Raw genomic sequence first — 144,179 nt, 5'->3', positions numbered from 1 at the left:
GGTACTGTTTTCCAAGTTAATTACAAATAGTCGATGGCCTGGAAAAGACCTAAAAGTGTGGTAACAAATGCAAGATCAAGACATAGGTTTTTCGTAATTGACTGTTGATTACATTATTAATTAGCGTACTAAATCAAGATTTATCGAGTGCAATAATTGGTATAATGTTAAAATGAACAAAGGACATGAACGTAATTTTCATGCCTATTCCCTTTAAGAGGTCACCCTACCTTCTCGTCTATCTGAAAAAATTGTACTCAGACAGAGGGCATCTCATTAAACAATATAGTCAATTGTTATAATTCACCATGCTATGGGGATATTTGAATACCAGCAGTTATAGATTGAAGACTTAATCCAGCAAAGCTCCTGCTTTTCTAGTCACTACAATGGAAGCTATGGAAACATAAAGGCAAAAACAAAAACAATGAAAATATCTTCTATAAATCGCAAGCTGCAGAATATTTCAGATTTTCTGATTCTGTCAACATTTTACTACAATTTATGAATGTGGATCAAGTCCATACTGCCTAAAAGATCAAAGAGACACAATCATAAACTAGGCCAATTGCCTAAGGATGTACCATACTTGAAATCAGGCTCCTAGCACTGACTGGCGAATCTTGCCCAAAATAATCTGACTATGAGGGGAAGAAATTAAGACAGCAGACAATAAAACGGGACAATTCATAATAAAGAGAAATTGCAAGTCCAATCCACTAGAGCAGAAAATGTCACTGTCATGAAGTACAACAGTGCAGAGGAATGTCATAAACATGATATGTACTTTACCATCTTTGTGAGTAAGTCTAGTAATGCCTCCAATAGCTTCTTTTGCTTTGCGAGGAACAGCAAGAGAATTAACATGGTACCCTTTAGTGGCACTAACACCCAGTGAAGCTGGAATACCCTAGGAATTAAATTGAAGGGAAAATCAGCGAATTCATTTCCAAACAAATTTCTTCCATACTGAAGGCAAAATCCACAAAATAATTTTAACTAACCTTGAACAGGAGACCATTAGTATCTTGGAAAAATAAAACCCACCTCAAACCAGCATCATGCCTGAAAGATAGAAAACACAAAACATGAAAATTACTTCTTATTTTATGAGTGTCAAAATAATATTACCAGAAAGTCTCAAAAGCTGATGCTACCCATGTAAATTATTTTGCAAAAGACTTGGTAAACTACATTCTTCAATACCAATTGACTAGACTACTTACAATCCAGATGACAAAAGACGAATCCAAAGCCTATTTTGGTAGAGATACAAAAAGTAATTTTATTTCATGCTGAAAATGGCCTTGTGATCACACCAAAATATTAAAGTTCAAATGTATATTATTGCTGATAAGTATCACCTTCTTGGACCTCAACCATTAGTCCGCTGAAACATTAATAGTCCCAACTATGTAAAGAAATAGAGAGTTTAACAAACAGGAAAAGATTACAGGGCAAGTTCAGGGTGTGAAAACCAACCATTTACTCAGAAGGCCACTTGAATAAAGAAGTGAGTGAACATCACCATGACCATGAGGTTTTGTCTGAAAAAAGATCAGATAAGTAGAAATTTCATGATAAATCAATTGCCTGCTTGAAATTGCATCCATAATCAACTCAAAACACAGAAAAACCTACCTGTATTCTGTATTGATTGTTTGGCTCCAATGCAAGGTGGGCATCATTGTCAATCAAACAAGCAACTTTTTCCTGGCATAAATCCAGAAAAATGTTAACACTGAAATGTTAGACTATCACTCATATATGCAATGTATAAGGGCTCACCTGCTTCAGGAGCTTCACCTGAGTTGGTTTCATCCCAAAATAAGCATTAGATTCCAAGAGATCTACTGTCCTTGAATGTGTGTCATCAGATGTCATTATAACTAGAGGAATCTCAGCAGGGCAGTTACCTAATTGCATGAGAGTGAAGAGCAAAGTCTTAATTACTTAGAAATAAATAAATCTCTTTGATATAAAAAACCATTTTCAACGAAAAGATTTTAACAAGGAAAATTCAGAAAGGACTAATCCCTGGAAATTATGTAGGATCCAGAAACTAGGAAAAGAAACATCAGTCAGTCTTTTAGTATCATTAAAAGCATTATCAAACTATAACAAGACCATGCTCCACAAGTTTCTTTTCAAAAACCAATCAGAGGAAAAGGAACACTAATATGAAAAACCAACACAACGATGAGAATACAAGGAAATAGACAAAAATTCACTGGAAATTGATCAGAACTTAGTGAAGAAGATTGACAGAAGTGACCTACTATGAACAGTGAAATAATATATAACAACAGTTTGTACATGACGAGGAAGATGAATAGGATATGTGATGAGGTCATTCAGACAAATGTGATCTTCCGTCGCATCATAAAGGCAAGATTTAACAGAGATTTAAATGGAGGAAAAAATAATTTATGCAGGCATTCTCAGATAATATTTATTAACAGATTGAGTTGAAACATGTGGTTATAATGATACAAATTTAAATATCACAGACAAAAAATGGTTATAATGGGAAAGTTAAAGCAAACAAAGACAAGGTAATATATCATTATACAAACAGCAGCAAAAGGTGCAGGAAATGCAAAATTTCTGTCCAAAATAAGATGACTAGAGTATAAATTCCCACTCCAAAAAGCTACAAAGAAAAGCAAACCTTGAACTAGCCTACAGCTAGCATCTTGTAGAGCTAAAATTGATTCAATATAGTACTGCAAGAAACATGTTCCGGCAACGGACTCTGAAGGAAGAGCTACCTATAAGAGGTAAAGGATGATAATTAAAAGATGTTAAACTGCCAACTATTTTCATGACAATAAAACTGTAAGAATCTAATAAAGAGCAGATCCATTTTTCTGAATCAAGCAGGAATTTATAACATCAATCTAATAAAAGACACTATTTGCTTGAATCCTTGGAAAACTAGTGCATCCTGAATCTGGAATCATGCAGAGCCGAAATGCTCATAAACAGCCAGTCTACATGTTTTACCTTTATACCATTGTATCCTAGACGTTCTCCAAGGCCCCCAGCAACTAGGACAAATGCAGCCTTTCGAGCTTCCCTAACACCAGCTTCCTCATATTGAACAAAGTTGTCATCACCAAAAGTCAGAACTTCTCCAGATGGAACCTGTGGAAATATCATGTAAACTTGTTTGATCAGTCATCATCACTGCTTGTGCACAAAGGACACTCAAGAGTCCAAACTCATAAGCTCATGTAATAACCACCATGACATGAGTTGATTGTGGATTACAATAACAGATTTAGCAAATACTCTAAGCATTCTGCTGAATACGCTTATATGTCATTTGGAACTACATGCTTCATAGCAACCAAAGTTTTCAACCAGGACAAAGTTGAAAGTTGAATGGACTTGGGGCAATATATAAGATTCCAATTCCTGAAAACTACTACCACAAGTTAAAGATTTGAATACTTTGTCCAATTGACTTGCACTTGAATCTGAACGTTCTCAACACTTAAGATCATTTATTTGCAAATCTTTCAAACTTCCAAGTAAGAAGGAAATATGCTTCTGAAAAAATTATAAGATAAAAGAATATGGAATTCAGCAGCCTTCTGCAAAGAACATCCACAATAGGCTGTATTATTGTGTAAAGTATCACTTATTGACCTGTAATGGGATATCTGTTTTGTTTGCTCATCTGGACCATTACCCATGATATCGCAATTTGAAATATTATTCCTTAGCATATCAAGTCAAATTACAATAAGGAAAGAAAAAAAATCAAGGAGCAGTGAATACCCCACTCCATAAATCACATGAGTGTTTCAGAGAAATCAAAAATTAAAACAAAACTAAGCTTTACAGAGGCAGTTACCAAAATAATTATTGTAAAATAATCCTCATAACACATTGCTTCCCTGAATAACTACACACTTCAACAAAATCCAACCAAAGCTATGGCCTAGTTGCATACACCACCACCACCATCCAACCCCCCCAAAATTTCATTGGTGGCACTTGCTCACGCTGTTCAACGTGTGTGGCGAATTGTTTAAACAACATAACTTTGCCAGACTGTTCGATTATGTTACATATCTGGCCTTAAAAGTTGCCGTACCCACAGCCTAATGGCCTATAAGATATGACATTGTGGGATAAAAGCAATAAAAGGGATTGAAACACTGAAATCCATAAAGTGCATCATATGCAGAAAGTTAGAGAGTCACTTTAAAGTAACTACCAATAGAAAATAAATTGGCATACACAACTTTCTAGAATCCAAAAGAAGGGTATCTACTAACTTACAGAAGGTGTAAATCCATCAAATGGATTCTTTCCAGCCTTTGAATCGGCTAGAAGTTCTCTAGCAGTTCTGATGTAGGATGCCAAGCCCCCAGGATAACTTGAATTGAGTCGCTCAATCTGAAAGGAACAATTAACTCACATGAGGATCTTTGAAAGAAATAAAATCTGCACAAAAATCTTGCTGAGAAAAAAAGCTCCCAGAGGAGTGTAATACAATAAAATATTCATACAGAAAGTAAAATGAAACAAGAAAATTATAATATGCCCTCCTCAAAAGCTTAACAGAGGAAAATGACTACACTAGTTCCACATACTGACGTAATTTCTCAACTATCTCAAAATCAAAAGGCAGAAGAACCATCCATTTGACACAACAGCCAAGAATTATTAGAGAGAGAGAGAGAGAGAGATTTAAGAATGAAAATCTTAACCTTGAACCACGAAAAATCCTGTCTTTACAGAAATAACCCGAAATATCCACTATCCTTGTATTAGTATAACAACATGCCAAGTACATGAATAAAGAAAGTGCATATACACATCCAAATTATAAAACAAAACATCAGATGAACAAAAATCAGGTCCTTTCCTCTATTAATTACAATTAGATTTCAAAATTAAAAATGAAAAATCATCTAAATTTCACCAATATAACAAAAATCATATCTTTTTCCTTATTTCATACGATTGAGTTTCAAAATTTAGAAACTAAAAAGCCATCCAATTTCCATTTTCAGCATATGAATTTCCTCCTCATTCAAAATATCATTCAGCATTATTCTAAATCATTGACAATCTTAACAAACCACCATTCGAACTAAAATTCGTTGAAAATCAGATTATACAACTAAATCATAAATGATATAATTAAATACCAAAGCTTATATAATAAAAAAGACATCATTCAAATTCACCAAAAAAAAAAAGAACATAAAATGAAATTACCTGGTCGAAAAAAGCACATTTCTCATCATCCTCGACCCCTGGCTCGGGCCACTGCTTGAACAAATGACTCTGCTCCATCTCTATCAACATCTTCGCCAGCTCAACCTGTTGAGGAGAGAGAACAGACAGATTCTTCCGGAGATTTTCCGGAAAACCATCGCCATCGATGGAAAGCTTAGCCAGGCTCTCGGCTGCGGCCATGGCGTAGAACGGAAATACACAACCGGAATTTGAATCCAACGGCTTTGAGGATGTATTGACGCCGACGGAATGAGGAGCACCGGAAAAAGCTTAAAAGTCGGAACAATTGTTAAATTAATTACTACGTAATTAATGGGAACGAATGCTGGGAATCAGAGTTGGAGGAGGAGACAGAGAAAGGTGCGTAGAGTGCACTGTAGTGCGTGTTTTTTAAGGTGTGTTGGTGTGTGAGAAGAATGGAAGGCTAATAATAATTACTTGAGTTGGTTATGTGATGGGACGGTTAACCGGTAATGGAAGTGGAACTGTACAGGACTAATTTGCTTTTTCTCAATTTAAAAAAAAATTTTGCAAAAATAAAAAAAAACTAGTTTCTTTTTTTTATTCCTCTAATAAAAAACCATATTCATTTTATACATAATTCCTTTGGACCATATTTTGTCATTTTTAAGAGATTTAATTCCATAAAGATAATGTGTAGCACATGATAAAACTTTGAATCTTTCCAATTCCAAATTGGAACTAATAAGATATATTTATGCTAATAAGATAAGATTTTATGATAAGGTATTATGCTAATAAGATAAGATTTTATATTCAAGAATAGAAAATTTTCAAATAACAAGATCATCTAAACATAGGTAACATTAAAAATTTTGAACAATTCCATTTATTCATATCTCAAAATCCTGTCAAATTAAAAAAAAAAAAAAGAGAAAGAAGAAGAAAATCTTGTGAATGAATTATACGATAATTGGCCCAATAAAGGAGTTGGCCACCACTGTATATAGTGGGGTGGGAGGTCAAGGGTTCAAACCTTACCTCCCATCAATGTGTCTCAATATGAGAAGTGTTCTAAATCTATGCGGGTGAGTGGTGCACCCGTCTGATCAGATGGTGGTTAAGTTCCCCCTTTTAGGAGTAGAAGTAGGCTAGGCTAGGCTAGAAGTTGTCGCTGAAGTTAAAAAAAAAAAACTATACGATAATTCCCCAATCTTGTGAATGAATTCCTTATTAAAAAAAAAAAAAGTTTTGCTAATAAGCGTTCGATAGATTCTTGTCATGCAAACGCATAAAAAAAATATAAAAACAGACACGTGGATTTGGTTTACTGTTGAAATATCATATCATGCAGACATGCACAATATCAACTTTAGATCCGAGTGGACTTTTCACGTTAGAACTTATTCCATGATCATGCAACCAGACAGGCACCTCAATTCTGAGGCAATCTTTTTTGAGCATTATTCACATGAAAAGTTCTGTGGAGAACAAGTAAAAGTTGAAGGGAGCAGCAAGAATTGGAACAATTCCATTTATTCATATCTCAAAATCCTGTCAAATTAAAAAAAAAAAAAAGAGAAAGAAGAAGAAAATCTTGTGAATGAATTATACGATAATTGGCCCAATAAAGGAGTTGGCCACCACTGTATATAGTGGGGTGGGAGGTCAAGGGTTCAAACCTTACCTCCCATCAATGTGTCTCAATATGAGAAGTGTTCTAAATCTATGCGGGTGAGTGGTGCACCCGTCTGATCAGATGGTGGTTAAGTTCCCCCTTTTAGGAGTAGAAGTAGGCTAGGCTAGGCTAGAAGTTGTCGCTGAAGTTAAAAAAAAAAAACTATACGATAATTCCCCAATCTTGTGAATGAATTCCTTATTAAAAAAAAAAAAAGTTTTGCTAATAAGCGTTCGATAGATTCTTGTCATGCAAACGCATAAAAAAAATATAAAAACAGACACGTGGATTTGGTTTACTGTTGAAATATCATATCATGCAGACATGCACAATATCAACTTTAGATCCGAGTGGACTTTTCACGTTAGAACTTATTCCATGATCATGCAACCAGACAGGCACCTCAATTCTGAGGCAATCTTTTTTGAGCATTATTCACATGAAAAGTTCTGTGGAGAACAAGTAAAAGTTGAAGGGAGCAGCAAGAATTGGATGCCAGTTTTTGCCCAAAAAAAAATAATAAAAAAGTACGCCTGAAAAGTAGTACTGTAGTGGTAATAATAGTTGCTTTTAAACATTCCCTTGATTTCCAATCACCAAGCGACAGCAATGAATTTTTTTGGTCAGTATATTCCTCTTTAATGCTTTTATATTACCACTGATTGGAAGAATATGCTTAGTTTACTCATTGGCATATGCCCACCTCAATTGAGTGCATTCCCGTTTGAGCTTTTTCCCCGCTAAGGTAGAACAAGTAGAAGAAGGGGAGGATTGGATTGAGATTTTCATCTTATACGGTTCCTCGTTCAATTCTTTCGAATTCATTGGATCTCTTTCCGCGTTCGAGAATCCCTTCCCTTCTTCCACTCCGTCCCGAAGAGTAGAGTAACTAGGACCAATTTAGTCACCTTTTCATGTTTCAATTGAACATCGTACCAGAAAAAAGATTATAATGAGAGGTTTTAGACTCGAAATTTTACAAGTTACATATATATATATATATATATATATATATATATATCTATAAAGTAGAAAAGATATTAAAATTGGCACAAGTGACAATTGTAATTTTCCTGTTAAATGACGAATATATATTTCACGGGTTAAAAATTAACATTGAATTCACTTTTTTTTTTTTTTTTAAAAGTAGTAGAATAAGGGGGAGGGGTTGCGTTAGATGAATATGAGAAAAAGGATTATAAGTGAAAGATTTTAAACTCAAAACCTTCCAATTATACTAAAAAAAAAATAGAAAAGATGTTAACATTGACACCGATGGCCATAGTAATTTCCCTCACAAATGACGAATGTATGTTCCACTGATTAAAAATTGTCATTGGATTCTTTTTTCTTTTTAATAAGCAAGAGGGTTTATTTTTTTTTTTTTTTAATAATAAGCGAGAAGTTTTGAACCAGATCTCTTACTTACAATTCCTTTCACCTTATCATCCACCCCAGGCATTGGGCTCACATTGAAAAAGATAAATTTGTTATTTTGAAAGAAAATTGCTTTGCCATTAAAATATCAGTTGCTAAATTAAGACTGATAATCTTCTTTGAAAATGACAAATGTACCTCCCACTTGTCAACTGCTGGGTTCACATTAAAAGGGATAATTTTTATTTTTAGAAAACTAAGGGGGTAAATTTATCATTTTCAAAGATTCAGTTGACACGAAAAAGGGAAAATTTATCGTTCTCAAAAAAAAAAAGAAAAAAAAAGGAGCCCCAGCCAAACTCATGGGATCCTCATCAGTCGCACAAGTATAGCAACAGAACAGAGGTGTACCATGTCCCTTTGTACTTAGAAAAGGAAATGCATCTGCAGATTAAAGTCTTTTGCAGTTGTATTTCATGGTAGCAGTACCAATATAATTATCTAATTAAAGAAAAACAACAATCCCAAGTGCAAAGTTGAGCTATTAAAGATAAATGAGTTCTAAGCTTTGCTTCTTCCAAATGGACAAGGCACAGCTCAGATATCACAGTTTGGAACAGCAATTCATAAACTGTTCCAGCAGCAAAAAGATGTGGCAAGAAAGGGCCTTGCATCCCAGATCAAAGGAGACCATAAATGACAAGGGGTAAAAAGGAAAAGAAAAGAAAAGAAAAAGACCTTTGATACATTATATAGCCCTGCCCTGTTGGCTTTCATCATACAACAAAGTAAACCCTCGTACAAATGCTCAGTTACTGACTGAACATAGAAAACAAGATAGGACACGCTTAAGGTTGAAGAAGAAAACTGGAAGAGAAAATATGGATATCCTTTACTAATCTTGTCGAATAAAATGGTATTACGGCTTACTTTGCATATATGTTGGCCCTGTCTCTTGCAAATCCCTATGCCAGGGTTGCTCTTTTGCCCTTGGCATCTCTTGACTGAAAAGTAGTAGATGTTAAAACAGGCGTCATGATTATAAAAACTTGTGCACAAAGAGAGAGAGAGAGATATATATATATATATATTTATATACCTGTGCAGCAATAGATCTCTTTGAATCCAAAAATTGTCTGTATATGTCATACAACCTGCGCTTCTCGGATTCTGAAACTGATGGCTTTGCCTTGGAGGCAATGGATTTCAAAAGAGTGTCAGAGATTATTGGCATCTTCTTGCTCCTCTTATCATCTTCATTACCCAAAAGGTCATGAACTGCTTCTAGCTGTGCATCTGAAAGAAGTGCTTGGAGGTCAGCTCCACTGAACCCTTCAGTCATGCGAGCTACAAAGCCCAAGTCCACGTCACCAGCCAACGGTAGCTTTCTTGAAAGCACTCTAAGAATGTCCAACCTCTCATGTTCTGAAGGAAAATCACAGAAAAGAAGGCGGTCCAGCCTTCCAGGACGGAGAAGTGCAGCATCAAGCAAATCTGGCCTACTTGTGGCAGCAAAGACAAATACACCAGTCAAGACTTCCACACCATCTAATTCTGTCAGAAATTGATTAACTACTCGATCAGTCACACCTGTATTATCATGCCCTCTCTTTGGGGCAATCGAATCAAATTCATCAAAAAAGAGAAGGCACGGTGCTGCTGCAGCTGCTTTAGAGAATATATCTCGAACAGCTTGCTCAGAAGCCCCAATGTATTTGTTAAGCAACTCAGGCCCTTTAACTGAGATAAACCGTAATGAACAAGCTGCAGCAGCAGCACCAACAATGTGTGTCTTTCCACAACCAGGGGGGCCATATAGGAGAACATTGGTGCGCATCCTTAAAGGAGCTTGAGCAAAGATGTTTGGGAACTCAGAAGGCAACTCAATCATCTCTTTTATGGAATTCCGGATGTCATCAAGGCCACCAATATCCTCCCAACCAGAATGACGACCTTCAGAAGGAGGCTTAGTAAGGTCACGCATGGCAACTGGAAGGAATTCATGCATGGCATGCAAGAAATCATCCCTAACTAAAGTGGGCTTGACTTGCTCCTTAGAACCCAAATCACTGGACAGGAAGCGACCCACAGCAGTATGTACAGACCTATCAACAAGTATTTCTATATCATATGCATCATATCCATCACACTTGGATGCTATGTCTGAAATGACATCATCATGACATTCCAAGTGGCGCTTCTGGAATTCATGCTTCAACAATGCTGCACGTTCTGCAGCAGCAGGTGCTGGCAACTTAACATGACAGTCGAATCTTCCAGAAGAGCTCAATGTCTGTGGTACATTAGTCAATGATTGAGCAGTAGCTATAAAAGCAATAGGGCCAATTCCACACATCCTTCCCTGCTTTTCCTCATATTCATCCATAATATCAAGAAGAAATTGTGTGAGCCCCACTGAATATAATGATTGTTGCTGCACTTCTGGATTAGACGAAGATGAAATGAGGCTGTCAAGATCATCAAATATAACAACAGAAGGTGCATGATCCAGAGCTTCAGATATGTAGCCTGAAAGTGCTTGCCGAATATTGGAGTGCTTTTCTGAAGTCAGTCTTGAACAACATACATTGACAACATGAGCCAGAATTTCTACATTATCTTGAACAGATTTTGCAGCCACTGTGGCTAGTAATGTTTTTCCAGAACCTGGAGGTCCATAAATCAGAACATGCCCAGGCAAAGGAAGATCATAGTTACTCAACATAAGCACAGAATTTCGAGACAGTAAAGCTGTTAACCTGTTTATTACATCAGATGCAGCTGTACCCATCCAGTTCAGTGAAGATATTGCCAAACCAGAGTTCTTGTCAGAGACTTGCTCATTAACAGCATATATGCATACACCATCGCTCAAATGCAATTTTGGAAGCAAACTTTCTAAGCTTTTGTCTTCGCCATTTTCCTTGCGGTGATCAAAAGATATTTCATACGCATCCATCTTTTTGGCATGCATAGACTCATCAGTAATGGAAAGGATGAATAGGATGTCAGCAGATCGTTCACCAGCTTTATGTTGTCGTTTAAAAAGACCATCTTTTGGTCCTTGTAACTTTCCAGGATGGTCAAAAAATTTTCCTTCTACTGTAAAGTGAACTAAAGTTTTACTACCTAGCATCAATGAACTAACTTGAAGACCCGAATTTGAAATAATTGCATCACATTGAGCTTGACACCATGCCTGCAAAAAAGTTAATAAACCCTTCTTAATGCCTGACTCAGTGCCATCTTTTTGGTCCTCGTCCCCAGGAGATTTATTAAAAAGAGCAGCAATAATCCTCTCATGGATTGACCAATCAATCATACCCATCTCTGCACCGGAATTTGTCCTGAAAAGCATTTGCTTGGCTTTGAAATTTTTCTGACCAACCAAAACATCAGTACCATCATTTTCAAAAGCTTCATCCTCGTGAAGCTTTTCTAACTGGCAAGGTGAAAGCTTTATGAAAGGAATATCTTGCTTCAGACTACCACTCCATGTCTTCACATATACCCCTGAAAGCGGAAGAGAATCATAATAAGTATTTTGCAGATACATATGTACTAAATAATCACAGGCTACAAAGAACCACATACACAGTTAAGCAGTGAACTTGGAAGATGTTCCTCTTCCTTTTAAAATCAATGATCATAAATTGCTAGAATGCTGTTAATAAAAGCACATTAACTATTAGATCATAGACAAACAGAAAAAGCCAAATTCCACAGGACTCAGAATTCCTCAGAAACCATCTAGATCAAGGGGAAAAAGGAAACCTTTTCATGTAATAAGGTAGCATTTTTCATAATCTTCATCAAGAGAAAGCCAAATAAAGATTAGAGTATCGTTCATAGCTAGTTTATTTACAAAAATTAAAAACTTTTTCCAGAACCAACCAAAGATTGCATTTCTGAGTAATATCATGTGGGCCACCCACACTAAAGTAGAAAGTGAGATGGCCGTGACCATTTAGACTTCCCCTTTCAAGAAGCTTCCCCTTTTAAGAAGCTTCAAAGGAATCAAACATCACAAGCAGATGATGACCATCAACCAAATCGACAACCATAAGACCAATCAATAGCTGCTACTAGCCATGTCATGCAAGGATAAAGTAACTTCAAGCAACACATCTTTGACAAGGTTATATAACTCCTATCAAATGTGTCAAGTAACTGAGAATGACGAACATTGGTGTCCTATTTCTGTTTGTTTCACTTAATATGCCGAACTTACATGCCATTGTGCAACCATTATTTATGCCATAGTTTTTTCAGATTCCTCTTAAGTGCTAAACTTTAAATCATCAATTCAGAGCACTTTTGGTCATCATTATATTTTATACCAGCCAATAACCAGCCTTCATATCTTTATTTCAATATTGAATGAGTCAAACATTAAAGTAAAACATAATCTGCATAAAAATACACACAAAGTTCTCCCAAAAAAAAAATGGTTCTGGGCGTAATACATTTGATTTTTTTTTTTTTAAGTGGGAGAGCTTGAACCCAAGATCTCCTACTTACAATCCCACCTGACTACTTACATTTGATGTTGATTATAAGTTTGAATGAATTTTGCCTTGAAAGGATCTGAAAAAACGTGCACAAGTACGTTGGTTAAACAATTACAGTAAGTAAAGTTTGCTGTGCCTGTACCCATGCAATAGCCAAGAGAAAATCATCACACAACAGAATATGAGAAGATTAATCGACCTATTTATCATTGCAAACGATAAAAATGCTAACCAAGAAATATTATCTCTTTCAAAATTAATCAGTCCTGAAAAATAAAGCAGTCTAAAATGACAGAAAGATGGCTGTTCAACATAATAAGAATAAAAAATGTTAACCCATCATTGAAAGAAAAACCTACATGAGTGTAAGCCTGCTCTCAAATAAAAACGAAGAGGCTGAGAAAGCATTACATGTCCTTTGGCCACTGATTCTGATATTAATAGTCGGACAACTGCTTGACTGTGCTCCTGTTTATCTATTGAATTCCCATTGTTGGCTTCTTTTTCCATTCTACTACCTCTCATTCTCAGGTTATCCTTTCCATCGTTACTTTTGTTCTCTTTGGACAGAGGTCTGCGTACCATCAACAAAAGCTGAAGAGAGTTGAACGAATACCTTGAAGCGGTCTCTGGATGAAGGAAGACAGCAGAAGTTAGTGACACCTCCATCTCAACACCATGGACGTTATGTCTGCTAACATATTTCTTATCTAAATCCTGGACCCGCAGAAGAGCCTTTGTTTCAGGATGCCGACTCTCTGAAGTGGGTATAGACGAGTCCTTATGAGAATCAGAATTCCTTTTACGCCTTTTTGGAGCAACAGCAACCTCAGTTTTTGGGACGAGTTGAACTGAAAATAATCTGACAAGTTAGAAATTATATTTACCAAAATCTTCAAAAGCTTCAAGAATGAAAAGAATCCAGAATGTCTCATGATGCAATCAATACGGATCCCATTTATCTGTCCAATAAAACAGAATGACCTCCTAGATAGAACTGATGCAGAAACACTAACATAATGTAATTCAACAACCAACAACAGTACAACTTACATACTCTTTAAAGAAGAACATTTGCTTCTACTTGTCTCACTAATTTACTAGTTTTGATTTAGATAGCAATGTATCAAGCCTTTCCAGCAACCCTAGACGCAAGTTTGTGGTTGTGAAGGCAAGAACACTTAATAAAACCCGTTAAGCTTATCCTCAATTGCATTTACCATGTAGAAGCAATCATTTCTTGAGTTGACACTTATACATACTAATATTTCCACTGATCAAAAAATCAATCACAAAACTAGAAGTCCTTATATCAAACCACACCTCCATCTCTTTCCTTAAAAAAAAAGTGGTTTTTGTTGAAAGGTGTGGGCGGTCTGGGATTGGAAACAGCATTGAGGCACTATCTTCCGAATCCGTATAGGCATGGGGAACATTATCACTATTTTCAACAGGTTGAAATCTCTAAATTCAGAGGCTAGTAAACAAATCCATATTGATGACAAAATAAACGTCATAATAGAAATTTTCATTCATAACTATGTTACAGAAGAAATAAACAAAGGATTAAGGCAAGATGTTCTGATGTACTTAATGGAAACTTGGCACAGATTTCCATGGAGTTTTACAACCATAAATAACAATGGAAGAGTGATACCAACTACAAATTAATAGCTGACGATGATGAACGGGAAAAGCTATCCAAGTGAAAGATTCTCAGAATCCAGAAAAGCGAAGCAGGATCATGCATTAAAATTCACAAAACTGGAAAAGGTTTCATCTTACCTACCGGATTCTTTGGCAAGGTTGAGACAACAAGAAATGTAACACTAGTTTGCCCATGCAACCACAAAGGAAATCTCATTGCTTCATGCACAATTCCCACCTGCGCATTATATCAGATTGATTAGAAGGATACACTTAACAGAAAGTTTCGGTATCTGCATCAGAACAAACTATAAATTCTGGTTATCCAACAAATATAGCTTGAAAAGCAATCCCTTCTCCACCCCTCCACCTAAAATTTTCTCTGTCCCCCTCCCTAAAGGGTTATTCTATCCTAAGCGCTCCTCACAGACGCAAACAAATGAAAGATCTGAGAAAGTGAAATAGAAAAGGACTTGGTTAAACAGTGATCATCAAATTCCCATAAGTATTCAGCCCCAACAACAAATACTCGAACAATCAGGCTGAAACTTCATATTAGTGTGTTCACAAAACATTAAGAGACTTCACGTCTTCATATAAAGAAACAAAACAAGTATTATTTTACTTCAACCACGACACTAAAAATCAATGCAAAATTTTTGCAATCCACCTGCTTCAAAATTGCTTCCTCAGCATGCTCGGAATTAAGCTCCAGAATCTCCCAATCATCCTCAGTATGTGGCTCTATAGTCACCAGAGTAGCTTTTGGAACATTTGGGGTCACCTTTACTTGAACAACAGTACGGTCTAACAACTCAATACACTCTGCATACAGCTGAGCAATCTAAATCCGAAAAAACACAGAAAAGAAAATCAGAAGAAAATTCAAACTTTAAGGGAAAACCCCAATAAAGACTGGAACTTTACCTCTATGGCTGAAGAAGATGAAGCACACCCAGACCAAGAAACATGCCAGAGTTTATCATGATTGCGGATTGAACGAAGTTCAAGAGGGAGAAGTGGAGGGAGGGAACCGGAGATAGAGGTGGATTGAAGAGTATGGATTAAAGAAAGTGGCAGAGAAGCAAAGCAGCTCTCTATTCCTCCTACCACTCTCACCTCAAATTCCATGGGTTTTTCTTCAATTTTCTTTGGGTTTTCTGGGTTTTGCTGGATTCTCTTGTTTGTAGAAATTTTTGTTAATTTAATTGATTCATTGACTTGGGGCGAGTGGAGTATTGGTGACTCTGTTATCTTTATGGAAAGGTGTGATGGAGTTGGTTGAAAATGTAAAAATTACAAAAGTTGCCTCAATAACAGGAGGTTTATATCATTTTAGTCCTCTGAATTTCTTCATGCTCTTTTCTCACTATAGTATCCAAATTCATTTTTATTTTTTACACCTTCCCACCCCTCCCTACCGCCTTCTCCTGCGACACCCCCACCTTACCCTAGGGCGAATCCTAGGATTTAGCATATCACTTGCCTGACTCGTATCAGAATTTACTCACATTAATTTAAGAGATAACATTCATATAGACTAAACTACTAATAAACCATTCACACTTAAGTATATACTCCATCAAAAGCAAAAACTGTTCTAAACTACATCATTTAATATGCACACCCCTTAAAAGAAAGTCTGCATAGCTTTAACGTTAAATACAAAATTCACCTAAGTACAACTTTAAGTTTTGAACTTATACTACCGGCTTCTCTTTATATCTGTCTTTCACTCTTGTAAGAAAAACAACTATAGGAGTTGAGCTATTGTCCAGTGAGGTTCTAATTAAACCCAACAATCCAACAGAATCACAGAGTTCACAACCCAACAAATAAACAAGTTACAACAAGTAATGATCAAAACGAGTAACACATTTAATATGAAAGGATACAGTACTGATACGGACTCTAGAGGTGGCTCCTATCCATTTTGAGATGTAGCACTTACTCCAATCAGTAATTCAATGTCACATCCCCAAGTAAACAGTATCTAGCAATCTCCGTCTTCCAATGTTTGGTGATCACCTCGGTAGGTAATACTCGAGTATACCAATAAACGGTACCCAAAGACTATCGACCTATTCGACCAAATCCATTGCTGGCTTGAATAGGCCGACTGTCAATGGGGTTTGGCCCCAAGTACGGTCATGCACAGGTAACATTGACAGTTAAGCAATTAACAGTTTCAAAAGTCGTTAGGTTGAAATGCTTTCAAGAGGAAGAGTGTGTGAGGGCCCGAAAATTATCTGTGTAATCTATATTTTCATTTAAAATTTGAATGTATTACAATTTGCTTGTTATTATTTAACTTATAAGTTTACCTGTTTCTTGTGATTAAACAACTTGATTGTACCTTAAATTACTGTAAGATTAACCCTTATAAGAATTAACACTAACTAGAATAAGAAATTGGTAGGGACATAACATGATAATATAAAAATACGGGGTAATTGTTAGAATAACTAGCTCTTGACAATTTATGTATACTTGACAAGTGGATGATGACTAAATGCCAAGTGTCAATACCATGCAAAAGACTTAAACTTCTTTAGTCCAAATTTTCCTTGTCTTGCTTCATTTAGCCGGGAAAAAAAAAAATTAGTGAAAGTTTCCTTTGTCTTGCTCTATTTAGTTGAGAGAAAAGTAGAGAGAGTTGAGAGGAAATCTAGAATCTTGCTTCCTTGTTCCAGCCGAGTGAAACTAGAAAAAGTTGGGAGGAAACTTGGTGTCTTGTATCTTTGCTTCAACTGAGAGAATCAGTGAGTAAAGGAAGAGAGGAAGCTGACCATTCTCCAAGTCTGGACTGAGGAAAAAGGAAAAAGAAGGAGAGCTAACTTTCCTACTTGTTTTGTAGGAAGGTAACGTGACTTAAAAACTTCAAATTTTTTCTTTTCCATATACTTTAGAGAAATTTGGATGCATGCTTGGTTTGAGGTTAGATTGAAGTAAAATTGGTGGTAGGAACCTGCTTAATGCTGGAAATTTCTCTAGCTTAGGCCGAGCTAAGGAATCTTGTTCTTTTTCCAACTTTAGGTCCTAGAAAATCTTTTAATCCTTTTGGTAAATGAATCTTGGTGAAAATATGGAATGCATGTGAACTTTATGGCTGCTGAAATTTTCAGGATGAAGCCGAGAGTTGAGCTGTGCATTTTCGATTTCTAGTTGCAATTTTTGTTGACTTTTGCTGGGAAATGCATGATTACTACTTCACTCTATGCTATAAGCATATTAGTATGTGATTTAAGGTTGAAAGTAAGTAAGGAAAGGCGCTGTTTTGGCGAGCAAAATTGTAGAAAGATTGCTGAAAATTTTCAGCCTGAACCGTGTGTGGTGAGCTGTGATATCTAGCTTGTAGCTTGTACTTTGGGTAAGATTTGTTTTTTTCAGGAGATTCATGTTTGGTAGTCACCTTATGATTTATTGTGTGATTTATGCTTAAATCAAGATCTAAAGTTGAGATTATGGCTAAGGGAACTTGCTGGAAAATATGTTGAGTTAGCCGAGTCAGAGAGGAAGAATTTTTCACTTTTTCTTCATGAATTTTGACTGTAAAATTTCATATTGTTATTTAACATACTTTATAACAAAAAAATACTATCGTTTCGAAAAAAAAATACTTTATAACACATTAATGTTGAAATGCATGTTGGATTTGAGTGAAAAATAAATATTTTTACTAGAGAAAAATTCATTTTTCTAATTGTTTGCTTGTTGGAAATTTTTTTCAGATTTGAGCCGTGGAGAAGTTTGAATCTTTCAGCCTAATTTCAAAATTTTAAAATTTTAGACAATATTAGAACTTTAAACTTGACAACGAAAAAAAGGGTAAGAACTCTCCTCTAGCCAGTGATTATATGGTAGCACCAGATATATGATCTTTCTTTTTTTTTTTATCGACACGATAATTCTTATTCTACACCCACTTCTATTCTACACTATGGCAAAAAGGGTAGGTCTAAAAAGGCCAATGGAAAACTCGGAGGAAACTAAACTGTCACCGATCCAGATGGGTGCTTGTGTACCCATTGGTGAAACTTCCGGAAAATTCTAGAGAAGAATGCAATTCAAAAGATTTGTTCCTTTAACTTACACTCAATGAGAGTTTTAAGTCTATCCCTTCCTTGGTGGCCAACCCAACCTAGCTAATTTGGTTATATATAAACTCTTAAAAGCCTAAGAGTTATGGCTGCATGTATTTAGTAGCATATTTTACATTTTCAAGAATGCTGATAAATACTTTTGGAGGGTTTTTAATCTTTGTCACAATATATGTGAGATGGTATCTTTTTTGATACCAACAACAAATTGATGGTATCTTTTTCTGAATGATATATATATTTTCTCACTTTTGTATCTTAAAAATATGATGGCAAGATGTGTTTATGTATATGAATATGTAATTTATTTCTTTAATGCATGAATAGATATTGCAAACAAGATCCATAAAGTTTATTATATCTTTTTTTTTCTTTTTGCCCCTTGATTTAGTTTGTCAAGTTGTCTTCTCTAATTATCTAGAACAGGTTTATTATAATATAGTCCTTAGCTTAATCCATAATTAAGTAGTCAAAATTGAATCCTAGAAAGAAAAAAATAATTTGACTATTTGTTTAGGACTATGTAATGGTTATAGCTTTTAATCTTGCACAATATATAAAAAGAGTTCACTTAATTATTTTCAATCATTGAGTCATATGGATGAGAATAAGCTTTCTGAAAACCAATGGATTCTGAAAAGCATTACAAAAGCATTAAGGTATTTTTAGGATTTTAATTATTTTTAAAAATGCTTTTAATAGATTATTAATTAGAGTTTTTTAGCAAGAGGAGACAAAAATGGGGTATATTATTTTTAAAATGATATTATTGGTACTTACATTACATGTGTATTATCTTATTTGAACATTGGTTTATTAGTTATATACATTACATGTGTATATTTCACATGCTTATTGCCCTTATAAAAAAAAGAAAATTATAATGATCAAATCGAGTTAAACAAACAACAAGTGACATCACTAATTAACTCTGGGTTCGTTTGGTTCACAGACTGGATGAGATAGAATGACGCATTTTCAGATTATTAATTTTGGGTTGAGTCATCCCCAAATAAATAATCCAAATTATCTAGTATTTGGTTGGTTCTGAATTGGATAGGATATGTTGGAATAATCTTATCTTGTGTTTGGTTAGAAATTGGATGAGGTAGGATTACTATTTTAATGATCAAAGCACTCCTTAATTTGTAGATTCTTTTTAATAAAACAATTTAATATTTTATAAAATATTAATAAAATAATTTAATAAAAATTCAATATTTATAACTTTTATTAAAATGGAGTAGTTTGAAACTTTAGAATTATAAATTAAATCAAGTGTTTTGATATATAAAAATTTGCACCCACTCAAACTTTGCCCATAAAAATAGATTTTGACCAAGTTTTTTAACATAAATTTGAAATTCAATTAAATAATGGGCCAAGTTTTGACTAAATTAAGGTTTAATCGATTAAGATCTAACTCATTTAAGAGCTTTAAATGAGTCCAATTCAAACTAATATAGAAGATTTTTCTTTAGATCGAGTTTGAATTTATTGAAATCCTTATTCACAAAGCCCAATTGATAAGATTATGTCCTTATACTATATAAGAACGAGTTTAGGACTAGATTTCAACTGTAGAGGTGAGGCTATTTTGGGAATGTGAGAGTGTTTGAAAGTAATTGGAATATTGAGTACAAGTCATTATAGCTTTAATTTCACTATAATTACTTATACAACCTTTCAGATATTTAAGGATATGGGCAGATTTGGTATGTTACAATGTTTGGTGCCAAGTTGAGTATCAAGTACAATTGAATAAAGCTTGTATTTTGATAGAATTACATAAAAGTCCTTTTAATCATTTATTATACTAACATCCAAGCCTTCTAATTTTCTGAAACCTTTCTCATCCGTTAAGCAATTAATTGGATGTTTACATAATTAGATTTTAATTACAATTAATTAACTTAATTATCATTTGAACAATCATTATCATATTTATGTCCCCATGTTTAGCCGATACCCTTTCTTCTTTTTCGGTTTCACCTCTTTGATTTTATTATGGCTATTAAATATTTGGTAGAATGCATAGCTTTTCCTTTAAATTGAGGTGAGTTCTTTGGGTTTGTCTTCTTCGATTGTAGTTTTTTTTTTTCTGATGATTGGTTTATTCAATAACTCCATATAGTTTGCCTTTTGATATTTCTAATTCCAAAAACTAACTAATTGTATTGTTTTTCTTAGTAGATCCCAGAGATTTTGTCTATGGTCAAAGTACAATTTGAGATAATGTTGTCACTTTCTAAAATAATCAAAAAAGCAATTTTATCATCTTCTCCTCCTCAGCCAAGGTATTATCTCTTTATTTAAGTCAAATAACCTTATTTCTTATGAACTTTCTCCTATTATTCTTGACTCTAGAGATTTGTTGACTACATTCCAACAGTTATGGTTCAAGTAGTTATTTTTTCATGTAATATGATTTGGAATTCAGCTTGTGTTTATTTTAATTGGGAATTTTATGATTGTAAAATTTATTAACTTAGAATTTTGCACTTCATTGAAACTAAAAAAGAAAATTAATCATGTTACATAGTACTAAGATGTCATTTGCACTCAATTTGCTTTTCATGTTATGATCTCGTTCTTGTATTATACTGTTTATATAGTTTCAAATACAAAAATTTGCTTTTTTATGCTATGTAAAAGAATTTGTAGTGGAACTTGATGAGTTTAAATGCTTTAGCTACAGCACCATTTTGATTGCATTGTATTAATTTATTTACTTATAATTGTATATTGTACAATGATAAATAATGTTTCTTGATTTGATTGAAGCAACTATTATCCATAGTTCTAACGAGTCAATTAAATAGAGATGTTATATTGGATACTTATACAAGTAAATATTAAAAAATATCATTAAGCAGTTTCTACCTATAGTTTGCAATTTAAATTCATATGAGGAATTTCTTCTGATTTTACTTACCATTTTCTACAATTTCAAATTTAGAAAATATTATTTGCACCAATTTTTTATAATCAAGATAGTTTCAATTCAGATCTTTAACAATTATGCAGATTTGAACTTATTTATGAGATTATAAAAAAATGCCCCTAGCAAAAAACACAAAATTTGAATAGTTTCTACAAAATTTTAAAAAAGATCACTTAAGTTTCTTATCTATTTATCATTTTTGGGTATTATTATCTCTGTAAGAAACATGTGATTAAGTCGTATTATACCCACCAAATTATATAAATAGTTAGTAAAAAATAAAATTATTTTAGATTAGATTGGACGCAAAGTGATTGATGGATAAATTTGACTTGATAATTCAGATTGATCTTAAGTCGAGAGAGAAATCAGAAGTATTGCTTGAAGGATCTTTCACGAACATATATAGATTCGAGAGATGAAGGGTCCAATTGATAATTTGAAATGTTTTATCATCTTGGATAAGTTTTAGAAGAGACCTTTGGATACTTTTCAATTGCACTTCAAACATTCTTACATTTTCAAATTACCCTTATCTTTGCAGTTGAAATTCAAACATAACCTTTGATCACAACGGATTCTTATATAGTATAACGATAAGAATGTCTTATTGCACATTATTTTTATTGACTCACTATGTAACTTATGATTTTTTCTATTAAAATTACATGATAAAATCATCATACTTCAGTTCCTATACTACAAAATATTAAACAATAATTATTAATTACCTTGAATCACAAACACCAAATTCCCGGGCGTCGCGCGGGCTGTCCCTCCCTAGTATTTATATAAAATTTGGTTTAGAAAATAAGCTTAGTAAAGGTAATTTAGTTTAAGGGCAATATAATCCTTCTATTATGATGTTAGTATGGCAAATTAGTCAAAAAATTTAAATTAATTAATAGCGGTAAGTCAAAATTTTTAAAATAATGAATGGAGGCAAATTAGTCAAAAAATTTTAATATAATTGTAGGGGCTAATTAGTCCGTTTATTATCATATTATTATATGAAAGTATGGTTATATAATAGTCAGTATGAATTTGAATTATTCATAAGGGGATTAGTTCAAATATTGTTATGTTAGTAGTAGGGGTAAATTAGTCAAAAGCTTTAAAATTAATTAGTAGGGGAAAATTAGTCTATTCATATTATATTATTCTGTGGGAGTAGGGTTGTATAATTATAAGAGTATAAATTTCTATTTTTTGTAAGGATAAATAAGTCTAAAATTTTATCATCATATCTGTTAGTCATTTCGGGATGACTAATGCCACCTTCCCCATGGGATTATTTTATCCCATAAATAGGGGATTAATTGAGTTAGGTAAAATGTGTCATCCCATGTATAAAATGCAATAAAAAATGGGATGACATAGGATGATTAATCCAATCCTATGTCATCCCATAAACCAAACGGACCCTCTCAGTATGAGGATAATATACCAATACCAAATGCTATGTCAAAGTACAAATACATGCTTGAATATATTCTTCTATTTCATAATGAGATAGTTTGTTCTTTTTTAACTTTAGAAAATAGAATACGATATTTCTCCTGCATTAGCCATGTTCAGGTCATTAACTTAGAAAGAACAAAATACCTCATTGTATGTACAAGCATGTATTTTGTGCTTTGACATGAGACATTATACATATAGTTGTTAATTTAGGATGTGAAACATTATGATCTTTGAGCATTGCAACTTGGCGTATGTTATTTTTAAAATTTTTTAAAATGATAGTAATTGGCATAATTATATTTAATGTATATTATCTCAAATCAATATATGATTTTGGTTTATAAGTTAAATTGTCTTTCGTATTATTATTGCCTTATAAAAAAAATAAAGTTATAGTGATTGATTTGGGTTAAACAAACAACAAGCAGTATCACTAATTAACTTTTAGTATGAAGGAGATAATTTTTTAAAAGTTTTGTTTGGTAATCTCTCACAAGAATAATGCATGATGCATACTACCGATTCCACTATATTTTTCAATGTAAGATAAGTTTGGCCATTAAGATGTTTGATGAATTCACATGATACATATTAGCTTTATAATTATTGGATTATTTAAAACATTTGATATCTTATTTCGTGCCAATAATTGATATATAGTGCATCTATAATTATTGGATTATTTAAGACATTTGATATCCTATTTCGTGCCAATAATTGATATATAGTGCATCTGTATCAGTGACTATATCAATACATAAAACTAAAATTAAAAAAGAAAAAAATAATAAGATTGAATTAATTAAAGACATCTAGTTGTACAGAGAATAAATAAATAGATAGAAAGCAAATATTTAAAAGGTGTTCTTCATTACACATATGTTTTATATTAATTTCAACTTTGATATTTCAGGAACCTGGAGATGCTGTAAATAATGTGGCTAGAAACTCCAATCATGCTAATATTAGCAGCAACAACAATGTCAAAATGCTAAAGCCAATACAGAAGGCAAGAACCAAAGCATTTGTTTTCAATAACCAATATCTTTCACATCATGAGGCGTAACCTACCGCCCAATGCCAAGTTATCCAAAGAGGCTAAATCAACCATCCAAAAATGTGTTTCGGAGGACGTTAACTTTATCACTATGGAAGCAAATTAGCATTGTCATCGTGAGCACCATAAGACGATCATTGCTGAGGATTTGTTGTATGCTTATGCAAATCCTGGATTTGATAACTATGCTGGTCCTGTTACTATTTAGCTAGAGTGATATCGCCAAAATGAGGCTGCTCAAAATGCCGTGCATGGCGATCCTTCTGTGAAGTGCACGGCTTTTTTCCTAGATGTGCATACACAAGGCCATCCTTTCACGCTTGCTCCTGCCTCACCCCCTTCACCTCCAAATGTGACATTTCAAGTTGATGCTGATGAGCAAGCATTCTTTGATCCACTATTGGTGAGCAGCAAATTCTACTTTTAGAATGCTCTTAGTGCTGGTTGTGGCAATGGCTTTGACGTTGTTAGGCCTTTGTCAAATGTTGAGCTTTCAGGGGCCTTCTTTCCCTATGATTTTCATCCAAAGCCTTCTCTATCACAAGGATCTTATCCTCATGGTCAAGGCTTTGTTGGGCAATGAGACCATAGATTTTGCTACATATGTAATATACGCTATATAGTTAAGGCACTATCATAAGTGCCGTGTTCGTCTTGTTATTTAATGTGTTATTATTATTATGGTTATTGCTCCAAGACGTAAGATATTATGATGTTTGAATATTGAAACTAGTTTTATTTTCTCTTACTTGGTATGTTATTGTTGTTGTTGTTAATTTAAGACATGCGACATTATGATCTTTGAGTATTGAAAATTAGCGTATATTATTTTTTTTAATTTTTTCAAAATGATAGTAATTGGCATACTCATATATAATGTGTATTATCTCATTTCAATATATGATATTGGTTTATAAATTAAATTGTATTTCGCATGGTTATTGCCCTTATAAAAAAAAAAGTTATAGTGATTGATTTGATTTGATTTTTGTAGTCGAAGCTATTTAGTCTGCTTTGAAGATTGATAAAGCTTATTGGCAAATTCTTCAACATTTTGTGACATCCGAAGCAATTTTATCACGACTAACTAATTTTATAAAAATATGTTGCCATTCCACCGAATCCCTATTGATTCTATCTTGACCAGTTGCATATCTTCATCCATCTTCATCAAACCAACATAGAATATACAATGCGGCTTCTTCACTTTTGTTGGACTTCTATATGCAGATGGATTTGGAATACAGCATATTTCTCCGCCGGTCCCTTTCTCAATCGTATCAATCAAATGCTTTAGGTTAGATAGACATATTTCTTTGCACGACTCCAAGTGCTGTTTAGCATTATGCGACGGCAAGCATAGTTGTTTATCATTAATAGCACACAATTGTTCATCATCAGAGCAACAGGAGTAGGCATAAGAAACTTAATTTTTACGAACTTCTCACACTATCCAAGTGTTGACATGGGATTAAATAAATCCTCCCAATTGGCATTTTTCACCCCAAAGTCCTGATATATATCATGTCCCTGCCTCAATTTCTTGCATAAAAATCTAAATGTATTTGGAGTTACTCAAGAGGTAACATTGTTGCAGGGATGTGCTAGATTAATTATGGGCATTTTATGATTAGAGTGCTCAAAATCTCTCTTCCAATTCCAAACAGGAAATGCTCCATTTTTCTCTTCTACATCATATAGGAAAATGGGTTCAGGCCAACCCCATGTACTATAGATTCTAAAAAACTCACAAACTAGAAAATCACAAGAATGTCAGCGATAGTGTTGGGGAAGGTGTGCAACATGATAGTAACAGCCGTGCCAAAAAAAAATCCAATCATAATTCCAAAAACTTTGTCATGTCTTTGCACAACTATGGACCTACGATTAAACAAACAACAAGCAGTATCATTAATTAACTTCTGGATTGAAGATAGTATAGTAATACCACATTAAAGTACAAAATACATGCTTGAATATATTCTTCTATTTTGCAATGAGGTATACCGTTTTTTCAACCTAGTTAAGTATTTAATTACAAAAATTATAGAGTTTGTAAATTTGTCAGGTGTACAAAACTATTGGAATAAAGTAAAGATTCAATTAAACGTTAAGTGGAAGATAGAAAATTACCATTATGCTAGTAAGGGGAAATCAATCAAATTTTTAACCTTTTATCAAAATCGTTAGATTAAGGAAACAAGTCAAACTGATACTTATTTGTACGAAAAAGTATAATAATCAAATTAATAAATTTTTTATTACACGGAATCGTAATGATAGGTCAAATCAATAATGTCAATGGACATATATTTTTATGCAATATTAATGAATAAATATTTATGAGCTTTTCCAATTGTCTATACATTTATTAATTAAACATGTAAATATGATGTTTAAAATGTTCGTATTCTTCAGTGGACAATTAGTCAGCCTCTGACAAGGACACAGGAAATATGTTTTTGGAAAGACTGACAATCTTGATCCCTTAAACTTTATAAAATCTATTTTGAGCCCTAGAACTATAAACTATTTCATTCAAACATCGGTGACTGGTATACAGTTATTCACTAATTCAAATACTAAAGTCCTAAACTTAAATTGGAAAGATATAGGGGTTTGATGTACAAATATATATATGTCTACAAAAAAATAAATTTTGTACATTTTATTGTATATCAACTCTTGTTATATAGCAAATAAAATTTTGTTTTTCCACCTAGCTATGTATCCATCTAAAAAATTAAAAAAAAATATTCATCTACTCACCGAAAAAGGAAAAAAACAAAGAGAAAATGATTAAGATCCTTTGCTCAACAAACTTTTCAGTTTTCTAAAATTATAAGTAAATACTTCCAAATCAATTCTAATCTTTCTAGCCCAGCTCGCCTTCTAGCTCCAAAAAAATTCTTTATTTTTCGACAAATCATAAGAGCTTTTAATCTTCCAACTACTAATTCAAGGTTGCTTAAAAGATCTTCAAAAAAAAAGGGAAAAGAAAATGCAAGCAAACGTAGTTCTTGACATTTTAGCAATTTATGAGAGTTTTTGATTCTTAGGCTATGAATTGGGCATTTGGCTATTATCCGTTCTTTGCAAAACAATCTCTTCTTAACCCTTTCAAATCACTAGTAAATATTTTCAACTTTTCCTAGACTATCTCTAGACCAAAGTTAGGAAAAGAACATAAGCAACCCAATTTCTTAATTTTATGGCACATTGTAAAAGCTTTTAACTCTTCCAACTACTACACTGGGCTATCGAAATATACTAAAGAAAATGGAAGAAAACTGAAACTCAAGTAAACAAGTTCTTGATTTTTAGATGACTTTGTGAGAGTTCTTGATTTTTTAGCTACCAAACAAGTTACTCTAAAAAAAAAATGAAAAAACACAAGTAAATGATCTTCTTGACTTTTCGATGACTTGCAAGAGTTCTTGATTTTCTGACTACTATATTGAACTGCTCAAAAAACATACAAGGAAAATAAAAAAACATAACTAATCAAACTTAATGATTTTGCAACAATTTGCGAGAGCTCTTGATTTTCTAGCTACTACATTAGGCTGCTCTAAAAGACTAAAATGCAAAAATGACAAAAAGAAGGAAAAAAAAAAAGCAAACTTCTTGATTTCTCAATGACTAGTGAGATTTCTTAATATTTCAGCTATTGAATTAGGCTGTTATAAAAAACGCAAAAGAAAAATGAAAAAAAAGCAAACAAACTTTAATTTTTCAACAACACACGACAGTTCTTGATTTTTTAGCTACAAAATCAGGCTACTCTACAACTGCATAAATAAAAAGAACACAGGCAAACAAACTTGATTTTTTTGACAATTCGCTAGACTTGTTAATTTTCTAGTGATCAAATTAGTGCGCAATTAAAACAATAAAAAGTAGGAAAAAAATAAATAAGCAAATGATAGTCATGATTTTTTTAGGAAACCCATGAAAGTTATTGATTTTCTAAAAACTAAATTGGGTTGTTCAAAAAACACGAGCAAACTTCTTGATTTTTAAATCATTATACCAAGTTGTTGTCAGAGCACAAAGAAACAATAAAAAAAATATATAAGCAAACCATTTTTTACGCATTGTGAACTTGTTCCATCACTAAATTATATTCAAAACCTACCCCAAAGGAAATGGAAAGGAAACAAAACACAATAAGTTCTTGATTTTTCAATAGCTTGTAAGAGCTCTTAGCTGTCAATTATATTACTCCACAAAAGGAAAAAAAAAACACAATCGAACAATTTTTTTTGACTTTTTGGATACTAGCTACAGTTCTTATTTTTTGGCTATTATATTGGACTCCTAAAAAAAAGAAGAAAATACTCAATTAATCAAACTTAATGATTTTTCAGCCATGAGCGAGAGTTTTTGATTTTCTCAATGACTAAAATGAGGACAAAAAAAGAAGTAAACTTTTTGATTTCTTGATGACTAAGGAGAATTCTAGATTTTTTTACTACAGATTTATGCTGCTATAAAATAACAAAATAAAAAAATAAAAAAAAGCAAACTTCTTAATTTTTTCGACAATTCACCAGAGTTCTTGGTATTACGACTACTAAATCAAGCTACCCTATAAACCTTTTGGCAATACAAGCAGCCAATATATTACTATTACTATTTCTACCTTTCTTAATATAAGTGAAAAGGTTGTAATGAAACAATGAACAAAGAATGGGGAATAAATTACCACAAGTTCACTCCTCTAGGCTGATAACATCGATTAAAGAAAATTAATTGACCTATCCAATAACATTTTTAACCAATCGTCATCTTTAGTTCACATGAAACAACTATAGTCACCTATATTTTGGTCGGGTATAAAACTCCAAAAAATAGTCAATTTCGAATATTATGGATAATAATCGGTATTAAAATAAAATATTTGTTAAGCACACCTCTTGTAGCTCTTCACCATTAGAAAATAAATTTAATAATAGGTATGTGTCTTTATCAAGATTTGAAAAAAAAAATGCAAATTTTGTTTTGCTTACATCATAAACATAATTTTTATCCTACTTTTATCTCACATATATCACATTACAATAGTGCTATTGAATTACTTTAGATAATTTTTTTCAAATTAACCCAGTATGTTTTAGTGTAAAACTAGCCATAGATCACAACATTTTCAAGTGAGCATGATGGTTTTGGACTTTTTCTTTGAGTAATTAAATTATTTTAGCGACATAAATGCAATTAAAAAATTGAAGAACGAAGTATTCAATATTAAAATTTTTTTTATGAATTTACTTTTCTCTCACCAACACAAATTAAAAACAAACAATATGTCTTTCTTTGTTTTGAGAGTACCTTTAATTTATATTAGTATTAATATTTATTGTCTTTCTATTAGATTTGGGTGACTTGAAATTTTTTGGGTGTCATTTGACTTGAAATTTATATTAGTATTAATATTTATTGTCGTTCTATTATTTTGTTGTTTATCTACATTCTGGTAAAGTTTCTTTCCCTTTTAAGTTGTTTGTTGATATATGCATATAAAAACTGATATGTTTCTTCTTTGACTTTGTGTGCCACATTTAGGATGTTCATAGAAGAATTTTAGGACATGAAATTGTCCAAATGGATAAGACAACTTATTTCTCCAAATTTTCTTTATTTAATGTATCTTTTATTACGAATAGATGTTGCTGGACTAGTTATTTTTCCTTAATTTGCTATTATCATTATCTTTTCAATCTTCTTTCAGATTGATTTTTCTAATGCCTTTTGATTTAGGGAAATCTTTTTCTCTAGTTTATACTCTTTAGAGATAGATCAAATGAACAAGCAAAATTTTTCAAAAAGACTTTTAATATTTGTTCATAGATATAAGTGACTTTAATTATATTGTTGATAAAACCTCTAATTTTTGTAGGAAGTGCAAGAAAAGTCATTTTTAGGTATTGAAAAAAACTTTTAGGCATTAAAGTAAAAAAATATAACTATTCTTTTTTTCGGCATTCAAGAAAAAATATAATGATTCTTCGAAATATATTTTTAAATGACAAATAATAATTTTTATTTACTTTTCAAAGTTTTGATTTTTCTAATTCTAGATGTGTTAAAAAAAATGTGAGTGTTTACTCGTGTATGCATTAATTACAAATCTTACCTTTCCAAATTAGTTGTAACGATAATATACCCTTTTAACCAATCACCAACTACTTATCTCAAATATAAATCAAATAAACCTCTGCGAGTAGTGGTGTATAAGTTTTGCTGCATGTAAAGAGGGGCTAATTCAATTTTGATTGAAAAAATAAAAAAAAGTACAATTGTTTTTGTTATTGTTTCAATCTAGAATTCAACTTTTCTGCATATTATCTAAAGGAAATATATCTTGACTATTTTGCATAATAAACATTTTAATTGTTAATATTAATTAATTGATTAATGGAGTAGTACTATTAGAGTAGTTGGTCTGGCCCTGAATCTAAACACATATAAAAGCAGATTTTTCTCTTGCATTTGCCATATCTAGGTCATTAACTCCATGAAAGCCATCGTAACATTTGGCTGAAGTTGAAATTTTGGAAATTAGAGGTCTTGGGTTTAGATCTCGTGCCACCTCCCCACTTCTCAAGTCTCATTGTCGCGCCCCATTTTTTGATAAATAAATAAAATGGTTTTAAAAAAATGTATTTTTTGATTTAATTTGTGATTGGAAAATGAATTGTGATTTAAAAGAAAAATGGGTCTAAATGGGGGTTTGAAAATGCGATGATTTGACCCAAAATTATAGTTTAAAAAGGGTTTTTTGAAAAAATGGGAGTCGCCACTTGGTAATGAGTTAAGGTGTACCAAGTCACCTAAAAATGAATTTTTTAGGAAAAAAAGTTGTAAGAAACCCCTTTTAAACGACTCCTAGTCCACGTAAACCAATGAAAAAGGTTCGGGAGTCACATTTGACGAAGGGGAAGGCAAGGATACAAATCCAAGGCACCCCTTCGACCTAGCCAAGGCTAGTTGCGTGATTTAATCAAAGATTTTCTTGTTTTAACCAAAAAATTTATTACATTTGGATGTGCTACATGAATGCAAACCCTAGACCTAGGGGTATTGGGGGAAATTTCTCTTCAAAGGTTGAGTGGTGCCAATCACATTAATTTGTGAAACCCAATAACGATCCTTTGAAGAAGTCACGAATAATGCGAGTGGGATGCAAATGAATGGAATGCATGTATGCAATGTGAGGACATGAGTTTGAAAAAGTAATAAAAGGCAATAATATGTAAGTGAAAATGTGCACGTGAGTGGGTAAGGTATGGTATGTGCAATGATAATATGAAGTGCATGTGTGCTAGTGATGATAAAAGTGTTCGTGTGCAAGTGAAGAAACATAAAGGTGCACGTGTGCAAAATGGGAGGAAAAATGAAAGTGTGATGAGGGTATAAAATGGTAGAATGGATTTAAAAATGCATGAGCCTAGGGAATTCATGCATATTGGGTACGGGGAGACCTAAATCGTGACTCAATTTGCCCTTTTATAGAGAGGATACAAGCGTGCTAAGGCTTAGAAAAAGCCACACTCGTCTATATCCCATATTTAAGGGGACTCTCAAGCAAATGAACCCTATAACTAGCATGAAATGCAAAAATCCTAAAATGGAGGGAAAAGGGGTTCGAGGGGCATGCAAAATGATAAAACTAAAAAGAATGCATGATATGTAATGAACATGCAAACATGTACTAACGAGGGGAAATCCCTAAGGGTCTAGCGTTGGACTAGCCCGTTCTATGAATTCCGACTAGCGTTGGACTAGTGGAAACGTACATTCATCCATCACATTCATTCAGGCTATGGAAAGCGAGTAGACATGCCAAACACTTATAAACACATAGCACATAACATTTAGCATGCTCGACTAGATGCAAGGCCCTAACAAAGCAAATTAACACGTAGCAACTAAGCATGCAAGACACATAAGACAATTAAAACCCTAACTATTACATTTGCTAGCTAGGCACACGTCTTCGATAGGTCTTCATTGAATGCTCCTCCAAGCCTTATCTATTACATTAGGGAGACCTTACTACAATCTAAAAGGGGGAAAAGGAATAAAATAATTAAATCCCTAACTATTACAAGCCAAGAGGTGTACACATACCCCATAAAGAATAACTTCAATAAAAAGTAAAAGTAAATTGCGTAAATAAAAGAAATTAAAGAAAGGCTAGAAAAGCGAAATAGACATGCATATTCACATAACACGTAGATCACATATAGTCAAATAAGGCCGAGATAAGGGATAGAGTGTACCTCCCTTGAATCAATGCCCTAATGAAGCGAAATTACTAATTCACCCTCCAAAATAATAAAAAGGTTAAGGTACCACTTTAATTATCAAATGATCACATGAGACAAAAATTGAACACAAGAATGGAAATTAGGCATGAAATGAGCATTAAACATGGAATGAACCGTGCATGTGCATGTGAACTCGGTCTCGAATAAAAAGTCTCAGGAATCTAAAATGGAGTGCTAAATTAAATGGTCTAAGGTGGAATCTATCACAATCAAATGTAAAAATCACGAAAGAAGAAATGGAAAATTATTTATCAAAGTTAAATAACAAGATTAGCTAAGCAAAACTTAAATCAAACGAAACCAAGACCATAAATGCCTTCAAGTTATTAAGCTTTCATGATTTTATCCTAGAAATCTATTAAAATTGTCCACAATTCACATGAAAACATGTCAAGGCATAATCACGAAAAAGGGGTCCAATTATAAACATTAATAAGTCATGTGAGCCCAATTAGAACATTTAAGCACTTCAAAAGTCCCAAAATAAAAGGAGGCCAAATAACGGTTCAAGTTGCCATTAATTTAGGACTTAATTGCAAAAGATTAGCACATAATTGTGTCATAGTGCAACCAAGGGAGACTTGAAGGATCAAAGTGCAATTTTCAGCAATTGTTTCATGCAAAACTCATGCAAGCTACGTAGAAGAAGAATTTTTGCAACAAACAATTTCTGCAATGCCAAACCAGCTGCACTTCCTCATAATTTGTGACTCTAACAAGCAAAATCATTCCAATCTTCTAGCATAACTTGCCAACATCAACTCAGTCAACTAGTGTTTGTTAAACAGAAATTCTGGAGCAAAAATGTGCAAAGAAAGAAAAGAAAACAACGAGAGGATGGGGAAACATTTCTGCAATAGCGGACCGGCCAAGCTGACTGCAATTTTCCATTCCAATCAAACTCATTGACATGGAACAACTCAAACCAAGACTAACACCCAATCATCAACCAAACCAAATACTCCATCTTTATCGCAGAATCAAGGCATAAAAAACTGGAATGATAGCTGTTGGGAAAATAAAAAGCAAAAACAAAACAAAATGCTGCAAGAATTTTTCTTTGCAATCTAAGATGATTAATAAACCATGCAGCAACTTCCTTTCCGCAACTACATATCAACTTCAACACAAGTTTGATCAAAACCTTTTAAACAAACATCAAATCAAACTTGAGCTAAGCAACGTAACCCATAATTTCAGCATCCAAGCAAACCAAACATAGAAAAGAGATCATGTGAATGCTGGGAAATTCTGTGCAAAATGGTTCAGCAAACCTGGCTTGTTTTCTTCCAGCAAGCAACTACATTTCAGCCCTTAAACATACAAATCCAACGCCCCTTGTCTAATTTTCCTTTCTAACATATGGTCAACCGGTAAACTAGATGACCGAAGCTTTTGGTGAACAAGTGCAGGTAAGAAAAACAGCAAAAGAGCATGCGAAAACCTTTCCATTTCTGCTGCAAACATTTTAGAAGCTCCAATTCATAAACAAAATACACAAAAACTGATTCTTTCGCGATTCAACTCACAGATATCACCAATCATCAATCTTAGCATGAATCAAACAAAATTTGTCTAAACTTCAGCAAACTCCACAGAAAGAATCCAGGCGAAGAAAACAAAATGACCACAGCAGATGGTCTGCAATGTCGGTTCCACACTAAGCAAACCCAATCGATAAAACAGGAGGTGAGAAAGTTTACCCAAATGAAAAAGGAAAGAACGATAGCAGATGATTTGCTGCAAAAACCCGTGCTTTTCCGATGAAGATTGAAGACAATAACGGCGGCGTTGGTTCCTCCTCTGCTCGTAGTTTCTACTGGTTCCAGTCAACCTCCCGTTTGCGGTTTTCCTTTTCCTTTCTGGGCTTCTCTTTTTCAATCCTCAGCCATGCCGCTACTCTCTCAGAACTCTCCTCCTTTTAGCCGTTTCTCTTTTCTGCTCTTTTCCTCCCGTTATCACTCTTTCTTTCCTTGTTTTCTCCGACTCACTCAGCCGAAGACCTTCTCCAGTTTTCCCTTTTCCTTCCTCGATTCTTCTTGCTCAGCCTGTTGCCTCCTTAAACTCACAGCCGAGACTCTCTTTTTCCAACTCCCTCTTTCCTGAACTTTCTCTTGATTCCCTTTTCTATATCTTTCGGTGATTCTTACCCAAAGCTAGCCGTAACCTTTTGCTCTCTCCCCTCTCGGTCGCCCCCCTTAGCTCTCTTTCCCTCTGATTGTTTTTAATCTCCCCGATCCTCCTCTTTTCTCCCCCTTTGCGGCTGCCTTTTCCTTGGCTTTTATATGGGACTCAAGGCTACTAAACCCTCACCCCAATGGTGAGGATGAAGGGCCTGTCCTTCCTTCACATCCAGCCATCCAAAGGACCCTCTGAGATTGTGCTTTGCACGCTGCAAAAATTTGCAGCGTGCATGCCGCGACTCTTTTTTTTATATATTTTTTTTTCAACTAATTAAATAATTAAACAAAATTGATAATAATAAATAATAATAATAACAAAAACAACTTAATTAATATTAAATAAAAATAAATAAACCAGAAACAACAAAATGCAACTTTCCAATTTTTTTTTCATTTTTCCATTTTTCTCTTTTTTTTCAAAATAACTTAATAAAAATAAAATAAAATGCCAAAAGGTTGAATTTAAATAAACATATTTTGTGAGCAATTTTCTTCTTTTTTTTTATGATTTTCTATGCTAAAACTTGAAAAGCTTAAATAACAACTAATATGACAAATAAAAATAAATAGCAAATGAATTAGACAAACTAAAGAAGCTAAAACAAAATAACAACTAAAAGTGCAAAACAAACAATAATGAACTAAAATGCAAACAATCTAAAACAAAATCATGAATTAGATGCAACATACAAATTATCCAAAATTTGGTGTCTACACTCATCCTTTTCCTACTAATAATTTTTTTTTTAAATTCTAAACATCATTTTAGTGCGGACTCTCTAAAATAAAAGCATGCTTTCAATTTTCTAGAAGGGTACAAACTCGTAAACTTCACTTACTCGCTTGTGGGACCAACACCATGCTTTGCATTCTGCAAAAAATTGTCATTTTCTACTATTGACGTGACATAATTCTGAATTCCTTGTTCAGTTTTGAACTCCAAATCCTAGGCATCCGTTACAACTCATAGTCACATGCCTTGTCAAGACTCATTGCTCCTTAGTTTTATAGTAGTGGACAATTGGCATGAAAAATGAAGGAGATAATTTTTTGAAATTTTGTTTGGTAATCTCTCACAAGAATAATGCGTGATGCATATTGCCAATTCCAGTATAATTTTCAATGTAAAGAAATTTAGCCATGAAGAAATGAATTCACATGATACATTTTAGCATTATACTTGTTGGATTATTTAAAACATATTGTTATCTTATTTCATGCCAAAATTTGATATATAGTGCATCTATATCAATGATTATATATGATACATGAAACTAAAAAATAAAAAAATGAAAAAAATTAATAATATTGAATTAATTAAAAACATCCAGTTGTATATAGAGTAAATAAATAGATAGAAAGTAGATATTTTGTAACTGTCAACTTAAGCTTGGAGGAGTTGCATTTGATGCTTCCTACTATGGACACAATGAAGATAACAGCTTAAAGGCTCCAAGCCGAAGCCCGAGAGACAAGCACAAGTCAAAGCTAGAGCTACAGCCTTCAAGCCCAAAGCTAGAGCCACAGCCTTCAAGTCCAAAGCTAGAGCCACAGGATGAGTAATTAGGATTCTTACCGATAGACTCTAGAGATATTTTGTGTTGGTTGATGGACTGTTATCTCTAGGAGTAAATTAGGATTGGCTGATATTTTGTGTGGCTGATATTTTATGGAAAAAAAAAGATTAGGAGTGGCTGATATTTTGTGTGAAAAAAAATAAAAATAAAAAATTTTAAATGCTATTCTTCATTACACATATATTTTATATTAATTTCATCTTTGGTGATTCGAGAACTTGGAGATGTTACAAATAATGTGTTTAGAAATCTTGGGTGATTCCTGCACCGTCTCTGTTACCTCTAAATCCGACATTTCAAGTTGGTGCTGATGAGCAGGCATTCTTTAATCCAACATTGATGAGTTGCGAATTCTACTCTCAAAATGCTCTTGGTGTTGATCGTGGTGATAGCTTTGACATTGCTAGGTCTTTGTCAAATGCTGAGTTTTCAAGGGTCTTTCCTTGTGATTTTCATCCAAAACCTCTTTCATCACAAGGGTCTTACCCTCATGGTCAAGCCCCTGATAAGAAGTGAGATTATAATTTTTACTATATATGTAATACATGCTATATAGTAAAGGCATTGCCATAAGTGCCGTGTTGTTCTTGTTATTTGTTGTGTTACTATTATTGTTATTGCTCAAAGATGTAAGATATTATGATGTTAGAATATTTAAACTAGCTTTATTTCCTCTTTCTTGGTATGTTATTATTGTAGTTGTTAATTGAAGATATGAGACATTGTTGTAAAACTAATAAATTACTATAGTATAAATGGGAATATTAGAGAAAGAAGTAGAGAAATAGAGAATGATATTCTGATGATTCTAACTAATACAAAGGTCTTCCCAAAGGGTGTCAATGTACCTTTATATATAGGTACTACAAGATTAAAGGTACATCAATTCTATTAAACACCCACTACTACAAGAATATGAAAAAACCTATGAAATGGTTTCTCCACTACATGAATAGATTTATGGATTGAAACTTCTATACATAATGTAACCATAAATCAAGAATTAATCTTCTTGGGAATACAAAGGGACATCCATACTTTTAATTGTTTCATAACACTCCCTCTTGGATGTCCATTACACAAAGAATATGTCTCGTTAAAACCTTACCAAGGAAAAATTCATCGGGACAAAAACCCTAGTGAAGGAAAAAGAGTACACTATTCTTGTATATTAATTTCTCCCCCTGATGCAAACATTATTTGAGATCTTTTAATCGTTGTATTCCAATATTCTTCGCCAATCGCACTAAGATATGGTACTTCAGGACCAAGTATCTCTTCATTTTCCTTTCGCGATCTAAAAGGATCCTTATTAGGATGTAATGATCTGACGACCATTGGAATACTTAATATATGTGCCTTATTCATATAAAACCGCTTTAATACCTTCCGAGTATATGCAGTTTGGTGGATAAAAATTTCGCTTTTCAAATGCTCAATTTGTAAATCAAGGTAGAATTTTATTTTTCCAAAATTCTTGATTTCAAAATCTTTCTTCAAATATTCAACATTATTTTGAATCTCTTCAGGAGTTCCAATCAAATTTAGATCATCAACATATACAACAATTATCACAAATTTTGATCCATTTTTCTTGATAAAAATACATGGACATATTGGATCATTGGTATTCAAATATTTGTGAAAATTCTTGGGCTACTTGCTTTACACCTTCAGATGTTTGGACTACAAGTCCAAAAACTTTTCTTGTAGCCAGTGAGTCCAATTCAGATTGGATCGCATCTTTCCATTTTGGCCAATCAGTTATATACCGACATTCATCAACCGATCCAGATTCGTGATCCTTATCAACTCCTACAATGTCAAGTGCTACATTTTATTAGGTTCCAATTAAATTTTCTATGATTTCATTTTCTTCAGGAGCGACCTCTTCAAGAAGTTGAATTTTGTCATGCCATTTATCTAATCTCCAGAAATATTTGAAATCAATTTATACTTTATTTAGGTAGGTCGGCCTTAAATTTATTTGTAGCACTTGTGCATGTCCTTCAGGGACAACAATTTTAACCATAGTATTTCTTGCAGAAATAGTTGATTTAATGACTCTTCTGGAGTCGATAAATATATTTAATAGTTGATTTGCAACTTTCTATAAATGAAGAATTTTTTGAACTTCTAGTTCACATTATTTTGTATGAGGATCGAGGAAATCCAATTTTTCAAATAATTTCCTTTCGGTTGATCTTTTCCTCCCCCTAATGTCGGGAATCGTAGTTCATTAGAATAAATAAATCATTCAATAAATCACTCATCAATATTTTACGATATTTAATCGTAAAAGGTGATTCATATCCGACATAAATTTTAAATTTCTTTTGGAGCCATATATAATATAAAGGGGTATGTATAAATACTTGTCGGCTCTCAAATATTCTCACTTTTGTTAAATCATATATCCATTGGGATCAGTAAACTTCTGGTTTACTGCAGGTGATGATTATAAATCAAATGAGAATGAAGACAACTATATCGATAATCATTTCTCTCTCGAATGATTATTATGATATAATCAACCTTTATCTCACTTGATTTCTAAACATTATCTTTATTATTGTCTCATTTAATGTCTCAATTTGATATCCATTTCGACGGATATTCAAATTCAATAATTCTTTCGAGACATGGTAAAAAGTAGTGCTTTATTTATGATAAATTTTTCTCCTATAGGGAGAAATATAGTAGTGGCTCTTCTGGAGCTTTCAATCATTTAAACACTACAACTGATTGTGTTTGTCTCTCTCATTGGAATATAGTGTATATAGTAACACTTATTAATGAGACACATATCATTGTCACCATAATTCTTATGGGGCAAATATCATCACTATAATCCTTTGATCTCAAATATTTAACATCCATTTCTTCTTCAGGAAGAAAAGTCAATTATTATCATAAATTAAATCAATCATCATACACCTTCAGGGTGTTTAAAGAAATTGGCCATGTGAAAATACTATTATAATTTTGATTCGTCAAATGTACTTCGGGACATTTATCTTTAGGACCTTTATTTTCGTGTCCTTATCATTATTATCCCACTTCAAGTGGTAACTTTTTCTCTTGTCATGGTAAAATATATATTTACCAAAATCATAGTCATGGCAACAATCATAACTAATAAATTAAAATTTAGTCGCATTCACTTCTGGAAATGGACTAGAATTAGCATGCAATAAGTACAAAATACTTCTCAAATTTTCTCTCAATATTGCTACTACAAAAGCATAGTTGAGAAATATGTAAAGAATATTATTTTCAACTAAGAAATAATTCTAAACATAGCAGAATTATGTACTTGCAGCCATAAGTAAATTTATCATACCAGGCTTTGAAATAATGACCATCTTCTGGTGGCCAAATCTTTTTGTTAAAGAACGACCATCTTCAGGTGATCGAATCTTTTTCTTTAAATATTTCAAAGGACAAGTAGATTCTCAAATATAATTAATTTTATATAATAGCATCTCTAAAATTCAATGCATCAGAATATAAGTATTTATAACAAATATTTTAAAAATAAATAAGTAGAATTAAAAGATGAAATATTACCTCAAAGATGTCAAAGAGTATGTGTTCTTGTTTAGTAGTTGCTCAGTAGTAGACACTTGTATTTTGCAATCATTCAAAGGTTAACCATAATAAATTGAAATAAATTTATAGGTTAGAAATTTACCTCAATAAATAGACAGATGTTGGCGAAAAAATACATGGTCAGAATCTCGTGTTTCACTTTTACTCAAGGTAAAACCTCCGTTTTCACCTTTTACTCAAAAGTAGAGACTCGTGCTGATAACGTGTTATAAAACTAATAAATTACTATAGTATAAATGAAAATATTAGAGAAAGAAATAGAAAAATAGAGAATGATATTCTGATGATTCCAACTAATACAAAGGTCTTCCTAAAGGGTGTCAATGTACCTCTATATATAGGTACTACAAGATTAAAGGTACATCAATTTTATTAAACACCCACTACTACAAGAATATGAAGAAACCTATGAAATGGTTTCTCCACTACATGAATAGATTTATGGATTATAACTTCTATACATAATGTAACCATAAATCAAGAATTAATCCTCTTGGGAATACAAAGGGACATCCATACTTTTAATTGTTTCATAACAGACATTATGTTGTTTGAGTATTTAAAATCGGCATATATTATTTTTTGAATTTTTTTTAAAATGATAGTAATTGGCACACTTACATTTAATGTATATTATCTCATATCAATATATGATACTGGTTTATAAGTCAAATAATATTTCGCATGGTTATTACTCTTATAAAAAAGAAAGTTATAGTGATTGATTTGATTTGATTTTTGTAGTCGAAGCTATTTAGTCGGCTTTAAAGATTGATAAAGCTTCTTAGCAAATTCTTCAACATTTTGTGACATCTGAAACAATTTTATCACGACTAACAAATTTTATAAAAATCTGTTGCTTTTCCACTGAATCCCTATTGATTCTATCTTTGAAATACATGAATTGTTAAAGGAGGTGAGTTTCCTTTCTTTCATATCAAAGTCTTGACTAGTTGCATATCTTCATCCATCTCCATCAAACCAACATAGAATATACAATGCGGCTTATTCATTTTTGTTGGACTTCTATATGCAGATGGATTTGGAATACAACATATTTCTCCGCCGGTCCCTTTCTCAATCGTATCAATCAAATGCTTTAGGTTAGATAGACATATTTCTTTACATGACTCCAAGTGTTGTTTAGCATTATGTGACGACAAGCGTAGTTGTTCATAATTAACAACACGCAATTGTTCATCATCAGAGCAACAGGAGTAGGCATAAGAAACTTAATTTTTATGAACTTCTCACACTATCCAAGTGTTGTCACGGGATTAAATAAATCCTCCCAATTGGCATTTTCCACGACAAAGTCCTGACATATATCATGTCCCTACCTCAATTTCTTGCATAAAAATCTAAATGTATTTGGAGTTACTCGGGAGGTAGCATTGTTCCAAGGATATGCTAGATTAATTATGGGCATTTTATGATCAGAGTGCTCAAAATCTCTCTTCCAATCCCAAACAGGAAATGCCTCATTTTTTTCTTTTGCATCATATAGGAAAATGGGTTCAGGCCAACCCCATGTACTATAGATTCTAAAAAACTCACAAACTAGAAAAAGCGATAGTGTTGGGGAAGGTGTGCAATCATGATAGTAATAGCAATGCCAAAAAAAATCCAATCACAATTCCAAAAACTTTGTCATGTCTTTGCACAACTATGGACCTACGATTAAACAAACAACAAGCAGTATCATTAATTAACTTCAGGATTGAAGATAATATACTAATACCACATTAAAGTACAAAATACATGCTTGAATATATTCTTCTATTTTACAATGAGGTATTCCGTTTTTTCAACCCAGTTAAGTATTTAATTACAATAATTATAGAGTTTGTAAATTTGTCAGGTGTGCAAAACTATTGTTGATTTTTTTAGGAAACCCATGAAAGTTATTGATTTCTAAAAACTAAATTGGGTTGTTCAAAAAACACGAGCAAACTTCTTGATTTTAAATCATTATACCAAGTTGTTGTCAAAGCACAAAGAAACAATAAAAAAAATATATAAGCAAACCATTTTTTACGCATTGTGAACTTGTTCCATCACTAAATTATATTCAAAACCTACCCCAAAGGAAATGGAAAGGAAACAAAACACAATAAGTTCTTGATTTTTCAATAGCTTGTAAGAGCTCTTAGCTGTCAATTATATTACTCCACAAAAGGAAAAAAAAAACACAATCGAACAATTTTTTTTGACTTTTTGGATACTAGCTACAGTTCTTATTTTTTGGCTATTATATTGGACTCCTAAAAAAAAGAAGAAAATACTCAATTAATCAAACTTAATGATTTTTCAGCCATGAGCGAGAGTTTTTGATTTTCTCAATGACTAAAATGAGGACAAAAAAAGAAGTAAACTTTTTGATTTCTTGATGACTAAGGAGAATTCTAGATTTTTTTACTACAGATTTATGCTGCTATAAAATAACAAAATAAAAAAATAAAAAAAAGCAAACTTCTTAATTTTTTCGACAATTCACCAGAGTTCTTGGTATTACGACTACTAAATCAAGCTACCCTATAAACCTTTTGGCAATACAAGCAGCCAATATATTACTATTACTATTTCTACCTTTCTTAATATAAGTGAAAAGGTTGTAGGGATAATTTCAGAAACCTCCCCTGAGGTTTCTGACAATTTCACTGACCTCCCCTGAGGTTTCCACAATTACACTGACCTCCCCTGGTAGAACTTGGGACCCAATTGCTGACATCATATAATGCAAAATTACTATTATACCCAAGACATTTTGTGTTATTATAGGACTAAAATATGATAAGGCAGATGGTGTTTTGGATAGTATTGGATTGCATTTCTATTTATTTAATGTATGGTTATGAAATTTGTAATGATATTACTCTTGGATTGCAGTTTTGGTTTGCACCTTATTACTGTTAAGGTTTTATAAATGACTGTTTTAGTTCTTGGATTACACCTTACCTCCAAAATTTGGGAATTTACCCAAATTTTCCATTTTCTAATATTCCTACAAATATGCAAAATTATGCATATCCCTCAAATCTACCCAATATTAATGTTTTGTTAAACTCTAAATAACAAAAATATGAAATATAATATTTAAATATATTTTAATACACACAAGTTGGACGGGTAACTAGTGTGTCAGAGAGTTGCCATAATCTCCTTAAACCCGCATGCGGGTTTAAAGAGTATTCGGATATTCTCATATGCACCTATGCAAATCGAACCAACCGGATATCTTATCCGTATCCCATTTTTTTAAATAAAAATCTTATAAATTTGAAAAATAAAATCAAATTTAGATGTATTAGGGTTTTAAAAATATTATATAAGTGATAAAAATTTTATAAATTGTAAAAATAAAATCAAATTTAAATAATTAAATGTTATATTTGCATAAGAAATAATACAATAATCATAATAATGTTAATACAATAATATTGGTGTAATAAAACTGCCATTAATTTAAATATTTACTTATAATGCCCAAAGCGCCTAATTACCAATTTTTTCTTCTCGCGCTCAAATATAACATTAACCCGCATGCGAGCTAACCTTGAAATAGAAAAAACACAGAATCCCGCTTGCGGGTTTCAACGTTATTATGCAGGCGGGATTTTAACCTGCTTGCTTATGAACATGTACCACATTGCTTTGAATTTTTGTGACAAGAGGAAAACTTTGTCTGATGAATGTATTTGTGAAATGACCTGAGTGGTGGTAGATGGGTTAATTGGGTCGGTTGCGTTACCCAATTGTTTATATCCATAAGTAAAATTTTATGATTCCCATACCCATACCCATCCCCTCACTTTTTCTTATTTATTTCTGATTTTTATTAGTTTTCATTAATTCACTAATATAACTTGTACACCTACCTTAAGGGCATTTATGGGAACAAAATTTCCTCTCTTTCCTGAAAACACTTTTTTATGTTTACTTCTGTGGTCATGGGCTGATTTTGTTACAAAATCAGAAACCTCAAGGGAGGTTAGTGTAATTGTGAAAACCTCAGGGGAGGTCAGTGAAATTGTCAGAAACCTTAGGGGAGGTTTCTGAAATTATCCCAAGGTTGTAATGAAACAATGAACAAAGAATGGGGAATAAATTACCACAAGTTCACTCCTCTAGGCTGATAACATCGATTAAAGAAAATTAATTGACCTATCCAATAACATTTTTAACCAATCGTCATCTTTAGTTCACATGAAACAACTATAGTCACCTATATTTTGGTCGGGTATAAAACTCCAAAAAATAGTCAGTTTCGAATATTATGGATAATAATCGGTATTAAAATAAAATATTTTTTAAGCACACCACTTGTAGCTCTTCACCATTAGAAAATAAATTTAATAGTAGGTATGTGTCTTTATCAAGATTTGAAAAAAAAATGCAAATTTTGTTTTGCTTACATCATAAACATAATTTTTATCCTACTTTTATCTCACATATATCACATCACAATAGTGCTATTGAATTACATTAGATAATTTTTTTCAAATTAACCCAGTATGTTTTAGTGTAAAACTAGCCATAGATCACAACATTTCAAGTGAGCATGATGGTTTTGGACTTTTTCTTTGAGAAATTAAATTATTTTAGAGACATAAATGCAATTAAAAAATTGAAGAACGAAGTATTCAATATTTAAATTTTCTTTTTTTTTATGAATTTAGTTTTCTCTCACCAACACAAATTAAAAACAAACAATATGTCTTTCTTTGTTCTAAGAGTACCTTTAATTTATATTAGTATTAATATTTATTGTCTTTCTATTAGATTTGGGTGACTTGAAATTTTTTGGGTGTCATTTGACTTGAAATTTATATTAGTATTAATATTTATTGTCTTTCTATTGTATTTTGTTGTTTATCTACATTCTGGTAAAGTTTCTTTCCCTTTTAAGTTGATAGCTGCTCCTTTTATATACTTGTTTGTTGATATATGCATATAAAAACTGATATGTTTCTTCTTTGACTTTGTGTGCCACATTTAGGATGTTCATAGAAGAATTTTAGGACATGAAATTGTCCAAATGGATAAGACAACTTATTTCTCCAAATTTTCTTTATTTAATGTATCTTTTATTATGGATAGATGTTGCTGGACTAGTTATTTTTCCTTGATTTGCTATTATCATTATCTTTTCAATCTTCTTTCGGATTGATTTTTCTAATGCCTTTTGATTTAGGGAAATCTTTTTGTCTAGTTTATACTCTTTAGAGATAGATCTAATGAACAAGCAAAATTTTTCAAAAAGACTTTTAATATTTGTTCATAGATATAAGTGGCTTTAATTATATTGTTGATAAAACCTCTAATTTTTGTAGGAAGTGCAAGAAAAGTCATTTTTAGGTATTGAAAAAAATTTCAGGCATTAAAGTAAAAAAATATAACTATCCTTTTTTTCGGCATTCAAGAAAAAATATAATGATTCTTCAAAATATATTTTTAAATGACAAATAATAATTTTTATTTACTCTTCAAAGTTTTAATTTTTTTAATTCTAGATATGTTAAAAAAAATATGAGTGTTTACTCGTGGATGCATTAATTACACATCTTACCTTTTCAAATTAGTTGTAACGATAATATACCCTTTTAACCAATCACCAACTACTTATCTCAAATATAAATCAAATAAACCTCTACGAGTAGTGGTGTATAAGTTTTGTTGCATGTAAAGAGGGGCTAATTCAATTTTGATTGAAAAAAATAAAAAAAGTACAATTGTTTTTGTTATTGTTTCAATCTAGAATTCAACTTTTCTGCATATTATCTAAAGGAAATATATTTTGACTATTTTGCATAATAAACATTTTAATTGTTAATATTAATTAATTGATTAATGGAGTAGTACTTTTAGAGTAGTTGGTCTGGCCCTGAATCTAAACACATATAAAAGCAGATTTTTCTCTTGCATTTGCCATATCTAGGTCATTAACTCCATGAAGCCATCGTAACATTTGGCTGAAGTTGAAATTTTGGAAATTAGAGGTCTTGGGTTTAGATCTCGTGCCACCTCCCCACTTCTCAAGTCTCATCCTTTTCCTACTAATAATTTTTTTTAATTCTAAACATCATTTTTAGTGCAGACTCTCTAAAATAAAAGCATGCTTTCAATTTTCTAGAAGGGTACAAACTCGTAAACTTCACTTACTCGCTTGTGGGACCAACACCATGCTTTGCATTCTGTAAAAAATTGTCATTTTCTACTATTGGCGTAGCATAATTCTGGATTCCTTATTCAGTTTCGAACTCCAAATCCTAGGCATCCGTTACAACTCATAGTCACATGCCTTGTCAAGACTCATTGCTCCTTAGTTTTATAGTAGTGGACAATTGGCGTGAAAAATGAAGGAGATAATTTTTTGAAATTTTGTTTGGTAATCTCTCACAAGAATAATGCGTGATGCATATTGCCAATTCCGGTATAATTTTCAATGTAAAGAAATTTAGCCATGAAGAAATGAATTCACATGATACATTTTAGCTTTATACTTGTTGGATTATTTAAAACATATTGTTATCTTATTTCGTGCCAATATTATCATTATTGTTTTCCTTGATTTGCTATTATCCTTATCTTTTCAATCTTCTTTCAAATTGATTTTTCTAATGCCTTTTGATTTAGGGAAATCTTTTTGTCTAGTTTATACTCTTTAGAGATAGATCTAATGAACAAGCAAAATTTTTGAAAAAGATAGATTTGGATGCTTTTACCATAGATGATGAGAGAGAAGAGATAATTTCATATCAATATAATATATACTTTAACCAACCCAAATTTTCAAACCCCATCAAGTAGCCTACTTAGCCTTCTACTTAAGCCTATGCCATTGTGCTCCAAAAACGGCCAATTCCCCTATCCTATCCTTTCCCGTGCTCTTTAACACAACGCCTCAACGCCCATTCCTTTTGTGATTAACCTTCTCCTTCTTTGCTGAAGGAAACTTTGGTCCCCATTCTCAATTATTAATCTGTTGTTTCTGCAAAGGCAAAGGGTTTAAAGGTGACAAAGTTTTGTCTACATACTGGTAAGGACGATTATTTTTTAAAATATTTTTGGTATGTTTTTCTCACGTTGATTTTGTCTGGTGGATTTTTTTTTAAATTATTATTTTTGGGATGTTTGGGATTGGGGATTGTCATTGTCAGCAGATGGATAGATTTATTTATTTATTTTATATTTTATTTGGTGATGAGCTGGAACAAGCCAACTTGGATAGTTCAGCTGCGTTTTTGACTCACTGAGTCAACTTACCAGAGTCCAAGCGAGTTTTCACCTGATTCTAGAGTCTCCCGACTTGTAGGCATCGTTCCAAGAATGGCCTATCAAGTCCTGGTGATGACTCACCTGAGTCAACTCCTACTCGAAGTGTTTGAGTCATCAATTTATATTTGAAACAAAGCTTTTGTTATTTAACTTATAAATGTGAAGAAAATTCCAAACTTTTATATTAAAATGTGGCATTATTGCTGGAATTTTTGTGAAGAAATTTTAAAGATCACTTATTTGCAGAACTTCTTGCTTAGAACTTGACCATTTCTAAAGATGTTAATGCAGGATGAAAATTGCTGAGTTAGAAGTTGATATGGGTCATAACCCTGTTGATGACAGAAACCCTGTTTTGCCTTCCAAGAGAAAATGTAGGAACATTAAACGTCATGGGTATAAGAATTGCAAATCTGATGTCTTGAAGAAAGGGTCGAAAAGTTTTGATGAGTTTGGGGCTGGCGTAGACGAAGACTCTAGGCGATTTTTGTCCGGTGATGTGATACCATTACTGACAAATGACGGCTACAATGGTAGAGGTGATATAATACCATCACTGATAAATGATGAGAGCAGTGACAATGGTGTCAATGATGATGATCTATATGAGGATCCACATTATAAGATTTTCCTGGATAGTCTAAGAGTAGAGGGAAAGTCATTCGTGATTGAAGTGAATGAAAAAAATGGCATATATGAGCCTTTGAAATATGATGCGAAAGAGGGCTATGATGATGGGTTGGACTTAGGCAACCAGAGGAAAATGAAGGCTATGGTAGAGGGATATGTTGACGATGATAAGTCTAATTCTTTAAGTGGTTCTAAACTGGATTCTCTACTAGTATTTAGTAGTACTACTAAAAGACAAAGGAGGCAGTTTGTGGTTGAGGATTATACGAGCTCTGAACCTATTCATTCTAATCCTATCAAGAATCAGGCATGCTTGGTTGAAGAAGTTGGTAATGAAGGCACCTCTTCATCTAACAGGAAATGCAAGACTAATGTGCAAGGTGAAAAGGGAAAGTCTCGAATCTTGAAAAATTCAAGGAAGGTCACCAGAAGAGGGAAGTTGGAAGCCACGGCAAATGTAGAGAAAAAGAATGATCATGAATGTGATGAAGATTATCAGAGTTACAAGAATCATTTAAGCATTGATGGTAAAAATATGGTTCTGAAATACGAAAATGCATGGCCCGTAATATATGAGAATGATGAGCTTCTACCAAATGTCGAAACAAATAATAGGACATATTCCCTGAAGAAAGAAAGAACTCAGCTCGATGCAGATGCTGGAGGATCTGATGCTAGCGTACATGCAACTCTTCTACCATCTTGCCCTTCTTTAATTTTAATTCTCCGAATTAATGGCATGATTTTCGTAATTATGACCTTGCAACAATTTTTCTGCAAATAATTAAGGTGATTGGAGATGATAGCTGCCATTATGTTGGCACTCCAACCAGGCATTCCTCATTCAGAGAACAAGTGAAGAGGATTTTAAGAAAGCCCTATGACTCAATGGAACACAAAAAACTTTCACAAGATATCTTAGCTCGAAAGCCAATGGCACGCAATCTGGACTTGCGTAATGGGAGGGAACAGACCATTTTAATAAATAAAGAGGGAAAATCATATCTTGATCACTTCTATGGTAATTGAACTATCTTCCAGTGCTCTACGCTCGATATCCTTTTACATTTAACGATATTAAGTTTTGTTACAAATGCTGTCATGTTGTTTTTGTTCTGATGAGTGTTTGTAATATGAATATTATATATTTGTCACATAAGTCGATTAGACATGTCATTAAATTAAATTTGTAAATTTTTTATGTGAATATTCTGCTTTATTAGCTTTAACCCTCTTTTAAATTGTCATCATTAAATGACATTTTTCAGTCGAGGCAATAGGAGCATTAGAAACCTAAAGTATTATTCGCTTGTTTTTTTAGTTACATATCATGTGGTAAACCTTTGCACATTTGCCACAATAACATGTTGACATTTGCAGAGTGGGAGTCTCAAATCTTCGTACATTTGAACATGATTGTATTTTTCAAGCATCGTTTTGGTAATTGCTATATGTTAGTTGGAACTCTTGCATATGCTTTCTCTAAGTTCGAGGGAGACAAGATTTTATAAACCTTGCTTGAACTAAACCATTGTCACCACCACAAAGGGGAAATTTTAAAAATAGAAAGAAAGGAGAAACAGTTGTAAGGGATATAAAGTTGTCAACTGATTCTTTGGAATCAACATGTATTAACTCCTTCAATAAGGATCGTCATCTAGCTTTGTCTCAAGTATAGGCAGAAAGATCAAACCAGCTACCTGCTCTGTTATTATTCCCTTTTTGTCTCAAATTTCTTGCTGGCTTTTGGCTAGCTAACGTTTCTTTACTGTGTTGTCTTACAATTTCAGGCTATACTTATCACCTAGATAAGTGACATACTCGTGCAAATTTTTCTAAAATGGATGAGTCATAAAATAGTAACTTTTTCAAGAGAGAAAGCAATCAATTAATCTTTGTATTATCTTGCAGATCTTAAAAGGAAGCTTCAAGCGGCTAAAACTGCCCATGAAGAGTTAAATTTGTTACGCGGGTTCTTCTTTTGGTTACAGGCAAGTGGCTATTGGCTCATTGTTCACTCTTTTTGCACTTATTCATGAAAAAATAGTCGTATCTTTTTTCTTAGTTTTTCTATCTCTCTTGACAAATTGTCAATATTCCTGTTAAATGGCACTAGAAGTATTTGATAATATGATAGGTAGTTCCTATGAACTATACTTCTGAAAGAAGGTTTTAAACTTTCAAAATGCACTGCCTACCAGATTTTTAGAAGGTAAGAAGTAAAATTTTTCTTTACTTAAATATATACTTATTGTGTTTGAAGATTAATACTCTGCATATATGTTATTCTATTGTTGTATCTGCCTTGGTGGATTTTCAACATGAATATCCTTTACTATCTCCTTAGTCCTTCCTTAGCTGACTGCATCTTACCAATGGATAAAATGATGTTGTTCTTTTCACATTCTATTTTGGCCTGCTTTCATTTATACCATGAGAAATATGAAAGCCAGAATCTTACTCTCATTATCATCACAAGAATGTAGCATTCCACATATTTCAATAGTTATCAAGAAAGGAGAATAATAATCCATCACTAGTAGGATTGGCAACTTTTTGTTCTTTTTAGTCAATCTGATTGTCCATTTTAGGTTTCTATTATTTGAAAAAGACGAGAGTATTACTCGGGGAAATCATCTCATGGTAGTAGCACCTTGGGCCTAATTTGCAATTTCATCTATGTTCAGTTGCATTCTCTTGGGTTTTCCACCCTCTTTTTGTTGGGGGAGGAGAATTTGGTGTTATGGTTTTGCAAAGGCATTGTCGAGAGGAGTTGCTTGTTTGGCAGCATCAATAAATGGTTCAAGTACATGAACATGGCTATTTATTTTGATTGAAGTAATTAGTCACCATTCTTTGCTGTGGCTTCCTAGAAGCAATAATGATCCCACTTGTGCATCTTGGATCAGCATCACTAAAATACCATAAGTCTTGGTTTTTACGCATCTTATCTTGTCCTACAGTTACAATTTCATATACTTGTGGTGGCATCTTCTGATCAAACATTTGGTAGGTGTTGCCACAGAATCTAACTCAGGAAGGAGCATTCAGACCTTGGACGGATGCATCATGTCTTGCCCTATAGCTACAAGCTTGCTTGATGTTTTGGCACTTGGGCTATTGCATATTTCGGGAATATAAATTAACATAGTGGTGGGAGCACTGCATGACCTTTTTGTAGGGCATAATCTTAAGCACTCTATGATTTTTGAATTGGTTATTGGTTTTGCATGGGGCTCTCAAATGTTGCTACCCCTAAGCCCAACTATTGTTTGTTAGGAACAAACAAAACAAGATTTGAAGCAAATGTGTGGAATGATATTGGATGTGATGAAATTTAAAACCTTCTTTTAGTTCTTTGCTTTGTGTTTTTTGTGTTTTGGAGGGTGCAGTTGTTTTTACTATTTTCAAGTTTACATCTTGAATTTGGCGACCCTTGTGTAGTTAGTTAAGGTCAATTCATGGTTTTGGCATGCTGAGGTTGAGCATCCTTGCATTCATGCTATGTTGTGTTTTTCCTTCATGAAGTAGATTCCTTATGAAGTGCTCTGCTTCTGAACCAATCAAGTGAAATGCATAGTCCGTCAGTGTAGCACCCTGTTCCGATGAATGGAATCATTCACTTGGGCATGCGTTGGTTGCAGTTGTTTTTGCCTTTTTCCAAGTTTACATCTTGAATTTGGCCATCCTTGTAGTTAAAGCTAATTCATCGTTTTCCCTTGCTGAAGTTGAGCACCCTTGCTTTCATGCTGTGTTGTATTTCTCCTTTACGAAACAGATTCCTGATTAAGTGCTGTATGCCTGAACCAACAAGATGAAGCATGCATTTTGTCAGTATAGCATCCTTTTCCATGATATTGCCAGTTCTTTCATCAGTCTATACTGAAGTATAACTGGAAAAATGCTATGAAGGGAGTAGTCATTCAATCTATCCAAAAGTAAAAGCAGACAATTTTCTATATGATGTGTGGGGAAGAACTGCCTGACCAAAAAGTAGTGGTTGAAATTTGCATTTCTTAAGATAGTCAAAGCACTTGGAGTGAGCTTCTAATGTCATTCTTGATGCATTTGAGCTTCTACTGAACATTTTCTTTCTTTTCCTTCTTTCTCTTTGTGAGAACATTTCCTGAGGTTGGCATGTGTTTCAAGCTATTATTTCAAATTTGATTGGAGTGGTCTGCTGCAACATGTCCAGACTCCACTAGTTATTTGCAATTCCACTTAAGATATAGACATTTGAGAAAACTATAAAAAAAAAAAAAAAAAAAACACCCATCGATAAATCATTAAAGGCACTTTTATATATGGTATAGATATAGCTATAAATACAACTTGGGAGTGTAAATGCTTGGTAAACATCATTTTTTTAAGCCACATTATTTTTCCAAATTGTAATGCCCAAAACAGATGGTCGAGGAATCAGAGATAAAGCATGTAAACATAATATAGGACCTACAGTAGAATAGAACCATGACCAAAATGGCTAAATATAAAAGAAAATGAGAATGTTGCAGTTCAATGAATTGAATTGTGAAGCAAGGGGGAAATTTGTTAGCTCATAATGACCCCTGTATAGTTCTTTTGTGTGCTGGGAAAATTATGATTGACCTTGAAAATGTTTGGAGCTGAATTGCCTCAATCAAAGTTTATATGATACATAGATACAATCTTCATGATGCTGCTACAACTGCCTTTTATTCTTAATTAGTTGTTAAGGATGGGCGTGTTTTTCAAATACAATAAAAATTTTTAAAAAGTACTCTAAAAGGTAATCTAAAAATTAGTTTAAATTTTTTTAAAATTTAAAAAAATATCTCAAAATATATTCTAAAAACTCTTCTACTCTTAAATATTCCAAAATATACTCTAAAACTCTGCTACAGTAAAATTTTTAAAAAACACTCTAAAAAACAGCTAATCCGAACGGAACCCTAATTTTTACTTCAAATGCCTTTAAATGTCATGGAGTTGAGAAAATTATAGGAACATTCTGATAGGTAGAACAATATGTCAAGCGTTATGAACATGAAGCCTCTCCTAGCATTGTTTTTGGTGTAAATAGTTTTTATTTTTGAACATATTTCCATTCAAGACACGTACTCTAACAAAGCTTGATCCTAGTTGCATTTGGACTTCAGTTTTCAAAATCAAAAGCTTCTAAAAGTCCTAACTAGTAAAACGAATAATGCTTATGCAAAACTGCTCCAATCTTAAAGGTCTTTTACCTTTTACCTTGAGAATGATTATTCATTTTCGGCAATATCTTGTGAGTTAACTGAAAAGAAGTTAAAGTTCCACTTCTTCACGTAATATTCCAAATAAAGAGATTTTAATTTTCCTGAAAAAAAAAAGAATTTTATGGTAAAATTCATAATAATATATATTTCCATATACATATAAACTAAAAATTTGTATAAACAGATTGAAAGGAGAAAAAGAGAAGAAGAGCAGGAATATCTTTACATTCTTGAATTGCAAGAAAGATTTTATAGTGTAGATTTTTTTTTTTTTTTTTATAGTTACAAGCATTGTAGAAACAGTTAATTTTGATATATTGTCGTGATTTATATGGACATGAGAAACAGTTAATTTTTTAAAATTACAATGAACTAGCCAATTAATAAAAAAGTATTAGAATTGACCTTAGAATTAGTTCGCAGATCGAAACTAACTTTTTGAATTCGACATCAACGGTCAAAATATTTTATTAACATTGCATTAAAGATTCACGCTAAAATATCTTCAAAAGCAGAAAAGGAAAAGGACACCACAAAGTACAAATTACATCTATAAGTTCATCTACAATATCCTAATTAACCCATTTTTCTTAAACATTATTCAAAGAAATATATTGAGCTTTTCCCTCAAAATGTCAAGAAATAGCTTGGGCTGGGTCAACCAGGAAATACCCAAATTCCAAACCCAACAAGATCGAGCTCCTTTACTTATGTCTGCCAGGCCCCAGACCCACAAAAACTTACTCAGACGCTCGCCGTCGCCTCTTTCTCTGTCTCTGCAATCTTTCCGGCCGCCGAAGTACAGGAAGCGCTTCCTGCCATTTATCCGGCCGCCCAAGTCCCGGAGTTGCTTCCCTTCAGTCTTTTCTGAGGTGGGTTTCTCTTGCTATTCTTGGTAGACTTTATACTTTATCGCTTCCCATCACAGAGCAATTTGTTATGGTATTAACTTTTTGGAGAGTTTATAAGCATTGTAGTTTGTATCGTTTGGGATGCTAATTCTCAAAATCAGCAAAAGAGTGCCTGAAAGTATGATTTCCCAGCTCAATAACCTGTTAAAGTTTCCCCCAATCACTGAAAAAAGATTAGCTTTACAGAGCCATACTCCGTTTTTTCTTTCTTTAACAAGGATTCAATTTAAGTGCTTCCATAGTTCTGGACCAGTTCGTTGTCCAAAAGTTGCACTGGTTGAATCTCCGTTGCCCATTTCTAGTTCTGTGATTAAAATTTCGCGGGTTGCGAGGAGTGATGCACAGGCTGCACTTTTTGAGTACTTGCACTATACTAGAGGATTCACTTATATGGATGCAGAGCATATTAGTAAGAATTCGCCTCATTTTGTTGAAAATTTGGTAATGAAGGTGGAAAATGAGCAGGATGTTTCGAGGGCATTGTCCAAGTTATTGAGATATTATCCCATAAATGAGTTTGAACCATTTTTAGAGAGCTTGGGATTGAGACCAACTGAACTTTCACTTTTCCTTCCAGCCAACTTGATATTTCTGGCTGATGATCATATGCTTCTTGATAATTTTCATGTTCTTTGTGATTATGGTATTCCTCGTGTGGAGATAGGGAAGATCTACAAGGAAGCAGCTGAAATTTTTGGATATGAGTTTGGAAGGTTAAATACCAAGTTGAGGGCTTATGAGGATTTAGGTCTTAGTAAACCTACCGTGATAAAGTTGGTTACTTCTTGTCCTTCAATTTTGGTTGGTGATGTGAACAAGGAACTTGTTGACGTTCTTAATAAGCTGACAGAACTGGGGTTTCAAAGGGACTGGATTGGGGGTTATCTCTCCAGCAGACACAGTTACAGTTGGAACAGGATGCTTGACACAATGACTTTTCTTGTTGAAGTTGGTTTTGGTGATATGCAGATTGGGGATTTGATTAGGAAAAATCCTGCATTTCTGCTTGAAGGTTCAGGGAAGCAGATATATGTATTGTTTGGTCGGTTACTCAAATTGGGCCTTAAGATGAATGAGGTCTATCTTTTGTTGTTGGAAAATCCGGAGATTCTATCACCAAAATGTGCCAAAAATGTTTGGAAAGCATTGTATTTCCTGTTTGAAATAGGAATGGAAACGGATCATATTGCAAAATTTCTACGTACCCACATTCAACTTTTGGCTTCACATTCTTTAAAAGGGCCAAAGACTGTGTTGAGAAGTTTAAATGGTGACAGGCAGAAGTTACTTCAAGTTATGAGTGAAAACCCCTCAAAGTTTTTTGCTTTGGCTTTTAAATCAAATATCAGTAGCATTGAGCAGATACGGGCCAAGAATCCGGGCAAAATGTTGCAGAAAACTGCATTTCTGTTGAAATTAGGTTATATCGAAAACTCAGATGAGATGGGAAAAGCATTAAAGAAGTTCCGGGGCAGGGGAGATCAGTTACAGGAGAGGTTTGATTGCTTGGTGCAAGCTGGATTGGACTCCAATGTTGTAGTAGATATGATCAGGCAAGCTCCTACAGCTTTAAATCAGTCCAAAGATGTGCTTGAGAAAAAAATTGCCTATTTGATAAGTTTAGGATACCCTATTGAGTCCGTTGCAGCATTTCCCACATATCTCTGCTATGATATAGGGAGAATTAACCGGAGATTTAATATGTATTTGTGGCTGAAAGAAAGAGGTGCTGTAAAGTCCATGATATCTCCAAGCACACTTCTTGCTTGTTCAGAGGCACGCTTTACAAAATATTTTGTTGATGTACATCCAGAAGGTCCATTGAAATGGGAAAGTTTAAAAAAGTCATCATTGTCAAGCTAGATCAAAGTTCATTGTATTTGTGGCATCCCATTTTTGACCTAAGGGGCTCGTAAGTGTAGAATTATAAACATGCATCTTTAATAAAATCTAGTCAAATTTTATGCCTGTGCCTAAAAAATGTTGAAGCTCTGTTCAATTGTTTATTCATTTCCTTTCTTTTTCAAGTCACTTAAATATACAACTTGTGTGTGTGTATACAACTTCCTTTAGTAACCTGCTATATCTTGTTCCAATAATCCATCCATTGAGGTGGTTAGTCACTGTATGCTGTTCTTCAGCAGAATCACCGGTTGCTGCCTTGTCAAACGCAGGAATCAGATGTAAAATTCCATTTTTGTAAAATTCCTTGTCTTTTTCTATATGCTCTTGTTGCTAAGTTGAATTAGAAATGGTACTACCTATAGGACTCAGTTTGAAACTTTCCAAGTTCCCATGAAAATTCCCTAATGTTGGTATTTATGTTCTGGGTTCAACTTTTCATTTTGTTTAGGACTGTGTTCTTAATTTTCAAGTTTCCGTCAACTTTGTCTGGTGTTGGTTCTTGATGGGTGCTTCCTGTTAATAAATCTTGGATTTTCAATTTGGCTGGTCATTTTGTTTTTCTTTTAATTGCTTGGAAATACTTCATGCTGGTGAGGTTTGTGATCCTGATACTACATTACAAGTTGCCAGTATATCATGTTGGCGCAGTTTGTGATCCTAATAGATAACTTGTGGAGCCCTTTTAGATGTGAATCCGACCTGCCAATAGCATTGAAGAAACAGATGCTTCTTTAGATGCAAAACCTTAAAGATACTGTATTTTTGCCTTTTTTCTTTTAGTTTTCTTGTGTCTTTTTCCAGTTATAATTGTAGCTGCATTTTATTTCCCTACAAAACCATATATTCTACTTGTACAAGGCTCCTGACTTCTATATGACTCCTGTAGCCAAGCAGGTTTATGCATATATATATATATCCAGGTAGCTCTCCTAATTTCCTGTTTTTATATAAATGTCTGCTTGACAAAGTTGGGAGTATTAGATGGTTGTTACCAGGTTTCTTTCATATGATATGCGATTGAATTGTATTGAGCTGTCATAATGTGATGTTTTCTCATCAATAATACTGGTTACTTGGATAATGTAAGGAATTTTTAACAAGTAAAAGACGTTCAACTCTTTAACAGATGAAATGGTACCTTGTAAATTGTTGGTTGCCTTAATTTGAGAGGTGGAATGAGAAATATTGCATACTACCAGGCAAATGCATTGTTTTACCACTTGCGCCTAACTTGTATTGCAATTCCATAAATGATCAGTTGCATTCTCGTTTTTTTAACCCTTTCTTGTTTAGGGAGGAGGACTTGGTGTTAGTGTTTGGCAAGGGTGGAGGGGAATTGCTTGTCTGGCTGCTTGAACTGTCAATAAATGGTTACCCTAATTAGTAAACATGACCACTAATTCTGATTGAAATAATTAGTTACCTTTCTTTGCCATGGGATCCTAGAAAAAAATGATGATCTGACTTCTGCATCTTGGATCAGCACCAATAGTATTACAAAAGGCCCTGCTTTTATTTGCATCATATGTTGTCTCTGTCTTACAATTTCATCTACTTCTGTAGCATCTGGTGTCTGTTGCCACAGAATCTGACTCAGGAAGGAGCTCTTAAACCTTGGTCAGATCAGGCATGTCTTGTCCTGCAGCCAGAAGCCTGCTCAATGTTCTGGCAATTGGATGTCTTCATATTTCAGGAATATGAATTATCTTAGTTTTGAAATCATTGGATGACCATTTTGTGGGGCAATATTTTGAGCACCCTGTGATTTTTTAATTAATAGTTTATTGAAATAGGGGCTCTCAAGCATTGCTGCATATACAACTACCATTTGTTTGGAACAAAAAAACTAACAAGAATTTTAGTAAATATGATGGAATCACAAACCTTCCTATGGTTCATTTCTTTCTATTATGCTTTTTCGGGTTTCAGTTGGGTGGGGAAGAGGGTGAAGGAGGGCCAGGGGGTGAATTCTTTTACCTCGTTTACAAGTTTACATCTTGAATTTGTCCATCCTTGTAGTTAAAGCCAATTCGTGGTTTCCCCATGCTGAAGTTGAGCACATTTGCATTCATGTTGTACTGTATTTCTCCTTTATACAGTAGCTTCCGTATGAAGTGCTCTATGTCTGAACCAATCAGACGAAGCGTATATTCCGTTAGTTCAGCACCCTGTACCATGATATTGTCAGTTCTTAGCATCAGTTTATAGTGAAGTATAACTGTGAAGAGCATTGAAAAGAATCCTTAGCTCTCTCGGGCAAGCACAAGTAAAAGCCAACTGCCTGACCAGAAGGTAGTGTTTGAAGTTGGGTCTGTTAATCTAATCAAGTACTACTTGATTGATCTTGTTCTATCTTTGTTTGAGCTGATTATAACTAAACACTTTCTTTTCCTCCTTTTCTATCAGCGTTTCTCCTATTCTGTGGGAACTTTTCTGAGTGGCAGAAAGAGGGAAGGAGAAAGTGCAAATGGTGTAATCTGTTAAAGTTCATTTTTACTGGGGTAAAAAACAAAAAAGCCTCCTATGGTAAACATAATATACAGAAAATCCTTCCGTGGTTTCAAAACGTACAACATGAGATCTCATACTTTGAACTAAATTATAAAGGTAACGGAATCCGTTAAACTTAATGGAAATTGACGAAATAACAAAAATGTCCTGATATAATTAAGTAAAAGACAGTTCAATAAAATCATTTGCTTTATTCTCTAGAGAAAGAAAATTGAGAACTAAGGGGTAGAACATGTATATTTGTTAAAAATTAGGTATAATTTTTTTTAAAGTTTCAATAAGTCATTTTCGTTAAATTTAACGGATTCTGTCACCTTTACAATTTAGTTCTGAGGTATTGTATTGTACATTTTGAAACCACATGAGGTTTTTTGGTATATTAGGTTTATCACATGGGACTTTTTTGATTTTTTTTTATCCTTTTTATTGTGTTATTGGCTTACTTGAAGGGAGGAGATGGGCAAAGAAAGGAAATTCCGGTCTCTCTATGGGAGTTTAATTGTTTAATATGTTTATAAAATAAAGAAACAATGGATCATTGATGCATAATTCTTAAATATGATTGAATGTTTAACCCTGGATCAAAAAGATTATGGTTGGGAATCAGATTGACCATCTCTTCTTTCGGTTCCTCAATTTGTCCCACTTCTAGTACAACTAATGAGATGCATGTGAGAATCTTGCAAGATAAATTATATAGTTGTAAATGACATCAATTATAGTTCAATACCAAGAAAACATAAAAAGAATCACATTATGCTTCCAAATTGTGATGCCTAGGACAGATGGTCCAGAAAACAATATAAACATAATTTAAGACCTGCTATAGTACTAATCATCCTAATTGAGCCAACATGACAAAAATTGGAAAAAAGAAAGGAAAAGCAAGTTCCTGTTCCATGAATTAAATAATTAAGCAAAGTAAAAAAAAAAAAGGGAAGTTACCTCGTAATGATCCACAAGTTCTTGGAAATAAGAGTAAACTTGATTACAAGTATCATCAGTCCAAACGAACTCATCAGTAGGATCAAGAATAAGAGTGAGTTTGTCCATCTGTGTTTGATCAAATTCACTAGTTTCAGGGTCAACATAAGCTGCATAGATCCTAACATGTCTTGTTGCAGAGCTAAGCCATTGTCCACCATATTCTCTGGCCATGTTCTTGCTTTTCACGTTCATTTGTGGTTCAACTGGTCTTGGCTGCTTTAGAGTTTGCTGCTGTTTCTGTTTCTCCTTTTCTTCTTCCTTTTCTACCTTCACGTCCTCTTGAACATCAACTTCTTGAGCTGAAACTGTCAAAACCTTCCTCTTTCTTAAATCCCTCTTTCCCCCTCCTTTAAAGTGCAGCATGGACAAGTTTGTTGAAGCCATTTGAGAAGTAGCAGCAGCTGCCATAGCTGACAGAATCATTTCTCAGCAGTTCGAAATTTTCAAGAAGCCCTTTTGAATTCCCTAGAAGAATGCCTTTTTTTTCATATCCATTTATTACTGTAAATTTGGATGGATAAGCTTTCTTGTTCTCAGCAGCACTCCGTAGCTTTGTGCTCAGAAACGTGTCTGATAAGGAGAATGCATTTTTTGGAGCCCCTCAAATTATATTGTCTTTTTCATTCAAGTTATTGTTGCTGTCTTTTTCTTGCAACTTTGTCAAGTCCTCTGGATTTCGACTGAGCTTATACCATAATATAATCTTTATATGTAACCAACGGTCAGAAATTCTGCGGGTTTCTTGTCACGAAGTAAAAATGTCCTGAGGTCAAAATTTCAAGCCTGTTTTTCTGGTTGTATAGTAGTATTTTAAATTGGTATAGATTCGCTAATTGCATGGCACATTGGAGAGATGAAAACTGCAGGGTTTTTTAGATACTGGCCTTTGCACTATTAGTAATTTCTTTTCTCAGTTCAATTTGTACTTTTAATCACGTAAAACTGCCAAATAAATTCCAATAGTGAATGGTGATTCGACAACAATTTATGACAAATTTCACTCGAAACCATGTTCCCCACAGCAGTACCTTTCTGGGGCTTTCTTTGCCTTTCTTCTTTACCCTTATCTGACAGAAATATAGGGGTCACTTGAAACACTTCAGAATTGAACGGGGTACAAGCCAAGTCATTCTCCTGCCAACTGCAAAGTCACTGGCAAGAATGGCTGGCAAAATAGGCAAGTGCATTTTTCCTTAAAAAAAAAACACCTAAGCCATAAATCACCAACACAAAGTCATCAATTAAAATCTCAATTTCATTACTGAGCTATTCTGTACACTTTCCTGTAATTATACAACATCATTTATCCTCTATGAAGTATAAACCTATACATGACTAAAAAGACTATCAAGGAACTAGTCACATAAAACATAATCCTGCAATAGCACAAAAATGTGAATCACCTAATACTCCTACCTCACCTACAACAGAGACTCCTCCGAAACATAGCTGGTGGTCATATCACTTGAACTATTAACTGCAGGAGATGAAGCCATGATTAAATTTTTGTTCATTATGCGGACAGGTTTTATCAGTTCATCGACCTCGGCTTCTTCAATGTGTGAAGGTTCTTCATTGTAGTAAGTCGGCTCGCTTCTCAGCTCGAAACTTCGTTCCATTTCTTCAATGCTAACATCTAAGCTAATATAATCACTGAACTTTCCATCCTGAGCAAAAATGTCATCACCCTTTCCAGATATTATTTCAGAAACAGCTGCTTTTGAGACTGCGATATCTGGAGGCTTAGCTCCAAAATAGCGTCCTCGCGCATTTTTCTGAACACCTGCAGCTTTCCTTTTCATTCCCTTCCGTTTCTTTTTGGGATGGTGAAGCTTGCACTTAGGACCTTGCGGACAATCTCCTGTAGCTTCAAATGCAGGACATACATATGTGTGTTTCTTCTGGCACTGCAAATATAAATTCATAATCGATTTCCCCAGGTTGAGGGTCAGCAAACTGCTTGCATGTGATGCGGGGTGCATGTGGATATGCCAGGGTGGGTGCAGGTGCATGTGCATGTGAATATGCATGCGTATGTTGTGTACGTGTGCTTCTGTGAGGGGCAGAGAGAGAGAGGCAGAGCCAGAATTTTGAACTTGTAAAACACATTCTCGTTTTGCAATTCATGCAGAGTGAAATGTCGCAATAACTTAAAATCCTATGCAGCATTAAACATGATTTAGATCATAAAGAACTTGCAAAATAAGCAGTGCACGATATTTTCTGGTCCAAAGAAACTTCTATTCGAATTACCTTAACATTAGAAAGAATTATGTTCAATACAATCAACCTATTGTTTTTATAAAATAAGAATATATCTAATGCTGGAATTTAGAAACGAGCAAAAAAAAGGTGTTTCTGTTGTAAATAATTCAGTGGAATGTCCAACTATTTCCGAACGTGAGAAAAGGTGGAAATTACAACACCTAGAATCAAAAATGAATTTTTTGTGTAGAGAGAGAGAAAGAGAGAGAGGTTCATAAAAGAAAAAATCAAAAATAGGCTTCACAGATAATATGAATAAATTCATACAGTTGAACACTGAAACCAAATACCTCATTGCCATCAGCACAATAACCCCTTAGAAAACCTTCACAAATAGGGGAATTTGGGTTCACATTAACATGTCTATATGGACAACTTTCATTAGAGCACAATCCTGTCAAAAAAATGAGTTAGAGCTGTGCGAGTCATAAGTCGTTAAACTAAAAGAAGAAGAATATTCACCTTGCAGAAAATAGGAGCAATCTTGCATCCGCTCAGGAATGACCTACATGCATAATCAATAAAATATGCAAAGGTGGTGGAAACAGCAATAGATTGCAAGACTACCGCAAATCATACAAAGCAATTACAAGGCAACATACCTGATGAGTCAACTTGCAATCAGGATTGGAGCAAGAGCCATTCAAAAATTTAGTGCAGACAGCAATTTTCGAGGGATCGTGGATGTAAGGACATTTTTTATCATCCTTGTTACATTTCCCAAATCTTGTAAAAAACTGACAGTACTTTTTCTTTCTAGCCAATCGCAATCTAGCAGTGTGCAGACTCCAACGAACTTTCTCATTTGCCAATATTCGAATTCTTCTCTTTGGATCTCTAACTAACTGATTACCATTTCCAATTCGAATGTATCTACAACATATATTCAGCATAATAAATAAAATACCCCTTTTTCAAAAGCTGAAGTACAGTTCAAGGTAAGTCATAGGTAATCAACGTATCTTATTTCTTTCCCTTACTTTCCATGTTAAAACATCAGTCCCCAAAAATAAATTTGACATCAGTGAATATAACAACTAGTTATTGGACTTACTCATCACTGCCAATTAGTAATCTCCTTGGAACGTAAAACTTCTTTCTTTTGTTTTCAGTCGTGTCATCTGAGTATGAAGGTCGCTCATCTGCAACAAAGGTGAAGGAGATAGGAAGGAGAGTCATGAGGGCAGGTTAAAGATCTTAAACATTATAGCAGAGCAGAAGACGATCAAAGTATTCAAACAATAAAGAGGACCACGCATTTTTCTAAACTGCATATAGACCCAAAGTGAACGGCTGGAACCATGAAAATACACCGTAGCTTTCTAGAACTATGCTACTCAAGAAAGGAGACACATCTCAAGACTCTACATCATCATGATATTCAAGCCCCCCTTCCCCCCCTCTCCCATCTCCTGTCCCCCAGTTCAGCTACATTAGAGCAAAGAACAGAGTTAAATCAGAGGATACCTGTCGTAAGCACTTGGGATGCAGGATGGGAAGGCTTGGAAAATAATATGAAAGAAACTTATGTTTTGGGGGAAAAAATTTTCAGTTTGCAGCTGATCTAGATCAAACATTTAGGTCTTTTTTTTTATTTTGAGTTGGCTGTAGGCCAAGGTAGTTCTGTTAGAATCAGGTAACAGCCATGTAGAAGTTTTGGTGGCCAACAAGGCTAAACTCAAATGCTAGTACTTTCTTGAGCCAGCTTTCAGGTAAATAAGTAAGTCAAATTGCACCTCCCCTAACTTTTAGCTTCTAGCTTTCTTATTTGTTGTGTTTGCTTAGCCTTGAAGCTTACTTAAATCTTAAGATCTTTACTTCAAGTCTTGTTTCCAATGAAATTCAGTTGTCATAGCTTCAGGTCCGACCAAAATGCTAATGTAGTATTGACAAATGAACTCCATCTCTCTCTTAGAGTGAAGCCCTCTCTCTCTTTCCTTCTTCCCTCATTTCTGCAGTCTTCTGAAGTCTATTTTCTTTCACACATATAAATCCAAAGATATATTCTGCATACATATTCATCAGGTGCAGAACCTAAAAAGATCATGCTTCAACATTGGCATAAGTTGAAAGCTTTGTAGAAACCATATACCCAAGAGAAACAATAGAAAACACCATTTCCGGCTAAGCAAGAGCTTGAACCACAGGCATTGGTGGAGCATAAAAAAGCATAGCAACACATTAGGCTCAACTGATCTCCATTGGCCCATTGTTGTCCAAGATATATTTCAATATCATATTATCTCTTACTTCAGTCTCAAATTTATATCGAACTAGATGAAGTCACACCAGGCATCCAAAAGTGTCATAAAACACCAAAGACGTGGGGTCTTAAGATTCAACCCTTCAAATATGGTTATCCATAATTTCACATTCAACAGAGTGCTTTAGAACATCCACCTCCAAAACCAAAAAAATTCAAAGATCAAGTCACCAGAACTGTGCATTTCTTCTTCTGTCTTGATTTAGGAAATTGCCCAGTGAAACCAAGTGGTGAAGGCACTATAAGGTACGAAGATTGCACTTCTAACTAAAATGAACCATTAACCTAAGAAATCAATAGATAAATACATACTACTGAAAAAAATAGAAAGAAGAAACAAGAACAAAAAATAAGCTCTTCAAGTGAAATCAGAACAAGCAACCTGAGATCCTTTGTAACGTCTTCCTGGTCGGGTCCATTCTATATCTCTCTGAACCAACTCGGAATATCCGCTCGCCTGTAAGTTACAGGAGAAGAAATTAACAAACAACCTGGGTCTACTGAGTAAAAGACTCCAACAAAGAAGGAATTCTAGATAAGGCAGGATGAGCGAGCAAAAATAACAGTTATCAACTAAATCCAAAGGGGTTACCAAGAGTATTAACAAATATAAGTTTGCCAGGACCAGGATTGCTGACTGGCCTACCTGGGCATAGCTTTACACTATACACTGACTTACGAGAAACATAATTTCTGCTCTTAGACAGAGTAAGAACAGCACCATTTCGTGCTCTTTTCCTCTTCTCAGCCGCAACAACTGCTAGTGTAGCATCCTACAAAGAACAAATAATTAAGGGGGAAAAATGAAAACCAAAATTGCTAATGTTTTAATTAAAAACTCACGTTTCAAGAGTTAAATGAGTTCACATGAACAAACCTCATTAGCTTTTCTGGAGTTCCTCTCAATGGATTTTGACCACTTCAAACTACGACCACCCACACTAAGTACCTTGGATCTTCGGAGAGAGAATCCACTAATTGATTTTTTATAGATTGCATCCCTCTTTCTTGATAGCAGCAGTTTCTGGCTGAAGGAAGAAACAAAAGAACTCATCCATTTTATTGCCCGTAACTGTAAAGAAAAAAAAATCTAACCCAACAGCAGGAGCAGCAGAAACTGGATAAGATGAGAGACATACCCAACTGTAGAAGCCGCACTGTCAATTGGAATGGAACTCAAACTGTGCATGAAATTGGTCCAGTATGTAGCCCTTCTCCAAGGAAATAAGGATGGCAGCACCCTCTGCCATCTCTCTGAACTACCATCTTTCCTTGATGACATTGTACCGCACAGTGTCCAAACCAGAGAAAACTTTTTCTTCATAAACCCTGCAAGTGTTAACAGAGGTAACCATATTTTACCTGCTGTCCCAATCAATCATGAATTTTAAAAGGAGCAATTTGAAGTTCATAAAAAGAAGAAGAAGAAGAAGAAGAAGAAATTTAGGCACGATAATCTAACAAATCCAAGAAAGCCACCAAGAAGATGGCAATGTTAAACACACAATCCCAACTTCACTCTGCTGAAAACATCACTTATGCTGATAACAAATTAACACATTAATCAAAAAGCACCTTGACTTCCATTATTTTCTTGTTCATTATTATTCCTTCCAAGATCAGTGATTAAAAAACAAATGGGTTTTAACTTTCTATGTCTACCATCAATTGAAATGCTATCACAATGTCACACAGTGATAGAAACAGACAACCAGAATTGTAGTTCTGATTGTGTAAATGTGAGAGCATCATAAACCAGTTGACTATCTGTATAGCCACACGAATACACGACGAAAGGGAAAAAAAAAGTGTCTGCACAGAAAAGTAAAATATATGTATTTGTGGTCAAATGAACTTAAAAGACCACAATGAAATTGAGTTCTTGATTAGCATCTTTACCAGGCAGCCTCTTATTAGAACACCTAGTCTGAATATTCTTCTGAGCATCCTGCTGCTGCAAGCTTAAGATCTTATCCGGGACGACCCTTTGCCTTACACCTTCTTCCAATGATGTCCTGATCAGCTGATTTTTCCTCCTCTTATAGTAGCCACCAGATGATAACACTTGGGTCTTCTCTGCACTATGGAGAGATATATCTTCCGAATCAGAAGCTGCAACCAACTGATTTGACTTTCTCTTGACATATAGTATCTTCTTCCCATTACTGCTTTCATCTGCATTATTCTGGCAATCCGAATCTTTCCCTACTCCAGTATGACAACCATTAAAAGAAGATTTCACTCCATCCTGAGAAGACCTCCCCGTATTCATGTGCTCTGCAGATTTGCAAGGAGTTTCAAAAGGACACTTATTTATTGGCAGATTGGCCAGGAGTGAGAAAGTCAAATCCCCTGGGTTGGGAGTCAGGCAATCCAATAATTTTACGCTACTTATTAGTGGCGGGGTTTTTGGCCTCACTGGACAAGCATTGGATGCATCCAATGATGCAGCGCCTGGTGGGTCAACAACCCTAGTTATATTCTCAGATCCTCCACCCTTCAACACATCATGGATACCAGAATCCAAGTGTTCAATAGAGGATGTGGAAGCCTTTACTACTCGGGGGGTAGCAACAACTGGAGATGGCTTCCTAACAAGACTGTTTCCCCGACGAACATAAGAGCTTTGAACCTTAGCAACCTCTTTCTTATTATTAGTCTGTGGTTGAATGCAGTTTCCACGTGGTTTTTGTCCCACAACAGAAGGAGAAGAGCTAAAAGTTCGATGCCATGTTCGTGGTCTTGCAACATGGTTGAATGGAGATACTTTTGCTGCAGAGGGGTACTTGATAGATGCAGGACCAGAAAAATTACCAATGAAAGATGAGTTTGGCATATTCGTTGTCAAACTTGATTTCTTCGGAAAAGGATTTGAATCCTGAGTTACTTTAAAAGTTTTCCGAGATAACAGTGAGGCAGCTTTAATATCTACAGCTAGATCCAGAGGAACTGCATCAACTAATTTTGTGCCTGTTTTTGAAGTATGTGAAGGTGGCTTTAGTGAAAGTGGGACCATGTCACCCCCAGAAATAGGATTCTTGTTAGATATTGAATCCTTCCCCTCAATAATTTCTGATAAGTTGCTAAGTTGCATACCATCATTCAACATACCTGTGCTCATACTAGAAATCACATCTTCAGGAGAACCCATACAGGACAATGTATCAGGAACAGAGTCCATCTGTCTATCAGTAGAACTACTAGCAGAGACACCACCTAAATCAGAGCATAAAGATGTATTGCCACGAGCACCCATAGTTTCTTCTAAAATCAAGTGATTTGCATGATCAGCATCTCCAAAACATTGCTTCTTATTCATATCAGACCTAATAAAATTTCCCTCACCACTTCCGCTAAGCGTATCATCAGCAATTTGAAGGGCAGAAGCACGAAGAGTCGAAGGAGCATTATCATTTTTATCAGCTTCTAACTTTGCTGGTGAAGGTATCTCATTTTCAAGTATTGCAGAATGCCCCTTAGTGCCACCTCCAGGTGACTGATATGATTCCCCAGCAGTTACATCCTCTCCCAACAAAATGACTGATGCCTCCGAATAAGGTGTCACACCAGCAAAAGCAGTATCACATGAGCTAGAAAGATCAACTCTGTCTTCTGGTTGAATAGTATGTTCTTCAGCATCAGACAAACATTCTGGTTGAGTTGCATCTTTAGGGTCTTGGCTGATTTCAGAAAGTACCCGAGAGGTCAATGTTAAAGAAAAACCCCTTCTCTTCTTCCCACCTTGAACAGAAGGATTAAACTCTGGAGGGCCTTCATCTGGACAGCCTGTTTCCACACTATTAGATCCATTTCCCAGACCAATTTCCTCCTCTGCAGAAACAAGATTCTTTGCCACCCAGAGAGTTGAGTTTCTATTGCCATCATCTAGAGCACTACCAATAAACCCATCTGCTTCACTAGTCAGTTTATCATGAATACCCAGTTGATCATCTCTAGCCTTCCTCTTCCTCCCGACCTTCGGTGAATGAGAAACCGTCAACCTTGGAGATCTTTCACGAGGAGCATTCAAAGGTAATGCTGTAGCACTGCCAGCAATTGACTGCTTGCCACTATCCTCCAATAAGCAGGTATCAGAAGTAGCACTTTTCCGTAAAGGATCTGAAAAGAAGCTTTTAGATGATGCAGGGCAATTCAAACTATTATCATACAAATCATGATTTTCAGCAACTTCACGGGTAGTTGGTTTCTCAATCTTTGATGGACTAAGAATTCCAACATCATTAACCAATAGATTTGGATGAGGAGAATCTCTATCATTGTCATTCTCATGCGATACATTGACCTGAAGTGGGACAAACTCCTCAGAACCAGTATCTATATACCCCTTATGTGCGATAGGCATACTTCCTGGACTTTTACATAAAGTTGAAGCACTAAATGCATTGTGGGTTGAGGTAGATGCATCCATCTGACCATCATGAACCTCATTCTCCTTCAAAGTTGACAAGCTAGCATTGCTGTGGACTGACAGAGTGTCCTTTCTAAGAAGATCATTTTCAACCAGTAAAGATCCATTCAAACAAGGAAGCTCATCAGCAACATCTGGATCACCCATACAAGAAGGAACAGATGTATTTTGTGATTCAACTAGATCTTTGTCAGAATTCAACCCAAAAAGTTCATTATCAACCACTTTATCTTCATTCCTGGAACCCCCATGTAAATCAGCATCCCCAGGATTCAATGATACAGACAGCAAAGCGGAAAATTGAGATGGAATTTTCTGACTAGAACTGATGCCAACACCATCTTCCTTTATATCAGAAACTACATTTTCTGAAGAATTATTTACTTCCTCAACAGCAAGATCATTTGTAAGAGATGGCGAAAGAACATCATTCATTGCATCCATTCCAGCAGAAGAAATACTCTCTCTCAAAAGCGTAACACCCTCATCCAGATCAGAGGCTGCAGACTGACTGCTTGTAGAAGAATTGTCAACATTAGTAGTCTCATTTTGAATAGAAACTCTAACGGTCTTCCTCTTTCTAGCTCTTTGCAAAAGTACTCCATCAGGTGCAACACGTTTAACACCCTGATCAGAACATCCCAACGTCAAAGATTCATTACCTGCGTTGTTTTCTTCAACAACATCTGTCCTACAATCACACACTGATGTTTCCTCGGTCAACACTCCCAGATCTTTGCCTGAACCTGAAGGAAAATCCAGCCCAGGTGCAGAGTTGTCAGTTTTAACCACAATAACCTTCTCTGCTGATCCTTTACCACATTTGTCAGAACTCAACCGAGAATCCAAACCGCCTGTAGAAGTGTCAGGTTTGAAAGAAATAATCTTATCCGATGACTCCTTATGATCCTTGTCAGAAAAAGATGAAGCATCAAACTCATTGGCAAAACTTGCAGCTTTAACCGAATTCTCACTCATTTTAATTCCTTGGCCATCATTGGGATTAATTTTCTTGAGCTTCCTATTTCTAGGTGCTAAACTCTTATCCGGCTCAGCCACAGGGCTTGAAGTGGCCTTTATAGCCTTGGCAACAAGTGCATTTGATTTAAATGAAACATCCAGCTCCACAGGGCTGTTCTCTCTCTGCCCCTCTGTTTTCCAATCCGGATGTACAAAATCATCTTTTTCTTTCCCCTTGAAGCTACCACCGAAACTCAATTTTGAGTCATCATAATAAGCCCTCGAATAACGGCTATTATCATGGCTTTTATTCCTGTTATTGTTTCTGTTGTTACCCTTTCCTAACTGAATCCTAAGCAAAGCGCTCTTTTTCTGCACTTGTTTCTTCCTGAGAGACCTACTGTACAGCTCTTCTTCAACCCTATCACTACTCAACCTATCGTCATCATCATAGCAACTATCAAATAACTCCCGCCGCACACCATAAGAGGCTAATGAAACCCTATCATCCTCAACATACTCATGGTCATTCTCTAACCGGGAATAAGCCCATCTAAGATCGTCCGCTCTATCATTATACGACTCATAATTTCCTACATTCAAGGAAAAATTTCTAGATGGGCTCTGGCTGATACAAATGTCTCGAGAATCAGCAGCTACAATATCCCTGTTGATTCTATCAATACCCCTTTCAAAGCCAGGACTAATATTCCTCTCGAACCCAGGATGACCGCTATGATACCGGTAATCATTCCCATCATCGACTACTTCAAAATCTCTCTCTTTCCACTCACCCCACAGAGGAATTTCTGGATTAGCAGCATTTCTAAACCCCTCAGAGATCCCATCATCCCTATATCTAGCACTACCATCAAAATCACTCATTACATAACTATCAGTTCGGGGCGGAAGAGGGGAAAGAGGCCGGCGCTGCTGCTGCGGCTGGTAACGGAAGTCAGGCTCAACCGGAGCCCTAGCCGGCGGAGGCAAGTCCAGCCAAGGGTCAGAAAATCGAGAATTCTCATTGTAAAAGCTTGGGTTTCGATGACGGTGGTCGTACTGGTGCTTAGATGGAACCCTACGAGGGGATAAAGGCGGGCGAGCTGGTTGGTTGAGAAGATGGGGCGGAATGAAGTTGGAAAATTGGCCGGAGGGAGCAGGGCCCGGGGAGGGGGAGGGAACAGGGTCAATCGCATGGTGGCGGGGGCGGAATGAGAATTGGGACTGGGGAGGGGGAGGGAGAGGGAGAGGGAGAGGGGGAGGGGGAGGGAGTTGAGGACGGAGGTGTGGTCGGTGATGCTGCGGCGCTGAAGGTGGTGGAAGGTGAGGGAGGGGTGGCGGCTGCTGGTGGTGTTGGTGGTGCTGCTGCTGTGCCGGCGGAGGAAGACGGTGGTGGGATTGGGGATGGTGGTAAAAATTAGGGCTTTCAGAAAAATTTGAGGGAGGAGGAACGTACCTGTGGTGGTGGAATGGAGGGACCTCCATAACAATACCAACAATCTCTGTATCTGTTAGTGTGTGTTTTCGAGGGTGTGTCAGTGCGTGTTTCCTTTGGAATTGTATGAAGAAAAAATGGGACCTTACCTTTGGGTGGCTTGATCTGGACTTCAGAAGGCGGGTCTAATCGCCGGAGTTGAATGAATTTTGAAGTATTCAAATCTGGTGGGCTTTGCCTTTGTGTTTTGCGATCGCTTTCTTTGTTCCAAAGGCTTTTGTTTGTGCCATTGAGGAGTGGCAAAATCAAAGTCAAAAGTACAAACAAAAACACCACAACAGTCTTCCAAAGTTGCGCAATACAAATAAATTCACACGATGTAACGCAGTTTTGGTCCTTAATGTTTAGAGTTTCTTAAAGTTTTGAATTTAAAGTAGATTTAGCACGTTTGTATATGTTCTCAATGTATCCAATTTAAAGTACATTTAGGACGTTTGTATCATGACGCGAGCCCAGCGTTAATGAGCCCAGCGTTAATGATCCACCGGCAGCACCTCTTACCAGTGAATCTTGAAATCACAAGTTCGAGTCTCCGCTCCGCTGGATTCCTCCGCGCACTTAACGTGTTCGAGTCGGATTGGGACGTCAGACCCGGGCTGCAGGGGATTAGTCGGGCCCCGTAAGAATTGACCCAAACACCCCTATGTCGAAAAAAAAAAAAAACAATCATGACGCGATGATTTGAATTTAAAAATAAAGTATTAAAATAGCGGTTCACTTTAAACAATAAGATCACTTACTAGTGACTCATGCGTTAACTAATTAGCCTTTAAAAGAGAAGAAAAATTTTGTTAAACTACGAAACTAAGATCAATCGAAACACTCAATTCACTAATCCAAGACTCATTTTTACTCTGTATTCCCACCGTTCTCAAGCAAAAAAACTCTATCAATCAACATTTACGTATAATTTATAATTAGTTACTTGCATGTTGTCAAGTGAATTATTAATACTGTTCAAAGTTAGCCACTATCTTACTCTATTTTTAAAAATTTTAATTTAACAAATATGTGACGACAACACATGATGGATTTCACCAATAATTAAAAAAAATATCCGTTAATTGTTCTAAATCTATTTTAAATTGAAAATATTGGGATTAGATTTGTTTTTGCTAAAATTTTACACACTAAAATTCCACTAGTGCCCAATATTGGTGGATTAGATTTTTAAAAAATTTTTGCCCTAATTTTATTATTCTCTTTTTTCCCGTTACCTATTTCTTTCTAATTAAGGGTGGCAATTTCTAGTATCACATGAAAACACGATTCAAACACAACCCAAAATTAACAGGTTTTAGCACAACTTGAACTTTAGCGGGTCAATTGGGTCAATATGTTAGTGATATGAATATAAATGGGTTGATTTACTAATCCAATGACGTGCTTACTTTATGCTAATAATTAAACCCTAAACAAGGCCATTTTAAGTATCTAATCTTACATATATAAAGCGAGAATCCGCTTGTGAATAGTGAAAAATGGACCGGTTATATCGTTATTTTTGTGACTTTGAGGGGCATTTTGGTCTTTTGGTGATGGATGGCAGCGGTTTTGTTGAAAATTCGCTTCTGTCCGCGTGGCCCTCTTCTATATTTCACTTCAGACGCGTGGGCCTCTTGTATCATGGTATAATTGTAGTTGCTTTGGCTGCACTGCTGAGTGGGCGGTGGCTGCTGTCCGCGTGGCTTCCTTTACCAGGTGGTGAGTGGCTTTCTTTACCAGGTGTCCAAAAAAGGCGTGAGTTGGTTTAGCTACAGTAGACATGGATCGGTTATAGAGTACATTTTAGCAACTCCAGTTGCCTTTACAATGTGACATTCGAAGAAGAGGTTCAGGGCAATATCGTCGCTCCATTGATATACAAGGCCAGAAGCAGGCAGTGGGGCGTAAATTTTGCTCGTTCCATAGGCCACCCATTCCCGTCCCCTTCTGATTATTCGATTATCCATCAAACCGAATAGCTCGTATTCACAGCTTTCTATCTCACTGATTTTTTGGAGGAAACTACTTATTGACCTTATTTCTGAAAAGATTTGGAATTCAGAGACCTTATTCACTGCCTGAGGTATTCTTTTAAACCTTTGCCATCTTTTCGTATGTTTTTTTCCTCGAAGTTTTTGTGGTACTTGCAGATTATGTCTATACTTGGATGAAAAAATACATGAGGCTTCGACCTACAGTATGTCAAAATCGCAAGCAATTGATAGATGGTATTCAATTTCTGGTTTCTTTATATATTTGGCTTCCAGATTTTTCTTGCTTAGCAGACCAAAAATTCTTGTACTTGTGCTTCAAACTTTACTGTTGTCGCAGTTAATTAATGGTGATTTATGTGAACAATCACCTTAATTTTTTAGAGGACTACTAATTGATTCCATTATTGGAACTCTGGCTTTTTGTTGTGGTCCTATAGTTCGACATATTAGATTTCAGAGAGAGACAACAATTCTCAAAAGGTTTGTATTTAATTGTAATTTTAATGGATAATCCTTCTTCTTATCTTTAAACTCATTAAAAAAGAAAAAAAAAAAAGAAGAAGAAGAAGAAGAAAATGCAAATGATTGCCAGTTATTCTCATAGTAGTTAAATACAAAATAGAGAATTTTCCTCACGTTCTTTTCTTCGCCTTCTTTACCAGGTGTGTTTTTCCCGTTCCTCATTCTTCTTCTTAGCTTTCTCTGGCCAGTGTTTTTTCCTTCCCTTGTTTTCCTATTGAATTTTCTACTAGATTGCAGATAATTGAGTCTAGGAAGAAGCGGATGAATTGCGCATAAGTTTGTGCATCGGTGCATAGGTGTAACAGAAATGGTTTTCCTAATTCCCATATGAAAAATGATAAAATTGCAATGTCTTGAACCTTGTCCACTTCAGAATCTATTCTTAACCCACATCTTCTGAGCGCCACATTGTTCAGTACATGACATGTATTATTTACTTCTGCAAGATGCGACTTATTTTTCATTAAGTGCATTGAGTTCAACTTGTTTGCAGGCTTTATGTCGCCCCTGCACCTGGGAGAATGGGTTATGTTGCAGCTGCTGAGAGGTGGCATCTGTCTCTCCCTAACTGTTTCTGAGGTTTACTGAACATGTAATAATGGTCCTTGGAAAGCAATTATTGAATACTATGGTGGACTTGAGAGTATTGCTATTTTAATTGAATTATGTGTTTGTTTACTTTTAACCATGTAGTTCAGGACGTTACTCACATCCTGAGTTTTAAGTAGTCTGGTTATTGCTTAGGAAAGTAGCTTTTTTTGTTCTTTTCAAAGTTTTGTTCTGCTTACCATGTAGATTTTATGACTATCTTCTTGTTTGCAGATTTCTTAAGATATTGACTATGGTGTGGGCTGGTAGCCAAGTTACTAAGCTTATCCGAGCAGGGTGGTGAGCTTCCAAATTTAGTTCTTCCCCCTATCATAGTGGCTTTATCATTTAATCTCTCTCTCTCTCTCTAACACACACGCACACACACACATCCCAGCAGACAAACTTGCACAAGTAATGGCAAAGAAGAATTGATGATCTTATGTGCTAACAATTTGTCACTTATGTCTTGAATCTTATCGGGACCATGCTCATTTAAATGTCTCATTGGTTTGCATGATATGTTAAAGCTTCAAAGCTTGACTACAGCATTTTTATTTTGTATTCCACTCTTTTGTTAATTCTTTCTGGCTGCTAGCAATCCCTAGCTGGATAAATATTGGCAAGACACAAAGATAAGAAAGAATATTGGGGATGATTTGAAAGAGAAATTTTGTAAGGGGGCCGTCCTTGGGAATTCCTACCTGCCTTCACAGAACCAAAAGACAAACATGGAATGTAATTGAGTGGCTAGATGTTCTAACATTTTTTGTTCTGTGAATGCAACTTTTGAGTTGTATCCAATTTTTTATTTTTAGTTATATACCTTTTATCCTTTCTCAGTGCACTGAATAAATTTACTTTCAAAATAAAACTGCAAAATTTTTTTTCTAAAATCAACTAATACTCTGCTGTCTCAACCTTTTCCATGTTGAAGGAGTGAAGTGTTTGAACGTTATGTTTGTTTAGGTTATAAAGTTGGTTAGGCTACATTATCATGAGATGATTCCCCTCTGATGCTGTACTGAAGCAAGTGAAAAGCTTTTCTAGCTGTGATGGTAATTGAAAAGTATATTGTGTCATTTTACCGTGACACTGGCTTGATGGATGTCAAAACTGATCTCCAGGATTTCATGGCAATAGCTGGGTTTTGTTTTGGACTGGCTTTCATGGTCTTCCTTGTGCTGACATTGCTCTGGCCATAAAGTTTCTCACAACTTTTGCATCCAGTTTCCCGCTGAAAGAACTCTTCTGGTGATTCCAATATCATTTAAGTAGCCAACAAACGTGGCGTATTTGTTAAAAGACTCCACCTCGCTAACATTTTCTTTTTATGTGCTAATTGTGTTTGGCTAGGAGGTTATAGGAGGTTATTTGAAATAATTACTGTAACACCTTTTATAATATAATGTATGTGAGATAAAAATTTAATTAAAAAATATGTTTACAAAGCAAGTAAAATAATATTTAAGAAAAATTTGATATCCAAACACAAGCAACGTTGACATGAGTGTACTTATCAAGCATTGCCTTTCTTGTACGAAAAAAGTCTGGAACAATCCTATAAGCATACTCATTATAATAAAATATCAGATTCTACCTACCTACCTGACGCATAGCGTCAGGGCAGAAAACCTAGTCTATATAAAAGGGGGAACGTCCACTTTCTACAGTGCAGCATGGGCCGGTTTCAGCGTAATTCGGATGACTTCATGGGGTATTTTGGTCTTTCTCTGCCAATTATTAATGTGTTGCTCTCTGCCAATTCGATCCAAGCTGCGGGAAAGGAAAGATTTACAAGTCCACAATTGCGGCTGGACTTCAATTTGCTACCAAGGAAAGGAAAAGTCAACACAGGAGCTTTTCCCCTCAATGGCTTGCAATAGCCTACGAGAATGTTTCCTTTACAAGTCCACAATTGCGGCTGGACTTCAATTTGCTACCAAGGAAAGGAAAAGTGAACACAGGAGCTTTTCCCCTCAATGGCTTACAATAGCCTACGAGAATGTCTTTCCCTTATTATTATTAATTATTAACATCTAATCTAATCTAAAATATATAAAAAGAGCAACGCCCATTTGCTACAGTGCAGCCATGGGCCGATTTCGACGGTACTTCGAATGACTTCATGGGGTATTTTGATCTTTCTAATGTGGCATAAAGGTCAAATTTGTGGCTCCTGAATTTTCTGATATTGACTTTACATTTTCTTTCTCTATAATGCCCTTGGTGGTCAGGTTTTGTCCGTAAATTTGGAGACTTGTGTGTCCGTTTATTAATGTTTGGTTAGCCTTTCTTATAATTTTGACCTTCGTTGCGATATTCGTGCTCTTTTATTGTTCTTTTCCTTTACCTTATCGGGATTACCTGATGGGGTTGAGCCCCAGGAGTAAAAAATGCCCATTTTTTCTCTTATTTCTTCATCGTTGTCTCACTCTTCAGCTCATCTTCCCATCAATCATTCTCTTATGGATTAATTACATTTAGCTCCCCTGAGGTTTGATCATATTACCAATTAATCCCTGTAATTTGTCCAAATAACGGTCTCACCCTTTGAATAATCAAACATTTAACAAAAACCCCCTTAATGCCGAAAATGTCCTTATTGAGGCCATGTTGCATTAAAGAAAAACATATTTTTATTTTATTAACCCTGAAACAATCAAAAAAAATAAAAAAAATTTTGCTTATTATTTTATAAAAATCATATCTTTGCTTCCATAAATAGTTTTGAATCAATAATTATTTTAAATCTTAAAATAAATATTAAAAATTAGATAAATTGAAAGAAAAATAAAAAAGAAACAATTATTTTAAATCCTCAACTATGGTTCGAATTTGTGGTTCAAGGCATATTGCGGAGAGCACAAAGCATGTTCTATACTTACTAAGATTGAGGGTAATAGGTTGTGACTTTAGTATTTATGTTCACTTGTAGCCTTTCTATTATTGAAATTTGCAAATTATTTCTTGATAATCTTACAAATTAATTATATATGTGATGAATATCATTGTTAAGTTGTTAAGCTTAAAACGACTTATAAATCTCAACTTATTCAACCGTTATTGTAAATCTCAGACTCTCTTAAAATATGTATTGCTAAGTTATCTACATTTTCAAAACGCAACTTTGTCAAATCCAGCATAAACCTTTCTGCATTTCATGAAGTATAATAACATAAAGGAGGGCTTGCGCTAACATTTCTCTTAATTATTTAAATACTTTGCACAAACAGTATTAACATGGTTGAAAACATAGTTATATTAGTATTAACATATCCAAACACTTCTAAGACAAACTGCAAATGAAACTTTGAAAACAAATTGGCTTGAGTTCTTATCCTATGTTTAGAATTCTTTTTCTGTGGTTTATATGCTCAACAATTAAACGCTTGCATATTGTATAAGCAAGTGCAAGATTTACTATAATCCCAAAAATGTGCCCTTTTCTTTTGGACCGACTTTCCTTTGTTTTCTAATAAATCTAACGCATTCTTTCTTCTTTTGGCTATCTACGTTGAATTCTTCTAATGTTACAATTGCAAAGCTTTAAAAATATGTGAAGAAAAATAATTTTTTCTCTTTTTTTTCATGATGGAAACACCAAATCTCCTTAATTTTTATTTATTGCTTTAGGGAATGTTATCCTTAAATGTCGCACTAATATTGCACCAAATATTCATCCAAGTTATTTTTTACAAAAACATTTACAAGAATTCTTACTTTTATCGCCTGTCAAGGGATTTTTTTTTAATTCCTTTACCTAGCTTATCTGATTTGATTTTTTTTTTTTTTGTGGATAAATAAGCTGGAAGAAGAGCATGCCTGCGGCAAGTGATAAGTGATTATGATACAAGCTTTAAGATTCAACTCTGATAACACTTCAGTATTTGTGTTCACTTGGAGCTATTCTAATATTGTTTGACTTTTAATTGTAGTAATACCCTTTCATATTACAGCAATCATTTGAAAATTAAGTTTAACTCCCTGGCTTCGTCACGGGCTACCCGCGCTGGGCGCGGGGGCCAAAAACTAGTTTAGTAAAAACTAACAATGATCATATTTGGTTTGAAGATTTCAATTAGATGTTTTAAAAACTCACTAAGTTTTATATCTCATCATGTCTGGAACTATTTGATCGTGTGTTTTAAAAGGTTGATTTGATCTCATTTTCTAGAGAGTTTTTGGAGAAAAATTACTTTAGCACTTTTTAGAATGTGATGTATATGAGATATAAGATGATTGACAAATGTGTAGAAAGAATATTCACAGAAAATGGAGAAATTTTTCAAAAAAAAAAAAAGGCAATCCAAACAAGGCTATCATTGTAACTTACACTGTGCTTGGAAAGCTTCATCATCTTTTTTTTTTTTTTAATGTTTTGAAAACTTTAAATTTTATGTTGACTATGTACTTCAAAAAATTTATAGTGTGTTTTAACGATAGCAACATTGAATCAATTATATGATTAAACGGGTTAAAATAAGTGACTAAAATGCTAAGGTATTTCTAGTGTAGGTTAATAGGTTGATTCGGCAAAATAATGCATCATATCAAAACTATTTTAATCATATAAAGTGTACATATTACGCAGGTTGGGTTGAGTCAACCCGTTAAGAAGCAGGTGATGACACATACTAAGTGACATGAAAGTTTAATGGATTGTGTTAGGATTGAGATTTTCTAATACAAAGTACAGACACAATAACAACACAACACAGTAAGTACACCGCACAACCTATTGCCGCCTCTATAAATCCAATCTTCTTTTCCTTTTCCTTTTTTTTTCTCTTCTTTACATTTTTCAAGCATTTCTTTTAGACATAATCTTTTGGGTTAAATACATTAAATCACCCTGACCTGAACTATACACTGAGTCGCAGTTTACACCTCTCAACTTCTTTTATAGGTACTTTGCCCCCCTGATGATATGTTTGGACAAAACTAACCCTGTTACATTAATTTATTTATTTTTCTTTTTTCTATTCTTTTCCATTTTCCTCTTTTCTTTTGCCATTTATTAACACATTTTTTTTTCTTTTGCCATTTGTTTTCTTCTTTTTTCCCTGTTCCACTGTAGCACTAAGTTACTTAATCTTTTAATTTTCTTTAACCAATTTTTCTGAAATTTATTTATTTGTTAAATTCAATCTAATTATTATGTCATCAGAAAGTTTATACTACTAGAAAACATATTTACCTTACATTGTAAAGATTTGTTAATTGGCAAATTCAACAATTTAAGTACATTAAACTAATTAAGTTCTAAGTTACTCAACTATTCACATTAACAATAACATATTACAAATCACCTAAGAAAGAAAGCTCAATTTGTTCATTTGTTATTTATCACTATTGATAACTCATTAATAGTCATTCTATTTGATGCGCGCGCGCGCACACACACACACATATATATATATAACTCAACTTCTTAGGTGAAATAGACTTCAAAATGTAAAAAAATATAGATCTTGTTATGATAGGAAGTTTCTTATGAATTTTCGACTTTGAAAACTAATAAATAAGCAAAGTATCACCCATCTATTATGCCAAGATAAACAAAATTAAAAGAATTATTCGATGTATACAAATAATGATAGCATGGTAGGTAAAGAAAGAAAAAGGAAAAAAAAAAAGAGAAGAAACTAAAAGTATAATGATAAGCAAAAAAATAATAATAATAATATGACAAGGATTAATTACATCTACCTCCCTTAAGGTTTGACCAAACTACCATGTAATCCCTAGTTTGCTAAGATTACAAGTACATCCCATCTCAACGATCCCGTCAAAGACATCCAAACAGAAGCACTAAAATGTTAGATTTACCCTCTTTGCAAGAACTTGTAGTAAGAGAAAATGTAATGTCAAAAGATTGAAGATGGTTTGGATAATAAGGAATTAAAATAAGAGTTTGCTACATTAAAAAAAAATAGTTTTTAACTAGTAAAGCAATAAAAGAGAAAAATAAAATCAAACATGTAATACTCAAATTTGATAAAATATGTGCAAAAAGGAACAAGAGAAAGAAAAAGAAGAAAGAAAGAAACCAAGAAATGGAAAGCAAAGAATTGGGAAAAAAAGAAATGAAAAATAGGGAGAGAAGAAAGAAACCGATGATTATGCGATGAAAGAAAATTAATCCTTTTTATATTATTTTTTTCGCTTATCACTATAAGCCTATATCAACTGGTTTTGATTCATGTAGGTATTTAGAGCTCCAAATAATCTTTTTTTCAGTGTTGTAGGTTGTATCTGTGGTTGACCATGGGGTGTGGTATTTTCAAGCGGACTTTTTCTCTGCTTATAATAGGGTTAAAATGATGGTAGATGCGGGAATGATAGAGATGAAGACAATTAAATTTCTATAAAGCTTCGTTCAGATTGAGAAATTTACTAAAGGATTTGAAATCTACCCAAATCATTCTAATTGTTTATATTGCTTGAGAAGCATTTAGATTTATAATTTAGAAATCGTCAAAATACATTTTAAATACTATAATAATTTGTAATTTATAAATTTAAAACTTCTAAATAATTTAAATAATTAGAGAAATTTGAAGGAATTCAAATTTTTTGTCAAATCATTCAACCCAAACACCGCCTAAATTTACTGGGTTTGTTTGGATAGGAATGATTTGAAAAAATAATAATAATTTGTTTGCATCACAAACACAAATTTTAACACATTTTTTTATCTTTCCAATCACCTTTCAAATAAATATTTCAAATAATCTCTATGATTTTGACATTGAAATGCATTCACCTTGAAAATGGTGTCACACGGATTGACATGAAAAAGGGCATTAATAGTATGGTCCCGATGCTTAACCACCACAGTTATGTCAACGTCGGTAAATTCGGTGGGCTAGGTTTTGAAGAAGAGCAGCAACGGGAAGGGGGCAATCTAGGGATTTCATTAAATTTGTATGATGACATCATTATAATCTTAACGGTAGCTAATTAACGGGAGGGTTATGTCTGTTATACATTTTTCATTTTGGGGGATCTTTTTGTAGTTTGGCTAAATCTTAAGGAGTAAAGGATAATTTAGTTAAATCTCAGGGGAGGTAAATGTAATGAACCCAAATAATTAAGATGGAAAGGGAAGTTTTGTACAAAGATACCATGAAAGAACTTGCAATTCTTTTCAAAATCCACTTAACATGCATCTTATAAGGTAATTCCAATCGTTGTCTCAATAGATAAAGATCAATTTGCAATTTGATCTTCACTACTAGACATGCAAGAGATAAATGCAATTTGAATAGGGTTTGGGGAATCATTAAAATGTCATCACAGAAGGGAAATATAATGAAAGATGCAGCCCAAGAAACTTAGCAAGTGCTGAAAATCCAGTTGATGTCCCACAAATAGTAGCCACATGACCTAACCTTTACACCTATCTTGGTGGACTTTGTATAAATACTCATCATGTTTTAACCAGACATGTTGCAAGTTTGTTGTTTTGGAGGTATAATCTTATTACAAAAATAAATTGCAATTACTAACAAGCTGTATTTCAAGCTTTACACTAAAATATGAAATATTGTGAAAGCTTCAGTGACCATTAATGGAATGAATTTGCTTCCATTCATATAAAGATCGCGTGAGCTTTTATATGCAATTTTTTTTTTCGATACGATAGATTATCCTACTCTAATAAGAGGGAATGGAGGACCTGAAGAGGTTCAAAAGTAATTTGAAGGGTACTGAACCACCACCGGACCAAATGGATGCACTATGTACCCACCTGAATTTTTTAAGCAGAACCACTTTACTGTGGCAAATTGCCTTACGTCCCACCTCACCAAGCTTTAATGCATTAGTGGTAACCATTTTTATATGCTATCATTTGACCACTATTTACATTATTTATCTTAAATCTGACTCCACTCTACAGAAAGTCAGACCAAATCATCTGGTATAATCATAATTTCTTCTTTGTTCTTCAACTGTCCAACGAGAACAATAGAAAACACAACAGGCAGGGAGGGGGGGGGGAATCAGAAATATATCAAATCTGTAATTGCTAGTTTGCCATTGCTCGTGAGGGGAAAAACAAGAACTTGTGCCATGTAGGTCCCAAAATACCAGTAGTAAGTTGCCGACCATAGAACATCTATGGATGAATTGAGTTGCAGATGTTGGAGGTAATAAAAGGTAGGTAAAGGTAGGAGTCAGTCAATATATTGTTCCTGATTAGGACTTCTCATAAGCAGAATCACCATAGACTTTCTATGGTCTATGAGAAAAAAGTGACACTGTAAAGCAGGTACAATTATTATAGCGGGAATCCCATAAAGGATGGTGATGAGAGGGCCAAATTAAAAAGCAGTAAACACCTAAAGCAAGCAGCTAAAAGCATTGGCTCAAGTGCAAAGTGCATGATTATGCATATTGGTCAATATAGTATTCACCCAAAAAGACATATCTAGTAATGATTTAGCCTGTAAAGATATGTACCTAGGCAATTCTGCTGCCTGCATCGGCCGAGCAACTTCTGGTCAGTGACCACACCAGGTAAACAGGAAGAAGAAAAATGAGGCAAGAGACTGCTGACTGGCTGCCATGGGAAGGGTTGAATCGAAAAAGATGGGAATTTTGTTTTTACATTCACTTTGCATATGAATCGTATAATTACAACTGACATTTTTATCTTAATGGGATGAGGCCCTCATATTTATTTATAAAGTAGAGACACAATTCTTGAGAAAGATGTTTATTGATACTCATTTGTCATTTGTGTACACTTGACCAACAATCTTGAACAATCAAAATAGGTTCAGTTCATCATTCAGATTAGGAAGAGAACTGACCAAAAATACCAAAATCCTAGCACATCAATTTGCTACATAGAATACAACGGGAAGGAGGAGGGCAAACCCGCAAACATCCTCTCATCCAACACCCACCAATGAGCAACACAAAGATGCAGCGTAGAATCAGGAACTGCTAAATCAAAGTAGGGAAAAGGGCAATTTACAAAAGAATGAGAACAGAATGTCTACTTGCATTCTGTGCAGTAACGCAGTTAGTCAAAGCTTGATGACCGGCTCCATCTGCCGCGTAGATAGTCCTCCAGTGAAATAGTTTGCTCGATGCTGGAAAGAGAATCCTCCACACCATGGAACGCAAGGTTTAGATGGGATTGGAGATTGGAATGTGAAAAAGTTTCATCATCTAAAGCATCAGAGCCCTCCAAACTATCAACTAGCTTAGCAGTATTAGTCCCTTCTAAACCATTCACTTGTAGCCTTGCCCAATTAGTCACCTCAATATCACCTTGGAGGAGCTTCAGAATCTGCCAAATGCCAGTAAACAACAAAATTGAACCACAAATGCATACGCGTCAATCTAGTCAGGAGATGATGCTCTAAAAATATATCACCGTTCTTTTGAGATAAGAGACTGTGAAAATGTCATCTCCATTATAGGGCTAATCATCCAATAGAAGAATTATAAAGTGCAATCGAACATCAGGAGAGGATTAGAAGCTACTTACAAGGCTCATCTGAGGTCTAGCTCTTGCAGCACGTCTAATACAAAGTGCAGCCGCTAAAGCCATCCTCTCCAACTCCTCACCATCATAATTGCTACTTAAATTTGGGTCTAGCAATTGAGAAAATTTTCCAGAGTTTAGAATTGGTTTTGCCTGCAAAAGAAAAAATGAATTTCGCCTTCAATTAACATCCCAAGATGAGGGAATTAGAAGTTGGTAGACCAACACGCAAAAGAAACATACCCACATAACAAGGCTTTCTTGGCCCTTTGGAGAGTCATTGCTTATAGGCTTTCTTCCTGAAATAAGCTCAAGAAGGACCACTCCAAATGCATACACGTCAATCTTGTCATTAACTTTTCCATACATAAAATATTCAGGAGCCAGGTAACTGTCAAGCAACACAAATTACTAGATAAGAAACACAAGCAAATATCAAACTCCAAGAAGTTCACAACCTTCTGATTTCTCTTAACTTCACTGCTTCTTTTGATAGCCAAGATTTTCAACTATAATGTAAGAATTTCCTTTACAATGTACAAATATACAGTATTGCCAGCTGCTACTTAATTTTGCTAAGATTTGAATTGTAATACGCAATAGAAAATAACAGGTTTAGTCACAAACCCAAAAGTTCCTGCAACATCTGTGCATGTTATATGAGTTGAAGTGGTTGAAGCCCATTTAGCCAGTCCAAAGTCAGAGAGCTGGAAAAAATGGAAGCAACTGTGAGATACGTGAAACATGAAACCTGAGCTTAATATTAAGACAAACAAAAAAGTCACTACCTGAGGCTCAAAATCATCAGAGAGTAGTATATTAGAAGATTTCACATCCCTGTGAATCACAGGCTGAGCATCTCTATTGTGAAGATATTCAAGTGCCTCAGCTACACCAACAGCCACCTTATATCTCTGGGTCCATCCAAATGCAAGTGGATCCTTCTTGTTACCTGATTCATATGCCAGCAACGAAGGATAAGCATATTGAGATAGAAAGGAACCTTCCCTAAAGTGCACGTGTCCAAGCTGAAAGAATTCTATTACAAATACCATGAAGGTTCTCTTCAAGGCTTCCTCTTGACAGGAAATCATACACCAAAAGGAGGTGGTTGTCCTCAAAACAAAAACCAAAAAGAGAGATGATATTTTTGTGATTCAAAGCAGTAATAATCTCTATTTCCAGAACAAACTCTGTCAACGCAACTTCAGATGGCTTTAAAATTTTGACAGCAAGCTCCTTTCCATCAGGAAGGCAACCCTTATAAACCTTACTGCTTCCACCTTTACCAACCATGTTCTCTACAATTCCAAAATGACATTAAGTTAGTTAGAGGTTCAAACAGTAGCAAACGTCATAAACAATAGTTGAGGGAGATGCAAACCGGGGATGAAATTTGATGTTGCTGAGACAAGTTCCACGTATTTAAACAATCTACAAGTTGCTGAGTACTTATCATGGAGACCCTCCAACTCCTTTGGTAAGGCCTTAGATATACCATCTGAAGAAGCAGGAGCAGGCAGAGTCTCATTGCCAATGGGAACAATTGCACCACATTCTCCATCTATTTTGGGGGATTGATCTTTGTCATGATCACAAACTCTTCCTTTTTCATTTGAATCAATTGACAGAAAATGCCTGCTGGGTAAACGCAATGCCCACTGAACCACAGAGATCTGACGTACTGAGGAGTTGTTAGAATTTCGTTTGTTTGATAATATTGCTCGGCGAAGAAGTGGCCAACCAGGTCTGACTTCAGGCAATTCCCTCATCAACAGTGAAATTGAACTAGATGCAGCCTCTATCTTTTGTAATGGCACTATCGCCATTGAGTCTCCATTGCTGCCATCACAGGAAGATTGTTTTGCTGATTGTGTATTGTGATCATCTTCAGATACTGTAGCAAGAGAACAAATAGGACAACCCTTTTTTAAGAAACCATCATCATGTTCAGAATCACCACTTTTTGGCGCTAGATCTAAAGTCCCATTAGTAACGTGTTCAGATGCTATCATTCTCATTGCCAAATTGCCATCAGTGGTTGCTTTGTTATTTTTAGTCAGAGAGCTCTGAAGTGCATTAAATAGACCATTCCTACGATGATGTTCAATTTCTGCAGCCAAACAAGAAAAAAGAAAGAAAGTTAATTAAAGTGATTATTTCCACAATATCAAAACCATGTTAAATTGCATAAAATGAATTCCATAAGCAGAATTACTACCTTTTGCGATGATATTGGAGGAAGATGGAGCCCCTTTATGAAAGACAATTTTCCCATCATTCACAGCTAAAGTTGAACAATCCTTGGCCAACTTCTTAGCACAGTACTTAGCTACGGAGGCTGATGACCTGATGGTATGATGATTCCTTGAAGTTCCAACTATAAGCTCAGTCGCTGAGTAAGATTTTGCTTCACGAACTAAAATTTTGCGAATTGATGATCCTCTGCAGATCTTTAGCTTGAGATCCACCTATATAATAACCAAAAAAGGGATATTATTTCACCTTCAAATTAAGGAACCAGAAAAATTTAACTTCCACCGACAAAAATTGCAGTGGACAAGTACAGTTTCTTTGCAAATAATTCTTTACACATCTCAACTAACAAAAGGAGCCCAAGTACATTACATTGAAGAAGAAGCAAAAGACTACCTACCACCAATAGTGTTACTATTCCTCAACAGAACCCAAACTTGCTCAATTCGACAGATAACAACCTTTTATCTACAATTAAGGAACAAAACAACCGTACAATAAACAATTTTCACCTGTCTGAGGTTGCAGAAGCCTTCATACACTGCAAGAACAGAGTCAAAAGCTTTCACAAGAGAAAGCAGAGATGATTTCCCATCACGATCCACAATTTCTGCACAATCCCATTTCACCATAAAAATCAATCAAGCAATCAACCATGAAGTAAAAACAGAAACATTAGTGATAAGCTAAAATTTCCTCAACAACTTTATTGACATTTCCCCACACCAAAAATGCATAAAATTCACCAAAAAATCCCTTAAGGCGACAAGGAAAAAAAAAACCATTTTACCAAAGACGTGACAATCAGACGGAGAATCAAAGAAGGAAGGGGGGGGGGGGACTTTTCCCAACTAATGTCTGCAAAGAATCAAAATTGCCCAAAACCCATTTTGCCATGTCATGGTGACTAATCAGAAAACTGCATTTCCCAACTCATCTTTCCGGCAAAAAAAAAACCCACAGTAATCTACTTCTTGTTAGGCCATGAAAAGATTTTACTACAATACCATTACTATCGAGAACATGAAGGGCAATGACACGATCCCCAGGCTGAGCAACCTTAACCAAAGCCCAAGTCAGCAGTTCTCTACTCTGAGCATCAAGCTTCACTCCCACCACCACCGTCCGGGCATCATCACTGCCACCTACGCCGGAGCAGCCCTTCACATCTCCTCCGGCCACCACAGCCTGCTGAGTCATACTTATCAATAACACTACAAAAACAGACACAAATTGAATTACTTTCCGGGCTGTTTTTCACGTGAAAGAAGGTGACACTGAGAACCCATTTGAGAGATGAAAATGATTTATAAAGGGGTGCTGAAAGGCTAGGATCTTGAGACTCTTTTAGCTAACCGTCGATTGGTAATATTTAGGTACTGGGAAGGGGTGGGCCGAGGTCTGGGGAATGGGGCTACTGTTTCCTTTCTGTTTTATTTGTTCTTTTGGTTGTAGGCTAATAGGCTTCGAGCTTGCTTTTTTGTTGTGGAGCTTCGGCCACCGGTTGGGGTAGCCCGGCAGGGAAGGAGAGAATAGGCGACTTCACTTGGAAAGAGAAAATGTTGGTATACAATTTTCTTTCTGATCACTTTATCAGTTACATCAGATTTTGAGTTGTTATATGATTTTATTTATGATTATGATGTTTACAGAAGATGGACTCAGATTATGGGTTGATTGGGGTCCACTTGCAAGCTTTGCATGGTATCTCTAAGCAAGCAAGAAAGCAAAGCAAAGTAAAGTTTTTATTCTTGGATTGTTTGAGAAAACAAGATTTGGTTGAAGTAATTTGATGCTGATTGGAAAGCAAGCTTAATCAAAGGATGTGTTCGAAAAAAATTTTATGACTTGAGTTCATTTGATAAATTTTTTGTGTTCGAACAAATCAAACTCAATAAAACATATTATTGTGTAAAAAGTCGAGAGATATTCGAGTTAGATTTCAGATTGATTTAACAAAAGATCGGGTAAGATTCAAGATTGATTTAGTAAAAATTCGTTTAAATTTAAAAGTTATGAAGATTGAACCGAGTGCAACACGCAAATCTCAAATTTATCATATATATGAAGTGATAAATGTGAGAATGTTTAATGTCATTAAGTATGTGAGGGAAAAGCTTTAATACATTGAAATTTTTTTTTTATGTGTATGTAAAGGATAATTGAAATGTGACAGCATAGTATTTGAGCACAATTTTGTGCTTTTTTTTTAATTCTTGATAAGAATTAAAGATATGTATGGTACATGGTATTAGATATATCAAAGAAAAGAAAACATAAAAATAAAAAGATTAAGAACTACAGGGAAGGAAATAAACTAAAAATACATGACAGGATAAAACATTAGTAATTAGTTTGTATACTAGATACCTAATCATTTGATTCTTTTCAAGTGAATATTACTCTCTGGTGATTAAAACAAGGGTGACAAGATTTATAGCCACCTTTGACACTAAAATGCGGTTTTTTCACTTTTATAGATTTGGAAGATTTTGGATTATGATAGTTTAACAACCGTTTTGTTTTTGAGCAAATGGTTCTCAAACCAACATTCACAAAACAAATGATAAGTTTAAGAAAGACCAATCTGGCATCATTTAATTTGGATATTGATGAAGTGCAAGTTGTAGCCAATAATTTCCTTTTTGTATTATAAGATGATTATTTTGGCCCTTTCTAATTACCAAATTTCATTGTGGAAGCAAGATCTTTAGCTTAAGTGGGCAAATATCACATTAAAACGGATGAAATATCCCCATCAATTCACTAACAAATTTAAGATGACCAACATCATTGTTGAAGAAAAAAAAAAAGAATTAATGGAAAAAATTCTTGGTCTTAAGGGATAACCGATTTAACTTCTTATAGTCTTTAGTATTAAAAAGATAATAGTGATATTCATTTTAGCACTCCCTTGGTCTAGTAAGGTTTGTGTACCTACTAGCCCCAAACACAACCTCTTAAGACTCTCCCTTCCCTGTAGTCGAGAATAGATAGGTTATACAATAGTTGTCATCTCCGGAAAAAAAAAAGAGAAGATATCCATTTAGGCTTTTTGTGTCTAAAATGCAAACAAATCTACTAGATGATGGAGTAACCCTGTGATTTCCATGTTTACACATTTTTTTCCTTTAGTTATTTGTTGCTTAGGCAAATGGTTACCCAATTAAGCAGCATGTTAACATCAAGAATTATAAATTATAATGAAGTCAAAATATCTGAGACATAGAATAATATACTTGATGTTGTTTGATAACCACACAAATGCAAAGTTTTTCTTTAGGAACAAGTGGAATGTCCTTTAATTCTTATGAACCTTAAAACAGAAGCAACTCGAAACAAAATCAAACATTGAAGAAAAATATTCCTCTCTTCTGATTTAGGTAGATAATAAACAAACTGAATATGAAAGGAGACCTTCTATGAATTAGTTAAAGCACAAAGACCTAATGCCCCTAAACTAATTGAGCATATGATGGAGACTCTGGACTGAAGTTATCATTGCTAGCAACATACCTCTGTAGATCTAATGTCACCATTTGATCTAACTTTATTCAAGATATAAGAATTCTTCGTACAATCAAAAAGTGATTCTCGACAAACCACAATGTTAGGTTAAATTTTTTATATACTGACAATATATACGCTATCATCATTAAACGTATGATAAATAATCTGTATCTGAATTTAAAATTCAAATTTTACATATACATTATATGTTCATCCAGGATTATATATAAACTATCAGCGTATATAAGATTAATTCTAAATGTTATTTACATATATTTTGTCAACGAATTACTAAGAGCAAACTACACTCTTCCTTGTACTATAATATACACATTCCCTCCTCAGCAAACATGCACCTAAATAGTGTTGAATACTTGACTAAAGTTTCATTTCATCATCACACCTTAAATGAATCCTTTGGAGTAGAATCAAGCAAAAAAGAATAATAGCTAATAAAAGACTTACAAACAAATTATAAGATTAATGCACTGTAATGTACTCAAGAATCTCTAATTTAATTATGACTTCACTTTTATTGCACTTTTAAAATACCAAATTAAAAAAAAAAGAGAAACTTTTATTATTACACATAGTAGACATGATTTTGTGGGCTAAAAAACTACAGCCCCCACAAACCCTTCTCTTGATTCTCCCTTTAGCTAAATATCCACGCAAAAGCAAGTAAGTGTATCTTCATGATCATATAGCTTTCTAGGGTTTCTTGTCCCATCAGGGTCAAGGGGTCCAATAGAAAAAAGCAAAGGAGAAGAAAACAATTAGGCAACTTAAACTTGCTTTTTCTAAAACATAAAATTGTGGCCATAGATTGGTTCCCAAAATCACTAACAAGTTCTAGCTTTTCCGAAGCAAAATAATGATAATGATGAAGCAAAATATTTAATGTTGTGGGCTTCACGAAAGATATATAGAGGACAAAGTGTTCAGATTCATGGTGGCCAATGGGGCAAGAATACTGCAAATAGTAACTCCATTGGCCTGTGCCTGTCTCGGCCATGTGATTTCTCGAGACTTTATTGCATGTATTCCTCTTCAATGTCTGCAAGAAGTCGTTAACTATTTCCTGAGGAACAAATATACAATTTGGCCTACCTAATCTGATATTTTATGACCCGTACGAAGTTCTAAAATTCAATAGCATTAAACAACCAGGTGATTTGAATTTTTACGAAAATACCAATGCAAAATATGCAAGTTTTTTTTTTCCAATAATGTTTTCCTCAACTACGTAGGAAGTCCAGACAAGTGTGAAAGAAATATATTTCTGGTATGACGGGAAATGTGAAAAAAAAAAAATTTCCAATAAATGTCTGACATCAAGCAGAGGGATGTCAGTCTTAGATTAATTATGAGAACTTAATTTTGTCCTGTGTAACTTTTACCTCTCAATCAACAAAAAGAAATGTAACCACCAGCCTTAAAAGCCGGTGGCCACCACCTAACTTGGTACCTCGTTTAAGTGGTTTGCTTAAAAAAAAATTCAAGCGGGTGTGTTATGCACCCGTTTGATCCGGTGGTGGTTCAGTCCTCTCCGGATTATTCCTGATCCTCCTTAGGTCCGTTCCCTTCCCCTTAGTGTAGAATAGATTAGGTAATATAACTGTTGTCGTCTCCGAAAAAAAAAATCAACAAAAGAAATGTGGGACAATGGGGCAACCATTTCCAAGATTTTTAAAGTTTTGCTAGCTGAATATTTCTTTTATAAAAGCAAGTATTTGCATATTATTTGGTTAAAAGAGTGAAAACTTAGAAAATTGAACTTTGACCCTAGAAAATTTTTAGTAATAAACTAGCCCTTTAATTTTTGATCGGGAAAAAGGTTTACAAGGAAGGAAATGTGACGTTATTTTGAAACAAAAGCACTTTCAAAGATTGACTCAAACTTATATCTTTCAGAAACGTGATTCGATTCGAACACAAACTCCCCTTTATAAAGTTAACAACTTTTACTAACTAAAGCTTTATTTGGAATGCAATTTTTACGTTTTTCGTAAATATATTTTCAAATCATCTTTTTACCTTATATATATCAAATCGCTACAATAAGGTCTTGTTTGAATTGCTTGTTTCCGTCGGAAAATATTGTCGTTTTCCGTGATTACATTTCCCTATCACCTTTTTCCCCCACATATATCAAATCGCTACAGTATTTTTTCCATGAAAAATGATGGAAAATACAATCCAAACACAACCTAATTTTTCTTAAAAAAATTCAGAAAAATACAATCGAAACAAAGTCTAAGATAGAGAGAAGTCCGTTAACATATTAAACTAGTCCTTTTTTTTGGAACAAATAATATATTAAACGAGTCTACTGCTCTATTTATACACACCTAGCTCCCTCAATTGTAAGAGACTTGGACCTAGCCAACAGCCTCTTCTTAATTCACGCTGTCTTTGAAGTCTTAGTTTCTTGTAATAGTGTAAAATCCTTATTCAAATCTATGTTTTGGGTTGAAATTCAACCCCTCAACAAAATGTTATTAAAAAATTATACTACATTCCAAAATTTGTAAATTAAAAATGGAATTTTGATGGCTCTTGAATCTGGACAATGCATGAATCTTACCTTTGCCTGAATGAATATTCTTCATTACTTACCACATATTTGTTTATTCGTTAATGACCAGACGTGGCATAATTTTGTTACCTAACTGCAGCCATCATGTTAGTTTTTTTTTTTTTTTTCCTTTTTAATGTCTTTCTTTGCCTACAATTAAAAATAAACTGTCTTTAATAAACACGCTGTCGTCATCGGAATAGTTGCTTTCGAACACTAAATTGGAGGTTAATGTGTGATGTTAAGTGATGTGAAAATGTTTTCAAAGTTAATTCATGGAATTTTTAAAAGGATGATTTTTATTTTGACACACTAAAGGATGATATCAAGTTTCATGAAAATAATTGGGATGAGAGGAGGGACCCTACGAAATTAAAAGTGCAGAAGTGAAAAGGCAAAATAAATGTACTACACTTCATCATAAAGTTTACTAACAATGAGAGATTTTTTTTTTTGTAATTATGCCAAATCTCAGGGGACCTTAGTGTAATTAAACCATGCGTACTCTACTTATTGAAATCAAATTATTTTTAATTGCCTTAATCACCGACATAGAAACTTGCTAATGCACATGACTTTCAATGTCAAACGCACGCATCTATATTCAATGTCGCTGTTGTCAATGTCTTTTACGATTTAATTTCATTTTCACGAAGTATTGAAACTCACACTTGGGCCATTAAAGCACCTCTATGGATAATGAACACATCACTTTCAAGACTAGGCGAACTTTTGATAAAACTAAACTCTCAACACTGAAATTTGAAATTTAAAATTTGAAATTATTAAGTATTAAATTTAATATATTTAAGTGTATATTACATTAAATGATAATTGAATATATTATCATTTATTTTTTGGAGTAAGTTTACCTAAAAAATTCAGTGTTACTTAATCAATTTAGATGTTATATTTTTTATTATTATACGCGTCTGAATATATTAAGATCTGAATCTATTAAATTTAAGATCCTATTTGATAATCCAATTCAACACTTAAATTTAATGTATTCAGATCTTAATATGTTCAGACGCGTTTAATAACAAAAAATTAAACATCTGAATTAATTAAGTGGCACTGAATTTTCTAGACAAAATTTGCTTCCAAAAAAAATAAGTGATGAGTTATTTACTTATCAATTAATGTGACATATATTCAACTATATCAAATTTATTATTTAACAATTCAATAACTTAATTAATTCATATTTTATATTTTAAATATCAGTTTTTAGACTTCAATTTTATCAAACGTACCTTAAGTGTTGAATTGGGTGGAATGAACCTATTTATTAATTAGTTTAAGTGCAAAATTGAATTATTAAATAGGGGTTGAAGAAGCGAAAGAAGAAAGGGAATTTAAACCTATAGAATCTGTCCATTCTGAAATCTCGACTTTAACCACTAAATTAGGATCTCAACTAGTTAATATGCCTAATTTACTATTTAAATGTTGTGCGTGCATTTGTTTTTGTGATTAATTGTCTTACAGCAGTAGAATTCAATACATGCCATATAAACAAAACTTGAAATTCAAATTCAATTGAAACAAATTACATGCACTTTTAATGAAGAAAGATTAATCCTTTTGTTCTGTGCCATCAAGTTTAGGGAAACAAAGCCCAACCATCTTCGGGGTAAAAAAAAAAAAGCTTCATTTATTACGTTGTAGTATAGCCTCATCATTTGGTATTACTCCTGACTTATGAAGCAGAAGTAGAATGGGGACAATAATGGACGGCGAAAGAACCGACTAAACGGTTCTGCCCACACGAATAATGAAGTCATGAGCCGTGCAATTATCAATTGCCACGCCACCACGCTCTCCATCTATTGGCTGCGGCGGTCGTCGGCTTTCACGTGATTCCACAGGTCAAATCAACGCCACGTAGCGGCTGTTAATTAACTACGCCCACACGATACTGGCTGCACCTCACGTGCTGCCCAAGTGACGGCCGTTCCATCACTTTCCCTTCATTTACGACTCAACTGTTCTCCCCTTCTTTTTTTTTTTTGAAAAAAAAAGTTTTTATTCTATTTTCTAATTTAAAAAAGATTTTCGTCTTATGAATTTTTAAGAACAATTGTCGATTTATGAAATTGTGCAACATAGTATAACGAGGAGATGTATAACATAAGATTCGTACATCTTCTTCTCATTATTTGTATATAGGCGAGTTCAAATTGATGTGTTTTACTCCATATAGCTTAGTCACTTGTGCATAATTTGCAAAGACTTTTTAAGACCGAAATTTGAATTGTACATTCATTATTCTTATTTTTAAGACATGATGCGACTAGCTTATGTATGTATGTGAGTTGACACACAAATAAGTGAAGAAAATTTTTTATCAATGAATTTTCATTTTTAATTATATATATATGACTTACTATTTGTCTATAAACTTGAATATAAATAATAAACCTTCATTTTATTGCATGAAGCATATATAACTGAGTAATTTGACAATTGGAATCTTTAAATCACATAGATGCATGTTTATAGATACTTTAACATATATACTTGCACACAAGAGTACATTACGTGCACACTTGCAAATATACCTAAACATAAAGTGGATAGTATATTATTTATGGATAGCATTTTTATACATTGTTTTTTTTTACACTAATAGATTTAAATTATGTCATATAATATGAACTTAAATTTGAATTTCAAATCATGCACACGTAACATATATTTAAATCTGCTGATATAAAAAAATCACTACATTCTGTCATTGTATAAAAAGTTAATCTATTATTTATTCCGTGAGCATTGAACATATGTACATGCAATTATGTTGGTGTTGATCCTAGAGACATTAGCAGTCAATCAAGTAATGTCTCTTTCCATGATTTTCTGCAAGAAAAACCCAAGTCATGATTTTGGAGACGAAATAGTACTTTGGAATCTTTGATCAATTCATCCAAGCTTTAAGACAACAATAAAATGCCATATTTTGTACACCCAACAAATGCTGGTTGCATTGCATGTGAAATTCTTCATGCCCAACTTTTCTTTTATCCTCCCATACTCTCGACAAACCTATTTTGCATCTTTTCACTATTGCATTATGCAACCGTGAGCCAGTGTCGGTCGGTTCCATCACCATATATTTTGCATCTTCACATGTTGGTAGGTAGAACAATAATATCTTAGTCTCAGTATATAATCTGATTGAAGCTTAGATTTCATAGAGGTGGATGAGCTAAATCCACGTTACTTTGTTCTAAATTAATCACCTTATATGCACTAAATTATTATACTTTTTGCGTTCCCATTTGCATAAAAATGAGAAAACAAAGAACCTTTCTGAAGTGCCCTTTGTTGTCTTTATGCACAAGATTAACGTAAAGTATTGAAGTTTTATTTCTTTTCTTTTTGCATTTGTTGAACTTTTATTAATCCATTTGGCCATCAAGGAATTATGCTGATTGACGTTTAATCTTTGAAATGCCTTGTACCATGTTCCTGTATGCAAGAAGGCAATATACAAAAGAGTTACTAGCTAGTTGTAGAACCAATCAAGGTCCAATTGTCCCCAGAACATGGCGAATCCAAAGCTAACCATGCCAAGATAGACTTCACTATTTGCAAAATCATCAATTTGAGCAACTAAAATTGTACCAGTTTTTGGCTCAAAATAACCAAGAGAGATATATGTGTACATGTATTCATCAATGAGTCCATGCTATAATGCCGAATTCGGTAAGCACTTAACATTAGGAAATTCCAATTCAAGAAATATCAATATTACATTTTAGTACTCATTTTTAGGTACTAGTGGGCGCATACCCTCATCGGCACTTCACAATTTGCCTTCATCAAAATTAAATAAAACACTGTTGAATTGCCAAATTCAGCAGGATCGAAACCAAGGTCTCGTTTGGCAAGTGAGTTTTTTGAGTGTTTATTGAAAATTTTACTGTAGAAGTTGTAGAAATTTTTTTTTTAAGTGTGTAAATTTTTGGATATTTTGAAATGTATAGTTAAAAAATTTTGAGAAGTTTTTTGATATTACTGTAGCTAAAGTTGTTAAAATACTTATAGCATATAAACTTGGCCAAAAATTTGCTTGCCAAACAAAGCCCAAGTCCTGGAGATGTCACAAAAGTTTTTTGAACGTTTAACGAATTGATCTCATTATCGTCAGTGCATGCAGTATTCCCCCTCAATGCTGCACCAGAAAAGCCGCCTATAGTGTCTCAGCTTGTGATAATTCTCGCCTTATTTCATTCAATTTGTATGCAAAAACTGCTAATATGAAGCAGCAGAAGAAGCTTTATGTGGGCAATCAGTACTAACCAAAAAACACACACAAAAAAAAAAAAAATGAAAACCATTCGACATGCTTCACAGCTCTTTCCAAAATTAATGCATGATCAAGATTGAGAATTTCTTTAAAGATGGATGGAAATAAATGGAGAAATTCAAAACCCTTTTCGATCTCTGGATAGTGAATGTCCTAGTCCTTGTTGCATTTTTGGTCTCGAACTCAAATAATACCCTGCCGTGCAAATCCAACTTCCTGCAGGGCGTTTATTAAGAAAGTTTTCAACGTTCTTGGCATCAATATCTTATTATCTTTTGCACATATTATCCAACTTCGATTTATATTACACCCTTGTACCCCAACACATTATTCACACAAAAAATTTCACTACTGTGTTGGAGTTAATGTCGAGTCGATTGAGAAAAATTTCTGACTTCACAAATTAATTTGAGGAATTCTCTAAAGATTTAACAACCATAGCATCTCACACCTTGGGAGCGGATTAATCATGTTGGCCGATTAAAGAAGCCATGTTCTTCACCCTCTCAGCTTGATCAATATTTGTATCCGTTGGTATCGTCCAAGGAGAAATTAAAGTAGTTTCCTGAGGATTAATGGTTTTGCAGGAGGGAGAAATCACTCTATAGTGTATAACTACTAGTAATTGTGGAAGGAAGAAAGAGAAGAAGCAATATCTGAGAGACGAAATTGATGGTTGATCGGATTTAGGATGCAAAGGTTTAGCATGGTGAAATGGAATAGGGGTGCTGTAAGATATTAGGTGATATGACATGGGTGCAATGTTCTTCTTTGGGAGGTATATAAGGGAATTATTGCATGTGTTCCTCTTTATGTTAAACATAAAAAAAAAAAAGAAGAAAAGTATAAGGAATATGTAAACCTATTTCATTGAAAAACACTAAAAAGCTTTTTCATTAAAAAAATGCCTAACCACTTTTGTAACATTCCACGTCGATTAGAAAAAGGAAAGAATGACCTAGGATAATCATTTCAAACCCGTAAAATTTGCTCAAAGATTTTGGTCTAGTGGTTGCAAAATTTGCTTGATGATTTTGATTACAAATAGCAATTCTGAGTAAGAACAAGGGTCAATTGCCACAAGTAACTACCCTTGAGAATAATGGTCAGCATGAATGTTAAAGTCACTCACAATTCATGTAGGCTCTGAAAATCTAAAATTGTGTTAGGTACCATTTCAGTTTTTTCAGATTTTTTTTGGTAATAATTCAGTGTTTTCGGAATTAAAGGCGTGGTCACAATTTACATTCTTGTATGACAATTTTCTCCAAAATTTCTTGAGAGTAATAAATTTGCAGTATTGAAGTTGTTGCTTATGATTTTCAGGTTTCTGTTGTCTTGTATGTGTTGCTTGTACAATTAACACATAATTATGTTAACGGCAATAGAGTTCTTGTCCCCAATCCCTCCTTCAGAAGAACTTAAAAACGACACATTAACCAAAAGCATATAAGTAGTGAATAGTCATGAAGAAGCCGTCAACTACCTCCAATTTCCATCTGCTACTCAACGGACTGAATTTTTGAAGTCTTAACAGATTGAAAGGGGAAACTTAACTTTCTAATCATTGTAAATAGAACTAGATCTCTAAAGCCAAGAACAATTCTAGAGTTATTGTAATGACTCCTACCCCTTCTTTGGCTCAAAATGAAAGAAAAAAGAGACCCTTGAAATAAAAAACAAAAGCATCGTGGTGATGAATTTAATAAAATAATTCTACATCCTTTCCTTATGCTATATAAGATTGAGCTTTCGTTAAAGAGAGTTAAATTTCAACCGCATGGGTGGGGTTTTTTGAAAATTATGGAAAATATGTTGCTTTTTTCAAACTTTTGGTACAATCGATTGCAACACGTGTTTGAGTATTTTTACATTAAAACCCCCATATTTATACATGTAAATCTTGTATTTATAGACACATCTAGGTATTTGTACAATGTGGGCTTATTTGATGATTATTTGTGCATTTGATCCAATTCATATGAGTGTGTGTTTTTGTGCAATAACTGAAATGAGGTTATTATGTAATTAAAATAGAGCCACGTTGCTGATAACTTCACTAACTGTAATATAACCCCATTTCAATTGTCTAAAACACTCATAATTATATCAATACCTGCTTTCCTATGTCTAAAACTCAGTTGTTTGAAACAACTTCTCTACCAGTAATAAAACGCTATTTACATCCCAATTAAATGGCCAATAATGTGGGTATGCTGCTGAGCTATTGTCTGAGCATCAGTTATGGCTCTTTCAATTCTTTCTCCTTCACATTCTTCGGTTTTCCCCCTTTCGTCTTTCAGGACTGCGTTATTTTTTTCAGCCTTTACACTCATCATTTCATAATGGTTTTCAGCAGAAGCTATATTTCCTTAATATTACTTAATATGCACTGTTATCTTATTTTTATCTTCATTTATTTACTCACTATAGATACCTAAAAAATTCTCTTTAACCACACGTGCCAAACACCGACGCGATATGCGGGCATTCCCCAAGTAGTTTCAAGTAATATCAGTGAGGCATTTTAGGAAGTAATAAAAAAAAAGGTAATTTTCCATATAGAAACTGAATGGATGGTTATATACAATTAATGATTTCAAGCGGGCTTCTCATAAATGTCAAACCGACCATTCAAGCAAACACCGCAGATTCTTCATGTTCTGCGGGTCATTGTCCATTTCAAATAGCTATTCACATATCTAATCTGCAACATGCCGTCGCAAGGCTCCCCAACATTAGCAGTCACGGCACATGAATTCTTAATTTGGCAATTTAAGTTCTTGGATGCTTATAAAAACCAGGCAATGAAATAAGAGTACATCCTGTATATAGTGCCATTACGCAAGACGGATACTGTAAAATTTGAATTTAAAAATCAAATTTAGATTAGTTGTTATGTATTTAAATTTGCAGAACATTAATCCATGAAGTATCTATTAGTTTGAAAATCATAATTAAGGTCTTAAGCAAGAGGCATTGAAATTAATTCTCACCAGTTATAGGATTTTTTTTTTTTTTGTAAGTAGGAGGACTCGAACCCGAGATCTCTTGCTTACACTTCCTCCCCCCATACCACCCAACCCAAAAAGAATGTTATAGGATGATATGGCTTATTTGAATTAACCGTTATGGCTTATTTGAATTAATAAGGTAGGATGTTCGATAGGATGATATTTCATCTCACGTAGGGATTTTTTTTTTTATTATTTACTCTAAAGGTACAAAAAAAAGTACACCAAAAAAGGCAGTAGACCCAAAATAAAATTTAATATTATGACTCATCTCCTAATTTGTGCACAATTTTATGGAAACCTAAACCTTTACAGATAGTATCTTGTGAACTGAAAGAAAGTTATAATATGTGATAACATATACTCCTGCAATTTGTAGAATTCTTGTTGTCTTTTCAGTTACGTTGCATCTAATTCCTAATTCAATTCAAAGGCCAAACAGATGCAGTTTTAGCTGCAAGTGAATGATTCTGACCTTGCGCTTGCTCCACATGGTGTGTATAGCAGTTGAGTGCGACCTTCAAGTTTAAACGTGAATTTCTCTTCCTCTTCCCTTGGTGCAGTTGAGTGATGCACTAAGCGTAACAGTAGGGTAGAAGATCACGATTCATGAAAATGAAAAATCAAGACATCAATTGGTTTAATTAGAAACTTGTCAATCAAGTCAACATACCCTCCTGCTTTTCTGATGTGCAATCATTTTCAATTGCTTTCCCAAATATAATAGCAAGGTTTTCTCCTGTAGAACATGGATAACAATTACTACATAGCAAGATTTTCAAATAATAGTCATTAGATTACCCTTGATAATGGCTAGAATGTTATCCAATTTCAAGTATAACGCTCATATAATATCTTAGGGATTAATCTTCTATACATTAACAATGTATACGCTTTTACTATTATATGCATGATATATAATCCGAATTTGAATTTGAAATCCAAATTTTACAAGTGTGTCATACATCCGATCATGATAGTATATATACTGTCGATGTTATAAAATTTACTCATGTTTTAGTATTCTACTCTTGTTTTATGTTCAATAAAGTTTCTTCTAAAATATTTTAGTGAGAGTTTCTCTTCTAGTAATTATTAGTGAGAGTTTTATTTTCTCTTATGACAATTTAGTGAAAGTTTTCTTCTCTCCTAAGAGATAACTTGATGGGAGCTTTTCTTTAGCTTTTGTCTCCTTTATTAGATCTAAGAGTTCTGCACGTCTATATATCAAACCTAGCTAGAATTTCTTGAATCCATTTGCTAGATCTTAATATCAAATATTTGAATTTGAATCAGATGGATAGCAAATCTAATGGTTGACATGCATAGATATTCATTGCACTGCTCATAATTTTTCTGGATTTCGAATTTGTTGGAATTTTAGGATGTCATCTTTATTACTTTTAAGATCTAGTAATTTTTTAGATTTTCTGTATTTGTGATATGTTCGATGTATTTTTTTATTAATAGAGTTGAAATCATGGAATTAAAATCATATCTTTTATACAAAAAAAAAAAAGTAATTAGAACATCATGGCATTTCATGTTTGTGTGATAGTGTTTAGACTAAACTAGATTAGAGATGTAGTAATAAAAGTTCGTTTTGAAATAAAGTTTTTTCTATTCTATACTCGAAATATGCACAAGGGGTTGTTCTTGAATTTAAACTTCATTATCCACCTGTGAATTGCCTAAACCTTTCTGTAAAAGATACCCAGCTTTTATCTTGTGCATGCAAGCATTCATTTGCCCTTCCTCTTCCCAGGAATTTAGAAATTTTAAATACCACTTTGCAAAATTACATACTTTGTCTGTATCCTTCTAGAAATTTGACTCCCGTCCCTTCAGGGTCTTAGAAATCCTTTTATACCCTATTCACGTGTTAAATTTTTTTACTTATAGCCTTGAAAATATTAAACTTTGCCCCAAAAGTTTTCTTTATTTTTTTAAAAAATAAAGTTTAAGGATGCCCCCTCAAGTATACTTCTTTACTAGTCAAAAGGGGAGATCTCAAGCACTCAATTTCACGAGGAGTTAATATTATTGCAACAGCTGCTAATTCTCTAACATGTTTTAAACGAAAATTTTTATTCAGACATATGATGAGTTCTTTGTGTTTGGGATTCATACTGGTTCTAGATCATGTTCTGTAGGTGCAAATGAAAATACAGAATAAGTATTTTTTAATTAAAAGGAGAAAAATTCTAAAAAAAAAAAAAAAACAGATCATTTGTGGTTGAAAAAAATTCTTCTATATCAATTACTCCATTGAAGAAAAAATGAAAATTTTGATCAAAATGAGTTATATTAGCCCACTGATTTCTCCCATTGTTTTAAGAAAAAGACATTAAATATCGTGGATTGCATTGGCATTATTGCTAATTTACAATCCACAATATTAAATTGTTTGTAAAAACAATTATATGTACCGATAATCATTACTTTCAACAATCGTTCTCCGGTTTCTCGTGCTATCCTAAGGTATGAGCAAATTGTATAATCTCTTCAGCCCCATTTGGGGGTTGCGGTGCTTTTGATAAAAAAAAATATATTTAGATGCTAAAAGCACTACTGAGGTATTTAGTAAACATTATTACTCCATAAAATTAGGAGTGGAGTTTTTTTGTTTTAAAAGTACTTTTAGCAAGAGCCAAAATTTGGTACTTTTAGAATAGCTTTTGCTTTTTTAAAAAATAAAACATTAAATTTAATGTACTAAATAAAGAGATAAATACATTTAAAAAATTTAAAATTACACATTATCCAATACAATAAGTTTTCATTGAACTATGTATCCAAATAATATACATAAAAGTACTTGAACACTTCATAAGTGCTTGTATTAGAAGCTCTAGTCTATTAGGTGAAGTATTTTTCAATAACCTACCACAACTTCAAACGGGTCTTTACTCATGTTGGTTCAATAAAATTCCAAGAGGGTGTTTTTGGAGAATTTGTCAAAGAAACGTATTAGGATGTATAGTTGTGATTTGATAAGGTTCCTATTTTCTTCGACTATCAAACCAGGAATTCAAATGACGAGAAATATTAAATTTTGAGATAATGTTTTAAATGACAAAAATTCTTGTGTTCAGAATGATGTTTTATAAAGTGCAAATTCTATGAGGGTAATCGAAACTTGACCTTGATAATGCGTGTAAATTTATTTTTCCTTCTGAAGAATCAAAATATAAATTGTTATTAGTGCAGTCCTAGAAAGAATTTGGAAAGTCATAATGAGAATTATTATATTCAATGCCACTTCTAATTTCAAAATTCTCAAGAGCAAGGCCCTGTTTGATAATTCAATTCAGTACTTAAATTCAATGAGTTCAGATCTTAATATGTTCAGTTGTGTTTGATAACAAAAATAAAATATCTGAATTAATTAAATATCATTGAAATTTCTAGGCAAAACTTGATCTAAAAAATAAATGATAAACTATTCACTTATCACTTCATGTGATATATACTAAAATGTATCAAATTTAATATTTAATTATTTAATGACTCAATAGATTCAGATTTTAAATTTTAGATTTTAGTTGTATCAAACGAACCTTAAGAAAGAACTTGTGAGGATACAATCACTAGTGGCTTTCCAATAGTGTGTTCTAAATATGTTGTTTCTTGAACTATAATTCATTATCCATAGCTATTTGGGCTTACGGATTGTGCTATGCGGTTGACAAAATATTCAATAAGCTTTCTTTAGTAATTGCATTTTCCTTGGCCTTCAGCTTTGTTAACAGTTTCTTATAAATAATGCTCGTGATCAACTACGTAAATTTTCACAACACCATGAAAGATTTGAAGCTACATCCTAAAATATATGCGGGAAATGTTAAGTTGTTGTGCTGCCGGCCATTTTCCTATTGCTTTCGAGAATAATTTTGAAAATAAATTTACTGACATCGTTATCAAATCACTATTTTTAAAAAAATTAAAATCTTGAAATGTGACAAACGATTTAGGACAGAGGGAGCAATAAAAAAGAGTTACTCCGTTAAAAGCCGGGGGTAGCTATATTTTGTGGCCCTAAAAGCAACTAATAGGCACAATCTACCATAAAATCTGAGTGTAGATTCAAACTTAATTTATGCTAGCACCATTAAATTTTAGGTATTGAATGCTCAATAATCAAGAGCACTAACTTAACTTTCCCCCCTTTATATCCTTGTGTCCTAGTTTTATGAGATTAGTTGTATTTCTTTTTAGAAAATATTATTTGCACTCTATTTTTTTATTATTTACACTCCTAACATTTGCTTTATTATGTAGTCCAATAAATAAAAACTATAGTAAAAGTGTGATTAACCAAAAAAGGGAGTGCAAATAACGTTTCTCTCTCTCTTTTTTTCCTGATAAATGCCCTCTAATGTTACACCCAAGTGCGTTTTGTCCTTTTATTTGTTTCTCCCTTTCTTTCCTTTTTTTTTTTTTGGTGTGTTTCCCCTTTTCTTCTTTCTTCGTTGCTCTAATCTGTTGTCTTCATTTTATTGTAATTTTTAATTTTTAATTTTTACTATATTAAGTTCTTATCAGAAATATAGTGGCTCACCAAGACTTTGGCGAGTGATATGTTGATTGCAAAATTTCCTCTTTCTTCAAGAAAGGCATGTATATATACCAAACAATTGAGGTCTTTCTCTTTAAATGGATCTCAATTCCAGCAGTGATTTCAATAAATAAGTGTACCATGTTTGATTTATTGAAATCTTGAAGCAAGTTGATGTTCCAGATTTGATTTTGCTTTTTCTACTTCTTTAATTGTCTTGCAATAATATAAGAGAAGCAAAATCATGTGGCCAAGTATGGTTTTATTGCAGTAAGTATGATCTGATAATTTCATGAGGACACTCATTAATCCAATCTCGCGACATAAGCAAAGTCCTGTTTGCCCTAAATCTTATTAATTCCTTCGAATTCGAAGCCCTACTCCCCATTCTAACTCTCTTTTATTTTTCGTTTCCTCATTTTTCTCCAAATATCGCTACTTGCTTTTTAGTTTTTTATTTTTATTTTTCCTCCAACTTCTAGACTCTTGTTCTGCATTTTGGGGGGGGGGGGGGGGTTACAAGTTCTTAAAACAATCAAACCGGCTAAAATTCAACATCACCTTAAAAGATTAATTTTAGAATAAAAAGATGTTACCTCTAACACTTTCAATTGATGTTGATATATCTTTTTGTATATTTTGGATAATTACTGACACAGATTTTAATAAAAAATATACAAAAAGATAGAAAAATAAAAAAAAACTTGGGTGCAAGCCAATAGAAATCAAAAGTGCGAGAGGTAATAAAATTAGAGCCTTTTAAGGTGACGTTAAATTTTAGTTGGATCGGTTGCTTTAAGAAATTGTATTAAAGAAAGAAAAAAAAGACAAGAGTCCGAAGATTTGGATGGAAAAAATTAAAAGGAAACAAAGAGAGTTTGACCAAAAATAAGAGAACCCTAGAAAGAGTTAAGGAAGTTGGACTTCGAAAAATTAATGAGATAGAAATTAAATGAAACTTTGCTTATGTGGTAACTGGTAAGGTTGGACTAATGATGTATACTCTAAGGGTTACCAGAATCATCCTGGTATACTTTTTACTCATTAAGAAAACATGATTTGAATACAAGGACTAGTATGCACTATATGACACTTTAATTGGGGTGTGAGTTGTGGATACAATCTTGTTATCAAAAGAAAAATATTATGTTAAAACTATCAATTGAACATAATATCGACAGGATTAATTAATTGTTGTGAATAAACTTACCATTTTTATGTTGGATAAGGTTATGTGCTTGTCAACAAGATTATTTAATTTTCCTAGACAAAGCTTAGTTTTCTGCTTTAAAAAATATGGATGAGATAATTTTAATCAATTGACACAAGAAAAAAAGGAAGAGAGAGAGAGAGAGAGAGAGAGAGAGAGAGAGAGAGAGAGAGAGAGAGAGAGAGAGAGAGAGAGAGAGAGAGAGAGAGAGAGAGAGAGAGAGAGAGAGAGAGAGAGATTTTGATAAAACATAAGTTAATTTATTAATAATCTAACTTGTAACCCTCCAACACAATTTGCTTGACAAAATAATCTGCATTAATGGCAAGAAATACATTGAACATGTCATAGATATATTTGATATGAAAAATCATTAGATTTAATAGAGTTACAAAATATAAAAGATTAAACTATGAATCACAAATCATCAAATATAACCAATTGAATGAACTGCTTCATAGATATCTGTGCATGTCTATTCCCTTAGATTTGCTATCAAACTAGTTCAAGTTCAAAACTGTCTATTCCCTTAGATATGCTATCCAACTAGTTCAAACTCAAAATTGACGTTGAGATCTGACAATAAAACTCAAGAAATTTTAGATCTAACACATAGATATGGAAAAATTCTTAGATCTAAGAAAAAAAAACAAAAAAAAAAAAACTAAACAAAACTCTTACCAAAATAGCTTGGAAGAGAAGAAAACTCTCGCCAAAATAGTTTGAAAGAGAAGAAAACTCTCATTATGATGCCTTAGGAGAGACTTTATTAAATAAAAATAAGAAAAATAGGAAAGAAAAACAAAAGAAGAGAAAGGGAGACCTTGGATTAAGGCCAAGATCTCCCTCCTATGGAGGAAGAAAAGTAGAGAGAAGGTTGAAAGTAGAGAAAGGGGAGAGAGAAGGTTGAGGGAAAAAAGAGAGCGAGAAAGAGATTGATCATATTTAGATGTCATTTAATTTGAAGAGTTAAATTCATCACTTGCATATTAAAGCAACATTAAATGATCAGTTACGTTAATTTACTTCTGGAGCATCAATATATAGAGATTCTCTTTTGCAAGGAATTTAATATCTTTGTCACAGGAATTCAAAGGATCATAATTTAAACACCAAAATGTTGTTTGCACTATCAGTATCAAAGTCTCGTACAACTGGCCAAGAATTCACTTTGACTGTGAGTAACGAGATTAATTCTACCCTCTTAGAGCATGCATACATTTCCTCTTCTAGACTCCCAAAAGGGGTCTAATCAAACGGTGGTGAACATTACTTGTACATCGTACATTTATAACCAAGAAGCAAAATCCAAGAGGGAATCACAGATCATTCCCTTTCGAAGAACAATTTCAATCAAGGCAGAGAGTCCTTGTGGTTGTGTTTTCACCTACCATGGCGGTGGTTTCATATTGAGAAGTACGACAGACTTTTCAAGGCAGCCTTATATCTTGGACACGGGCGACATCTACCTCAAATTCAATGCAACTGGTCCTTTTCGACGAAATAATGATGTAGAAAGTTGGATGTACCTCGGCCCTCATGGAATGTGGCCACAATCCAAGGCAAAGGGACTCCACTGACAAGAACCAGCTGACTTGGTTTAGAACCGTAAACGGGTCGAATTCAGGGCCAAAATCGATAATTTTGACACTAAATAAATTCGATAAGTATAATTGTTTTTGATTGTTTAGTTACTTGATCTTCATATGTATCGTCGGATCTGGTTTCGATTGAATTTAGATACAGGTCTAAATATAAGTGAAATCAAAGATAATACGGTAAAATTTGAATATTTTTGATATTCTGTTTTACAAAAACTTGATTAATAAAATCTTAACAATAGAATGAGAAAAAAAAAATTCAACAACTACTTGATTCATGAGCCATCTTTATTTCTCAAGAAAAAGCATGTCGTCTTGTAATAAATTATAATAAGATATACTATTTACTCATTTATACATTTATATTAATAGGATTCGGAATCTAAAATGAGCTGAAAAAACATTATAAATCTCTATATGATTCGTCGTGTATGATGTAGATAGATGGATTGGAATTTAATTTGGAGTCAAATTTCAATAAAGGGGTTAGGAGATAATTCCATATCTAGAAACATGGATTGGATGTGACCAGATCCAAGGTTGTACGCGGTCCATTGACAACCCTAGCTAGTTTGATTCATCCAAATGTGCCCTGAGGTTTTTGCTGTCCTGTTATTGCGAAAGGTGGTCTCCATGGTGTCCAGAAGTTGAAACCTCAATATGGTGCTAAAAACAGATGTTCAAAAAACTTGATGTTTTTCTCCAATTAACATCTAGTTCAAGAAGTTGATATCATCCACAAATTGAAGGCAGGTAAAATAATTTGGTGCTAGTGGCTTATTGGTGCCTGCCAAATTTACTAATGGCTCATGTGAATTCAATAGAAAATCCATCCTCAATGCTTATAACTCAAATTGTAGGACCATTTTTATATTCAAATATACATTGCCACACTACAAATTTTTTTGGTGCGCTGGTGTGTATAAGGCTATAATCAAAACCCTGTAGTGGGTTTTCCTGTGCTTAAAATCATGCCTGTTCACGAACCAAATCATTGGGATTGGATTTTCAAAACTCTACAAATTTGCCAACTTGTAACAATTATATTGCATGAAAGCAGTTCAATTAACAGAGTCTTAATTGCAAATTTACCCAGCCACATCGTTTTTCAACAATGTAGAAGCAACTAAAAACAAGATATGAAAATGCCTAGCTAGTGCTTCATGGACCCAAATACAAAGCAAATGCAACAACAGGGCTCCTTACGAGATGTGCTCCATCGTCCCAAGACAGGGAACCAGATAAAGAAGTGTTCGTTTCTACCATTGCCGCAACCTTCACCTTAAAAAACTGTCTCTCTCCCCAGCTGCTGTGAATATTAAAGTTTCAGGTTCAACTTGGGTATTGAGAGCCGGGGGAGCCACCACTTTTGCTATGTATTTTGACTGGGACGAACCGACGTTCTTTACTGTTCTATATAACTCAACACTGATGGGTGTAGATGGTGGTACAGGAACAGATAAACTAGGCAAATTGAGATCAGTACTTGATTGGTTTTGGGCACAAGTGATGTTGTCACCGGTTATGTGTTTCAACTTCGATGCATCGTAGCGAATTTCACAGAGAAAACTTATGTAATCTAATACGGTTGCATCTTAAACCAAGCCAGGGTCAATGGCCTTCAATGGATTGATGTTGCCGGCTCCAAATGCTAATCCATTTTGATTATTACTATCATTAACACCCATTGGATATTTGGATTGGCTAACAAAAGAAAAGGGAACAAAAATTGATCAAAACAAACCCGAAGAAATAAGAAATCATATGTTTCATGAATAAATTCATTTTACATTCTTTTACCTGTTGTCATCAAAGCAGATTTTATAGCTGCAGGAGACCATAGTGGATGAAAGGTTTCGACATATGCAGCGGCACCGGTGGCATGAGGACATGCATGGAAGTTCCAGATAGGAAGTTGAATGCAACAATTCTTTTGTCACCTGGTACTTTCGAAGGAGGAATATCAACTCCCGGTGCAGCAAGGTCGGGCTGTAGTAAGAATAATTGTAAAATGAAAATGTGAATTGCACAAAGAGAACCCCGCAAGTAATGTAAATAAATTAAAGAGGTGAAATTAATTCAACTTTTAAGATATGTGGATTGATTTTGTTAGGCCCCCGCGACGAGAGCGATGAAATGTAGGGGGCTTGCGTTGTGGAGAGCCCTTTGCTCCTTAATATGGTTGCATAGAAAATTGCACGACATTCAATGATTGATCCAAATACAACGTTGTTTTACATCTAAAGATAACCTGGTTGAATTCATGTACTTTGAAATTCCACTACTCCCATTTGTTCCCAGATTCACAAGAGATGCTGGCAATGGGTAAAGGGAACTGAAGCCATCGAGATTGGGAACTAGCATGACGGTCCCGAAGGCACCTGCTTCTGCTACTACATCTCCTTCAGTTTTTTGTTCGCGTATTGCTATCTTTCCCTCAACCGAAACCGCGATGCGACCGTGACCCGAAACGGTGAACCATGATGTTAGCAGCTGGCGATTAGATTCAGTTTCTAATGAGATGGAGATATCAGAGATGGAGGGAGTGGGGAAACAAAAAGGAAGTGTACTTGCGCAGAGGTTGAGCTATCGAATCTATAACTATATTGGGTGCATCAGGAGCACGAATTAATGAATATAAAGGATCATTCATATCGTAGGTGTTGATTGAATTACCATTTGCTATTTATAAGTAGGTTTCACTACCTTGTTCAAGTGAATTCGAGATGGAAACCTAAAAAAGAAAGAGCTCAAGGAGCAACAATTTCAATCTTGGATTGTTTGAGATTTTCTTTAAAATGCGTTGATTTCTCTCAATTGAATTAACACAAGGCATTAGGAAAGTTGGCCGGCATCAACAAGCCACTGGTACCAAATTATTAATTTTACCGACCTTCAGCTTGTGGATGATATCAACTTCTTACACTAAAAATTAATTGGAGTAAAACGTCAAGCTTTTAGATATTTTGTTTTCAGCACCACTGCGGCTTCAACTTCTGGACAATATGGGAGAAAACCTTTCGCAATAATAGGCTGGCAAAAACCGGAGAGCACGTTATGATGAACTAAATTAGGATTGTCAATGGGACCGTGTTCAACCCTGGATCTGGCCTCCATCCCCCCGTTCATATTTCCAGATATGGAATTCTCTCCGAACCATTCATTCAAGTTCGAAATGAATTCAATCTATTTACATCATAAACGGGTAACATATGGATATATATTATTCCAACTCATTTTAGACCTGATTCCTGATAATATAACAATTAATTTTTTATATACTGACAGTAATTATATATATTGATTATAATTTGTTACAAACCAACATTTTTTTTCTTGAAAAATAAAGATACCTCATGAATCAACTGACTGTTGAATTTTTTCCTCGTTGTATTGTTATGATTTATTAATAAAGTTTTGTCAAAGTAGAATACAAAAAATCATTGAAATTTTATTATGTTGAATTGGATTCGATTTTTGCTTATAGCCTATGTGTACATAGATTCGACAGAAACCGAATCCAAAACTACATATTAAGATATGGTGGGTAAACGATCTAAAACAATTATTCCTTATCATTCAATTACAAAATTATCAATTTTGGCTCCGAATTCGACCCCTTTGCAGTTCTAAACCAAGTCAGCTGATTCTTGTCAGTGGACTCCCTTTACCTTGGATTGTGGCCACTTTACTTGACTTTACTTGAGGACACCCAACTTTCTATATCATTATTTCGTCGAAAAGGACCCGTTGCATTGAATTTGAGGTAGATGTCGCTTGTGTTCGCCGTTGAATTGCTACTTTTAGGACTTTTTGTTAAAAAATATACTGTATTAATTTGATGTATATGAAATAAAAAGATGGTTAGAAAATATATTTTCGAAAAATATAAATTTTTTTTTTCAGAGTATCACAATCCGTTGCCTTGAAAATTTTGTCCTACCTCTCAATGTGAAACCGCCACCGTGGTAGGCGAAAACACAATGTTGAGGCCGAAGAATATGTTGAGGCTCCACATTTTGGTGTTTAAATTATGGTCCTTCGAATTCCAGTGAAAAGATCTAAGTTTCTTGCAAAACAGAATCTCTATAATATACATTGATGCTCCAGAAATAAATTAATGCAACTGACCATTTAATGTTGCTTTAATATCCAAGTGATGAATTTATCTCTTCAAATTAAATGACGTCTAAATATGATCAGTCTGTCTCTCTCATGACTCCATTGATTAAATTATCTCATCGATATTTTTAAAACAGAATAGTGAGTTTTATGCAGAAAAATAATCTTGTTTGACAAGCGCATAACATAATTCTTTTTTTATTTACCAAAATTGTATCCACAAGTTACAAGCCAGTTGAAGTTTCATTTATTACATTGTTGATACGTGTATGCAAATCATGTTCTGTACTTCTGTTAATTGATGGAATTACTTCATACCCACAAAAGTAATAGTGCTAAAAATATGAATGGCAATAGTTATTAATTTGGATGGTTTATCTGTCTGTTCAAAAAATATATACTACTAGGCACTAGGCATGGGTGCTGATTTGATGGATTTGTAGGCCTATCTATTGTTGGGCAAAAAACCTGGGCGGCCATTAAACTTTTCTCATGATCATGTTTTGGCTATCGAACTATTTTTTATCAATGATTGACCATTAATCAGTCCACTCGTGGCCATTTTATCGGTAATGGCTCTTAATTTCTGAAATTAGCATTACACGTGACAAATCACATAGGCAATTTTGTCCGTCAATCCACTGACCGTTTACTTACATTAATGCATCAACTGAAAAGAAAAGAAAAACGGTAGAAATAGCCAATTAAACAAACTTTCATTCTTAAAATCGTTGTAGGAAGATCAAAGAGAAGGGTTTTGAAGATCGAAGAGAAGGGAAAATCGCGATGAATCTATGGAGTGGATCATCAGGAGAAGAGACGTCGACATTGATCCATATAAAATTTACGGTAAGTTATTTTTTGTGAAAAATCATGTGAATGAACTAAAACTGTACTTTAAACTAAATGTAATGGGTGTATTACTCAAGTTTGTGTCTGAAATCGAAGGTGCTTACCTGTGGGTTGTGAATATGTAGCAGCATTATGGGGTTTAAATGTTAAGGTTTTCATCCAACTACCGGTTGTAAAAGTGGGAAATTTTGAAATCAACAAGTGTTTTTTTCAGCCTTGTTTTTTCAAATGAAGTGATTCCTTTTTTTTCCCATTTCATTGCAGTGCCTAATTCTGAACTATTCAGTATTAGAATGTTTCACGGTGGTAGATTTAGTGGGCGTCAATATAAAACATATGTTGGTGGTGAAATAGATTATGTTGATGCGTGTGATGTGGAGAGAATGTCTGTCCATGAGATAAATGGCATGGTTGAGAAATTTGGACATAATGGTACAATGCTTTACTATAACTTAGAACCTGGGAGTGATTTGAATAAGGGATTAAGAGAATTACAAGGAGATGCAAATATAGTGGCAATGTGCAAATGGGTGTATGAGCACAAACTGATAGATGTTTATTGTGACCATAGGCCTTTACATGAAATTCTTGACATCCAGTCACATTCCCTACTGTTAGGTAGTAAGAAAAAAACATGGGTTGTAATTGAAGAAATTAATGAACATGGTAGTGTAGTTGTAGATGAACATGGCAGTGGAGTTGTAGAACTTGATAAACAATTGGTGGTTAGAAAAAATCTTTTTGGTAGCTCTTTTGTTAGTATAAATATGACTGCCCCTGTGACGCTCCCACTTCTCCCAAGGACGAATCCTAGGGTATCGGCGGGACGCCTACCTATCTCGCACCAGGACTCAATACTTAAAATGAGAAAATAGATTTCACGCTAAAAAAAAGTTCTATTTACTCTATTACAACTTCAAAAATTGCATAAACTAGTACATCAAATCATACATACCACGAGGACTAGAAAGTAAACCCTAAAAAAGCTAATAACTACAACCACTACGACAACTATATACATCTTACTAGTCAACTTATAACAAGTACAAATTCAACTATTCTATAGCCCAAAAGTCTATACACCTTCTCGAGCGATTCCCGCATCGGCCCCCTGCTAAGGAAAACAAACGGAACGGAGTAAACTATATGCTTAGTGAATAATTGGGGTAAAAAAAAAAGTAAAAGCACATTCAGATAAATATATAAATCCAAATATCTCACATCAATACAGAAATGTAACATCATAATGGTAGGATACGGGTGGCTCCAAAACCAATTCAATTCCTGAGTTTGAACACCTGTTGACACTCCGTCAATCAAAATACTCATGGTCCGTAGACTCTACTTAACTTTCCCCGTTCATCTTATCAACCCCCGCTGGCCAGTCAACAGCACATAGCAGCTCGAGCGAAATAAAATAAGTTAGCTTTCATCAAAGTTTTAACAAAGAACTAAATCCCAAGGTTAGTATGGAACTATTTTCGACCAAGCCCCGACTGGCTCGAATAGTTCGTCTATCCTTAGAATCGGGTTGGAACCAAGTCTTGAGATATCCGATCTCTCAATAGATGATATCTCTCAACAAAGTACACAACAAAGTACTTACCTCAAACAGCGCACAGCAAAAGGGGTTTAACTCAAATCATGTAATCACCCCATCAGCACACAGCAAAAGGGTGATGCTCAACAGAAGACAGGTATCCTCACATATGAAATCAAAACAAAGGATGGGTTTAGGTCGAGTGCGATAAAGTACACTCTCGCCTAAATACCCATTTAACATATTGTAGACACCGAATTTTTGTCAATTTTTAATATTTTAGTGAATTTTTTCTATTTAATGAGTTATTTATTTTCTTATATATTAATGTGTGATTTTCTCATTGTTGTAGGTTTGTTTTTGGAAAAAGAAAAAAAAACACAAAAACAAAAGAGAAAAATCAAGAAATCAAAAATCATTTTTATCATTTTCCCTACCAAAACAACTATTAACCCATTCCACACTCAATTGCCATGCACCTTTCTTTTCATTAGCTAAGAAGTCATCATTTTGGCAAATCCTACACACAAGCTCCATTTTGGCTACAAGTCTCTCTCGGCTCTCTCTTGAAAAAGAGGGAAAAAAATACACAAAAAATAAAGGGGAGGCTCTCGGCTCTCTCTCTTGTCTCAACCAAAAAGAAGAAGAAAAAAAAAGAGAAAAACTCCTTTCTCCCAAATTTTTTCCAACACATTTGCACACAACAAGGCAGCAATCGGTTGGATTGCAGCTGGCAATTTCATCAAAAACCTTGGCAAAGGGACCAAACTCTTCATTGAGGTATTTATCTCCCTTTTTTCCAGCTTTTCTTTTTTTAATTAACTAGATTGAATGTATGTGTGGTTACCTTTTTTATTGCTTATTTTTGCTGGTTTTTGTTGGTTTTTGTTGGTGTTGTATGGATGAAAATTTGGGAAATGACATGAACTAGATTGAGGAAAAGAAAATGTTTTTTATGTATGCATGTTAACTGTTTGAAAAAATGCCAAAAATGGAAAAGAAGGAATTTTAGGGGGCTGTTTTGCTTTATTTTAGCTCTTTTTATGTTGTTTTCTTGTCAAATAAAAATCATAGTTGTAATGTAGAAGCTATAAGGAGAGTTTAGGCATAATTTTTATGATTTTTTGGTGGAGGTTTAAAGGTTTTAAGAAAATAAAAACTGGATTGATTTCTTGGTTTTTTGGCCACTTTAGAGTCAATTTTTGTTAAAACTAAATCCGGAGATGGAATCTACTCGAAAAATGAAGTGTGGAGGTGTATTTTGAGAAATTTTGGCGATCGGCGGTGGCGCCGCTGGCGGCCATGGAGCTTCTTCAGCTGGCCGAAGAAGAAGGGAAGGAAACGGCTGTAAGTGAAGGAAGAAGAAAGAAAGAAAAGAGAAGAGAAAAAGAAAAGGAAGTAAAGAAAAGAAAAAGGAAAGTGGTTTGGGCTAATTTTATTTTTTTTAGTGGACTTGTTCTTATTTTCGGTTGGGTTGTCAGACCCATGCTTTATTTTTGGTTGGGTTTGAGTGATAGAAGACGGGCTGGCTTATGTGTTTTGGCTTGGGCTTTCGGTTGGTCTTAGGTAGCGTTCGGCCCAAAGAAATAAAATGATGGCCTGGTGGCCCATTTCATAAGGATATCAGAAACCGAAATTTGTGCTTTAGCCCCTGATCTTTGGAGTAGTTTCACTGCGGCCCAAAACATTTTAAATTTCTTTCATGTAGGTTCTTATAGTAATTGCACTTTGGTCCCTGAACTTTATCTTTTATTAATTTTGACCTCTAAACTTTTGAAAAATATAATTTTTGTCCCCAAAAGTTTTCAATTTTTGCAATTCAGTCCCTAATGAATTTTGACTCTCTTTATTATGATTGTTTCTTTTCTTTAATAGCTAATTATGCTACTTTTGAATATACTTAATTTGTAATTTTTAGATTTGCTTAAATTTCTTTACGTCTAACATATTAGTGTGAATTTAGTCCTTGTATTATTATTTTCTTTTTCAATTAAATTGGTGCCATGATTCTTTTGTTCATTGTGAGTATAAATAGGACAATTTGACTCCATTTAGTCACCACTTCAAACGGGAGGTACTCCTATTTTTATTATTTCAATGTCAATTACGTGCTCTTATGTGCTCCTATGTGTTCCTATGTCTTTATATATTTTTATATGCTTTATTTATTTGATTTAAATATTCATTCAAATTTTCTTATATATGTTTTAGTTAATTTTTATAATGATTCGAGAGGCATTTAAATACCTAAAAAATGTAATAGATAGGATAATTAGATTTGTTTTATTATATTTTTCCCTTCTAGATTGTAGTTAGGCGCTCCCCGATGTAATAGATAGGTTGTGTGTTTATGTGGCTTATGTGTTATGTGTTTTATCCGCTTTTCTTAGGATTTGGGCATTTAGATATTATGTTTACGTGTTATGTGCTACGTGCTCTTATGTGTTTATTTGTTTTAATTTATGTTTTATTTGTTTCACTATGAATTGTTAATGCATGACGTCACTATACTAGTCTAACGCTAGTTGTGGCTTCTCCCTCCGCTTACTTGCTAGTCCAACGCTAGTAAGGATTTTTAGAAATGGGTTAGTCCAACGCTAGACCCTTTAGGTTGTCTTGCGCTAGATTCATCTTTATGTGCTATTCACTACATTTTCATGCATATTTTCATTTTTATGATCTTTTTTCATTTGTATGATATTTCCTATTATATTATCCCCTACCCGCTATAGGTGCTAATCATGTCATTTACAATTGCATCTCATTTAAGCTAGTTCATTTGCTTGTTCATGTTAGGATAATTATTTTTCAAACATGGGAAATGGGTGATTATAACTTTTTAGTTTAAATACCCTATTAATCCATGTATAAGAAAATTATGTCATGAGTTTTTGCCTCCCGTACCCTTTATGTTGCATTCCTTTTTTCTTTGATCACTTATATATATGTAGATAATTTAATTTCTTTTCTTTTATTTTAATCATTCGCATACTCGTGACACTGTTAATGAATCATTTTGGCCTTCGCAATTAATGCGATTGGTTTGATTAAACCCTTGAATGGATATTTTGACCCTTTCGATATTTTATAAATTTAGATTTGCATCCATGTAGGAAACATCCAGATATGATAAAATTAAGGGTTAGATTAGGAAAATTTTGACTAAATCTCGCAACTAACTTAGACTAGGTTGAAAGGGTGCCTTAGGTTGAGTCAATTGAACCTTTGCCTTCCCTTTCTTCAACCGTGACTCCCGAACCTATTTTCTCTTGTTTTCAAAAACCTGGAATTGTCAAAAAGGGTTTTGATTTATTTTATTTTTGTCAAAAATATTTTTTAGGTAACTTGGTACACCAAAACTCCATACCAAGTGGCGACTCCTATTTTTTCTAAAAAGCCCTTTTAAACTAAATTTTTTGGACCTAAATTATCGCATTTTTTAAAATCCCAGTCTAGGTTCTTTTTCACTTATTTTTAAATAAAATCACATCTTTTTATAAACACTTTCTTTTTCATCGCGAAAAATGGGGCGCGACACATATACACAGCACTTTAACAATTTCACATCAATAAACAACTCAATTACTCACTTGATAAAGTTTGACACGAAAAATGATACAATTCACTGAATTTGACCGTCACCGTAAAAAAGTCTCACAGTCTGTATTGACAGATTATATACACACATAAGTGAAACGGTCATACAATAGCAGTTTATAATTTAAATGATTGAAAACGGTAAAAAATAATTTAAAACGGTAAAAAACGACATTGAGGCCAAAAGAATGTCGAAATCGGTCGAAACGGCCGGAATGGTAACAAATAACAAAAATAGTCATAAACGGTCCAAAACGGCAAAAACAGTTGAGAAATGCACGTGCGCGTGCGCGAAAATGAAAACGGTCGCGCGTTCGCACCCAAAGGCGCAAACGGACATTTTACAGTTTTGATACCTTTTACGGTTTTAATTATCACAGAAGCTGTGGTCATCGGTTTAAAGTGTACGAGATACCGTTTCGAAGTTAAGACAAAGACCTACAATTTTGATATAGACCACTCAATCCAGTTCATAGTGTACCTAGGTCAAAATTTCAAATTATAGAACCATAATCTCATGTTCGAGTTAGTTAACCATACTATACGTAACCGATAATAACTCAGGCTATCGAAATCCGATTAAGGCGTTTTTAGAGCCATTGGAAAGTTAAGACATAGCACTACAACTTCTGTGTTTTGATCAAATGCTAAGTCAGTACACATCATGATGAAAAGATGCGGTCAGATTGGTGAAATGTCAAAACTGTCCCTCAAGTTCTACCTATGGCAGTTAGGGTATGTTCATCTTTTCACATGCTACAGTGCTCAGATTGAGTTGAAATTTTACAGACAGCTATAAAACATCATTCTCTACAACTTTCATATTTTATGTTAAGCTAATTCAGTGTCCAACCTAGTCAAATAGAACCGGTCAGAATAGGAGAGGTGAAAAACTGAAATCTGGAATTTGGGGTTTCAAAGGGAAATCTCTTCATTTCTTGCTTAAATCACTACCACAACCTCTTATACAAGTTTACATATACCATATACCATCCAAACAAAAGAAATTTTAAGTGAACCATTCAAAATCCTAACTCAAAATTCATTACTACAATCATCCAAAATCACATGAATTAAGCATCACAAGCAAGATTACAAGTTACTACTCAACTTAGACAAAACTAAGGGAAATAAATGTGATGGTCAGCCCATATACCTCTCAAAGATGCTTATAAGAGTTATCCACCACCCTCTCTTGTAAACCTCTTGCACACCAAACTTTCCAAGTGCTCAAAGAAGGATTTAATTGGTTTAGAATCTTGTTTTTTTTTACTCAAATGGTTCAAACTCAAGATGAATTGAAGTTGCTTTTTCTTGCTCTCTATCTCTCTTGCTCATGGTTGGTTGGAAGAAATGAGAAGAAATTGTGTGTTTTGTGATGATAAATATGGAGGAAAATTAGTTAGGCAAGAATCCATGGATGACCGTCACTTGTCGCCACCAAAATCCATCTCAATTTTTTTTCCTTTTCCTTGGCTTTTTGGGTCAAATATTTCAGCCCTCTTGATCAGCTTTAGAGCTGATATTTAAGCTCTAATATCAAAGAGATTAGCTTGATGAAAATGGTGGGTTCAATCGGTAGTGAACGGTACCTGTCGGTTCGAGCCGATTTTCCTTAAATCGCGTATACTAGGGTTTTCACTTATAATTCACTAATTTATTATTATCACTTCTAATCATACACTTAATATCATCTAAAACTCACTCTTAATCATCAAATTTGATCCATTGTCGGTACCAGATAGTCACATCACGGATAGACATAAAAATCTTAGTTTACTCTAACGATGAATGCAAAAGGGAAAACTCATAATTCTATTCCTTATTCTAAACATTGGGGATGTAAATGAGTAGTATAGCTATTATAAGGGAATACATGCCAAATAAAAAGGAATTTTAAGAAAATATGAGGGATTTTACAATTCTAATGATTACAATTAGGGTTTCGATTCAAAATGGGAAATTTAAGAAAATCGATTTGTCACAAGTAAACTAGGATTTTTTATTAAACTTTTGGGTTTCTCATTTTTAAAACAAAACAATGTCTTAAATAAAGAAATCGTAATTTTCTCTTGGAGACTAAACAACAATAGTATCCTAAAAGTTGGGATATCACAGCCCCTAGACAAGCAATGGGAGGTACAAGTAGAGACGAAAGTGTAAGAGTAAGTGTTGTCATTGAGGTAGAAGCTAGTGGGACTGGTATAAAGAGTGGGACTCAAGGAGATAAAACTGATGTGAATGCAAGGGAAGGTGAATAATATTTACATGAATATAAATGCATTGGAAGTTTAGTGCACTAGTGAATCAAACGCGCGAGAAAATCGAGCCCTAATCGCGCCAAACGCACCCTAATGTGAGTTGACTAATGGGTGATTTGGGGCCACAAGTTAATGTCTTCTCTTGGAAGTTTAGAAATCTGATCACACTCTCTCTCCTTTACCCAAGACTGCCGACCAGCTCTCCCTCCCTCTCTAACTCCATTGTTCCAAAAATTTCTTACTCAAACCACCACCAAAACATCTCCAAATTCAACCAAACTTGCACCATACTTAGCTTAACACTAGGAGATCATTTTGAGCTGCAAAAGGGTGCTGGAAACCACGGTTTGTTGGAGCATTTTGAGGGCCAAAAAAATTCTGATCTAGTACACTAAGAAGGTATAACATGATCCATCACCTTAAACTTGATTTATAGTAGTAGATATGCATCTCTAAGTACTTGCATGTAAGTAGATGACTTGATATTGTTGGAAAAATGTGAAAGTGGGCTCTATGAACTCCCACTCTTGGGTTGTTACTGATTTGATGATTGATAGTGGATATATTTTTGATTTAGTGGTTAAAATGATGGATTAATGGTGTGTAATTGATAGAAACTTCATTGGGTGCAAGAAGCAAAAGTTTCCGATTTTGCCCCTGCCTTATTCGGCCATTTTAAGACCAATTTTAAATGATCTAATGGCTTGAATCTGATGTTTATATGACGTATTAGATGTGTGAAAAATTTCATTGGAAAATATTGAGATTTGGTTGGGCAAATGAATTTTTTTTGTGAAACTAGCAAATCTGGAAACTGTTCCCGTATGGCTCTGACCAGCGGTGGTGTTTCGGCCATAACTCTGTCCTCGGATGTCGAAATCATGTGCCGTCGATGGCGTTGGAAACTAGACATTCCAGGCTTTAATTTAAGATAAAATGCACGTTCTGATTCTTTGTGAGTGAGCCGAACCAAACGTTTTAAGATCGCTGTCCTGTTGCTCTGTTCAACTGGAATGAAGTGACAAGGCAGCAAATTGATGCCCGATTTTGAACTAGTTAAGTGCCAAATTTTGAAATAATTCCTTCTGAGATATTATAGCCCTATGAATGTATTTTTCAATGACATAAACATGCCCCATTCGGAGTTAAATTGACTGAGTTGTGACCAAAACAAGAGAACTGCCCTGTTTTGGAAAAAAAACGTAATACTTGGACTGGTTTGGGACAAAACTTGGAAGTGATCTTATTAATTAAAGTTCTTGATGCTAAACACTTACCAAATGTATCATGGATGTATCTTAGACCTTTATTTCACAAATGAACCATGGTTGGATAGTTTTCTTGGTTAAACGATTTGAATTGGGAAATGAAAGTCAAAAGGCAGATTGCCTTAGAAATTTTCCTGAACTTTGGATGACTAATTAACTATCTTTCCGAAGGTATTTTTCCCTGAAATTTGATAGAGCGGTACCTTTCATATAGGAGTAACATACTGCAAAATTTTATACCAATCCAAGTTCGTTTTGACTCTTAGCTAAGATTCCAATTTTAAAAACTCAAATCTGGAAATTGTTCACCAGACTTGAATTTTCCTAACTTTGAGCTATCGTATCTCGGTACTCGAAACTCCGATTCTCAATCCGCTTGTTCTGTCCTAAACCTTACTTGCACTTCTAATTGAGTTATAAATTTCAAGGGCTAGTGTGCAACAAGTGAATTCTGCCAAATTTTCAAAGTTAGCGAAAAACCAATCCCAGCTCAATCCTGAACATTCTGGAACAGCGATTTCAAGCTCATTTTTGAGTACTTTTCACTTAGATTCATGGAAAGGTGTCTTCTAAGAACTTTTAACACTTTCCAAAAGGTTTCCAACGGTATAAAGTTTTCCAATTTTGATCTTATATCGAGAGAGATACGAATTTTCAAAGATTTAGGATAAAACTAAAATTTCTCAATTTTCAAGGCAAAGGAGTTTTTCCAAAACTCTTAATTCTCTTAGTATTATTCAAACGTTTTGCCCTCGATTTTCATGATAAAAACTCAAATAATATTGTACTTAATAAAAGGCAAGTTGAACCTCGATTTACGAGTAATTGAGGTTCATTTTGTGAAATATTCTTTAGATTGTACTAGTGTACAATCTTTCTTGATAATTGAGTTATTTGAGTGATTATCCACTATTAATTGCCAGGCACACAAGGAGACCTTCAAGAGGATCTTACAGTGGACACTTGAACTTCCAGAAAATAATTCTTATTGAATTGCTCGGTGAGTGTCAAGTGTGTGAATTCTTGATACTTGCTTATTTGTGGTAATTGTTGGAAATTTTAAAAATAAGCGCGGGTGTGTACTTTATCACATTCGTTCTAATTTCAAATGAATGATTGAAATGTATTGAATGAATGAATGAAATGCAATGGTATGTTATGATTACATACGTCGTTGGAGTGAATCTCCTCGACTTTCAAATGAATGGGGGGCGCCCAAACTCATAGGCCGACCTTGGACTCGAGCCGGCAGTGGGCCTGGTTAGGAACTTGGGCGAGCCATGAGATATATAAGCTCGACCTAATGAGAGATCTTACTTGGCATACTCGTGGAGTATCGCCTTATAAATGACTTGTGGGCCCTTGAGGTGTACGGTGGACGGAGAGAAGTAAGTGGTGATCTACGGAAATAGAAATACCGACCCGGTTGACAGGAGGGTCAATGCGGGAAGGTATACGAATGACATCGGCAGAGCGAGTGAAACTTAGCTCTTGAGAGCTACTATATCCTTGAATTGTTTATGATTACTTTTCCTGCTCGAATGGTTGATTATTGAAACTTCACGGTTTTATGCAATAAATTTGGGATTGCTATTTGAACAATGTGCTTACATGTGTGTTTTTGGCCTCACGAGCGTTTAGCTCACCCTATAGTTTTGTTTTCCTTAACAGGACCGAATCTCGGAGAAGTATGGAGAAACCCTTCGTTGTACTTTTGTTTAGGATTCCTACCATATTTTGGCTCCGCCCTGGTCTTGGTTATACTTTTGCAATTGAAATGTAAAAATTTGGGCACTGACGTGTATTTAGAATTTAAGTCGTATTATGATTACCGATGTACTGGTTACATGTTAAGTGAGTTGTTAAGTTTGAACGCTTCCGCATTATTTGTATTCATGTTGCTCTCTTCGAAATGTTTAGTTCGGTTTTAAATTGAATGGAATTACTTGAGTCCTGGCGAGAATTGGGCAGGCGTCTTAGGGAGATGTGGGGCGTCACAGTTGGTATCAGAACACTAGGTTAGAGGTTTATATGGGAAACATATTAGATACTCTACCTTTAAGACTCAATATGGATGACTTAATCATACCCTAAGTGATACTTGAGGCGAGTTAGCAACTAAGTTAGTCCTACCTCAAGTGACGATTGGGATGAACCAACGATTAAATTAGGTATGCATTGCAGGATAATGAAACTAGATAGTGATTTAAGTTTCTAACCTGAAAAGTATTATTATTTTGCAGGGATGGATGACGGAAATGGAGCCCCGACAGCTAACGGGAATGGCCATGCGAATGGTCATTATGAGCCTCTTAGGACTATCTTCTACCGAGCTCTAGCGGGAGGAGCTCGAGTACGCTACTCACCAAATGATAGATACCCTCGATGTTCGTGTAGGTTGACTTTCGCCTACCCGAACCATCTAGTACTTGCTCTGGACGACGAGCATCGTCAGTTGGTGGATGCCAACCGCAATCTACAGGCTGAGGTAGACGAGTTTAGGCAGATGGTTAGCGCTCAGGGTGAGCAGATTGCCGAGCTCGAGGAAGTGATTGAGGGTGAGGTAGCCACATCTGCAGTGGTTAATGAGGAGCTTCGGGATACTAGGGCTCGGCTCACTAGGCTAGGACGGGATGTCCATAACCGGGCTTTCGAGATCCTGGCTGATGCTACTAGATTGGTTGAGGACGCTACCGAGGTGATTCCTGATGCTGAGGAGGAGGATCCCGAGGAGAAGGTTCCTCCTGATAGCCCTGCTGTGGACTAGGATCTTAGTAGTTGACTCCTTTTTTACTTTGGACTGGTACAGCTAGGACTAATTAGGGTGACGCGAGTGCTGAGGCCATTGTATTTTGCATGCTTGTGTGGCCTACTTTTGGGCACTTGTTCTTACTTTAGTCTTCTGTGACTAAAAGTATACTTTTGAGCACCTGTGTGCTATATTTTTGTGAATTGTCCCTAACTTGCTAATTGTACGAACTTGACATGCTTATGAATGTAAATTATTGTCAATTTCAATGCTTTCTTGGTTGGTTCTTATTTTGATATATTTCTTCTTTTCCGCTTAAATTAATCTATTTCTTGCACTAGGCACATTTAGACTAATGGAAGGATTAAAGAGTGGTCGAAATCGTGGGCGAGCGTCTAGACAGGCCCAACCTCAGGGGGATGACCAGGGATCGGCAACTGGACCGACCCAGGGACAGGAAAACATTGAGGGTAACCAAGTGGCTACTGCCATCAATAGGATGACTAATATCCCAGAACGTCTAGCGGAGAGACAGGGTCCTAGACCATTTAACCATCCTGGGGGCCAGGATAGAGGAGTGGATAGAGCCCTGGAAAGATTCTTAAAGTTTAATCCGCCTAAGTTTATGGGTGAATCTGACCCCGAAGTAGCAGAGAATTGGTTAGAGAGGATGACCAATATATTCGCCGCTCTAGACTACACTGAGGATAGGCGAGTGAACTTTTCTGCTTTCCAATTCGAGGGAATAGCTCGTGCTTGGTGGGATGTGATAAAAGAAAAATGGGAAAGAGCTCAAACCCCTTGGACTTGGGATAATTTTACGAGGGAGTTTGATGAGAAATTCCTTCCACCCTTAATCCAAGAAAAGAGGGAGGACGAATTTATTAAGCTAAAACAAGAAAACCTTACTGTAGCAGAGTATAAGGGGAAGTTCACTAAACTTTCCAAATACGCTCCTGAGTTAGTAGTCAAGGAACGGAGGAGGATTAGAAGGTTCGTACAGGGACTTAATGTGGAACTTCAGGAGGGTCTGACTGCAGCCCAAATCTCTACCTTTACTGAGGATTTAGAGAAAGCGCAAAGGGTTGAGAATGCAAGATCTCAAGTGAGGGATTTCCACAACAGAAAAAGAAATTTTCCTAGTCGTACTTCTGGGCAGACTAGGAAGAATATACATCCTTCTAAAATGGGAAGAGGAGAAGGAGGAACGAGAACTGCTGGAGCTTCTAGGGGAGCCCTATCTAGAGGAGGTCGTAGCGGGACGACTCAAGTTAGGGGGGCACCATCTGTTGGATCGACTGTGACCCCTCAAGTTACATGTGGGTATTGTGGTAAATCCAACCACTCTGAGAACGATTGCTGAAGAAAGTCGGGAAAATGCTTACTGTGTGGGAGCGCTGAGTATCAAGTCGCAAATTGTCCGAAATCATCAAAGACAGGGGGAAACCTGCAAAGGCCTGAAAAATCAACCTCTAAGCAAACCAGTGCCGGAGGGAGTCGACCGAAAGTACCGGCTAGGGTCTACGCATTGGACTATCCACAAGTCCTAGAGGCGACCGAGGTGGTTGAAGGTACAATTTCAATCTTTCACCGCCTAGCTAGGGTTTTAATTGATCCGGGTGCAACACATTCTTTTGTAAACCCTAATTTCATGAGTGGAATAGACTTGAAATCAATTAAATTACCATATGATTTGGAGGTTAAAACACCCACTGGGGGCAAAAGTCTAATTGCTAATCCGGTATATAAGAATAGTGAAATCTGCGTGAAGGAAAGAAAATTGCTGGCCGATTTGATAGGCCTAGCGATTAAAGGATATGATGTGATCCTAGGGATGGATTGGTTAGCCCGTTATAATACCCAACTGAATTGTAGGACGAAAATTATAGAATTGTGTATTCCAGGGGAGGCAACCCTGAAATTGGATATGAGTGGTAAGTTAGTTTCGTCTGCACTTATTTCGGAAATTCGAGTTAGAAAATTATTAAGTAAGGGAGCTCTAGGATATTTGGCTTTTCTTATTAATACCCCTAGCGATAAGGTGAATCTGGAGGACACACCGGTAGTGAAAGAATTTTTCGATATTTTTCCTGAAGAATTGGAGTCTCTACCCCCGGAACGGGAAATAGTTTTTAAAATTGATGTAACTCCGGGAACAGCACCTATTTCAAGGACACCATATAGGATGGCTCCAGCTGAATTGAAGGTGTTGAAATTACAATTATAGGATTTGTTGGAACGGGGTTTTATACGAGAGAGTGATTCCCCGTGGGGAGCCCCAATTTTGTTTGTAAAGAAGAAAGATGGGAGTTTGAGATTATGTGTAGATTATCGAGGCTTAAATGATGTTACGATTAAAAATAAATATCCGCTACCCCACATTGATGAACTGTTTGATCAATTGCAAGGGGCGGTAGTGTTTTCAAAGTTGGATCTAAGGCAGGGTTACTATCAATTGAGGATTTTGGAGAAGGACATACCTAAGACTGCTTTTAACTCGAGGTATGGGCACTTCGAGTTTGCGGTGATGCCTTTTGGGTTAACCAATGCACTTGCCGCTTTCATGGATTTAATGCATATGATTTTTAAGTCTTACTTGGATCAATTTGTGGTGATCTTCATTGATGATATTTTGGTGTATTCTAAGAATATGAAAGATCATGAGAAACATTTGAGAATTGTTTTACAAATCTTGAGGGAACATCAGTTATATGCTAAGTTTAGCAAGTGTAAATTCTGACTAAAAGAAGTGACTTTCCTAGGGCATATAATTTCTAAGGATGGGATTAAAGTGGACCCAACTAAAGTTGGAGCTGTTTCGAAATGGAAACGACCGAAAAACCCAACGGAAGTTCGGAGTTTTATAGGATTGGCAGAGTATTACCGGAGATTCATTCAGGATTTTTTGAAAATTGCTGGGCTTATGACTGAGTTGACCAAGAAAAATGAAAAATTTATATGGAGTCCTAAGTGTGAATGAAGTTTTCAGGAGTTGAAAAGGCGATTGACTAGAGCGCCTGTTCTAGCTCTACCTAATGGACATGATAGTTTTGTGGTTTACACAGATGCTTCTAAGGAAGGTTTGGGATGTGTTTTGATGCAAAATGATAAAGTGATAGCATATGCCTCTAGGAAATTGAAACCGCATGAAGGAAATTATCCGACCCATGATTTGGAGTTAGCGGCTGTGGTCTTTGTTTTGAAGAAATGGAGACACTATTTGTACGGAATAACATTTGAGGTTTTTACAGATCACAAAAGTTTTAAGTACTTATTTTCTCAGAAGGAGCTGAATTTGAGGCAACGTAGATGGATGAAATCTCTGGAAGATTATGATTGTACGATTAAATACCATCCTGGGAAGGCCAATGTAGTGGCCAATGCTTTGAGCCGTCAGGTACAAATGGCTGGATTGATGGTTAAGGAATTTCAATTGTTGGAGGAAGTTAGCTATTGGAATCCTCGATTAGAACCAAGGAAAATAGTTTTGGAAAACATTGTAATAACCTCCACTTTATTGGAACTCATTAAGAAATCTCAGGAAAAGAACCCTGAAGTGCAAAAGTTGGTGGAGAAAGCTAAGATGGGAGACCAGACGGATTTCAATTTGGGATCAGATGGAATATTGAGATTTCGAAATCGGATGGTAGTACCAAAGGACGAAACACTTAAGAAGGAAGTTTTGGAGGAAGCACACCGATCGAAATTTACGGTACACCCTGGAGGGAATAAAATGTACCAAGACTTGAAAAGTTTATATTGATGGGAGAATATGAAGAAAGAAATCGCTCAATTTGTTCAGACATGCTTGGTTTGTCAACAGGTTAATGCCGAGCATCAAAAACCATCAGGACTTTTGCAACCTCTAGAAATACTTGAGTGGAAATGAAAAAATATTATCATGGATTTTGTATCAGGCTTACCAAGAACACAGAGAGGTCATGATGCCATTTGGGTGATAGTGGATAGATTGACTAAATCGGCTCATTTTCTACCGATTAACATGAAATACCCGTTAGAGAAGCTGGCCAGGTTGTACTTGGATGAGATCATTAGAATACATGGTATACCTGTGAGTATTGTGTCAGATAGGGATCCAAGATTTGTTTCGAGATTTTGACAAAAGATGCAAGAAGTGTTGGGGACTAAGTTAAACTTTAGTACCACATATCATCCTCAGACTGATGGACAATCTGAAAGAACAATTCAGACCCTTGAGGACATATTAAGGACTTGTGTACTGGATTTTGGAGAGAGTTAGAGTAAGTTTTTGACTTTAGTGGAATTTGCCTATAATAATAGTTTCTACTCTTCTATTCAAATGGCTCCATACGAAACACTTTATGGTCGAAAATGTAGATCCTCAATTTGTTGGGATGAAATAGGTGAACGAAAAATTTTAGACCCGACTACCGTATCTTGGATTGAGGAGGCTAATGAAAAGGTAAAATTGGTACGGCAAAGGATTCAAACCGCTCAGAGTAGACAAAAAAGTTATGCCGACAATCGGAAAAAGGATTTGGAGTTCACTGTTGGAGATTTGGTATTTCTCAAGATTATGCCTTTAAAAGCAAGTTTGATGTCCGGAAAAAGGAAGAAACTACAACCAAGGTTTGTAGAGTCTTATAAGATTATTCAACGAGTTGGGAATGTAGCCTATAAGCTGGAATTACCGCCGAACTTATCTCGAATTCATAACGTGTTCCATGTGTCCATGCTTAAGAAGTATCATCCAGACCCTTCTCATGTTTTACAACCGGAGAATATTGAGATATCCATTTCTTCTTCAGGAAGAAAAGAAATGAAACTAATATTGATAAAAGATACGAGAATAGACATATGCAAAGTAAATAGATAAAACTAACAACATATCAAACAACATACCAAAGTAATTGACAATCCTGCAAGACTAACAACATATCAAACATCCAGATATATATTAAATATATGATCATTTTGCATCTTCAGGATGCTCAAAGAAATCGGCAATATCCAGGTGTGTCATGTCAGCATCATCATCATCATAAGCATCCTTTTGGTATATAAAATTTGCCTCGACATCTTTGTCCTTCTTTTTCAATGATGCTTGATAGAGGTCAACAAGATGTTCAGCCGTACGACAAGTACGGGACCAATGACCTTCCATACCACATCGATAGCATTTTTCTTCATAAACTTTCTTTTCTCCTTCTTTCGGATTGTAGTCATTTTCTCTCTCTTGAGAAATATTTTGTTGCTTGCCACGGTGATAATTTTCACTGGACATAAATCTACTACGATCACGTCTACGGCTACGGTCATGTCCACGGCCTCTTCCACGGCCACCTCTACGGCCACGTCCACGACCTCGACCAGAATTTTGAAATTGAGTCCCATTCGCTTCAGGGAATGGACTTGCACCAGTTGGTCGGGACTCATGATTTTTCAACAATAATTCATTATTTTGTTCAGCCAACAGAAGACATGCAATAAGTTCAGAATACTTCTTAAATCCTTTCTCTCTATATTGCTGCTGCAGGAGTATATTAGAGACATGAAAAGTAGAGAATGTTTTCTCTAACATATTTTCATCAGTGACTTTTTCGTCACACAATGATAATTGAGAAGTAATTCTGAACATGGCTGAATTATATTCGTTGACAGATTTGAAATCTTGTAGTCGTAAGTGGAGCCAATCATATCGGGCTTTTGGAAAAACGACTAACTTCAGGTGGTCGAATCTTTCTTTCAAATCTCGCCAAAGAACAAAAGGATCTTTGACAGTAAGATACTCTACTTTTAATCCTTCATCTAAATGACGACGAAGGAAAATCATGGCCTTAGCACGGTCTTGGTTTGAGGCATCATTCTTATGAACAATAGTATTATCAAGACCCATTGCCTCAAGATGAATTTCAACATCCAAAACCCACGCTAAATAATTTTTTCCAGAAATATCAAGAGGTACGAACTCTTGTTTTGTGAGATTAGCCATAAGAATATGCAATAGATTCGTAGGAAAGAATTTTACCTTGATAAGTAGTCAAAAGTTGTTTGGGCAGAATCTTGACATGTCTCGTGCTTCACTTTTGCTTCGCGCCTTTCCTTCACTCAAAGTAGAGACTCGTGCTTTTCCTTAACTCAAGGTAAAGACTCGTGCTGATAACGTGTTGTAAAACTAATAAAATAAACAATCAAAAGAAGGGATTGAAATAGTAGAATGAGAAGAGAGGAGAGAACTATAGTATTATTATATTCACTGATCAAAGTACTTCCAGGTTCCAAGGTTACAAGGTTACAAAGGAAGTAGAATACACCCCTATATATAAGTGATCCAAGATCAAAGGTACATGAAACTTATTAAATACAAATACATGAATTTAGTACATCAAGTACATCCATAAATGAGTTCATCCAATGTACCAATGAATCTAGGGAGAATACATGTGTCTATCATTTTGAGAATACAAACGGACATTTTCATCTTGTAATCCTTCTTGAAAATACCAATGGACATCTACATCTTATCATTATTTCATAACAAGTTACTACTGATTAATACACCTATCAGGATCTCAAGGACGGCCATTAAGCATTTAGTTTGCATTAACCTCCCTTACCTCCGTTCCAAATTACATATAGCAGATAGATATATATATATATACACATTTTGGCCCCTGCCACTGAAAAGCCCGTAGGGTGATGTCTCAGAACTTTGGACGAACAGGGCTTGCATCCCCCCATCAGTTCCCACCAGTTAACCCCCATTGTATCCGAACATTATCAAGAAACACTCCAGAACCCCTCATCAGTTCCGGAGTTAACCCCCATTCTGTTTTCCCCTTCTACACTTTTCCCGCCAAGTCTGATTCAGTTCCGGAGTTAACCCCCATTAATGAATGCAATGAAGGTGTTCGTTTGAATTCATTGTGTCTGCAAACCTACTAAATTCATTTCTGAAGTCTACTTATTTCCATTTCCAGCAACAATTCTGGTTCTGTACCACAACAGTGTCGCTACTTGTTATGCCTTAGATTTTTTTTTATCTTTTTAATTCGTTTTTGCATCTTTGTGATGGCACTTGGATTTGCCATAAAAAATTATACAATACTTAAACTATAGGTTGATGCTTAGTATAAGTTGTTTACAAACTTTTATTTCTTTACTTATAGGAATCTTTTTCATGGCGATCTGAACCTAATGTCCTGCTCCCTGTCCAGAAATTAAGAACGAGTAAGCTTTTTGAGCTTTAAAAGAAAATTATAGTTTTTTCAATTTCAACTGAAATCACAATTATTAAAATTTTGTACAGATACCTGTTGGGCAGTTGATGGTTCAGAAGCAATCGCATCCCAATATCAGACTGGTCACAGGGAAGGGTCACAAATCCCCTTATCCATGCAAGAAATTCTCAACTGTGTAAAAAGGAGGGATGGGGCCAGAGATGAAGACATCAAACGACAGAGATTTGAAGCATACCAGACAATTAGAGTTTTTGACTATGCTAAAGCAAGAGGTCTTACCCTGAGGAGTGAATATCCGTATATTCATGACTGTATTAGTTGTCGGCCGCCCCTTCAGGTAAGATGAAAATGCATACCTTTATATCTGCAATTTGGTTTAAAATAATATGTTAACAACTAAATTATTTCTCAATTTGTAGGCAACGAGAATTTTTGTCACTAGCTACGATAGTCGAACCCTACTCCCTGACCATGAACTCAATGCTGACCAAGTGCAAAAGCAAAAACGAGAAGTTGATGACATAATAAAAGGGTTTCCAGTTGTTGGTCTAATGTCTGTATATCGCTCCAGCTTCAAGGAATATGGAAAAATTGGCCAGGTTGGCATTAGATAAGAAGCAACTGATATTAGTAGACATTGGGTGAGTGGTAAAACTAACACTCTCCCTTGGATGTCCATGACACAAAGAATATGCCTCGTTAAAACCTTACTAGGGAAAAAACCCAGTGGGATAAAAACCCCAGTGAAGGAAAAAGAGTACACTATTCTTGTGTAATAAATTCTCCCCTTGATGCAAACATTATATGAGATCTTTTAGCCGACACATACCAATATTCTTCACCAGCTTTCCAAATGTAGCAGTCGGCAATGTCTTGGTAAACAAATCTATCAAATTATTATCCGATCTGATTTGTAGCACGTCAATCTCACCATTCTTCATTCCAATGTCGTCTTGTAGGTGAGGAACTAATTATATATCTGGTCTTGTACAGTTAGCAAGATACATAAGCGCACCAATTGCACTGAAATATGGTACTTCAGGACCAAGTATCTCTTCATGTTCCTCTTGTGGCCTAAAGGGATCCTTATAAGGATCCAATAATCTGACGACCATTGGGGTACTTAATGTATGTGTTTTATCCATACGGAACCGCTTTAATACCTTCTAGGTATAAGTAGTTTGGTGAACAAAAATTTCACCTTCTAAATGCTCAATTTGTAAACTAAGACAGAATTTTGTCTTTCCAAAATCTTTGATCTCAAATTCTTTCTTCAAATATTTGACAGTCTTTTGGATCTTTTCAGGAGTTCCAATCAAATTGAGATCATCAACATATATCGCAATAATCACAAAATTTGACTCATTTTTCTTGATAAAAATACATGGACATATTGGGTCATTGGTATAACCTTCTTTAGTTAAGCATTCATTGAGGCGGTTATACCACATACGTCCAGATTGCTTGAGCCCATACAAAGACTTTTGTATTCAAATAAAATACACATCTCTAGTATTTGATTTACATGTTTCAGGCATGTTGAATCCTTCGGGGATTCTCATGTAAATATTATTGTCTAGATTCTCATACAAATAAGCAGTGACAACGTCCATCAGACGCATATCAAGTTTTTCATGCACTGCAATACTTACAAGATATCTAAATGTGATCGTATCCACTACAGGTGAATGCGTTTCATCATAATCAAATCCAAACCTTTGTGAAAAGGCTTGGGTTACAAGTCTTGCTTTATATCTCACTATTTCATTCTTTTCATTCCTTTTTCTCACAAAAATTCATTTATATCCAACTGGCTTTACATTTTCAGGTGTTTGGACTACAGGTCCAAATACATTTCTTTTAGCCAGTGAATCTAATTCAGATTGTATCGGCCTTTTCATTTTGGCCAATCATTTCTATGCCGACATTCATCAACCGATCTAGATTCATGATTCTCATCAACTTCTATAATATCAAGTGCTACATTTCATTAGGCTCCAATTAACTTTTCTATAATTTCATTCTCTTCAGGAGTTGGCTCTTCGGGAGTTGGCTCTTCAGGAGCGACCTCTTCAGGAGGTTAAATTTTGTCATGATATTTATTTAGTCTCCGGAGATATTTGAAATCAATTTATATCTTATATAGGTAGGCCGGCCTTTATTTGTAGCACTTGTACATGTCCTTCAGGGACGTCAATTTTAACAAGAGTGTTTCCTGCAGGAAGAGTTGATTTAATGGCTCTTCTGGATCGATAAATATAACTTTCTTCAAATGAAGAATTTCTTGAACTTCTAGTTCACATTATTTTATATGAGGATCGAGGAAATCTAATTTTCAGATATGAGGATCGAGGAAATCTAATTTTCAGATGATTTCCTTTCGGTTGATCTTTTCCTCCCCCTAATGTCGGGATAGATCACTCATCAATAGATCATTCATCAATATTTAATCGTAAAAGGTGATGCATATCCGACATCAATTTCTTTTGGAGCCATGTATAATATAAAGGGGGTATGTATAAATACTTGTCGACATTCAAATACTCTCATATATTCATTGGGATCAGTAAACTTCGAGTTTACTGCAGGTGATGATTATAAAGCAAATGAGAATGAAAATAACTATATCGATAACCATTACACCCTCGAATGATTAATATGATATAATCAACCTTTATCTCACTTGATTTTTATTATTATCTCATTCAGTGTCTCGGATAAATTTCTTTGTGACTTGGGAGAGAGTAGTGCATGATTTATGACAATTTTAATTCCTTCAGGGAGAAATGGAGTGGCTCTTCCGGAGCTCTCAATTAATTTTGCACTACCACTGATGGTATTAACATTTGTCTCTCCCATCTCCAAAGAAGAAAAATATCTTTTATTTGTCAATATAGTGTGCGCAGAAGCACTATTAACGAGACAAATGTTATCATCACCATTATTTGATCCCAAACATTTGGCATCCATTTCTTCTTCAGGAAGAAAATAAATGAAACTAAATATTGATAAAAGATACGAGAATAGACATATGCAAAGTAAATAGATAAAACTAACAACATATCAAACAACATACCAAAGTAATTGACAATCCTGCAAACAAGCAGATACCACTAGTGAAAGTTCTATGGAAGAACCACGGAGTAGAGGAAGCAACATGGGAAGTTGAAGAGACAATCAGAGAGAAGTATCCAAACTTGTTCATCAACCAAGGTAAATTTCGAGGACGAAATTTTCTTAAGGGAGAGAGAATCTGAGGACTCGTAAAAACTATTATTTTTAAGCCTAATTTATGACTTAATAAATTATTTAATTAGATTTTTACCACGAGAAATATTTTCTAGTCTTATTAGATCTAAATACATGGTAATATAACTTCGTTATATTTTTAAAATGACTCGTTTCAAAAATTAATTTCCTGGAGCGCGTTTAGTAAAAATAGTGAATAGTGCTTGGAGATTTTATCCGCGTAGGAGCACAATAAGTTTGGAATATTGGAGACTTGTACTATGGTCCTAAAATAGGTAATCTTATGAATAAATACTCAAGTGATAGTTAGTAGTGCAATCGTTATAAGAATTTCTCGGAAGTTTCGCGTTATAGCGTTAAAATTGACGGTACACGTTTTCACGCGCGCGACTTTATTTGAGGGATTTTAGACCCTTATTTCGGGACAATTAAGAGTGAATAATATTTACATGAATATAAATGCATTGGAGGTTTAGTGCACTAGTGAACCAAACGCGCGAGAAAATCGAGCCCTAATCGCGCCAAACGCACCCTAATGTGAGTTGACTAATGGGTGATTTGAGGCCACAAGTTAATGTCTTCTCTTGGAAGCTTAGAAATCTGATCACACTCTCTCTCCTCTACCCAAGACTGCCGACCAGCTCTCCCTTCCTCTCTAATTCCATTGTTCCAAAAATTTCTTACTCAAACCACCACCAAAACATCTCCAAATTCAACCAAACTTGCACCATACTTAGTTTAACACTAGGAGATCGTTTTGAGTTGCAAAAGGGTGCTGGAAATCACGGTTTCTTGGAGCATTTTGAGGGCCAAAAAAATTTTGATCTAGTACACTAAGAAGGTACAACATGATCCATAACCTTAAACTTGATTTATAGTAGTAGATATGCATCTCTAAGTACTTGCATGTAAGTAGATGACTTGATATTGTTGGAAAAATGTGAAAGTGGGCTCTATGAACTCCCACTCTTGGGTTGTTGTTGATTTGATGATTGATAGTGGATATATTGTTGGTTTAGTGATTAAAATGATGGATTAATGGTGTGTAATTGATAGAAACTTCATTGGGTGCAAGAAGCAAAAGTTTCCGATTTTGCCCCTGCCTTGTTCGGCCATTTTAAGACCAATTTTAAATGATCTAATGGCTTGAATCTGATGTTTATATGACGTATTAGATGTGTGAAAAATTTCATTGGAAAATATTGAGGTTTGGTTGGGCAAATGAATTTTTTTTGTGAAACTAGCAAATCTGGAAACTGTTCCCGTTTGGCTCTGACCAGCGGTGGTGTTTCGGCCATAACTCCGTCCTCGGATGTCGAAATCATGTGCCGTCGATGGCGTTAGAAACTAGACATTCCAGGCTTTAATTTAAGATAAAATGCACGTTCTGATTCTTTGTGAGTGAGCCGAACCAAACGTTTTAAGATCGCTGTCCTGTTGCTCTGTTCAACTGGAATGAAGTGACAAGGCAGCAAATTGATGCCCGATTTTGAACTAGTTAAGTGCCAAATTTTGAAATGATTCCTTCTGAGATATTATAGCCCTATGAATGTATTTTTCAACGACATAAACCATGCCCCATTCGGAGTTAAATTGACTGAGTTGTGAGCAAAACAAGAGGACTGCCCTGTTTTGGAAAAAAAACGTAATACTTGGACTAGTTTGGGACAAAACTTGGGAGTGATCTTATTAATTGAAGTTCTTGATGCTAAACACTTACCAAAGGTATCATGGATGTATCTTAGACCTTTATTTCACAAATGAACCATGGTTGGATAGTTTTCTTGGTTAAACGATTTGAATTGGGAAATGAAAGTCAAAAGGCAGATTGCCTTAGAAATTTTCCTGAATTTTGGATGACTAATTAACTATCTTTCCGAAGGTATTTTTCCCTGAAATTTGATAGAGCGGTACCTTTCATATATGAGTAACATACTACAAAATTTTATACCAATCCAAGTTCGTTTTGACTCTTAGCTAAGATTCCAATTTTGAAAACTCAAATCTGGAAATTGTTCACCAGACTTGAATTTTCCTAACTTTGAGCTACCGTATCTCGGTGCTCGAAACTCCGATTCTCAATCCGCTTGTTCTGCCCTAAACCTTACTTGCACCTCTAATTGAGTTATAAATTTCAAGGGCTAGTGTGCAACAAGTGAATTCTGCCAAATTTCCAAAGTTAGCGAAAAACCAACCCCAACTCAATCCTGAACATTCTGAAACAGCGATTTCAAGCTCATTTTTGAGTACTTTCCACTTAGATTCATGGAAAGGTGTCTTCTAAGAACTTTTAACACTTTCCAAAAGGTTTCCAACGGTATAAATTTTTCCAATTTTGGGCTTATATCGAGAGAGACGAATTTTCAAAGATTTAGGATAAAACTGAAATTTCTCAATTTTCAAGGCAAAGAAATTTTTCCAAAACTCTTAATTCTCTTAGTATTATTCAAACGTTTTGCCCTCAATTTTCATGATAAAAACTCAAATAATATTGTACTTAATAAAAGATAAGTTGAATCTCGATTTACGAGTAATTGAGGTTCATTTTGTGAAATATTCTTTAGATTGTACTAGTGTACAATCTTCCTTGATAATTGAGTTATTTGAGTGATTATCCACTATTAATTGCCAGGCGCACAAGGAGACCTTCAAGAGGATCTTACAGTGGACACTTGAACTTCCAGAAAATAATTCTTATTGAATTGCTCGGTGAGTGTCAAGTGTGTGAATCCTTAATACTTGCTTATTTGTGGTAATTGTTGAAAATTTTAAAAATAAGGGCGGGTGTGTACTTTATCACACTCGTTCTAATTTCAAATGAATGATTGAAATGTATTGAATGAATGAATGAAATGCAATGGTATGTTATGATTACATACGTCGTTGGAGTGAATCTCCTCGACTTTCAAATGAATGGGGGACGCCCAAACTCATAGGCCGACCTTGGACTCGAGCCGGCAGTAGGCCTGGTCGGGAATTTGGGCGAGCCATGAGATATATAAGCTCGACCTAATAAGAGATCTTGCTTGGCATACTCGTGGAGTATCGCATTATAAATGACTTGTGGGCCCTTGAGGTGTACGGTGGACGGAGGGAAGTAAGTGGTGATCTACGGAAATGGAAATACCGACCCGATTGACAGGAGGGTCAACGCGGGAAGGTATACGATTGACATCGGCAGAGCGAGTGGAACTTAGCTCTTGAGAGCTACTATATCCTTGAATTGTTTATGATTACTTTTCCTGCTCGAATGGTTGATTATTGAAACTTCACGGTTTTATGCAATAAATTTGGGATTGCTATTTGAACAATGTGCTTGCATGTGTGTTTTTGGCCTCACGAGTGTTTAGCTCACCCTATAGTTTTGTTTTCCTTAACAGGACCGAATCTCGGAGAAGTATGGAGAAACCCTTCGTTGTACTTTTGTTTAGGATTCCTACCATATTTTGGCTCGGCCCTGGTTTTGGTTGTACTTTTGGAATTGAAATGTAAAAATTTGGGCCCTGACGTGTATTTAGAATTTAAGTCGTATTATGATTACCGATGTACTGGTTACATGTTAAGTGACTTGTTAAGTTTGAACGCTTTCGCATTATTTGTATTCATGTTGCTCTCTTCGAAATGTTTAGTTCGGTTTTAAATTGAATGGAATTGCTTGAGTCCTGGCGAGAGTTGGGCAGGCGTCCGCGGATACCCTTTGGTTCGCCTTAGGGAGATGTGGGGCGCCACTAGAACTACTGAATCTATAGTCCATGAGAGCCAGGATGTAAATGACTTGGAATGTGGTACACATGGAGATGGTCAACATGATGCCCAAGTTGAAAAACAATCATAGGCAACTGATGGATCATCTGGTGGCAGCAAGAGCGCCAAGAAAAAGTATCCTAGAAAAACAACAAGAGGAAAAAGAAAATGGTCAGCAAGAAAGGAGAAGACATCATTAGCACAGGCTGACCATAACACATCATCACAGGAAGCTGCTGAGGAAATGGAAGAAACTGATGATGAAGATGTGTTGCATGACAACATGATGGAGGATGACCTGCAAGCACTGATGGTTCTTCTGATGAAGATGATGAAGTGCAGAAGGGAATCAAATATGTTGACTTCAATGCTGAAAATGACATGAAAAATCCACATTTCCAGGTTGGGATGCGATTTGCATCATCAGCTGAGTTCAAGGCCGCAATGCAAAATTATTCTATTGCTGATGGTAGACCTATTTGGTACTACACTAATGAGGAACTGAGAATAAGGGTAAGATGCAAGGATCCATGTAACTAGGAGTGTTATGCTTCTCAAGAGAAAGCACTTGGGCCGAATGATTTGGTGATTAAAACCCTTTATGATGTACATGAAAACTACAGTCATGCCTAAAAAAATAAAATGATGACTACTAAATGGGTTGCTGAGAGATACAAGGACAGAATTAGGATCAATATGAACATTCTAGTCCATTCTTTGACGCAGACAGTGCATGAGGAGTACAAGATACAAATATCGAAAACAATATCCAGAAATGCTAGAGGTATAGCTGTTGACAGAATCAAAGGTTGTGCAGTCGAGCAGTATAAGCATATATGGGAATATTGTGAGGAGATTAAGAAGACTCATACTAATTCTACCATGGTAGTCGAGTTCACTTCATGTAGAGATCCAAGTTCGAATCCTAGATTCATGAGACTGTACTGTTGTTTAGGTGCATTAAAAGAATGATTCAAAATGTGTAGACCTGTGATTGGACTTGATGGCTGCCATATAAAAGGGCCTTACCCTGGTCAACTGTTATCAGTAGTAGCAGTTGATCCTAACAATGGTTGGTGGCCTATTGCTTGGGCCATAGTGGAGAAGGAAGCTACAGTACAATGGAAATGGTTCTTACAACTTCTCCAAGCAGATTTGGAAATAGATAATCAGTGTCACTACACTTTCATCTCTGATCAACAAAAGGTATGGATCTTATTATCTAACATTGGTATGAGACTTGTGGCTGCTTGAACCAATAATTCATTTCTTTTTGGTGCAGGGATTGGACAGAGCATTATCCAAAGTGCTATCCAACTCTAAGCATAGATACTGTGTACAGCACATATATCAAAATTTCAAGAAGAAACATTCTAGAAAGGTACTTAAAGGGATACTATGGGCGATAGCAAGGAGCAGCACAATTGAGATGTACAAGACAGCTGCTGAGAACTTGAAAGAGTATGACAATGAAGCATACATGTGGGTGGAGAAGGCTCCTCATCCGATGCATTGGTGTAAGGCTTACTTTTCTCTTCACACTAAATGTGACATGATTGTCAATAATTTGTGCGAATCTTTCAATTCACATTTACTAGAGGCCAGGGATAAATCAATTATATCTTGCTTGGAGAATGTTAAAGAACTGATGATGGAAAGAATTCAAAAAAGAAAGGCTGCCATGACTAGATATCCACACTCAACTGGTCCTTTGATTAGAAAAATTATTGAGGACAGAATTGAAGAGTCTTTCTAGTGGTTCCCACAGTTCAATGGGATTGATGGTTATCAGGTAAATGGCCCAAGGAATTCCCAGTTTGCTGTGAATTTGAGAAAGAAGAGTTGCACTTGTCGAATTTGAAAATTATCTGGTTTACCTTGTACCTATGTCATTGCAGCAATTAAGCAAACTGAGGATGATTCACATGAAATGATTGTGAAATGTTACTGCAAGAGCTTATTTTTACAGATTTATAATAATGTATTGCAACCCATCAACAGCCAAGTACTATGGCCTGAGTCCAGCATGCTTTAACTTGATCCTCCAATTCCCACTGTCCAGCCTGGGAGGCCAAAAAAGGCAAGGAGAAGAGATGAGACAGAAAGGAAGAATCATGGAAGAAAGCTTAGAAAAAATATCACTATGCATTGCAGAAAATATGGTAAAATAGGGCACAATACTGCAACATGCAAAGAGGTGATTGAGCACCAACAATCTGGCCAGCCAAAGAAGAAAAAACATATGAGTATACATACAGTTCAATGTATTTCAAATGTCATACATATAGTCTCTAATCAACTTCCATTTGTACAAGGTTTCAAGAAGAAAACAACAAGCAAAAGTAGTACAGTCACAAGGTTTAGAGACCCAAGGGCAACAGCAACAGCAAACTCCATCAGCTAACCAATCAAGCCAACCAATCGCATCTGCAACTCAGCAATCAGATCTAATGTCCCAACACCCAACTCCACCACTTCAACAGCCAATACCAGTAGTTCAGCAACCAGATCCAGCAGCTACAAGTTCTAGATCTGGTATGAAATTCAACAAAAATGGTAAACGGCCCTTGACTGATGCTGACAAAGGGATGATTAATGCTAACTATACCTACTTGAGAAAGGAACCACCCTTCAAGGTTGGTAGGTGGAGGGATAGAAGAGGTGCAAATGCTAGTAGATCTACATCTACAAGAGGCAGAGGTGCAGCTGCAAGTTAGATGGGATTGGATACAGTTTTAGATGTGATCTGAGATGTTGATGATGGTGACTGGTATGTACATAAGTCTTTTGACTTGGGCCATAGTTTATTTAAGTTTAGTGAGCTGTTAAAATAGATGCATTAAAGTTTATGGGATTCACTTCATGTTGATAGTGGATGGCTTTTGTTTTGTTATGGTGGATGCCTTTTGTTTTTCATCCACTGTCTTTTTGCATGTTCAAAAGAAAGCTATGTACTTCTGCAAATTGGAAACTTTTGTAGTTGGTTTTATCCAATGGAAATGCTTCTTTTGTCTTAATTTACTGTGTTATAATGCCGCATTCATAAGAAACTACAAAAAACTTGCCTCCATTCATTCAATAAAAAGTAACACAATTACAGCAGGGATTCCATTACACAAGAAAACAAACCAATGAAAAATTCATTATAGAATACAACATTGGAATCTTTTTGGTCTGCTATTGCTATGGACACTATCACCTTACTACTCCCATTTCTTCACAATCACCCAACAGCATTAACTATCCCTTGATGGCCAACATATGCTCTCTCTTAATAACAGTCTTCACATAGCAGCAAAAACAATACAGCAATACAAAAACCCATGTACCGAGAAGAGCTCTTTGGAGATAGTGCTCTCTGGTCTTGTGCTTTTTCACTTCACCCTCCAATTTTGCAACTTTAAGTTCCAATTTTTGAGCTTTACTTTCCTATCTTCTTGCTGAAGTTTCTAATTCCTCCATGTTACTTTCCATTCTATTCATTCTTCGTAGCAAACCGGGAATCACTTGAGTTGATCTTTCGCACATTGTTGGATCATACCATTCCTAAAAACCACATCCCTCATCCTGCAATTTACATTTTCCAAGACTAAATCCTCGTGTTATAACATTTCCATTACAAATCTAACATCTTATCTCTCTAAGATCTTACCTCTCCTAAAGTGCAGACCACAAATCTTCTTGCTGGGTTCCAATTTGTCCATGAGGTCTTCACCGTTGCTGTTAATCCGCACAAGCATCTAGGTATGGGTTTAGGAGAGCGTCTCGACATTCTTTGGCTTCTTCGATTTCTGACACAGAATTTAGGGCTGGAAATTGAGTCCCTATTTTTTCCTCCACAAGACCAGACACTTCAGTTTGTTGTTTCTACCGCTCTTTTTTTCTTTTCAGTTGATGCATTAATGTAAGTAAATGGTTAGTGAATTGACGGACAAAATTGCTCCTGTGGTTTGCCACGTGTAATGCTAATTTTAGAAATTAAGAGTCATTACCGACGAAATGGGCACGGGTGGACTGATTAAGTTGTTTAATGGTCAATCGTTGATAAAAAATAGTTCGATGGCCAAAACATGATCCTGAGAAAAGTTTAATGGCCACCCAGGTTTTTTGCCCATCTATTGTTTCTCTGTTTGATTCGGGGACCTCTAGAGCCCAGTCTAAAGTTTTACACGTGGTGGGGAAAACTAGAAACCACCTACTAAAATAGCAAAATGTTGGTAGTCTTCTTACCATCCTTTTTTTTTAATAGAAAAGATCGTACCATTCAAATAAATCTGCACTAATTGTAAAAAATACATCAAATAAATATGACACAAATACATGTAAATCTCAAATCAATAAATATAACAGATCTAAGAAAACAATATAAATAAAGATAAATTTGATGTTCCTATATATCTTCCATTTGGATGAATCACTATAGCTCAATACATCAGTGCATGTCTCCAAGGATAAAATTGCACTGTGTTTGGGGATTTTCCCATACTGATGAGTTGTAGTATTTGTAACTTACAGTATTTTGGTTCATGTCTCCACAGATGCATGGTGATGCATCCCACTTGGCTGTAGTAAAATTCCAGTATACCTGACCACATGAGTCAAGATGTTGCTTCCGTTATATTATTGCAAAACAATTGAAGGAGTAAAACTGCAAACAAGAAGGTTGGTCACCGTGGCTTATAGAATTAAATGAATCAAACTTGGTAAAGTGGAATCGAGATCTTAATTAAAGACAAAAATCTCAATTGTTTGGTGTTTCTTTTTTTATGTGTAATATGGATGATTCGACCTGCAAGCTCTGTGATTGGAAATTGTTTGAATATATATATATATATATATATATGTTATAACTTTGACGCGTCTCAAGGAAATTTGCCTCTATTATGTTGCTACCGACTGTGGGGAGAGAGGCCACTGCGATTGGGGTCTAGTACAGTTTGGTCCAGTTATTGTACTTTTTACATTATTTAGTATATAATTATATTATATTATTATATTTAGGGTAAAAGTGATATACATGAATAAAATATTTGATATATATTGAATACATCATTATGATATATTTATATATAAAAAATTTAAACATATATAATGACTAAACGAAACTGCATAAAACACAATTGTATTGTGTCCATATCCGACTATGTGGCAATTCACTCTAAGAATTAGAAAGTCAAACTAAAGTGTTCCCGTAGCAAAGAAAAGAATCTCTCCTAGAACAGTTTAGAGAATTTTTGTTTTCAATTGAAAAGACGAAGAATGAAAGTAGAAGTGTGTTAATCGGTGTTTGACCACTCTAATTATTAATGTTTAGACATCCCTATGTAAAATAGTATGCCATTTAAAAGTATCCTTTTAAAACAAATACGACTTTAAACGAATAGACGCCTTTAATGGACACGTATCTTTTTGTTAGGAGACACTAATTAAACCAAACAGCCTTTAAAATTCAACTAACAATAACTGTCAGTTGAAGTTAAAAAATAATAATAATTACAAAATTAATTTTTAGAAAGCCAAAGTGCCCACATGCTCACGTCATAATAGGGCAAATGTATCAAAATTTGGAATTTTCCTCCATCCAAATTTATTTAAATTGGTGAACTTGAACAACTTTTTTCATCTTCCACAAACCTTCCAATGTAGGATCATCAATAACAATATCCAACAGAAATTGTTTTACACTCTATCTTTTAAGAAAGAGGAAATTTACAATCAGCATGAATTTTAGTCACTCACGAAAGTCTTTGGTGAACCACTGGGTTTCTTATAAGAATTGAACAATAAAAATTGAAAATTATAGATGACACTAAGAAAAAAGACAACATACTATACACACAAGAAAGGAGAAAAAGGAAAACAGTGATGGGCATTTATCCAAAATAAATAGCATAATGAACACTTAACTATTTGGGGATTTACTCATACAACTAAGGTAATAGCACTAGCACAAAAAGATACAAGGAAGGTAATTTTTTTTAGGGCAAAGAACCTGAGCGGCCATTAAACTATTATCAAGATCATGTTTTGGCCATCGAACTATTTTTCGTCAATAATTAACCACTAAACAACTTAATCAGTAAATCCGTGCCCATTTCATCATAATGACTCTTAATTTCTGAAATTAGCATTACACGTGGCAAATCATAGGGCAATTTTGTCCAACAATTTCCTGGTCGTTCACTTACATTAAACCCATCAACTGAAAAGAAAAAAAGCAGAACGTGGGGCCACCTTCACCCTCGATAGCCCTGTAATCAATCGATACATCTACTTCTTGTTGGCTGCCTCCAATATTAGCTCTGGTGGTGTAATGTAATCTTTTATTGTTGTCATAAACGTGCTCTCTTCTCAAAACCATTACCTGGTTTCTGATCTCGGCAGCCGCCGTCTCCTTAGGAGTTGGCCTAGCACTGGCAGCGCCTCCTCCGCTTCCAGCGATGCTCCTTAGGAGTTGGCATAGCGGTAGCAGCTCCTCCCCAACAAGGAGCGGTATTTCTCCCCCGATGAAAATTGCGACTTAATAACCGGATGCGGGGTCGGGTCTCGATCCGAATTTGGCCCGGGAAAGACCCAGAACACCCGAGCAATAGTAGAGCTTGTATTTGGAAGACCAACAAGTGTTTTGGATCCTCATTTCTTCCAGAAAGTAAAGCGCGGATTGAATTGAAGGTGGAAGGAAGGGGACGGTGGAAAAGAAAGGTGGTGGTTGTCGAGGAGGAGGTAGATGTGGAGGGAACAAGTGCCGAATGGGCTTTTGGACCAGGTGAGACCAAAGAGGCCTTGTTGAGTTTGATAGAGGGAGGTGGTGAGATTAGGATTGGTAGAAAGGACCGTCTTGGCGGCGGCGGCGGTGCGGAAGCATGAAGGGAAGGAAAAAGAATGGTGGTCGGGATAGGGCATTTTGAGAATTCCAACTATAATGACTCTGGGTCCGGAGTGAGGTTTGGGAGATTGGTTGGATTTGCTTTTGTGAAATGTGATGATGTAAATTGCGGGTTTATGTATACTTAGTGATCCGTGCACCCTTGACGTGTACAGCTTTTTTTTTCTTTTCAGTTGATGGGTTTAATGTAAGTAAACGGTCAATAAATTGTTGGACAAAATTATCCCTGTGATTTGCCACGTGTAGTGCTAATTTCAGAAATTAAGAGCTATTACCGATGAAATGGGCACGAATTTACTGATTAAGTTATTTAGTGGTCAATTGTTGATGAAAAATAATTCGATGGCCAAAACATGATCCTGACAATAGTTTAATGGCCGCTCAGGTTCTTTGCCCTTTTTTTTATCCCTCCTTCTCTCGTATCCTTCTCACTTTCAACCGTCAAATTCAGAATTCGAACCCTGTCAAAGTGATGCTA

At 34.8% G+C, this 144,179-nt stretch overlaps 9 protein-coding genes and 1 long non-coding RNA gene across 15 annotated transcripts in view; 3 read left to right on the top strand and 7 right to left on the bottom strand.

Annotated features, from left to right (window-relative positions):
* Positions 1-5,683, bottom strand: part of LOC113713491 (UDP-sugar pyrophosphorylase) — a 12,753-nt gene extending 7,070 nt beyond the window's left edge. For both annotated transcript variants that reach the window (XM_027237222.2, XM_027237221.2), the window contains exons 1-9: positions 5,239-5,683; positions 4,294-4,410; positions 3,007-3,147; positions 2,672-2,771; positions 1,789-1,916; positions 1,642-1,713; positions 1,483-1,547; positions 1,005-1,065; positions 793-910 (exon numbers count right to left, since the gene is read on the bottom strand). In XM_027237222.2, the coding sequence (XP_027093023.1) occupies positions 793-910; positions 1,005-1,065; positions 1,483-1,547; positions 1,642-1,713; positions 1,789-1,916; positions 2,672-2,771; positions 3,007-3,147; positions 4,294-4,410; positions 5,239-5,439 (1,003 nt within the window). In that variant the 5' untranslated portion in view covers positions 5,440-5,683. The remainder of the gene's footprint in view (positions 1-792; positions 911-1,004; positions 1,066-1,482; positions 1,548-1,641; positions 1,714-1,788; positions 1,917-2,671; positions 2,772-3,006; positions 3,148-4,293; positions 4,411-5,238) is intronic.
* Positions 5,684-8,802: 3,119 nt separating this feature from the next.
* LOC113713489 (peroxisomal ATPase PEX1-like) lies at positions 8,803-15,674 on the bottom strand. Of its 2 annotated transcripts, none has more exons than XM_027237218.2 (6): positions 15,361-15,674; positions 15,104-15,277; positions 14,572-14,671; positions 13,146-13,637; positions 9,375-11,788; positions 8,803-9,279 (listed from the first exon to the last, which is right to left on the bottom strand). In XM_027237218.2, exons 1-6 carry the CDS (start codon positions 15,562-15,564, stop codon positions 9,241-9,243), a joined length of 3,423 nt encoding a protein of 1,140 aa, XP_027093019.1. In that variant the 5' UTR covers positions 15,565-15,674; the 3' UTR covers positions 8,803-9,240. The 2 variants fall into 2 exon arrangements, with proteins under 2 accessions (XP_027093019.1, XP_027093021.1); XM_027237220.2 differs by having other exon boundaries at positions 14,576-14,671; positions 15,361-15,670.
* A 30,912-nt stretch (positions 15,675-46,586) lies between these two features.
* On the top strand, positions 46,587-50,954 carry LOC113714411 (uncharacterized). Of its 2 annotated transcripts, none has more exons than XM_027238229.2 (5): positions 46,587-46,742; positions 47,273-48,290; positions 48,401-48,632; positions 49,523-49,602; positions 50,637-50,954. In XM_027238229.2, exons 2-5 carry the CDS (start codon positions 47,274-47,276, stop codon positions 50,694-50,696), a joined length of 1,389 nt encoding a protein of 462 aa, XP_027094030.1. In that variant the 5' UTR covers positions 46,587-46,742; position 47,273; the 3' UTR covers positions 50,697-50,954. The 2 variants fall into 2 exon arrangements, with proteins under 2 accessions (XP_027094030.1, XP_071925680.1); XM_072069579.1 differs by having other exon boundaries at positions 47,261-48,290.
* Positions 50,955-53,498: 2,544 nt separating this feature from the next.
* On the top strand, positions 53,499-55,723 carry LOC113715164 (transcription termination factor MTEF18, mitochondrial-like). The gene has a single exon (XM_072069180.1). It carries the CDS (start codon positions 53,841-53,843, stop codon positions 55,620-55,622), a length of 1,782 nt encoding a protein of 593 aa, XP_071925281.1. The 5' UTR covers positions 53,499-53,840; the 3' UTR covers positions 55,623-55,723.
* A 1,347-nt stretch (positions 55,724-57,070) lies between these two features.
* On the bottom strand, positions 57,071-59,736 carry LOC113715165 (NAD(P)H-quinone oxidoreductase subunit M, chloroplastic). Its single transcript, XM_027239397.2, has 3 exons — positions 59,121-59,736; positions 57,642-57,832; positions 57,071-57,303 (listed from the first exon to the last, which is right to left on the bottom strand). Exons 1-2 carry the CDS (start codon positions 59,583-59,585, stop codon positions 57,647-57,649), a joined length of 651 nt encoding a protein of 216 aa, XP_027095198.1. The 5' UTR covers positions 59,586-59,736; the 3' UTR covers positions 57,071-57,303; positions 57,642-57,646.
* A 663-nt stretch (positions 59,737-60,399) lies between these two features.
* LOC113712827 (uncharacterized) lies at positions 60,400-70,847 on the bottom strand. The gene is made up of 11 exons (XM_072069229.1): positions 70,664-70,847; positions 65,590-70,587; positions 64,830-65,019; positions 64,568-64,718; positions 64,370-64,463; positions 64,073-64,147; positions 62,482-62,569; positions 62,030-62,300; positions 61,890-61,932; positions 61,718-61,821; positions 60,400-61,069 (listed from the first exon to the last, which is right to left on the bottom strand). Exons 2-11 carry the CDS (start codon positions 70,562-70,564, stop codon positions 60,584-60,586), a joined length of 6,477 nt encoding a protein of 2,158 aa, XP_071925330.1. The 5' UTR covers positions 70,565-70,587; positions 70,664-70,847; the 3' UTR covers positions 60,400-60,583.
* A 1,505-nt stretch (positions 70,848-72,352) lies between these two features.
* Positions 72,353-75,777, top strand: LOC113713451 (uncharacterized). 3 transcript variants are annotated; one of them, XR_003453540.2, is made up of 4 exons: positions 72,353-72,642; positions 73,569-73,667; positions 73,898-73,963; positions 74,601-75,777. It is a non-coding gene; the product is annotated as an uncharacterized lncRNA (long non-coding RNA). The 3 variants fall into 3 exon arrangements; XR_011822287.1 differs by having other exon boundaries at positions 72,354-72,642; positions 74,791-75,777; XR_003453541.2 differs by having other exon boundaries at positions 72,354-72,642; positions 74,633-75,777.
* Positions 75,778-82,372: 6,595 nt separating this feature from the next.
* On the bottom strand, positions 82,373-87,028 carry LOC113714535 (protein kinase STUNTED). The gene is made up of 10 exons (XM_027238426.2): positions 86,432-87,028; positions 85,937-86,034; positions 85,390-85,639; positions 84,553-85,281; positions 84,221-84,469; positions 83,957-84,120; positions 83,796-83,875; positions 83,412-83,559; positions 83,172-83,321; positions 82,373-82,970 (listed from the first exon to the last, which is right to left on the bottom strand). The coding sequence occupies exons 1-10, from the start codon at positions 86,622-86,624 to the stop codon at positions 82,701-82,703; spliced, it is 2,331 nt and encodes a 776-aa protein (XP_027094227.2). The 5' UTR covers positions 86,625-87,028; the 3' UTR covers positions 82,373-82,700.
* A 20,120-nt stretch (positions 87,029-107,148) lies between these two features.
* LOC113714183 (uncharacterized) lies at positions 107,149-108,775 on the bottom strand. The gene is made up of 3 exons (XM_027237977.2): positions 108,462-108,775; positions 108,011-108,199; positions 107,149-107,914 (listed from the first exon to the last, which is right to left on the bottom strand). Exons 1-3 carry the CDS (start codon positions 108,572-108,574, stop codon positions 107,806-107,808), a joined length of 411 nt encoding a protein of 136 aa, XP_027093778.2. The 5' UTR covers positions 108,575-108,775; the 3' UTR covers positions 107,149-107,805.
* An 18,775-nt stretch (positions 108,776-127,550) lies between these two features.
* Positions 127,551-128,477, bottom strand: LOC113714182 (uncharacterized). The gene has a single exon (XM_027237976.1). It carries the CDS (start codon positions 128,475-128,477, stop codon positions 127,551-127,553), a length of 927 nt encoding a protein of 308 aa, XP_027093777.1.
* Between the last annotated feature and the right edge of the window lie 15,702 nt (positions 128,478-144,179).

This window comes from Coffea arabica, chromosome 10c (genome assembly GCF_036785885.1).
Source record: "Coffea arabica cultivar ET-39 chromosome 10c, Coffea Arabica ET-39 HiFi, whole genome shotgun sequence".
NCBI classification, from domain to species: Eukaryota; Viridiplantae; Streptophyta; class Magnoliopsida; order Gentianales; family Rubiaceae; genus Coffea; species Coffea arabica.
Note: the sequence above shows the minus strand (reverse complement) of the source record. Positions and strands in the feature narration are given on the sequence as shown.

Bases quoted from the DNA above. Each gene is read 5' to 3' on its own strand.
- LOC113715165 (XM_027239397.2), bottom strand. From the start codon at position 59,585: ATGATTCTGTCAGCTATGGCAGCTGCTGCTACTTCTCAAATGGCTTCA. The intron at 57,833-59,120 runs GTAACTTCCCTT...ATCATGGTACAG, and splicing joins AACTTGTGGATCATTACGAG to GGTGCTGAACTAACGGAATA.
- LOC113713489 (XM_027237218.2), bottom strand. From the start codon at position 15,564: ATGGAATTTGAGGTGAGAGTGGTAGGAGGAATAGAGAGCTGCTTTGCT. The intron at 14,672-15,103 runs GTGGATTGCAAA...TATAATGCGCAG, and splicing joins AGGAAGCAATTTTGAAGCAG to GTGGGAATTGTGCATGAAGC. The intron at 13,638-14,571 runs GTAAGATGAAAC...GATTATTTTCAG, and splicing joins CTTGCCAAAGAATCCGGTAG to TTCAACTCGTCCCAAAAACT.
- LOC113714535 (XM_027238426.2), bottom strand. From the start codon at position 86,624: ATGACTCAGCAGGCTGTGGTGGCCGGAGGAGATGTGAAGGGCTGCTCC. The intron at 83,876-83,956 runs GTAGTGACTTTT...CATTTTTTCCAG, and splicing joins CTGATGATTTTGAGCCTCAG to CTCTCTGACTTTGGACTGGC. The intron at 82,971-83,171 runs GTAAGTAGCTTC...GGCATTTGGCAG, and splicing joins CTAGACCTCAGATGAGCCTT to ATTCTGAAGCTCCTCCAAGG.
- LOC113714182 (XM_027237976.1), bottom strand. From the start codon at position 128,477: ATGGGTCTTGATAATACTATTGTTCATAAGAATGATGCCTCAAACCAA.
- LOC113714411 (XM_027238229.2), top strand. From the start codon at position 47,274: ATGAAAATTGCTGAGTTAGAAGTTGATATGGGTCATAACCCTGTTGAT. The intron at 48,291-48,400 runs GTACATGCAACT...CAAATAATTAAG, and splicing joins CTGGAGGATCTGATGCTAGC to GTGATTGGAGATGATAGCTG. The intron at 48,633-49,522 runs GTAATTGAACTA...ATTATCTTGCAG, and splicing joins ATATCTTGATCACTTCTATG to ATCTTAAAAGGAAGCTTCAA.
- LOC113714183 (XM_027237977.2), bottom strand. From the start codon at position 108,574: ATGCTAGTTCCCAATCTCGATGGCTTCAGTTCCCTTTACCCATTGCCA. The intron at 108,200-108,461 runs GTTATCTTTAGA...TTCTTACTACAG, and splicing joins AAGTACATGAATTCAACCAG to CCCGACCTTGCTGCACCGGG. The intron at 107,915-108,010 runs GTAAAAGAATGT...TTCTTTTGTTAG, and splicing joins ATCTGCTTTGATGACAACAG to CCAATCCAAATATCCAATGG.
- LOC113712827 (XM_072069229.1), bottom strand. From the start codon at position 70,564: ATGGAGGTCCCTCCATTCCACCACCACAGGTACGTTCCTCCTCCCTCA. The intron at 62,301-62,481 runs GTAAGTCCAATA...TATATGTTGTAG, and splicing joins TTACTAATTGGCAGTGATGA to ATACATTCGAATTGGAAATG. The intron at 61,822-61,889 runs GTGAATATTCTT...TTTTTTTGACAG, and splicing joins TTGCTCCTATTTTCTGCAAG to GATTGTGCTCTAATGAAAGT.
- LOC113715164 (XM_072069180.1), top strand. From the start codon at position 53,841: ATGCTAATTCTCAAAATCAGCAAAAGAGTGCCTGAAAGTATGATTTCC.